We start from the raw sequence: 144,179 nt of genomic DNA on the forward strand, positions 1-144,179 counted from the left end.
GGCCGCTGCCCATTGGGAACACAGGTTGGAGATTTGTTTGGTCTTGGAGGAATTCATTCCTGCCATGAAGGAGGTGTTTCGTCACTGCGCTAGAGCAAGCCAAGTCTCAGACCTGGGGGGTTGCGGTCAGCGGCTGGCTACGCGATTGAATTGAATTTCCGACCTTGGCCCAGAAGAGTGGTTGGAACGGGGAGTCCTTGGCCATGCTATACCGCTACGGACTCCCAAGATAAATTGAAGGATTCCCTCGCCTTGGGAGAGCTAGCAGAGAACTTAGAGGTTCTCATTGACCAGTCCATCCATCTCGATTATCATCTGGCAGAGCGTAAGTGGGACTGTGTCATGAGGTCGAAGAGGGCTAGCCCAAGCCCAGACTCAATGCATCATTGTTCCACTCCCCATCCTCGGACCATGACCTGCCCATCGCCTGCTTAAGATCCAATTGAACCCCAGCAGGTCACTTGCACTCGACTCTCCACCGATGAGAGGTCCCGGGGCCGGAGTCAAAGTTGCTGTTTTTACTGCAGGGAAGCAGGTCACTTGCAGGCCAAGTGTCTGAAGTTGCAGCCTCCTGGGAACTGTTCAGGCCATCCAGTGTCGGGAGGACTATGACAGTAGCAGTCCCTATTCTCAACCCCATGAATTCTGGTTTCGTGCTGAAGGCCGAGTTCACCTGGGATAAGAACCTGAGGCAGGTGAAGGCTTTTGTGAGCTCTGGGGCAGCGAGTAATTTTCCAGATAGAGGAACCACCATTCAGTTGCGAGGGTGAGTTTATCCCTGCTCCAGCCAATAGGCCCGTACGAATCCAAACTAAGTCCAGTCAGGGGTGTGCTGGAACGAGATTTCTAAAGAGGAAACCAAGGAGGCATCCAAGCAGTCTGGAACTCTAGCAGATAAGCCAAAGGACTCCATTCGCCAGGTCCCATCTAAGAAGAAGGCGCCAAGGTGGAGATCCTTGTAATTTTGTCCCAGGAGCACAAGGACCGTTTGTCGCACCTTGCTGCTGATGTCTGAGGAGACGGACGAGGATTTGAACCGTGATTTGGTTTCTGTTTTCACTGAAGGCTCTGTTGGACGTGTGTGTGTGTGTGTGTGTGTGTGTGTGTGTGTGTGTGGGGGGGGGGTGCTCTGGAGTCGGCTGAAGCACCCCCGCTACAGACGGAGTCTCAGGAGTCATCCTCAGAGGAAGATCCCGGGATAATTGCAGCACCCAAGCCAGTACAATCCCTTCCGTTTACAAGGATTTGGAAGAGGTCTTCAGTAAGGGAGAGGTCTCCAATCTTACAGCGCACCGACTCTACGACTATGCAATAGATCTACTGCCTGGTACTTGTCCTCTGCGAGGTCGATTATACGCGCTCTCAGGCCCGGAGAGAGGCACTATGGAGGAGTATATTAAGGAGGCTCTTGCCCTGGGATTCAATTGGCCCTCCATCTCTCCAGCAGGCACTGGCTCCTTCTTCACACGGAAGAAGGATGGATGTCTGTGGCTTTGCATTGATTATCGGCACTGAATCGCACAATGGTCAAGAATCCTTGCCCCCTATCACTCATGAACATGGCTTTCAAGATTCTCCAAGGGAGCTAAGAGCTCTTTTATCGTATGGACGGACCACAAGAACCTGGTTTATATTCAGGAGGCTGAGAGACAGAATTCCGGGCCGGCTAGATGATCTCTTTAATTTCATCCTGGCCTACCGAACGGGATCTAAGAAGGGTTAGGGTTAAGATCCCCATCTCCCCAATGCATACCCCATTCGCTCGAATGCGCACCTCGCTCACCCGAATATACAGCCGCCTCTCACCCAATACACACCCATCTCTGGACTGTGCGGGCGGTCGGAAAATCATCCCTCTTGTGCATATTGATCTCGTCACTTGAGATGAGAGATTTCAGGCTGAAACATCGACTGTTTATTCCCCTCTATAGATGCTGCCTGACGTTGAGTTCCTCCAGCATCTTATGGCGATTGGAGGAAGGTATGGCGGAGTAGTATCTTTGCACAGAGTAGAGGGTGCCAAGGGCTTGTGGTAAAGGCCATCAGTATCATCATTACCTACCATGCAACACGATATGGTTTTCCATGATCATGTTTCTTCTTGGCATTTTCTCTACTGAAGTGGTTTGCCATTTCCTCCTTCTGGACAGTGTCTTTACAAGACGGGTGACACCAGCCATTATCAATACTCTTCAGACATTGTCTGCCTGGAGTCAGTGGTTGCATCACCAAGACTTGTGATTTGCACCAGCTACTCGTACGACCGTCCACCACCTGCTCCCGTGGCTCGGGGTGGGTGTGTGCGTGTGTTTGGGGTGGGGGAGCTAAGCAGGTGCTACACCTTGCACAAGGGTGACCTGCAGACTAGCGGGGCGAAGGGGTGCCTTACACCTTGCCTGGTAGAGACACCCCACCACCCAGAAGCCATCAGCGGCATTTAACAGACTCTTAGATAGGCACATGGATGACGGGAAAATCGAGGGAAGGGTTCAAATGAATTGAGAGTAGGTTAAAAGGTCGGCCAAAGGGCCTGTACTGTGCTGTAATGTTCCATGTTCTATGTAACACCTTCTCTGGGACTCAACACCCAGAGTCCGGGCCCGGGGTAGTCTCCACACCGCTTCCCACGGCTGGAGCTCTACTGTCCCCGGAAGGCGGATCCGGAGACTCTCGGACCGTGCAGAGAAAGCGGGAAAATGGCTTCGGCCTGCTGCACCTTTTCCCTGCCTCCATCTGCACTGAGCAACCGATTTCATAGCAAACACCAACGCATGGATTCCCATCATCAGGAATGTTGACTGGGACAGACGGACGTACAGCGCCACCTGGTGGAGGCACTGGGATGGGACTTGGTGGCCAGGACGAGGGAATCATAAACAGAATCATCCCCATCTGCTTTAAGCAACACACACAAAATGCTGGTGGAATGCAGCGGGCCAGACAGCATCTATAGGAAAAAGCATAAGGGTCTCGGGCCGAAACGTCGACTGTCCTTCTTCCTATAGATGCTGCCTGGCCCGCTGCGTTCCACCAGCATTTTGTGTGTGTTGCTTGAATTTCCAGCATCTGCAGATTTCCTCGTGTTCCCGTCTGCTTTAATGCAGCTTTCACAATATGTCTGTGTGCTTTAATTCAGTGTTGAGAGTGAACCTGTGCGCTCTAATTCAGAATCAGAATCAGGTTTAATATCACTGGCATATGTCGCGAAATCTGTTCTCTTTGCGGCAATACATAATAACAGAAAACAAAACTGTGAATGACAGTAGGTATGAAGATATAAAATAGTTCCTGGGTTCAATGTCCATTCAAAAATCGGATGGCAAAGGGGAAGAAGCTGTTCCTGAATCGATGAGTGTGCATTTTTATGCTTCTGTACCTCCTTCCCGTGGTAGCAATGAGAAGCGGTCAGGTACCAGGCGATGGAGGTCCTTCATAACGTATGCCACCTTTTTGAGACATCGCTCCTTGAAGATGTCCTGGATACTACAGAGGCTAGTGCCCGTGGTGGAGCGGACGGAGTTGACAACTTTCTGCAGTTTATTTCGATCCTGCGCGGTGCAGCCCCCATATCAGACGGTGATGCAGCCAGTTAGAATGCTCTCCACGCTACATCTGTAGATCTTCGCGAGGGAAAGTCACTTAGACCACATTTCTTCCCCATTCTGATGTTTGGACTGAACAATAATCCAATCTCTTGATCTTGTCCGCATGTGTTTACGCATTGAGATGCTGCCACGTGGTTGACTGATTAGATATTTGCATTAACGAGTGGGGGTACAGGTGTACCTAATAAAGTGGTCACCGAGACTTTGGAGGCAGAGCAAATCCCAAAGTCTGTATTCGTTATACCTGCGTGGTCTACTTCAGTGTTCACTGTCAATCTGTGAGCTCTGAGTGCAGTTCACAATGAATCTGTGCTCCAATTCAAAATCTCCCTGCTCTAATTCAGCCATCGCAGTGAATCCGCAGGTACTTACGGGCACAGAGAATCTGCGTGCTGAATTCAGAGTTCACTGTGAATTTGTGTGCTCTAATTCGGTCTTCATTGTGAATCTGTGTGCTCTAACTCGGTCTTCACTGTGAATCTGTGTGCTCTAATTCGGTCTTCACTATGAATCTACAAGCACAAATTCAGTATTCACGATGATTTGTGCTCTAATTGTAACGAAACCCAATTTCTCTCGGGATCAATAAAGTATGACTATGACTATGAATTCAGAGTTCAGAGTGAATTGTGTGCTCTAATTCGGCGTTCACTGCCAATCTGTGTGCTCTAATACAGTGTCCACATTGAATCTGCTTACTCTAATTCTGTGTCACTCTGAATCTGCATGCTCTAATTCAGTGTTCAGAGTGAATTGTATGCTCTAATTTGGTGTTCACTGTCAATCTGCGTGCTCTAATACAGTGTCCACAGTGAAACTGTCCCCTAATTCAATGTCACCCTGATTCTGCGTGCTCTAATTCAGTGTCACTCTGAACCTGCATGCTCTAATTCAGTGACCACAATGAATATGTGCTCTAATTTAGTTTTCTCTATGAAACTGTGTGCTCTAATTCTGTCTTCACATTGAATCTGCATGCTGTAAAGCAGTGTTCACTGTGAACACGCATTCTCTAATTCAGTGATCACAGTGAATCTGCATGCTCTATTTCTGTCCCAAACAAGAGAAAATCTGCAGATGGTGGAAATCCGAGCAACACACACAAAATACTGGAGGAACTCAGCAGGGCAGGCAGCGTCTATGGAAAAAAGTACAGTCGACGTTTTGGACTGAACCCTTTGGGAGGACTGTGTTCATTGTGAATCTTCATGCCCCAGTTCAGTGTTCACTGTGAATCTACATGGTCTAATCCAATGTTCACATTGAATCTGTGTCCTAATTCACTGTTCACCGTGAATCCATGTGCTCTAATTCAGTGTTTACTTGTAGACCTGCATACTCTAATTCAGTGTTCACAGTGAATCTGCATACTCTAATTCAGTGTTCATTGTGAATCTGTGCGCTCTAATTCAGTGTCACTGAATCTGCGTGCTGTAATTCAGTGTTCACTGTGAATCTGTGTGCTCTAATTCATGTTCACTGTGAATCTGTGTGCTCTAATTCAGTGTTTACTTGTGGACCTGCATACTCTAATTCAGTGTTCACAGTGAATCTGCATGCTCTAATTCAGTGTCACTGAATCTGCGTGCTGTAATTCAGTGTTCAATGTGAATCTGTGTGTTCTAATTCATGTTCACTGTGAATCTGTGTGCTCTAATTCATGTTCACTGTGAATCTGTGTGCTCTAATTCAATGTTCACTGTGAATCTTCGTGCCATAATTGTGTTTGCCATGGATCTGCGTGCACTAATTCAGTGTTCACTGTGAATCTGTGTGCTCTAATTCAGTGACCACAGTGAAACTGCATGCTCTAATTCAGTGTTTACTGTGAATTTGCGTGCTGTAATTCAGTGTTACTGAATCTGCATAATCTCAGTGTTCACTATGAATCTGCGTGCTCTCATTCAGTGTTTACTGTGAATATGGGCACTATAATTCAGTGTTCACAGTGGATCTGTGCTCTAATGCAGTGTACATTGTGAATCTTCATGCCATAATTCAGTGTTTGCCATGGATCTGCGTGCTCTAATTCAGAGTTTACTCTGAATCTGCGTGCTCTAATTCAGTGTTCACTCTGAATCTGAGTTCTTTAATTCAGATTTCTCATTAACAGGCTCCACTTGTAGCCAGTTTGATAATTATTTATTTTTATATAATTAAAATTTATGGTTAAATAAAAAAAGCAGTGAAATATCCACTTGTTATATATCAGCACAAAAGCTGCAATGATAACATAGTTTTCATTAGGTCTAAGGAAATTCCTGACATACAGGAGGTATCTAATAAAGTGGTCACTGAGTGTACGTTTGCGGTCTTCTGCTGCTGTAGCCCAACCACTTCAAGGTTCAACATGTTGTGCATTCGGAGATGCTCTTCTCACACCATGGTTGTTGTTTTGTTGTAATTTATTTTTTATTGAATTTCATCATCAAACAAACATTTCCATAAGATGTATTTCAGATACTGTACATATATATCATATAATCATATTGGTCACAAATCTCCACATAATATTTATCTGGGGTATACACTTACAGAAAGGAGAGGAAAGAAAGAACAATCAAAAGAAGAAAACTACGTACAAAGTAGGGTGTGATTTTTTTTACAACATATTCATCGACTTGTGAGAATAAAATCAGGCCTATGAGGTGTTATGTAGTTAAACCATTTTTTCCAGTATGAATAAAATTGTTCCAACTTATGATTAACAGATGTGGTTATCTTCTCCATTTTGTAAATGTCCATTGTAATTTCCATCCATACATTTAAAGTTGGGGTCTCCCATGATAACCATTTCCTGGTAAGGGTCTTTTTACCAGCCACCAGCAGTACATTCATTAAGTATTTATCTCTTTTCAACCATTCTTGAAGTATATACCCAAAATATATGCTCTTACTCTCTAAGGGCATTTCACATTTAAAGATGTCTTGTAGGGCATTATGTATCCCACTCCAATAGTCTTTGATAATGGGGCATTCCCAGAAAATATGATAATGGCTTGCATTTTGATTTCCACAATTTCTCCAGCAAACAGAGGGGTTACTATCATAATGGGATTTCTGAGAGGGTGTAATAAAATATCTTATCAAGTTTTCCCATCCGAACTCCCTCCATTTCTGTGAACTGGTACACCTCCATTGTTACCTCCATATTAATGTCCATTCTTCCTCAGATATTATTATCCTTCCTTCCTTCTCCCATTTTGTTTTAACGTATGAAGTTGAATGTGTTTTAAGATTTGACAAACCCTTATACACGTTTGAAATTATTCTACTACCATTGTCTGAATTATATGCTTTTCTAACTAGCTCTATCAGACATGTTCTTGCCTTGGTTACATTTTTAACCTTCCTATTAACATACTGTTGCATCTGTAAATACCAGTGAAAGTCTTGTTTTTCTAATAAGTATTTCTCTTTGAGCATTTCAAAACTGAACAGTGTTCTTTCTTTCATTATATTACAAACAGCTGTTATTCCTTTAGCTGTCCAGTCCTTAAATCTAGCATCCAGCTTATTTGGCGTAAAATCAGAGTCATATGCACACCATTTAAGAATTGCAATGTCTCTCTCTAGTTTATATTCTTTTATAATAGTTTTCCATATTTTAAGAGTCAATTTCACCCACAGGTTGTCAATATTATTTATATAACTTTGTAGGTTGTTATCAGCCAAAGTTGCCCGTATGGGGTTGGAAAGTATCCTCTCCTCAATGTTTTTCCATTGAACGTCATATAATGGATTGCACCAGCGTATCACGGCTCTCAACTGTGCTGAAAAATAATAATCTCTAAGAGAAGGTAGGCCCGATCCCCCCTATTCCTTGACTAATTGCAAAGTTTTGAGACGAACCTTAGGCCTTTTACCTTGCCATATATATCTTGATAGCATCTTGTTCCATTCATTGAATTGATTTTGGTTAATCTCTATTGGTAGGGTCTGAAAGAGATATAGTAGTCTGGGCAGTATATTCATTTTAATAGATTTAATCCTTGAACTGAGACCAAGAAAAGGAATTAGGTTCAATCTAATTATATCTTCCTTAATTTTTTTTATATATAGGCTGATAATTTGTCCAAATATTTGACGGACTCTGTTTGCCATGCCCAAGGATATCTACTTTCAATTTCTCTTGGTGGGCTATAGTTATATGAAAGTAGTTGGGTTTTATCTATGTTGATCTTGTATCCTGATAATTGGCCATACTGTTCAAAGGATTGCATCAATTTAGGTAAAGAGGATGTTGGTTGCCCTAGGTAGATCAAAATGTCATCCGCGTAACAGGCCAATTTATGCTCTGTCCCTTTAATAGTAATTCCCCTGATATCTTCATTTTGTCTGATGTATTGAGCTAATGGTTCCAGATATAATGCGAAGAGTAGCGGTGACCATGCACCGTCTCGTGCCCCTTTCTAGGGTAAAACTATTTGATAAATATCCATTGATTTTAATCCTGGCAGTAGGATTGTCATATAGTGCCTGTATAGTTTTAATAATTGTGTCATGTAGACCAAATCTATGTCAAACTGTGTAAAGAAAATTTCAATTAACCGAATCAAATGCCTTTTCAGCGTCCACGCTTGTCACTATTGTTTCTGCGTAGCCAAACTATTAATTTCATTCCTAATTTTTAATATTTCCTCTAGTGTATCCTGCGCCAATCTCAATTTGTGTTTTTTTTCTAGTTCCTTCAGCTTATTTTGTAATTCCTCTAATGTTTTATTCCTTATTTTTTTTCTTATCGCTATAATTTTCCCTCTTAAGACAGCATTCAGAGTATCCCATAGAATATGAGGTGAAACCTCTCCATTATCATTGAATTCTAAGTAAAGACCAATTTCTTTTTTAATTTGTTCCTTCAAATAGGGATCATTCAGTAGACTTGAATTTAGTTTCCAAATAGTATTCTTTGGTTGTTGGTCAAAATCAACAGATAAATATATAGGTGCATGGTCACTTACATCTATTGTCCCAATTCCACAGGTGATTATTTTGTCTCTATCTTTTCCAAATGTTATGAAATAGTCTATTCTTGTATATACGGAATGGGGAGCAGAATAATGAATGTAATCCCTTCTGTCGGGGAAAAGGTCCCTCCATATATCAATTAGACCAACATCCACAAAAAGAGTATTAACTTTCTTATGTAAGGACTTTGTTTCATAAGTTTTTCTATTGTAAGAGTCTAGTTTTGGTTGTCATTGTAAATTTAAGTCTGCCCCACATATCAAGAGACCTTTTGTTTCCGTTACCATAATATTAGTAATTTTCTGGAAGAAACTAATATCACTTCCTGGGGTGCATATATATTCAATAAAGTAACTGGATTTCCATCTATATTCCCCCTTACCAGAATATATCTGCCCTCCTTATCTCCCATTTTGAATACTTTTTCAAAATTTAGCTTGCTTGAAATGAGAATAGCAACTCCTCTTCTATGTCCTGATTTATATGAGGAGAAAAACAAATTAGTGAAGCCCATTCTCTTTAATTTTCCATGCTCATTATCACTTAAGTGAGTTTCATGTAAATATACTACATGGGCTTGTTCTTTTTTCCTTTTTGATAGAATTTTACTGCGCTTGACTGGATTCAACAGCCCATTGACATTAAAAGAAATGAATTTTACTTTGTCCTTAACCATGTGTATTTATCTGTTAGTATGTCATCAAAATTTGCAGAATATAACTTAATTGAACTACTCCCTGAACAAATAGGAGCCAAGAAACGCAAATAATAAAAAAAAAAGGTAACGAAGGCGTGATTCCAAGGCTGGGGTCTCTAGATGACCCTGGGTTGAGCTAGAAGAGAAGACTAGCCGTGGGGGATAGCCCCTCCTACCTGTGAGTTGAGGGCCACCGCTGCAGTACCTATAAAAGTAAGTAAAAAATCTATGTCCATTACACAGAAATGATCTCCCTGTGTATTCCTCCCATGTATATATTCTCATTTAGGTGGGGAAAAAGGAATGAATGAATGAATTTTAAAAAATTGAGTAATATAAAATCCACATTATAATATGTATTTCTCGAGATAGGTATATCACCATCTATCTTTGCTTCCATTTAGTTTATCAGCACTTCTAAAATTAGCCAAACCTTATGGCTCTTCTGGAGGAGGTGAGGGCTGTCCTTGGAGAACTGACAGTCTCTTCCTAATATCCTTCTCTTGTCCTGCTCCCGTCCCCTGCTTTCTCGGATCTCTTACTATTTCCCAAGCGGATCGGTAAAACTGCTCAGCCTGACTTTCCCCTGGTTTGACCACGCTAATGGACAGTCCTCTGTTGTTCATGTCTGTAGTTGCCTCTTCCACCGTCTGGTATAGTCGTATCCCTTCTTGGTAAAATACCCTCAGTTTAGCAGGGTACGGGGTTTGGAATTTAATCTTTTCTTGCTTTAATATTCATTTTGCTTTGGAATATTCCTTCCGTTTCTGTAGGACCGCCAGGGGGTAATCATGATCGAAGTATATTAACTTCCCGTTCCAAAAAACCCTCTTCTTACCCCAGGCCCTTCGTAGAATCTCTGCCTTGCTCTTGAATCGAGGGAATTTAAGTACAATTGAGCGCGGTTTACTTTCTCTGTCACACCACTGTTGTCTTGTGTGGTTATTTAAGTTACTGTCACCTTCCTGCCAGCTTGAACCAATATGACAGTTCTCCAATGAACATGGTTGTTTCACTCACGGAACTGCCACTGACTGAATAGTTTTTGTTTTGTTTTTCATGCCATCCTCTGTAAACTCTAGAGACTGAATCCCAGATCAGCAGTTTCTGAGATACTCAAACCACTCCATCTGGCACCAACAATCATTCCACAAAGTCACTTACATCACATTTCTTCCCCATTCTGATGTTTAGACTGAACAACAACTGAACCTCTTGACCATGTCTGCATTGAATTGCTGCCACATGATTGGCAGATTAGACATTTGCACTAATGAGGTGTAGAGATGTACCTAATAAAGTGGCCACTGTAATTATCTGAGTGTGTATGTGTATACACATGTGTGTGTGATGTGTGTGTCTGTGTATGTATGGATTTATGTACTGTATGTATGCACATTGTATTCCATATCCATATTTTAACCTGTAAACTTATTTTTTTCATTGTTGAATGTTGTCGATTTTTGCTGAATGTTGCGCTCTGAACAACACACCACTGTAAATTCCTAATAGGTGTAGATATATATGGCGAATAAAGTTGATCCCCCACACAGTTTTCACTGTGTCCCACATACACTGAATACACTCCCCCTACTGGAAGTTCCCAGCACAGGCATCCCCACAACGATATTTCAATTTTAAAATTGAAAGATACAGGCCCATCCTGCCCAATGAGCCCGCGCTGCCACATTTCACACTTGACCAGTTATAACCTACTAACCTGTTCATCTTTGAGATGTGAAAGGACAGCAGAGCACCTGGCAGAAACTCGCACGGTCACAGGGAGAATGTACAAACTCCTTACAGACAGCGGTGGGACTACAGCGAGGTTGCTGGCGCGGTTTCGCTGACTGCGAAGTGTGTGTGCCATACGTACTGTACACTAGCAGGTGCTTCACCTAACACTCCCTCCCACAGGACTGCCCGCAGCTCTCAAACGGTGAGCTGGGCTGAGCCACCGGAGCACATCCCTCCTCTGACCCCTGAACGCAGTGGTCACGTGTAGCGGTTAGCGAGCGCTACTGAGCATTTTTCCATCCCATCTGTAAGGAGTCTCTATGTCTTCCCCTTGGAACAAATGGCATTTAGCAGCTTGCTCTGGGTTCCCCTCACAGTCCAAAGACGTGCCAGTTAGTAGGCTAACAGGTCATTGTAAATTGTCCCGTGATTAAGCGAGGGTTAAGCAGGTAGGGTGATGGATGACAATTTCAAAGGGCCTGTTCCACGTTGTATCTCAATAAAACAGGAACCTAACATAGACACAGGGAGAAGGGAAACAACTCTTACTTGAATAAAAATACCGTTGTTTAAGTAAATAACAAGTTTCTTTATTTGATCATGTTAAACAGCAAGACCACAGAAATAATGGATTATGTGGAACATAAACTCGCTATGCAAATGTATTGGTCATTATAAATTATCCTGCGATTAGCCTGGGGCTGAGGAAGTGATTGCTGGTGAAGGAACTTGAAGGACCAAGGGCCTATCCTGCACTGTATAGCTAAATAAATAATCAATAAATTAATATATACAGCATGTAAAGCAGCGATACGTTCATTGTATCAGGAAAACTATTTATCTTAATTTAATAACTCTCTTCAATATGCAATCTTATTCTACATGTCGGACTGTTAATGTAAAAAAAGCTTGATTTTTGGATAAATTTAGAGATTAGAAGGATTGGTGAAGTCCGTATAGTTTTATGAACTTAGGAGCATAAGACACAGGTGCAGAATTGCCCATTCGGCCCATTGACTCTGCTCCACCATTCCATGGCGGCTGATTTATTTTCCCTCTCAACCATATCCTCCTGACTTCTCCCTGTAACCATTGGCCCCCTGATTAATCAAGAACCTGTCAACCTTTGCTTTAAATATACCCAGCGATGGCCTCCACAGCTGTCTGTGGCAATGAATTCCACAGATTTGTCACCCTGTGGCTAAAGAACTTCCTCCCCACCTCTGTTCGAAGGGGATGTGCCTCTATTCTGAGGCTGTGCCCTCTGGTCCCAAACTCCCCCACTACAGGTAACATGCCACACTCCAGGAAGAAGAACAGCTAAATCTTGGACAAGGGTATATAGTGCTTTATGAGGGACTATCACTACACTGGAGAAAAAACATAGGAGACTATTTGGCCCATTGAATGTATGCTGGCTTTCAGAACAATTCCATCTGGCCCATTGGCCTAGACCAGAGGCTCCCAACCTGTGTCCATAGACCCCTTGGTTATTGTGCAGGGGAATACCCCATGGCATAAAAAAGGTTGGGAACCTTTGCCCTAGACACTTCTCTATAATCTGTTCTCTCTCTCTCTCTCACACATGCCTATCCATTCATCCTTGATTCTTTTCTGCTCCCTCACTCACACAGGGAATGATCTACAGCAGCTGATTAACCTGACAACGGGCACACCTTGTGGGATGGGAGGGGAAATGGAGGAATTCAGAGGAAAACCACACAGCGACCGGGAGAACGGTCTCCCGTGCGGGCTCCACACGGACAGCACTGGAAGTCAGGACTGAACGCAGACTGCCAGAGCTGCAAGGGACCAGTTCTATCCCAGTCCTGATAGGGGTTATCTCATTGGTTGAGTCTGAACTCCATTTCACTGATTTTTGGAAGTTTATTTTATAAATTTAGAGGTACCGCACTGGAACAGGTCCTTCCAGCTCAGCGAGACTGTGCCACCCAATTACACCCATGTGACCAATTAACCTGCTAACCTTTGCATCTTTGGGATGTGGGCGGGGGAACCAGAGCACCCAGAGGAAACCCCCGTGGTCACAGGGACAACGTACTCACTCTTTACAGGCAGTGGCAGTAACTGAAACTGGGTTGCAGCTGCTGCACTACTGTTAGGCTAGTCACGACGCTAAGTTCTTTGTGTGTTAAGTAGAAAAAAGTTATATATAACCCTACCCCTACCTATTGTACTAAGTGCCCAGAAACTGAATTTCAGCTGGTCAACATGTTATGTACAGTAGGGCTCATACCCTAGAGCCATTAATACTGCTTCGCCCAAAACAGTTGCCGTCTGGTCTACTGAGTGTTTTCAGCATGCTCTGTGTCCAGCATCAGCAGTAATTTCGATTTTCCATAAAACATAGGAGTAGAATTAGGCCATCCAGCCCATCAAGTCTGCTCTGCCATTCCATCATGGACGATTTATTATCTCTCTCAACCCCATTCCCCTACCTTGCTCTGTAACATTTGATGCCCTGACTGATTAAGAACCTATCAACCTCTGCTGTTATACTGTATACCCAATGACTTGCCTTCCACAGCTGTCTGTGGCAATGAATTCCATAGATTCACCACCCTCTGGCTAAAGAAATTCTCTCCTTCTCTGTTCTAAAGGGACATCCCTCTTTTCTGAGGTTGTGCCCAGTGGTCCTAGACTTCCCCATTAAAAGAAACATCCTCTCCATATCCACGTCCCTGGGCCTTTCAATATTTGATAGGTTTCAACAAGATTCCCCCACCCTTCATTCTTCTAAACTCCAGTGGGTACAGTCTAAGAACCATGTAGCGCTTCTTGGGATCATCTTTTATGAGCCACCTCTGGATCCTCTCTAATACCAGCACATTTTCAATTCATCTTCAACCACTGAACACCTGCTGTGTCTGCAGAACTCTACACAGAACCACCTTGGGAGCTGCAGTTTAATCTGAAATTTGGTCTGGGGTTGTGATAGAAATTACAAAATAGGAAATTAGATAGAGATAGAGAGTGGAGGGGGGAGATTGGGGGTTTGGGGAGATGAGGATGGGGAATTGGAGGAGAGAAGGGGAAGGGAGAGAGAGTAGAGGGAGTGCCAGCAAGGAAATGCCTGACTGAATTTTTTGAGGATGTGACTAAACACATTGATGAAGGAAGAGCAGTAGATGTAGTGTATATGGATTTCTGCAAGGCATTTGATAAGGTACCCATGCAAGGCTTATTGAGAAAGTAAGGAGGCATGTGATCCAAGGGGACCTTGCTTTGTGGATCCAGAACTGGCTTGCCCACAGAAGGCAAAGAGTAGTTGTAGACGGGTCATATTTTGCATGGAGGTTGGTGACCAGTGGTGTGCCTCAGGGATCTGTTCTGGGACCCCTTCTTTTATACCCCCAACCTTTTATAAATGACCTGGATGAGCAAGTGGAGGGATGGGTTAGTAAATTTGCTGATGGCACAAAGGTTGGGGGTGTTGTGGATAGTGTGGAGCATTGTCAGAGGCTACAGCGGGACATCGATAGGATGCAAAACTGGGCTGAGAAGTGGCAGATGGAGTTCAACCCAGATAAGGGTGAGGTGGTTCATTTTGGTAGGTCAAATACGATGGCAGAATATAGTATTAATGGTAAGACTCTTGGCAGTGTGGAGTGTCAGAGGGATCTTGGGGTCCGAGTCCATAGGACACTCAAAGCTGCTGCACAAGTTGACTCTATGGTTAAGAAGGCATATGGTGCATTGGCCTTCATCAACTGTGGGACTGAGTTTAAGAGCCGAGAGGTAATGTTACAGCTATATAGGACGCTGGTCAGACCCCACTTGGAGTATTGTGTTCAGTTCTGGTCACCTCACTACAGGAAGGATGTGGAAACCTATAGAAAGGGTGCAGAGGAGATTTACAAGGATGTTGACTGGATTGGAGAGCATATCTTATGAGAATAGGTTGAGCGAACTTGGCCTTTCCTTCTTGGAGCGGCGGAGGATGAGAGGTGACCTAACAGAGGTGTATAAGATGATGAGGGGTATTGATCGTGTGGATAGTCAGAGGCTTTTTCCCAGGGCTGAAATGGCTAACATGAGGGGGCACAGTTTTAAGATGCTTGGAAGCAGATACAGAGGAGATGTCAGGGGTAAGTTTTTTTACGCAGAGAGTGGTGAGTGCGTGGAATGGGCTACCGGTGACGGTGGTGGAGTCTGATTCGATAGGGTCTTTTAAGGGACAGGTACATGGAGCTTAGAAAAATAGAGAGCTATGGGTAACCTCAGGTAATTTCAAAGTAAGGACATGTTTGGCATAGCATTGTGGGCCAAAGGGCCTGTATTGTGCTATAGATTTTCTGTGTTTCTATGAAATACTGATATATTTTTTACATAAGTTATATTTATTTTCAAAATCTGGGATTTTGCTGGTAAGACCAGTGTCTATCATCCTTCCTTTATTTCCTCAGAGAAAGTAGCAATGAAATACTTCCTTAAACTGTTGCATTCCTTCTAGACTGAACTCTTACCTTCTGAAGGACAAAGGCTCCACAAAGAACCCCCCCCCACCCCCACCCTGGTCATTCTCTCTTCTCCCCTCTCCCAACAGACAGAAACTAAAAATGTCTGATAGCATGTACCACCAGCTTCAAGCACAGCTTCTTTCCCACTGTTATCAGACTCTTGTACGATAAGAGACTCTTGGCCTCACCGTCTACCTCATGATGATCTTGCTCTTTACTGTTCACCTGCCCTGCACTGTTTTGGCAGCGTTTACACTTCATTTTGCTCAATACACTGTGTGATCATCTGATCTGTATGAACAGTATGCAAGGCAAGTTTTTCACTCTATCTTGGCACATGTGACAATAATAAACCAGTAACAATACATTTGTAACATTACTCATTCAGGGCTGGAGAGGTTTTTCACCTTCAGTTATCACTCAGTTAAACTTTCATTTATCCTTGAAAGAGGTCCCGCTAACTTCTGTTCCAAAAGTGGGCCAACACCCCCAACCTCACCGCACTAAGTATGGTTGTGGTGTGAGATATCACTGACAGTGATATCCAGTTTACTGTGATTAACCCTGTCTGATTCACCACTCTTAGACTTACTATTTCCACTATAAAAACCAGGCCATTGTACATTTCATACTTGGGGAGATAGGCAGGTTGCAGAATTCATATTCTGAACCTGTTTCCAACTTGTTAACAACACAAACAACAACAGCTGCATTGATGTAGAACCCTTAACAACCACTAACTGGTTTGCCATCAAGGCGCTGTCAACAGCTTGGTCAATGAAGTAAGTTTATAAAGGTAGGATTGAAGAGGTGGGCAGAGGGAACTGCAGAGCTTAGAACCTTGACAGGTGAAGTTTGAGGCAGAGACAGAGAGAAATAGAGAGAGAAAGGAATTATATTTAAATGTCCAGGTGCCAGAATCTCCAACAACAAAAAAAAAACAGCTGCTGGACAAATTCAGCCGGTTGGGCAGAATCTGTGGAGGGAAGTGGACAGTCAATGTTTCAGAAGAGAGTCCTGACAAAGGGTCTTGACTTCAAACATTAACTGCTTTTTCTCTCCACAGATGCTGCCTGACACGTTGACCAAAAAGACAGGAGATTCTACAGACGTTGGAAATCCAGAGTAATACATACACACAAAATGTTGGAGGATTCAGCAGGCCAGGGAATTCCTCCAGCTGTCGTTTTCTTTTCCGTCACACTGTTCACAATTGCATAACATGCTTTATTTGTTTGAGACAGGGATTAGGCAGGTCAAGAGATGGAGTGGCCATAGGGGAGAGGAGATGCTGAGCTGCAGGAGCTGAAATCGAGGGGAAGGAGATGAAAGAGAATGGAGGAGAGGAGGTTCGAGGGAGAACTGGTATAAACAACAGGATGGGAAAGGGAGGGCATGGGACAGAAATGAGCCTTTGAATGGGGAAAGGAAGTGGGGTAAATGGAAGAGAGAGGAACACAAGTAGGATATGGAGGACCATGGGCAAAGTGAGGAAATGTGATTGGACTTGCTGGGTTCTACAAGTATGAACAATTGCCAACAATATATTTGATGCAGTCAACCATCATTACAGACCATAATGCTACCAACTACATGAGAGCAGTTTGAGCAGTGAGTTCCATAACCCAGCTTCTACCCACACCCTCAGCCCAAGGGTACTGAGGCCAATTGCTAAATCCTATCGAATCACTCCACTCAGTCAGGCCAGTGCTGGGGTCGCGCCTGGAGCCATACGCAGACATGAACATCTTCTGAGGTCTGAACCCTCTGGAAGTGGGTGTAGCAGAGGAAGGGATGTAGCTGTGGAGCAGAGATGGAAGAGCTGTAATGAGAACTCTCCAAACCAAAGATACATAAAATCAGCTGATGTTGTGTGAGTCCACAGAAAGGCCACTTCTTGTTTCTGCCTTAAAACTTGCACCTTGTTTGTTGGTGAGTGTGAAGTCCAGGTTGGTTACTTTAACCTTCCTTCAGCCCATCTTGAATGTTGATCAGCCTCAAAGACGATGTTCACCAAAGACCGTTGTTCTAAAGCTCCACCATGGATGGTCCCAAGCCTGGCTGTGACAAGAGGAGGGTCGGGGACGGGGCTAGCAATCCTATCCCATAAAAACCCAGAGCTACAGAAACACCAACAGAGGCTACAAAGACCTCATCCCTGGAAGAGGAAGGATCTTTGCCTAGGAGACGTATAGATGGACTACGCCTGAACGTGGCAGACTGGCTCATGACAAAGGACTCTGGCAAGCTGTTGTTGGTGGCCTGTGCCCCAGAAGGGATGATGGGCTTAAGAAGAAGAAGAATGCTGTTCTAACTGGTACCAGGTGAGGGAACAATGTTCATTTAGTCTGTTTGTTAGTTTCGGACGTGTAGTCATGGACAAAGTCTCCAGCTAAGGACTAACCAACATTGTGGTTTGGGATTTTAACACAGCCCCCTTGGAGGGACAGTACGGTGGAGTCCAGGTAGCTGCTAATGTGAGCAGGTCAGAAAAGAATGCAGTGCAAAGGTTGGAGCACCATCGAGACAGTATTCCTAACAAGGAGATGTAGTTCTTCCAGAGACACAGTACAGGGTGGAGGAACAGGAAATGCTCTGACATTTCAAAAAATTCCAGCTGACTCCTCGTGAAATCTTCTTTGACATTAGCCTTATCCATGCTTACGAATAAAATATCCCAATCTCAATCACTGAGGAACATGACAAACCAAATCTGCAAGGAGATGTCCAAAGGTTTGGTCCAAGATGTAGGTTGTGAAAGAAGAGGCACGGGCATGGGTGTGGAGGGAGGAGGGAAGCTGAAGGACGGCGAGTAAGGGGAAGAGGATGTTGGAGATAGAAGAGGCACGGACATGGGTGTGGAGGGAGGAGGGAAGGTGAAGGAGGGGGAGTAAGGGGAAGAGGATGTTGGAGATAGAAGCTGGGAACTAGTTGATTGGGGGATGGTGAAGTCCAAGGAGAGGCAAGGAAGGAGCTGGAAAAGAAGGGGAGTTGTGGTGGGATGTGAACAGAGGCAAGGAGGAGAGAGGTGAAAGTGGGAAGAGGAAGTTAAAAGGAGGAGGAAGAGGCAAGTGATAGGTAGGGGTGGGAGAAGTTTAAGTTGGGAGGTAGTATTCAGAAAGGGGTGGAGTTGGGTTATTGGTAACAGGTTGAGATAGGAGTTGGGTATTGGGAGAGGTGTAGAGGTGAGAGAGGGTGTTGGAGGGGGTTATTTGTAAGGGGTTGAGATCGGAGATGGGTTTTGGGAGAGCAGTAGAGCTGTGAGGGGGATAGCAGCAAGGAAGTGTTGGATTTGGGAAACAGATATTAGGAGAGGGAGAGATAGAGGTGGGGATTTATACATGGAAGAGGGGTGGAGTTGGAAGGGGATATTGGGAGAGAAGTAGAGATGGAAGATCAGTGGAGAAGTGGGAGGGGGTATTGGGAGAGCAGGAGAGGTAGGCAAGGGATATATGAGTGGGATTGAAGGATGGTTGATGGGTTAGAGAGGAAATTGAAGTCTGACAGCTGATGACACATCCATCATTGGGTGATGTGTTGGAACTCATGGCTGTTCACGGAACTCAGTCTGGCTGTCACTAACGATTGCTCTACTGTCCAGTCTCAGTGTTAGTAATTCTGCCCAAGCTACTGTAATGATAGGTTCCTGGAAGGTGAAAGGCATTCCAGGTCTGGGGAAATCTACATAAAATACAGTGTCCACTTCAGATAGGAGGATGTGCTCTCCTCTCGGTCTTTGGTGTGCCTTCATTATACTGCTGAGTCCTCAGGGCTCCACCTTAAGTCTAGGTCATTTGCCCTCACTCCCTCCTTGAGTGAGCCCTGGACGTTAGGAGGAGGAGTTGCCCTCCTCTGATCTCCTGCCACTCGTCAGACCTTTATTCCTCCACCTGCCCCCTCTGTTTCTATGCATCTTTTTGTCTGCAAGGCAAAAAAGAGATAATTATGTGATTACTTTCCTTCTTTACTGATAATCACAAGTCAAACATAGAGTCGTGGAGTGCTACAGCACAGAAGCAGGCCCTTTGGCCCATCTGACCCGTGCCAAACCTTTACTCTACCTAGACCCGTTAACTAGCACCTGGACCTTAAATGTTGAAATTGAACCCCTCATCCATCACTTCCACTGGCAGCTCGTTCCATACTCTCACCATCCTCTGAGAGAAAGAAGTTGCCCCTTAAGTTCTCCTTCAATTGTTTACCTTTCACCTTTAATCTATGACCCAACCTCAGTGGAAGTCAGAACTCAGAATTCAGAATCAGATTTAATATCACTGGCATATGTCATGAAATTTGTTGAATTTGCAGCAGCAATACAATGCAATACATAATAATAGAAAAAAAATGAATTACAGTAAGTATATATGTATATATACTTTTGTTAAATTAAATAAGTAGTGTAAAAACAGAAATAAAAAAAGTGGTGAGGTCGTGTTGATGGGTTCAATGTGCATTCAGCAATCGAATGGCACTCATTTTGCCCCCACAGAACCGTTGGCTCTTTTATACATGTTGTATGGGAATGTCCAGGGGTTTTTGGTTTGTGGGGGAAGGTTATCAGTACTCTTACCGAACTAATGGGGGTACAATTACCAATGGACCCCGCTGTACATTTTCTAAAGGGTGACTCCCACCTTTCCCTTATGGAAAAAGCACACAAAGTCTGGCTGGCAGGCCTGACTGTGTCATAGTGCGGTGGCTGGGAACGGACCCAAGTGCAAGACACAGACACTGAAGGACTAGGGACAGGACTAGGATACAGGGTGAGAGCAAGGACATGGACAGGAAAACCAGGAACCCGGAACAGGACTGGTCAAGAGAGCTAGGAGCCGGGGCTTGGACTCTGAGCCTGAGACTGGACAAGGACCCAGTACCTGGGTCTTGCCTCTGGCTTGGACCCCAGAACCAGGATAGGATGAGGCTAGGCTGGCAGGCAGGACGAGGCTGGAGTCTTCAGGCTAGAGGCTAGAGACTTGAGGCGAGGCTTGGCAGGAGGCAGGACGCTGAAGTCTTCAGCCTTGAGGCTAGAGACTTGAGGTGAGGCTTGGCAGGAGGCAGGAGGCTAGAATCTTCAGGCTTGAGGCTAGAGGCTAGAGGCTAGAGACTTGAGGCGAGGCTTGGCAGGAGGCAGGACGCTGAAGTCTTCAGGCTTGAGGCTAGAGACTTGAGGTGAGGCTTGGCAGGAGGCAAGAGACTGGAGTCTTCAGGCTAGAGGCGAGGCTTGGCAGGAGGCTGGAGGCTGAAGGCTGGAGACTTGACTGGAGGCCGAAGGCCAGAGGCTCCTCCTGGGCAGGGTGTGGATCACCACCCGACAGAAGCAAGGAACAGGAAGGGACAGAACCAACCACAGGTAACGGCAAGACGGTCTGGCTTACCCAACGGAGGCAAGGGTCGGGAAGGGACAGAACTAACCGTAGGTAACAGCAATACGGCCTGGCTTACCCGATGGAGGCAAGGGACGGGAAGGGACAGAGCCAACTGCAAGTAACGGCAGACGGCCTGGCTCACCTGGGTGGAGGCAAGGGACAGGAAGGGAGCTAGGTACAGGGTGGCTCCAGGACAAGACTGCAGGCGAGATGAGGCGAGAGTTACCAGCAAGACAAGACAAGGCTTCTGGCAAAGCAAGGCGAGACAAGAACTTCAGGCGAGGCGAGAGTTACCAGCGAGACAAGGTAGGGCTTCAGGCAAGGAAACAGAAGGCAGAGGAAGGGATACAAGGAGTAAGGAGTAAGGACAATACAGCAGCCACACCCTGCTCTCTGAAGGTATTTATGCAGCCAGCCCCAACGATCATCAACTGGCTCAATTAGCACTCATCAAGAACAGAAAGAGGGTAGACAGGAAAACCTGGAGCAAGGGTCGATGGACTGGACTGTGAACCGGAATACGGACTTCACGGACCGGACCATGACAGACTGCAGCTAAGAAGATCGTAGTCCAGCGATGGAAACCTCCCCATGATTTTTCAAATACTCACTGGCTTCAGAGCTTTTTGGACATTTCTTACCTGGAACTATCATCAGCAAGAGTAAATGATACATGAGCAAACACAATCTTAATGTGGACAAATCTGATATCTAACTTAAAAGATCTTCTGTTAAAATAGGAATGCTCTGTCTGTGTATGCACTACTATTCAATTGGTTGGTGGAGGGGAGAGGGATGGGGGGAGAGAGGGGTGGAGAGTGGGGGGAGGGATGGAGAGGGGGTTGGGGATGCGGAAGAGGATAAGGGGAGGGGGATGGTGATAAGAGTTGGGGGTGGCTGGGTTAAACTGTCAAAATGTAATCGGCAACTGGTTGTATTGAATGTCGTTTGTTGGTGTTGCAATATAAAAAATTAGTGTTAAAAAAAAGAAATCGAATGGCAGAGGGGAAGAAGCTGTTCTTGAATCATTGAGTGTGTGCCTTCAGGCTTCTGTACCTCCTTCCTGATGGGATGGATTGATAGGATGGATGCGGAGGAGATGTCTCCTCTAGATGGTGAGGAAAGGGTGCTAGAACTTGAGGGACATGTTGTCTGCTGTTTCAGACAGAGATATGAAAGATTTTCTTCAGAAGGAGGAATGTGGATCTTTGAAGTTCCCTACCTCTAGTCCATAACAGAACCATTCATTTTATTAATTCACCAAGTACATTGAAGGTGTTTAGATGAATGAGGGGGGATCTATCTCATTGAAACCTATTGAATAGACCTAGATACAGTGGATATGGAGAGGAAGTTTTCCCTAGTGATGGAATCTAGGACCAGAGGGCACAGCCACAGAACAGGACATTGACTTAGTATAGATATGAGAAGGAATTTCTTCAGCCAGAGGGTGGTGAATCTATGGTAGTCATTGCCACAGACGTTTGTGGAGACCAAGTCATTGGGTATATTTAAAGTGGAGGTTGATAGGTTCTAGATTAGTAAGGGCGTCAATGTTTATGGGAGAAGGCAGAAGAATGGGGTTGAGAGGGATAATAGATCAGCCATGATGGGATGGTAGAGCAGACTCGATGGGCCAAATGGTCTAATTCTGCTCCTATGTCTATGGTGATTGATAAACATGAAGCCTGAAGGTATGAGGAGAGAAGGGTCGCTTTGCATTGGAGCAAAATGTGGAATAGCCATTAGCAGCCATGGTGGAGCAGATTAGAGGGACTGAAAGGCCTTTACCTAATGCTGTTTCCTAAGTTCTTGGGCCTTGGTTGGCATGGGATGAGATGGGCCAAAGGGCATGTTTCCATGTTGTATAATTCTATACTTCCATGATTCTTCATTGTGTAGAATCCAGTGAAACAGGAGTTGGAAATACAGCTTGGCAGCCACAATAAGTAAAAGTAGATTTCCAGGCAATCGTCAGGTCAGGTAACATCTATGGAGGGGAATAAACAGTTGAAGTTTCAGGCCAAAGCCCTTCATCAGGACTGGAAAGGAAGGGGAAAGAAGGCAGAATAAAAAATTGGTGGTGGGGGGTTGTCGGGGAAGGAGTACAAGTTAGCAGGTGGTACATGAGACCAGGTGAGGGGGAAGATGTGTGGGTGGGCGGGGAAGGAGGAGATGAAATAAGAAACTGAGATGCGATAGGTAGAAGAGGTAAAAGGGCTGAAGAAGAAGGAATCTGATAGGAGAGGAGAGTGGACCACGGGAGAAAAGGAAGGAGGAGGAGAACTAGAGAGCCAGAGGGAGGTGATGGCCAGATGATGAGCTGAGTAGGGTTGGAGCACTTGTAAAACCTCTGGTATTCCAGGCAAACTCAGTTTCAGATCAGAGTTTTTTTTATATCCATTCCCTAAGAAAAGTCATCTACTGAATTTGGTAAACAAACAAGAAAGTAATTTTAAAAATGACCCCAGTCTGACTGCAGTTTAGTAGTAACCTGCAATAATTCTGAAATGTTCGTTCCAAAACTTTGAGTTTATTACAATTAAAACATTCAAGATATTTTTGTCACAAAACCAACTGGCTATTAAAAGTAGCCAAGATCTCCCCGTCCTTGGCAGTAAATTATATACTACTTCAATCTTACTATTAAATGAATATGTTTTTAAAATCTGGTGCAGAAGAAACTATTTTGAAATTCAGTCTTTGCTGAGGATTTTGGGAGCAAGCCCTTAAGTTGATCTGACATTCAAACATCTCTGTCCAGTTTTGTCTGTCTTTGTTTGTAGGTTTCCATTGACTCCATTGTATCTCTTTGTATCTACTGTGAATGCCTGCAAGAACGTGAATTTCAGGGTTGTGTATGGTGACATAAACGCACTTTGATAATAAATTTACTTTGAATGTTCAACTAAATCAAGGCTGGTAATACCATGAAGGATCCCACCCACTCTGCTCATGGACTGTTTGTCCCACTCCCATCAGGGAGGAGGCTACATACAGTAGTGTTCACGCCAGGACTACCAGGCTCGAAAACAGTTCCTTTCCCCAAGCAGTAAGACGGATCAACACCTCCACCCACTAACCCACCTCTCCACACCCCCAACCACCACTACTTTATCATTTCCTGTCAGAGTCACCTTATGTACAGACATTCCTGTGCCCAACATCACTTTATGGACATACAATCAATCTATGTACATAAACTATCTTATGTATTTATAGTTATTGTGGATTTTTTATTATTGTCTTCTTTATCTTATTGTGTTTTTATATGCTTATCAAATCCAGAGTAACAATTATTTCATTCTTCTTTACACTTACGTACTGGAAAAGACATTAAACAACCTTGAACTTTGAATCTTAAATCATTTTGAAATCACCAGTGAAGATGTGTTGCTGGGAAGTAGACAGCCAGTTTGCATTCAAACCCCACAAACTGCACACTGATAAGACCAGATCATCCATCTGCAGCTGTTGGCCCAGGGAGAGCCCTCCCATGGGGTGGCATTCTGGCGCAGTGGTTGGCATAACTCTTTATAATGCCATTATTGACCAATTGGGGTGCACTATCCTGCACTGTCCGTAAGGAGTTTATGGGTTTTTCCCGTGACTGCATGGGTTTCCTCCTGGTACTCTGGATTCCTCCCTCATTCTAAAGACATGGGTTAGGGTTAGTGAGTTGTCGGCATGCTATGTTGGTGCCAAAAGCATGGTGATACCAGAGGTGCCCCCAGCACATCTTTGGACTCTGTTGGTCACTGATACAAACAATACATTTTACTGTGTGCTTCAATGCTTTGATGTAATGTGGCAGATAAAGCAAAACCTTTACCTCAAGTAGTATCCAAGATGTGGAGAGAACTCCATCCGCTCTTTTCTGAAATAATCCCACACAGTAGATCTGTACACAGGGACACAAGGTTCTGTGTATCTGTGTGTCGTGATCTTGGGGAGGACAGGAGAGTCATATTGTGTGCCTGCAACTCTATAGTCTGCCACAGGATTGAGTCATAGAGTCATAGAAAACTACAGCACAGAAACAGACCCTTTGGCCCATCTAGTCCATGCTGAATCATTTAAACTGCCTTGTCCCATTGATCTGAAAGGCTAACTTTGAGGAGATGCAAAAGGATTTAGAAGGATTGGATTGGGACAATTTGTTTTATGGGAAGGATGTAATAGAGAAATGGAGGTCATTTAAAGGTGAAATTTTGAGGGTACAGGATCTTTATGTTCCTGTTAGGTTGAAAGGAAAGGTTAAAAGTTTGAGAGAGCCATGGTTTTCAAGGGATATTGGAAACTTGGTTCGGAAAAAGAGAGGGATCTACAATAAATATAGGCAGCTTCGAGTAAATGAGGTGCTCGAGGAATGTAAAGAATGTAAAAAGAATCTTAAGAAAGAAATTAGAAAAGCTGCAAGAAGATATGAGGCTGCTTTGGCAAGTAAGGTGAAAATAAATCCAAAGGGTTTCTACCGTTATATTAATAGCAAAAGGATAGTGAGGGATAAAATTAATCCCTTAGAAAATCAGAGTGGATGGCTACGTGCGGAGCCAAAAGAGATGGGGGAGATTTTGAACAGTTTCTTTTCTTTGGTATTCACTAAGGAGAAGGATATTGAATTGTGTAAGGTAAAGGAAACAAGAAGGGTAGTTATGGAAAGTATGATGATTAAGGAAGAGGAAGTACTGGCGCTTTTAAGGAATATAAAAGTGGATAAGTCTCCGGGTCCAGACAGGATATTCCTTAGGACCTTGAAGGAAGTTAGCGTGGAAATAGCAGGGGCTCTGACAGAAATATTTCAAATGTCATTAGAAACGGGGATGGTGCCGAAGGATTGGCGTATTGTTCATGTTGTTCCATTGCTTAAAAAGAGTTCTAAGAGTAAACCTAGCAATTATTGGCCCATGAGTTTGACGTCAGTGGTGGGTAAATCAATGGAAAGTATTCTTAGAGATGGTATATATAATTATCTGGATAGACAGATTAGGAACAGTCAACATGGATTTGTGAATGGAAGGTCATGTTTGACACATCTTATTGAATTTTTTGATGAAGTTACTAGGAAAGCGGATGGGGGTAAAGTGGTGGATGTTGTCTATATGGACTTCAGTAAGGGCTTTGACAAGGTTCCACACGGAAGGTTAGTTAGGAAGGTTCAATCGTTAGGCATTAATATCGAAGTAGTAAAATGGATTCAGCAGTGGCTGGATGGGAGACGCCAGAGAGTGGTGGTGGATAACTGTGTGTCAGATTGGAGGCCAGCGACTAGTGGTGTGCCTCAGGGATCTGTACTGGGTCCAATGTTGCTTGTCATATATATTAATGATTTGGATGATGGGGTTGTAAAGTGGATTAGTAAGTATGCAGATGATACTAAGATAGGTGGAGTTGTGGATGATGAAATATGTTTTCAAAGCTTGCAGAGAGATTTAGACCACTTAGAAGAGTGGGCTGAAAGATGGCAGATGGAGTTTAATGCTGATAAATGTGAGGTGCTACATTTTGGTAGGACTAATCAAAATAGGACATACAAGGTAAATGGTAGGGCATTGAAGAATGCAGTAGAACAGAGGGATCTAGGAATAATGGTGCATAGTTCCCTGAAGGTGGAATCTCATGTGGATAGGGTGGTGAAGAAAGCTTTTGGTATGCTGACCTTTATAAATCAGAGCATTGAGTATAGGAGTTGGGATGTAATGTTGAAATTGTATAAGGCATTGTTAAGGCCAAATTTGGAGTATTGTGTACAGTTCTGGTCACCGAATTATAAGAAAGTTGTCAATAAAATTGAGAGAGTACAGAGGAGATTTACTAAAATGTTACCTGGGTTTCATCTCCTAAGTTACAGAGAAAGGTTGAACAAATTAGGTCTTTATTCTTTGGAGCGTAGAAGGTTGAGGGGGGACTTGATAGAGGTATTTAAAATTATGAGGAGGATAGATAGAGTTGACGTAGATAGGCTTTTTCCATTGAGAGTGGGGGAGATTCAAACAAGAGGACATGAGTTGAGAATTAAAGGGCAAATGTTTAGGGGTAACATGAGGGGGAACTTCTTTACTCAGAGAGTGATAGCTGTGTGGAACGAGCTTCCAGAAGAAGTGGTTGAGGCAGGTTCGATGTTGTCATTTAAAGTTAAATTGGAAAGATATATGGACAGGAAAGGAATGGAGGGTTATGGGCTGAGTGCAGGTCGGTGGGACTAGGTGAGAGTAAGAGTTCGGCACGGACTAGAAAGGCTGAGATGGCCTGTTTCCGTGCTGCAATTGTTATAAGAGGACACAGGTTTAATGTGCTGGGGAGTAGGTACAGAAGAGATGTCAGGGGTAAGTTGTTTACTCAGAGAGTGGTGAGTGCGTGGAATGGGCTGCCGGTAACGGTGGTGGAGGCAGATACGGTAGGGTCTTTTAAGATACTTTTGGATAGGTACATGGAGCTTAGAAAAATAGAGGGCTATAGGTAAGCCTAGTAATTTCTAAGGTAGGGACATGTTCAGCACAACTTTATGGGCCGAAGGGCCTGTATTGTGCTGTAGGTCTGCTATGTTTCTATGTTTCTATCTGCACTGAGACCATAGCCCTGCATACCCCTACCATCCATGTATCTATCCAAACTTCTCTTAAACATTGAAATCAAGCTCACATGCACCGGAGGTACTCAATGTGCGTGTAGATTGAGTCTTCTCTCTAGTAAACGTCAAAGTCCCTCCCACTACTGATTCTTAAAGTGAGTGGAGGAAAGTATCAGGGGCCCGAAATGTCAACTGTTCTTTTTTGCCTGGCCTGCTGAATTCCTCCAGCATTCTGTGTTTGGTGGTAGAGGCAGATATCATAAGACCATAAGATATATGAGCAGAATTAGGCCATTCAACCCATCGAGTCTGCTCTGCCATTTTATCATGGCTGATTCATTTTCCCTCTCAGTCCCAATCTCCTGCCTTCCCCCTGTACCCCTTCACGCCCTGACTAATCAAGAATTTATCAACCTCTGCCTTAAATATACCCAATGACTTGGCTTCCACAGCTGCCTGTGGCAACGAATTCCACAGATTCACCATTCTCTAGCTAAAGAAATTTCTCCTCAGCTCTAAAAGGACGCCCCTATATTCAGAGGCTGTGTCCTCTGGACTTAGACTCTCCCACCATAGGAAACATCCTCTCCACATCCAATCAAGGCCTTTCAACTTTTGACAAGTTTCAATGAGGTTATCCCTCATTCTTCTGAAGTCTAGTGAATACAGGCCCAGGGTCATCAAATGCTCTTCATATGACAAGCCATTTAATCCCGGAATCATTTTCGTGAACCTCTCTAGTTTCAGCACATCTTTTCTAAGTTAAGGGCCCAAAACTGCTCACAATTCACCAAGAGAGGCCTCACCAGGGCTTTATAAAGTTTTAACATTACATCCTTGCTTTTATATCTAGTCCTCTCGAAATGAATACTAAGATCGCATTTGCCTTCCTCACCACCGATTCAGCCTGCAAATTAACCTTTAGGGAATCCTGCACAAGGACTCCCAAGTCCCTTTGCACCTCAGTTTTTATATTTTCCCTGCATTTAGAAAATAGTCAACCTTTTCATTTCTTCTACAAAAGTGCATGACCATAGACTTAAAGACACTTGTATTCCATCTGCCATTTCTTTGCCTATTCTCCTAATCTGTCTAAGCCCTCCTGTACCCGCTCTACTTCCTCAACACTACCTGCCCCTCCACCTATCTTCATGTCATCTGCAAACTAATTAGGGACATATATTAATGAAACACATTAGAGACATTTAAGAGACTCTTAGATAGGCACACGGATGAAATAAAAATGGAGGGCTATGTCAGAGGGAAGGGTTAGATTGATCTTAGAGTAGTAGGTTAAAGAGTTGGCACAACATCATGGGCCGAAGGGCCTGTACTGTTCTCTGTTCTATGTAAGGCCACCATCCTACTTGCCTTCTTCACCTTGTTATTTATTCATGTTGTCACGTTCAAGGATACTTGTCCTCATTGGTAAGGGCGGGCGTGGATTCGGGCAGTGCCGTCTGTGTAGCTGGTGTGAGTAATTGTTAGGGGTGGTGGTCAAGGCAGATACATTAGGGACATTTAAGAAACTCTTAGATAGGCACATGGTTGAATGAAAAATGGGGGTAGGGGCTTTGTGTGGGAAGGAAGGGTTAGATTGATCTTAGAGCAGGTTAAAGTGTTGTCACAATATCGTGGGCTGAAGAGCCCTTAACGTTCTGTATTCTATCGTAACAAAGGTGGATGGTCGTAATCAATGTGCCGTGCTCCTAGATGTAAACAGAGACTCATAGACCCTTACAGCTTGGAAAGGAAGCCTCTGCCCACCGTATTCACACATCGGGCTCCCGAATGCACAAATCCCATAATCCCACCTTTCTGCCTCATACCTGCAGATGTGGAGAGGATGTTTCCTATAGTGGGTGAGTCCAGGACCAGAGGGCACAGCCTCAGAATAGAGGGATGTCCATTTAGAACAGAGATGGGGAGGAATTTCTTTAGCCTGAGGGTGGTGAATCTGTGGAATTCATTGCCACAGACAGCTGTGGAGGCCAAGTCATTGAGTATTTTTAAATCAGAGGTTGATAGGTTCCTGATTAGTAAGGGTGGCAAAGGTTACAAAGAGAAGGCAGGATAATGCAGTTGAGAAGAAAAATAAATCAGCCAGTCTCGATGGGCCAGGTGTCCTAAATCTGCTCCAATATCTTATAGTCCATGTTCTATGTTCTATCACAGTGAAAGTGGAGGGTGGTGGACAGTAGGAGTGTACCCTGGTCCTGGAGGTAATGACTGAGATACATAGACCCATACAGCACAGAAAAGGAAGCTTCCCTTAGTTCTTCTACCAACTACCTACTCAGTTGGGGCAAGCTACAATTACGCAATAGGGATGTCTATGGAATGTGGGAGGGAATGAAACCACGTGCAGGAAACCTGCACAGTCAGAGCGGTGTGTGAAAACTCCACACAGAGAATATCCATGATCAGGATTGAGCCAGCTTCTGGAGCTGTTGGACACTAGCCCTAACCGGAATACCACCTGTAATACCACCTAATCACTCTGAGCACCAGTGCCCCACAAGGCTGTGTACTCAGCCCCCTGCTGTACTCACTGTACATCCATGATTGTGTAGCCAAGTTTCCATCAAACTCAATATGTAAGTTTGCTGATGACACAACAATTGTAGGCCGTATCTCAGGTAATGATGAGTTTGAGTACAGAGAGGAAATTAAGAACCTGGTGGCATGGTGTGAAGACAATAACCTATCCCTCAACGTCAGCAAGACGAAGGAATTGGTTGTTGACTTCAGAAGGAGTAGCGGACTGCACGACCCAATTTACATCGGTGGTGCGCAAGTGGAACAGATCAAAAGCTTTAAGTTCCGGGGGGTCAATATCACAAATGACCTGACTTGATCCAACCAAGCAGAGTCCACTGCCAAGAAGGCCCACCAGTGCCTCTACTTCCTGAGAAAACTAAAGAAATTTGACCTGTCCCCTAAAACCCTCACTAATTTTTATCGATGCACCGTAGAAAGCATTCTTCTAGGATGCATCACAACCTGGGTTGGAAGTCGTCCTGTCCAAGACCGAAAGAAGCTGCAGAAGATCGTGAACACAGCACAGCACATCACACAAACCAATCTTCCGTCCTTGGACTCACTTTACACTGCACGCTGTCGGATGCGATAATCAAGGACACGACCCACCCAGCCAACACACTTTTCGTCCCTCTTCCCTCTGGGAGAAGGCTCAGGAGCTTGAAGACTCGTACAGCCAGATTTGGGAACAACTTCTTTCCAACTGTGATAAGATTGCTGAACGTTCTAGTATCAATTGTTTGGCGACAATAAAGTATAAAGTATAAAGTATGGATCCTCGATTCTTAGTAACTGTTCATTTGTTATGTGCTATTTCATACGACATGGGTGAGCATGGTCTTTCCATGACCACAACTGTTCTTGGTCAAATTTTTCTACAGAAGTGGTTTGCCATTCTCTTCTTCTGGCAGTATCTTTACAAGATGGGTGAATCCAGCCTTTATGAATACTCTCAGAGATTGTCAACCTGGCATCAGTGGTCACATAACCAGGACTTGTGATATGCACCCCGTGCTCCCAAGGCTTCACGTGACACTGATCGAGAGGGTTGGGAGAGGGTCTAAGCAGGTGCTACACCTTGCCCAAGTGAAGAAGACGTATTTCCACCCCACCATCCAATCTTAACTTTACTGTTATTTATTAGACCATAGTGCACAATAGTCCAAACTTCACAAGAAGGAATCACAACTCTATTTAAGCATCTTACCTCCAGGGCAGTGTCTATTCTTTATCCTGCATTTCCTTGTCATCTTCAGGGCAACACAGGGCTCAGAGAGATTCTCTGAGGCAGAGAGCTCTTGCCGAGTTCTGGTCTCCCATCCCCACTTGTAGCCACAAGTCCGCTGGTTCCTTATGCAAGGACTCCACGCGCTCCAGGATCCAAGCATGCATCCATCTGTGGTAAAACCAGAGAAACACCAAAATAATCACGGGTTATATTGCACGATCACAAGAGGCTGCAGTGCTGTAAACTCAGCCGGTTGCATCACCGGCGTAGAAAGATTGGATGTGGAGAGGATGTTTCCTATAGTGGGGGAGTCTAGGACCAGAGGGCAAAGATAGAATGGATGTAGAGAGGTGTGTTTCCTATAGTGGGGGAGTCTAGGACCAGAGGACACAGATAGAGTGGATGTGGAGAGGATGTTTCCTATAGTGGGGGAGTCTAGGACCAGAGGACACAGATAGAGTGGATGTGGAGAGGATGTTTCCTATAGTGGGGGAGTCTAGGTCCGGAGGACGCAGATAGAGTGGATGTGGAGAGGATGTTTCCTATAGTGGGGGAGTCTAGGACCAGAGGACACAGATAGAGTGGATGTGGAGAGGATGTTTCCTATAGTGGGGGAGTCTAGGTCCGGAGGACGCAGATAGAGTGGATGTGGAGAGGATGTTTCCTATAGTGGGGGAGTCCAGGACCAGAGGACACAGACAGAGTGAATGTGGAGAGTATGTTTCCTTTAGTGGGGGAGTCTAGGACCAGAGTGGATGTGGAGAGGATGTTTCCTATAGCGGGAGAGTCTAGGAGCAGAGGACACATATAGAGTGTCCAAATTAATATGTTCTGATTTTTCTTAGTTCTTTTTAATATTGTATACTATATTTTCTCATGATGTTTTTTTAATAAGTTTAATTTTGCTCTGTTTTTTGTTGTGTCTTGTAGGAATGCAGTTAGCCTTGGAAATTTTTTGGATCTCAGGCAGTAGATTGTTTTGGGAAGGTAATGTTGGTAGGTTTAGCTGTCAACTGCCCTTTGGTCGACTTTTTTTCTTTGGGTGGGGGGTGGGGGTTGAGGGTTGTTTTTTTTTTCTTTTCTATCAGCTGTTTGGTTCTCTTAGCTTCACTTGTTGCTTGGTTACTTTATCTTAAAACTCATTGTTTATATTTAATATACATTCCAGCGGTTTTTAGTCTAACCTCTCTTTAAGCAATATTTAAAATGGACCATACTATTAATTTACTTAGTTTTAATGTAAAAGGATTAAACCATCCTGTGAAACATAATAAGATATATAATTATATTAAGAAACTGAATGTCTCAATTTTTTTTTACAAGAAACACGTTCATAAATGTGATAATTTACATCTTTTCAGCAGTTGGAAGGAATTATTGTTTCATTCCTCCTTTCAGGCTAAGGCTAGAGAAGTTTCAATTCTTATAGACAGTTCAGTTTCTTTTGTTCAACATAATGTAGTGTCTGATACCAATGGGCGTTTTGTTATAGTGTCAGGTAAATTAGATAATAAATTAATGGTTTTTTCTAATTTGTATGCCCCGGATGATCCAGGTTTTTTTGAACACTTTTTTTTGTTTTTATCAGATTTAAGTCTGTATTCTCTGGTTTTAGGAGGAGACTTCAACTGTGGCTTAGAACCTGTTTTAGATCGCTCATCTTTTAGTAGATCTTCCTCCTTTATCCAATCTTTTTTAATGAAATGTGATATTGTTAATGTTTGGTGTGATTTGTATTCAGCAGATAGAGAGTACTCATTTTTTTCTCATGTTCATCATACGTATTCCAGGATTGATTTTTTTTTGTTGATAGTCATTTGATTCCATTGATTTGATCCTGTGAATATAAAGAAATTGCTGTTTCAGATCATGCTCCAGTGTTTTTATCCTTAAATCTTCCAGATGTCTCCCAAATAAACAGATTCTGGCATTTCAATCCAACTCTGTTATCTGATAAGGATTTAAAAAAATTTTTGGAGAGAGAAATTACTCTTTTTTTGAAGAGAATACGCTAGAAGAGACTTCTAGTATTATTTTATGGGATGATTTTAAGGCTTATATTAGAGGACAAATTATTTCTTTTACCACAAGTGTTAAGAAAAAAGCTAATAGGAAGAGAATTGAATTAGCCAATCACTTGAAACAATTAGACCAAAAATATGCTTTGGCTCCAGATCCTGATTTATATAAAAGGCGTGTTGAAATTAGAACTAAATACAATCTGCTTTTAACTTATCCAATTGAAACTCAACTTTTAAAAGATAAAAGTCAGTTTTATGTTCATGGAGATAAAACGGGTAAACTATTGGCTAACCAATTAAAGACCTTTATAGTTAAACGCCAAATTAAAGAAATTTGTAAAGCTAATGGTGATAAAACATCTGATCATTTAGAAATAAATGATACTTTTAGAGAATTCTATTCTAAACTTTATAGCTCTGATCCTCCTAAAGACAATACTGTAATAAATAATTTCTTAGGTTGATTAAACATTCCTACACTTTCTGATGATAATTGAAAATTGCTGGATCAACCCATTTCTTACGAGGAAATTGCCGAGGTTGTTCACTCTTTGCACTTGGGGAAGGCTCCGGGTCCTGATGGATTTTCTGGAGAGTTTTATAACGCTTTTTTCTCTTTGCTTATACCTCACTTATATTCAGTCCTTTCAGACTCTTTTAAATTAGGTAGGTTGCCACAATCTTTTTATGAAGCCTCTATTTCACTTATTCTGAAAAAGAATAAGGATCCAACTTTATGTTCTTCTTATAAACCAATTTTCTTACTCAATGTTGATACTAAAATTTTATGTAAACTTTTGGCTCATTGAATTGAAAATATTTTGAAATCTATTATTTCTGATTATCAGACTGGATTTTCGTTGTTTATTGAATGTTATTTATTCTCCTTCTAAAGAGATATCGGAATGTGTGATATCCTTCGATGCTGAGAAAGCCTTTGATCAGGTTGAATGGAATTATTTATTTAAAACTTCAGAAAAATTTAACTTTGGGCCCGATTTTATTCAATGGATTAAATTATTTTATTTATCTCCCTCCACTTACGTTCTTACTAACTCTCAGAATTCTAAACCATTTAGACTTCAACGTGGAACCAGACAAGTTTGTCCTTTGCGTCCTTTGCTTTTTGATTTGGTCTTAGAACCTTTAGCTATTGCTTTCCGGGAATCTAATGATATCACTGGTATTTTAAGGAGGGGTATTATTCGCAAAGTGTCGCTTTATGCTGATGACCTTTTGCTCTACATTTCTAAAGTGGAGTCTTCTTTACCTTCCATACTTTCTTTACTCTCCTGCTTTAGTCAGTTTTCAGGATATAAACTTAACTTTCATAAGAGTGAACTTTTTCCTTTGAAAAATTTGGTATTAGTTAATACTAACCTTCCTTTTAAAACTGTAAGAAATCAATTTACTTATTTGGGTGTAACAATTACTAGGAATTATAAATTCTTTTTTAAAGAAATTTTTTTACACTTCTGAATTATGTTAAAAGGCACTATCAAATTGGTCACCTCTCTCTTTATCATTGATTGGCTGAATTAATTCTATTAAAATGAATATTTTGCCTAAATTTTTATATTTATTTCAGGCCGTACCTGTTTTTATTCCTAATTCCTTTCTCTGGATTCTCTTATATCTTCTTTGATACGGAAAAATAAAATTTCTCGATTAAATAAAGTTCATCTTCAAAAAGCTAAAAAGAATGGAAGTTTAGCCTTACCCAATTTTAGGTTTTATTACTGGGCAGTCAATATACGGAATCTTATGTTTTGGTTATATTATATTAATCAAGAGGACTGTCTGGTCTGGGTTTCTTTAGAAGCTAATTCTGTTAATAAATTTTCTATCATTTTTCTTCCTAGACAAGATTTTTTTAACAGTGTGGGGACCTTTTTTGAATTATTTTCAAAATCTTTGATTTGCTATTAAGCACAGATGTTGACTAACAATATGTTTTATTACGCAAACAACAGGAATTCTGCAGATGCTGGAAATTCAAGCAACACACATCAAAGTTGCTGGTGAACGCAGCAGGCCAGGCAGCATCTATAGGAAGAGGTGCAGTCGACGTTTCTTTTTTTTTAACCAAACAGCTGTTTTTTTTCTGGTAGTGGGTTTAGATTTTTTTTGTATAATAAAATTATCTCTTGTCAATATTATGTTTAAATTTAATGTATACGGATATGGGGTAATGAGACTATATTTGTGATTCCAATATATTGTAATCAATATATATTATATATCCTACTGTACTCTGTATACTTTTATTTAAGAAATCAATAAAAATATTGAAAAAGAAAGAAAAGAAAGAATGGATGTGGAGAGGATGTTTCCTATAGTGGGAGAGTCTAGGACCAGAGGACACAGATAGAGTGGATATGGAGAGGATGTTTCCTATAGCGGGGGAGTCTAGGACCAGAGGACACAGACAGAGTGGATGTGGAGTGGATGTTTCCAATGGTGCCGGAGTCTAGGACCAGAGGACACAGATAGAGTGGATATGGAGAGGATGTTTCCTATAGTGGGAGAGTCTAGGACCAGAGGACACAGATAGAGTGGATATGGAGAGGATGTTTCCTATAGCGGGGGAGTCTAGGACCAGAGAACACAGATAGAGTGGATGTGGAGAGGATGTTTCCTATAGTGGGGGAGTCTAGGACCTGAGGACAGATAGAGCAGATGTGGAGAGGATGTTTCTTATGGTGGGGGAGTCTAGGACCAGAGATAGAGTGGATGTGGAGAGGATGTTTCCTATAGTGGGGGGGTCTTGGACCAGAGGGCAGAGCCTCAAAGTACATGGACATCCCTTTAGAACAGAGATGAGGAGGGATTTTTTAGGCAAGAGGGTGGTGCATCTCTGGAATTCATTGTCACAAATGGCTGTGGAGGCCAGGTCATTGGGTATATTTAAAATGGAGGTTGATAGGTTCTAGATTAATAAGGGCATCAAAGGTTACAGGGAGAAGGCAGGAGCCAAGATAGAGAGGGGTAATAGGTCAGCCATGATGGAATGGTGGAGCAGACTCAATGGACTGAATGGCCTAATAGTGTTCCTATGCCTTATGGTCTAATCATATCCACCATCGAGATTATCTTCAAGAGATGGTTCATCAGGTAGGTGGCGTCAATCACTAAGGACACTTGCCATCCAGGACATGCCCTCTTCTCATTACTATCACCAGGGAAGAGGTATAGGAGCCTGAAGACACTCACCAAATGTTTTAGGAGCAATTTATTACCCTCTGCCATCAGATTTCTGAATGGACCATAAGCCATTAACAAAGACTACTTTGTGATTTCTCTCTTGCCCTATTTATTTTTTAACTTATAGTAATTTTAATGTTTTGCACCGTGCCACTGCAACAAAATGAAAACTTTGCCAAAATCAGGCTTACTATCACCAACAATTTGTCCTGAAATTTGTTATTTTTTGGCAGCAGTACATTACAATACATACAAAAAATACTAAAAGTATAAATATGCAAAAAAATAAATAATTAATGAATAGTAATTAAATAGTTAATAGAAAATAATTAATAGTTACTATTAGTAATTAATAAATTGTAATTAATAGTAGTCAATAAGCAGTAATTAATAAATAAGTTGTTGTGATTTTTAAGCAATAAGTCTGATATTAAACCTGATTTGGATTCCTCAGGGTGGGTGATGCCAATGTGACCGGGTAAGTACTGAAGGTTGGCTTCCACAAGCAATGGAAGTAGAGCAAAGGAATTGATGGGGACCCCTCTGAGAGCTAGCATAGTTATGATGAGTCACAAGGCCCATAAGAAAACATGAAATAATATGAAATACCTTCACTCAGAGGACTGAAGACCTTCAGCATTCTCCACACAATGCTGAGAACATTCCTGATTGAGATCTATAGATTCTAGGGCTAAAAAGCTGTAGGGCACCAGAAGTGTACGTTCTCCCCGAGACTACATGGGTTTTCTCCAGGTGCTCCGGACTCTTGCCACGGTCCAAGGATGTAAAGATTAGGGTTAGGAAGTTACGGGCATGCTATATTGTTGCTGGAAACGTGGCGACACTTGCAGGCTGCCCCCTGCAAAGTCTTGGACTGTGTTGGTCATGGATGCAAATGACACATTTCACTATATGTTCCAATGTACAAGTGAGAAATAAAGTTCATATGGCTTTGCATTATAGAATACCAACTGTTTTCTGGGATTGCACCCCTTCCCCCCCCCCCCATAAAACAGGGGGTTCAGCTGCATTTCCTTTTCTTGCATTTTGCAATCAGAGTCAGAACCAAGTTTCGTATCACAGACATAGGCCATAAAATTTGTTGTTTCGCCGCAGCTGTTCAGTTTTCCTGTCATTGGCAGACACAATGGACAACCACTGTCCATCACCATGCAATACATAAAAATCTATAAATTACAATAAGATAGAGAGGAATGGAGAAAGAGGGAAAGAGAGAGAGAACGAGAGATAGAGGCAGAAAATGAGAAATAAAGAGAATGGGAGCTAGAGAGATAGAGAATAAGAGAGAAATTGAGGTAGAGAGATAGAGACAGAGATATAAATAGAGAGAGATAGAGAGAGAAATGGAGAGAGATAGAGAGAAGGAAATAGAGATAGAGAGAGTAATAGAAATAGAGATAGAGATAGACAGAGAGATTAAATTACATAGATAATGAGAAAAAGAGAGCAAAAATAGTGAGTTAGTGTTCATGGGTTGGTTCATTGTGCATTCAAAAAATTTGATGGCAGAGGGGAAGAAGCTGTTCCTGAAATATTAAATTTATATCCTCAGGCTTCTGATAATGGTAGCAATTAGAAGATGGGGGTCCTTAATGATGGATGTCCTATAGATGTCATTGTCCTCAATGAGAGTACATCTGTGGATTGGAGCTTTCAGACTGTGAATCTTTATTCTGTAATGGAAGAGTCAGACCAGACCAGCATTAAGATGACGGGAGGTGAATGACATACCCACACAATCCATCGGTTGGTCCTGTGGAGCTGAACCTTCGGGACAGGCCATGTAACATTTGCCCTTCAACAGGTAGTGGTCGGGACTACACTTGATGCAGAATTCACGGCTGAAGCACATTTCACAGTTCCTGGCCTTGCATCCTAGTGGAATGAGAAAATATAGGAGAATCCTTTCACTGTGGAATTGGAATTGGTTGATTACTGTTGAGTGTACTAAGAGACCATGAAAAGTTCTGCATGCCATTCAGACACGATTCCACACACAACTACATCTAGGTAGTAAAAACACCATTAGGCCATCAGACATAGGAGCAGAATTAGGTCTTTTGGCCCATCAAGTCTGCTCCATCATTTCATCATGGCTGATTTATTATTCCCCTCAACCCTATCCTCTTACCTTCTCCCTTGACACCCTGACTAATCAAGAACCTATCAACCTCCACTTTAAATATACCCAATGACTTGGCCTCCACAGCTCTCCATGACAATGAATTCCATAGATTCACTACGCCCTGGCTAAGGAATTTCCTCCTCACCTCTGTTCTAAAGGGATGTCTTCTATTCTGAGGTTAAGCCCTCTGGTTCTAGACTCCCCCACGATTGGAAACATCCTCTCCACATCCATTCTATCTAGCCCTTTCAACATTTGGTAGCTTTCAAAGAGATCCTCCCTACCCACCCATTCTTCTAAACTACAGTGAGTATAGATCCAGAGCCATCAAATACTCCTCACATGATAACCCTTTCTTTGCCAGGATCGGTTTGTGAACCTTTTCTGGACCCTAAATGGGAACGTGAATGCAGAGTAGAGTGCTGCAGTTACAGGGAAAGTTCAGTGCAAGCACAGAATGAGGAGGAAGGTCATAAAGTGGTACGTTGGGAGATCAAGAGTTCATCTTTCAGCGTACAAAATATCTGTTCAAGAGAGTCTGATAAGAGTGGAATAGAAGCTGTCCTTGAGCCTGGTGGTTCTGTCCTCCACTCTGTAGCTTACAAAAAGTGCAGAGCTACTTGGGAACAGGTGTGAAAAGAATTGGCAATGTGTGAAAATAAGAGCTGACAAACATCAGCAAGGGTGAGCAAGTTTGCAGCTCTTTAGAAAGGGAAAGAAGAGGGGTGATATGGAAAGGTGATTCAGTTTGAGGAGGACTTCCAAGCCAAGGTCCATTGTGTGTCAAGGGCTGCCAATGTCTTCTCTGACATTTGGTCTCAGTGATGTGAGTGGAGACAAATATTAGAAGGAGCTACAACAGAACTAATTCTCACCCACTTGGTTCATTAGCTAACTCTGTGAACAGCCACGTGACCCAGCGGTGGGAAGGCCACCTTTCATGAACAATATACCTTGGGTTGGCGTGATTTGGGGTTCAACCAAACAGGAAAGTTGGGATATTTCAATTAAGGAACATGACTTGTAGTGAATGCTGTGTAAATACTGCTCACACACAATTACCGGTAGTCCAGAAATGGCAGATCATACACCAGTATAAAATTATAGAGAAAGTATATTTACCAGATTTTCAACTTTAACAACAGTTACAGAAAAAGAAAACTAAAAGGGCCCATTACAGTTAAATGAGTCCAATATGCACATAAACATTGGAGTTCATTCTGGAGTAGTTGGGGGTGTAACTCTTTATTCATGCATTGAACTCATGGTTTGTGAGAAAGTACACAGCGTATTCAAAACTTCACTTGAAGACCATCTCTTGGAGCCATTCATCTGCACAAAGCACTTCTTTCAATGGGTAATCTCCTTCCAATGGCATTCTACAGCATCTCCCTTGAGCCATGCTCTACAGTTCCCACGAAAAAGACTCCAAACCAGACTACTGTCCTTCAGAAAACTCTCCTCTGCAGCTCTCTCTCACATCACACAATCCAGATTGGCTGACGCACACTCCAAAGTTGTACAACATGGTTCCTCATCTTTAGCTGAAACCAAAACACTCTTTCCAGCAGGTCACACTGTTTTTACAGAAAACTGCTAAAATAGAATACCTCACAGCATAGCAATAGAAATCTTAACAAGGGCTTTTCACATGTTTAGACCAATATTGTTTATATATTGTTTATTGTCATTCTTCACAGTGCATTGGGGTACATAGCACAAGGAAACCCAGCAACTGAATGCAGAATAAAGTGTCAGATCTACAGAGAAACTGTAGTGCAGATAGACAACAAGGTGCAAGGTGATAACGAAGCAGATTGTGAGGTCAGAAGTCTATCTAATTGTACTACAGATAAAGGTAAGTTTTAGTTGTCACATGTACATCAAAACATACAGTGAAATGCATTGTTGCAGAGCAGTGGGGACAAACCATAGGCATCCCATAGTTTCACCGTGCTTCTGGCGCCAACATAGCAATGCATACAACATGCTAACCCTAACCCAAACTTCTCTGGAAAGTGAGAAGAAACCGCAGTAACCAGAGAGAACCCGCGTAGTCACGGGGAGAGCAAGCAGCAACTGGAGCTCACTTAATGAAATACACTTCATCAAAGTGTCCATCACTGGGGCAGCACGGTAGTGTAGCGGTCAGTGTAACACTATCAAAGCAGCAGCAAACAGGGTTCAATGCCCACCAGTGCACATAAGGAATTTGTACTTCCTCCTTTGACTGTGTGGGTTTCCTCCAGGTGCTCTGGTTTCCTCCCACATTCCAAAGACATAGGTTAATTGGTCACATAGGTGTCATTGGAAAGCTCAGCCTTGTTGGGCTGAAAGGCCTCTTCCACCTCAGGTGACTAAAGAAGTTCGGCATGGGCCCCCAAATCCTCAAGCCCTTCTACAGGGGCACCACTGAGAGCATACTGACTGACTGTATCACCCCTCGGTACGGGGAACTGCACCAACCTTGATCGCTGGGCACTTCAGAGAGTGGTACGGACAGCCGAGCACATCGGTGGATGTGAACTTCCCTTCACTGAGGGCATTTACAGCAGCAGGTGCAGAAAGAAGGCCTGGAAGATCATTGGGGACACCAGTCACCCCAACCCTAAACTGTTTTAGCTGCTTCTGTCTGGCAAACAATACTGCAGCATTAAAGTCAGGATCAACAGGCTATGGGGCATCTTCTTTCTACAAACCATTAGACTTTTAAGTTTACATGTCTGTATATTGCAACAAGGTCATAACACAAATATTTTTACTCACTCATGTTGTGGAATGGATATAAGATTTTAAATAAATTCAAAATTCTAAAGAAAGATTTTGTGAAGTCCATTGCCAATCTGAGTGGTTGGATCAGTGTAACCAGCCATTACTGGACAAACATTATTGTTGATCCAGCCAACCTTCCCAAGGTCCTCACCATCCCCAGCCTCATCTACCTTCCCTCCTCTAGTCAGCAGCTGAGATTTTGGGCTTGACCCTGAGTCACTGTCCTCCTGATCATTCCTTTGGCTTTTCACTCTTACTCTCCTTGCACTGGGAAAAGGAAAGAGTTCAGTTCTGCTGAAGGGTCTCAGCCCAAAACGTCTACAATTTATTCATTTCCATAGCTGCTGCCTGGCCTGCTGAGTTTCTCCAGCATTGAATGTGTGTTGCCAAAGAGTTTAAATAATTTCTTAAGTATAAACTTGGACTTAATTGGTTGCAGTTTGGATGGAAACCAACTTTTAAACAATGAAACCTCTTAGCAAATCCATGTCCTTATAATCTCTCTGACCACAAACCAAAGCCAGTCATTCTAAATCACGATGGTCATCACACATTTTAATCCCAATGGACTCGGGTTGACTCCTGCATAGTTACAGAGCAGTAGGGAAAAACCATAGGAAGGATAAAATCTATCTTATTCAGAAAACCACGATCTGAAGCAATTTCTGTTCTTCCCTTTTGCAAGTTGGGCCACCAGGTGGGCACCAGCTGGAATCACTGACTTCTCTTCTGATTCCACATTGGGTCAGGCGCAGACACTGGAGGCCAGGTCAGGTCAAAGTCACAAACTCTGGTCTCAAAGGAAATGAGCTGGGTAAGTTAGGCAAGCGAATAAAAACTCATTGTTTTGAGAACGCAAATACGAGGAAATCTGCAGATGCTGGAAATTCAAGCAACACACTTAAAAAGTGCTGGTGAACGCAGCAGGCCAGGCAGCATCTCTAGGAAGAGATATAGTCGATGTTTTGGGCTGAGACCCTTCGTCAGGACTAACTGAAAGGAGAGATATTAAGAGATTTGAAAGTGGGAGGGGGAGGGATAGAAAATTTTGAAAAAATTTCTTGCCCAGTGTACTGATGACATCTCATTTGCAATGAAGAGATGTGCACAGGAGGTCAAAGAACCACATTTTCTTATTCAGAAGCAGCTTCTTCTCTTCCTCCATCAGATTTCTGAACCCATGAACACTACCTCACTATCTTTTGTACAACTTATTTAATTCATTTCCTTTTCTTTGCAGCATTTTTAAAATTTGTAATTTATAGTATTTTATATCTTTGCACTGTATCGCTGCTGCAAAACAACATTCATATATCAGTCAATATGATTCTGATTCAGATTCTGGATGGAGAAAGAGGGTGGGAGTTTGGGGAGGGAATTTCAGTCAAACGGATTAGAGATTAGCTTTATTTATAAATTACAATGAAATATGTTGTTTTGTGTCACATCAAATAAGTGATGATTGTGCTGGGGCAGCCCACAAGTGTTACCACACTTCCAGCACCAACGTACCATGCCCACAACTCACTGACCCTAACCAACGTACCATATCCACAACTCACTGACCCTAACCAATGTACCATGCCCACAACTCATTGACCCTAACCAATGTACCATGCCCACAACCCACTGACCCTAACCAATGTACCATGCCCACATCCCACTGACCCTAACCAACGTACCATGTCCACAACCCACTGACCCTAACCAACATACCATGCCCACAACTCACTGACCCTAACCAACGTACCATGCCCACAACCCACTGACCCTAATCAACGTACCATGCCCACAACCCACTGACCCTAACCAACGTACCATGCCCACAACTCCCTGACCCTAACCAACGTACCATGCCCACTGAGCTTAGCCCGTACTGTGTGCGCTTGCTGTGTGGGAGGAAACCCACGTGGCCACCGGGAGGATGTACAAACTCCTTACTGACAGCGGCAAGAAGTGAACCTGAATCTCACAGCTGGTGCTGTAAAGCATTGGCTAACCACTAGACTACAGTGCCACTTTCAGAGCTGAAGACCTGGCAGTCTGTGGTGAAGATCACAGGAGGTTGTGACTGGAGAAGGACTGAGATCAGTGAGGAACTTTCAAAGATGGAAAGGCATTCTGGATGGGTGGCTGGGCAGCCTTCAACCTGACGACATGAACACCAATTTCTCTAACTTCCGATATTTTCTCCTCCCTCCCCTTCTCTCTTTTTCCATGCACCATTCTGGGGTCCCTCTTACCCCTTCTGTTGCCCTCACCTGCCCATAACCTCACAATGGCGCCCCTCCTCCATTCCATTCTCGGATGGTCCACTCTCCTCTCCTATCAGTTTCCTTCTTGTTTGGCCCTTTACCTTGTCTACCTATCACCTCCCAGCTTCTCACTTCATCCCCACTCTCCGACACCCACCCACCTTACTCCACACCTGGTCTCACCTACCACCTGCCAGTTGGTAATCCTTCTCCTATTCTGCCTTCTGCTTCCTTCCTTTCTGGCTCTGACGAAGGGTCCCAGCCCAAAATACTGACTGTTTATTCCTTTCCGTAGATGCTGACTGACCTGCTGAGTTCCTCCAACAGTTTGTGTGTGTGTGTGTGTGTGTGTGTGTGTGTGTGTGTGTGTATGTATGTGTGTGTGTGTGTATGTGTGTGTGTGTGTGTGTGTGTATGTATGTGTGTGTGTGTGTGTGTGTGTGTGTGTGTGTGTGTGTGTGTGTGTGTGTGTGTGTATTACACTGTGAATTTTAAACTCAAAGAGCAGCCAGATGGAAATCCAAGGGATTTTGGTTGCCCACAGGTTGCCAGCAGAGGAGCTGTTCAAGGTGCAGCCACTTACTGAGGCAGTGGTTCACTTCTTTACCCCGCAGGCTGTAGTGTCCCACAGGGCAGACGTGCACACACTCCCCTCGCTGCCTGATCCCCTCCCTTTGGATCAGGAGGAAGAGGCGGTGTTGGCAGCTCAGGCAACCGTTCTCCATGGAACATTCGCGGCACCTCTTGCACTTCTGGAGAGACCCTGCGGAGAGAGGAGGCGGAGAAAGAGTTAGGTTGGGTGGGTTCTCAGATATGTCAGATAGATTGTGAGAGCATGCAGCGACTGATCGTTCGGTGAATTGATTGGGCCTCCTACGCAAGGACGGCTCTCTCTTTTGGCGCGGCCTTTCGAGTGCGTATATTTTCATCTTGGCTTAAAAAACCCCAGAAATCAAAATAGAGAAAAAAGTGAAGCACAGAGTAGACTATGAATGCTTGTAAGAATAGAATTATCATTTGTTATTTGATAAATTTTCCCTCCCCCCATCTGTTTATTCCTGCTTTTGTCCCGATGAAGGGTCTCAGCCGAAAAGGTCAACTGTTTATTCTTTTCCATAGATGCTGCCTGACCTGCTGAGTTCTTCCAGCATTTTATGTGTGTTCCTCTTGATTTCCAGCATCTCTTATATTCTGGGAATACAGATCCATAATTCCTTGAAAGTAACATCTTAGGTACATAGGGTTGTAAAAAAGCTTTTGGCACATTGGCCTTCATAAATCAAAGTACTGAATACAGGAGATGGGATGTTATGTTGAAGTTGTTTCATCAGAATCATTTTAATATCACTGGCATATGTCATGAAATTCCTTGTTTTGCAGCAGCAGTACAGTGCAATATATAAAAACAAAACTGTAAATTAATAAGCATATATTGAAAAAAGAGAAGAAACAAAAAAGTGAGGAAGTGTTCATGGGTTCATTGTCCCTTCAGAGATCTGATGGTGGAGGGGAAGAAGCTGTTCCTGAAACATTAATAGTGTGTCTTCAGGCTCCTGTACCTCCTTCCTGATGGTAGCAATGAGAAGAGAGCATCTCCTGTGTGATGGGGGTTCTTAATGATGGATGCTGCCTTTTTGAGGCATCACTCTTTGAAGGTGTCCTGCATGGTGGGGAGGCTGGGAGCTAGCAGAGTTTACAACTTTTTTATAAGACATTGGCGAGGCCTAACTTGGAGGAATCTGTGCAATCCTGTTCACCTACATACAGAAAAGAAATCGCTAAGATTGAAAGAGTACAGAAAAAAATACAAGGGTGTTGCCAGGACTTGAGGATTTGAATTATAGGGCAAGTTTGAGTAGGCTAGGACTTTATTCCTTGGATCATAGGAGAACAAGGGGACATTTGACAGAGCATACAAAATTATGAGGGGTAAATGCAAGCAGGCTTTTTTCCCCACTAGGTTGGGTGAAACTAGGGGAGGAGCTGAGCAGATAAGGAACAGGAATGGGAAATGGTGAAGGGGGTGGGGGGCAATTACTGGAAGTTAGAGAAGTCAATGTTCATGCCATCAGGTTGGAGGCTACCCAAATGGAATATAAGATGCTATTCCTCCAAACTGAGTTTGGCATCATTGCAGCAGTGGAGGAGGCCATGGACTGACATGTCAGAATGAGAATGGGAAGTCGAATTAAAATGAGTGGCCACTGGGAGATCGTGCTTTCCCGGCGGATGGAGCTTAGGTGCTCGACAAGGTGGTCTCCCTGTCTAAGTCAGGTTTCACCGACATACAAGAGGCCACGCCGGAGCACCAGATACAGTGACCCCCAACAGACTCATAGGTGACTTGTCGCCTCACCTGGAAGGACTGTTTGGGACCCTGATTGGTAGTGTGGGAGTAGGTATAGGGGCAGGTGTATCCGCTTGTAAAGATATGTACCAGGAGGGAGATCAATGGGGAGGGACGAATGGACAAGGGAGTCACATAGGGAGTGATCCCTGCGGAAAGCAGAAAGTTGGGGGGGCGGGGGGGAAGCGAAAGATGCATTTGGTGGTGGGATCCCGTTGGAGATGGCAGAAGTTACAGAAAATTACGTGCTGGACGCAGAGCCTAGTGGAACGGCAGGTGAAGGAACTCTATCCCTGATGAGGTTGCAGGAGGATGGGGTGAGGGCAGACATCTACGAAATGGAAGAGGTGCGGGCGAGGGCGGCATTGATGCTGGAGGAAGAAAAGCCTCTTTCTTTGAAGGAGGAGGACATCTCATTAGCTCTGGAATGAAAAGCCTCACCCTGAGAGCAGATGCAACGGAAACAGAGGAACTTAGAGAAGGAGATGACATTTTTACAAGTAACAGGGTGGGAAGAGGTATAGTTCAAGCAGCTGTGGGAATCAGTATGTTTATAAAATATATCAGTTGATAAACAGTCTCCAGAGATAGGAGCTCGAGAAAGGGGAGGATGGTGTTGGAAATGGAACAGGTAAATTTTTTTTTAGATTATGAGAACACTCAGTCCTCTTTTATTGTCATTTAGAAATGCATACATGCATTAAGAAATGATACAATGTTTCTCCAGAGTGATATCACAGAAAACAGGACAAACCAAAGACTAACACTGACAGAACCACATAATTATAACATATAGTTACAGCAGTGCAAAGCAATACCATAATTTGATGAAGAACAAACCATGGGCACGGTAAAAAAAGTCTCAAAATCCCCGACTTGATCGACTCCTGAGTCCCCAATAGCAGGCGGCAAAAGAGAGAAACTCCCTGCTGTAAACCTCCAGGCACCGTCAACTTGCCAATGCCTTGGAAGCAGCCGACCACAGCCGACACTGAGTCCATCCGTCCGAAGACTTCGAGCCTCCAACCAGCCCCTCCAATACAGTCTCCCCAGCACCATCCTCTGCCGAGCGCCTTCAACCTTGCCCCGGCCGCTGAAACAAGCATAGCCGAGGATTTCGGGGCCTTCTGCTCTGGAGATTCCAGTTACCACACAGTAGCAACGGCAGCGGGCATTTCAGAAGTTTTCCAGACGTTCCTCCGTACCCTCATGTCCGTCTCCATCAAATCAGAATTGTGCACGGTCCCCTACTTGACAGATAACAGATATTCATCACTGGAGAGGCCGTGCACGCTGCCGTCGTGCCACCATCTTCTCCTCCCTTCTTCCTTTTCTCCCTGAGGGCAGGGTGGAAGTTGGAGGCAAAGTTGATGAAGTCAACAACCTCAGCCTGGGTGCAGGAAGCAGCACAAATGCAGTCAGTGATGTAGTGTAGAAAAAGTTGGGGAGTGATCCTAGTGTAGGCTTGGAACAAAAAGGAAGGTATAGTTGAGGCCCATACAAGTGCCCATGGCTACACCTTTGATTTGAAAGACGAGGGAGGAACTGAAGGAGAAATTATTGAAAGTGAGGACCAAGCAACACACACAAAATGCTGGAGGAAGTCTGGAGGCCAGTCCTGCAGCAGGGTTTTGACCCAAAACATCGACAGTTTACTCTTTTTCCTAGGTGCTGCCTGGCCTGCTGAGTTCCTCCAGCATTTTGTGTGTGTTGCTCAGATTTCCAGAATCTGCAGAATCTGTCTTGTTTGTGAAAGTGAGGACCAATTCTGCCAGACAGAGGAGAGTGGTGGTGGAGAGGTCTGTTGTCTAGAATTAAGCGGAGTACTTTAAGGCCCTCCTGATGGGGGATGGAGCTGTATAGGGACTGGATGTCGATAGCGAAAATGAGACGATCATGGCCAAGGAACTTGAAGTCGTTGAAAAGATCCAGAGCATGTGATGTGCCACGGATGTAGGTAGGAAGGGACTGAACCAGGGGAGATAAAACGGAGTCAAGGTATGCAGATATAATTTTGATGGAGCTGGAGAGTCCTTGCCCCTTGGTATTAACCATTTCCGCCCTGGGAAAATGTCTCTGGCTGTCCACTCTATCTATGCCCCATCATCTTATACACCTCTATTGAGTCACCTCTTAAGGTCTCCTGGCCATGGTTTGTTCCTGCATGAACTCCACCACAACATCGTTCTGTTCTCTCACTTTCACATTGTTGTTGAGACGTTATGGCATTAACAACAGTTCAATAGCTGCAGCTGAGTGAGAAGTGCTGAGGGCCTCTACGGCAAGCCATAGAGCATCAGGCCGCTAGGTTTCTCAAACAATCATTGTTACCTCAATCCCTTGTGCTTTCTGTTTAATCTTGTCAAGTTAATTGTGTTTCCCGCATTCTATGATTATTTTAAGGGGATTCTGGTTTAGAACTGCTGACAGTCTTCTTGCGTGTTTGTGGAGAATGATTGGTCTCACGGTGTTGCTCTGTCAGGCCTCCAATACTCTGTTAGTATTCCTACGTCTAACCTCTTGTTTCCTTCTCTGCATGGGAGTCTGTCGTTCCTCTGCTCCTGGGTTCAGTTGTTGCCAGTGTTTACTGTGACGGAGACTGCCATTCCTCCACAGCTGGATCCAGTCCTGCCAGTGACTGCTGTGACAGCTGGAGACATTCTTCTATGCTTTAACCACCTTGTTCCTGCAACTCCATGGGCTAAAAGCTCCAGAACGCTGCGTACTCATTAAACATTTAGTACCACTTCATGGATAATCGAATATCTTAAAGCACAGTTTTGTCTGCTCACTCCTTCTTTAATGACTTTGGCATCCACGCCAGTGAGCACCACACTCTCAAGTTAAGCTGTTTTGTGTAATTGTGTTTCTGACATAATTTGGGCCAGTGAATTGGTTCAACAAGCCAAAGTTTGGATAGAAAGCAACATCTGGATAAGAACAGTAATCCATATGTTGATTAGAAGGATTAAAGAATTGTTGGTGGTTTTAGTTAAGTATTTCATGCCGGAGATGAAAGATTAGCTTTATTAGTCACAAAACCATCGAAAGGTATGAAACAGACATTGAAACAGGCAGTGAAATATGTCATTCTGTATCAGTCTAAGGTTGTGCTGGGGGCAGCCCGTAAGTGTTGCTGAGCTGTTGCCAACATTGCATGCCCACAAATGACTAACCCTAGCCCTTGCATCTTTGAAATGTGAGCGGAAACTAGAGCACCCAGAGGAAACCCAGGGGATCATGGGGAGAAGGTACAAACTCCTTACAGAGAGCGGTGGGAGTTGGACCCTGATCTTACAGCAGGAGTTGCGAAGAGTCACACTAACCGCTACCCTACTGTATGGATTTGATGTTAATTTATTAATGCATCAAATGTGCAAGTTACAGCAGGTCTGTTATGATAAAGTCACAGCTTCTTGTGTAACGTGGCATGATACATGTCCTCCAATGTACAAAGGCTAAAGAGTTAAATGTGTCTATTCTGTAAAGGACAAAGCAGGAGGACAATGTGCAGACGTTACCTTACCCTCACCTTCTTTAGTTATTCAATAAGATACAGTGCAGAAAAGGCCCTTCCAGCCTTTTGAGCTGGACTGCCCAGCAATCCCCTGCTTTAATCCTAGCCTAATCAGGGGGACAATTTACAAATACCAATTTACCTTCCAACCAGTAGGTCTTTGGACTGTGGGAGGAACCCACACAGTTACCGGCAGCACATGCAAACTCCTTACAGAGAGCGGTGGGAATTGAACCCAGGTCACTGGTACTATAAAGTGTTGTGCTAACCACTGTGCTACTATGCCGCCCCTATCAAACCCAATTCCCTGGAGTTTACCACTATGACTACCGTACTCTAAAATAGACACTTTCTCTTTGTTTTAACTGTGTTCTTTGTTGTAAAAATCGTGCACGGTCTTTGTTTATGTTTCTTGTAAATGCTGCTTATCGATGCTATGTGCTGGTAACGCTGCTGCAAGTTTTCATTGCAATGGTCACACTTGTACACCTCATACACAGGATTGGAAAAAGCTGCAGAGAGTTGTAAACTCAGCCAGCTCCATCACGGGCCACCAGCCTCCCCAGCATCCAGGACATCTTCGAATGGTGACACCTCAAAAAGGCAGCGTCCATCATGAAGGACACCCATCACCCCGAACATGCCCTCTTCTCACTGCTACTGTCAAGGTGGTGGTGAAGACACACACTCAACATTTCAGGAACAGCTTCTTCCCCAGCGCCATCAGGTTTCTGAATGGACCATGAACCATGAAGACTATTTTGTGCTCTTTCTGCTCTATTTATTTATTTTTAATATATTTCAAAATTCAATGTTCTAAATACATTTATTATCAAAGTACATACACAGTATGTTAACATATACAATCCTGGGATTCATTTTCTTGTGGGCATACTCAATAAAAATCTATAGTATAATAACCATAACAGAATCAATGAAAGACTGTCCATCTTGGATGTTCAACCAAGTACAGAAGACAAAAAACTGCAAATAAAAAAAAATAAAGATAATGATGATGATGATAATAATAATAAATAGCCAATAAATATAGAGATCTTGTGGTGAAGAGATCTTGAAAGTGAGTCCATTAATTGTGGGAACATTTCAAATACTTGGCCAAGTGAAGTTGAGGCAAGTTATCACCTCTGGTTCAAGAGGCTGATGGCTGAGGTAATAACTGGTCCTAAACCTAGTGCTGTGGGTCCTGAGGCTCCTGCCTTCTTCCTGATGGCAGCAGCAAGAAGAGCACATGTCCTGGGTGGTGTGAGTCAGTGATGAAGGACGCTGCTTCCCTGTGACAGTGTTTCATACACCTGTGCTCAATGGTGGCGAGGGCCTTACCCATGATGGACTGGGTCATATCCACTACTTTTTGTAGCATTTATTAGTGTAACTAATTGCGATGTTAATGTATTGCACTCTACTGCTGCCACAATACAACACATTTCTTGATACATGTCGGTGATAATAAACCTGATCTGATTCTTGTGCATCTGACAATAAACTTGACTTTGACTTTGTAGGCGGTTGGGTCATTTGGAGGTGTCTAGCCTGACGATGAGATAATAATACAAAGCGAGAATCTTGGCTTCTAGTCACTGTGAGTTGTGACATCTTGATCCTATTCATAAACATTTCTTGTGAGATTGGAAGCACATACGGAATTGATAGTTTTACCAACATTAGGACCATAAGACATAGGAGCAGAATTAATCCATTTGGCCCATTGAGTCTGCTCTGCCATTCAATCATGGCTGATCCTTTTTTTCCCCTCCTCAGCCCCATCCCCTGATCATCACCCCATAACCTTTGATGCTGTGTCCAATAAAGAATCTATCAATATCTGTCTTAACAACACCTGGCCTCCACAGCTGCTTGTGGTAACAAATTCCACATATTTACCACCCTCTGGCTAAAATTTCTCCACATCTCTGTTTTAAATGGACACCCCTCTATACTGAGGCTGTGCCCTCTTGTCCTAGGCTTCCCCACTGTGGGAAACATCGTTTCCACATCTACTCTGTCTTGGCCTTTCAACATTCAAAAGATTTAAATGAGATCCCCCCTCATCCTTCTAAATTCCAGTGAGTACAGACCAAAATTATCAAACGTTCCTCATATGATAACCCTTTCATTCCCAGAATCATCCTTGCGAAACTCCTCTGGACCCTCTCCAATGCCGGCATATCTTTTCTTAGATGAGGAGCCCAAAACTGTTCACAATACTCAAGGTGAGGCCTCACCAGTGCCTCATAAGGCCTCAGCGTCACATCCCTGTTCTTGTATTCTAGATCTCTTGAAATGAATGGCATTTGCCTTCTTCACTACCGACTCTACCTGCAAGTTAGACTTCAGGATGTTCTGCACAGGGACTCCCAAGTCTCTTTGTATCTCACATTTTTGGATTTTCTTCCCATTTAAAAAAATCATCTACACATTTAATTCTACTACCAAAGTGCATGACCATGAATTTTCCAACATTGTATTTCACTTGCCACTCTCTTGCCCATTCTCCTAATCTGTCTAAGTCCTTCTGCATCCTAACTCTTTCCTCAACACTACTTGCCCTTCCACCAATCTTTGTATCTTTGGAATAGATTACACCAGCACTCAATGCTCTGTAACTGTTCAATGTTAAATACAGCTAAAGCACTTTTGACATCCCAAGGATCTGCCAAGAGTTGTCCAGCCAACGAGGTATTGCTAAAGAGGCTGTGCTGTCATTGGCTGTACATTTTGTTGATTCACCCTGAGGATGTGAACAGTGCTTTGAAAACGTGAGCCCATTTTGCCTTGCTTCATTCTCTCGCTCTCTTTATCTCCAGATTTGATTATTTCATTATTCTGGGATATATCTTAACTACTCTGACTCCAGCACCAAATGTTGCCTTGCCAGTGTCAACATCTTGAACCTGTTGGAAACCACTGTTATTTTAAATAATATTTTATAAGATTTGTACTTTTTAACAAACTTTTTCACTCATTTTTCTCTCACTGGTAGAAAGCGGTTTATCAGCTTTCTCAGTTTTCATTGGCTAAGTATTAGCACATTACCCATGTGATGTAATTGTTTTAATTATGTAGCCTATTAATCAATTCATTCTTAACTAAAGGATTTCCTATCTATAAAAGTGATAGTTTTTTTCAGAGGCACCATTCCTTATTTTTTTAATTCCTTTTCTCTTTGAATGTTCAGTCATTTCTCAGCTCTTTACTTAGTTTGCTTAATATTCGTATGTTTGATTGTACCCTAATTAAGATGGCTCATCATTTCTGACTCACAGGAGTGTCCTAAGGATCTAAATTAAACAGAGATCCAACAAACCATGGAGACTCGCAGTGCACACTGAAGCCGTGGATTGTCACCTTGCCGTGGTGGAGAAACTTGTGTGGTCCTGTGATCCGGAGAGCTATGCCATCTGGAGCTATGCTCCTGGTAGGGTCACCCATGGCGGTAAGGTTGAGGGTGAGGTCCCTGACAAAGAACAATCCAACCAAGACCTCAATGGTAGAACAGGCGGACGAAGTTACTTCGAACTTAATGGCTGTGAAGGCGGATGAAGGCTGCAACAAATCCATCAGCTCCAATCATTGTGGTTTCCATGCCATTGGAATCAGTTAGTTGATTTGTGAAGTATCCTGTGCTTCTTGGAGTGCAACATCAAGTACACATTAAACAAATACACGCACAGGTGTCTTCACTCTGTGGGCCACTTCTTCAGAACAAAGACCATCATCCTCAACCTCAAGGGATAGCCACGACAACGACTGAGGCCATCCAGCCAACTATGCCCATGCCAAACAAAAATAGTCTACACTAATCTAACTTTTCAACTCATAACCTTGCGTGTGGTGTGGCGCGTGGCCAAGTGGTTGGGGGTTGGGTTCATGATCTGAAGGTCGTGGGTTCAAGTCTTGGCCAAGGCAGTGTGTTGTGTCTTTGAGCAAGGCACTTAACCACACACTGCTCCAGTCCACCCAGCTGAAAATGGGTACCGGCAAATGCTGGGGGTTAACTTCATGATAGACTGGTGTCCTATCCGGGGAGGAATAATCTCAGTCACTTCAGGCCTCAGAAACCAGTATAAGCACTGGCCTGATGGGCCACAAGGCTCGGGACAGATTTTTAACTTTAACCTCGCATGTGAGATGTTTCAATTGTTCATCCAGGTACATTTACTTACAATGTTTCTGCCTTCCCCACTTCCAGACCCTCATCATTCATTGGGTGAAATATTTTTCTCAATTTCCTTAAAATGATTTTTGTAGTTAATTCAAATGCGTACCCCTTAGTTACTGATCTCTCTGGTAGCCTATCAAGGCCTTTCGTACTCTTGTACCAATATTACAGTGTCTGAATGTATCAGTATTACAGTGGAGTAAAGAGAATTACAGAGGCATGAGAGGGGAGTTGGCCAGAATTGATTGGAAAAGAACACTGGCAAGAATGGCAGCAGAGCAGCAATGGCTGGAACATCTGGAAGCAATCTGGAAGGCACTGGATATATACATCCCAAAAAGGAAGAAGTATTCTGAAGGAAAGATGACACAACCGTGGCTAACATGAGAAGTCAAAGCCAACATAAAAGCCAAAGAGAGGGCATATAATAGAGCAAAAAATAATGAGAAGTTAGAGGATTGGGAAGTATTATGATATTATAGGAGAGATTCTAGCATGGATAAAGCAGTGGCTGATTGACAAGAGTCAAAGAGTGGGAATAAAGGGAGCCTTTTCTGACTGGCTGCCGCTGACTTGTGGTGTTCCACAGGAATCTGTATGAAGTTAAATGTCAATGATTTGGATAATGGAATTGATGGCTTTGTTGCAAAGTTTGCGGATGATATGAAGAAAGGTGGAGGGGTAGGTAGTTTTGAGGAAGTAGAGAGACTGCAGAATGACTTAGACAGATTTGGAGAATGGGTGAAGAAATTGCTGTGTCGGGAAGCATATGGTCATGCACTTTGGTAGGGAAAATTAAAGGGTTGACTATTTTCTAAATGGAGAGAAAATTAAAAAATTCAAGGTGCAAAGGTACAAAAAATCCTGCACAATCCTTGTGCAGGATTCCCTAAAGGTTAACTTGCAGGGTGAGTCTATGGTGAGGAAGCCATCTCTTTCAGAACCCTGGGGTGTCCACCATCTGGCCCAGGTAACTTACCTACCTTCAGACCTTTCAGTTTCCCAAGAACATTCTCCCTAGTCATGGTAACTTCACACACTTCATGACCCCTGACACCTGGAACTTCCACCATAGTGCCAGTGTCTTCCACAGTGAAGACTGAAACAAAATACTTATTCAATTTATTATCCTTGCTACTGCTTAGAGTTCTGTATATAACACCCATCAGGGTCTTTTCACCCTTGTAATTCCTTAGCTCTATCCACAATGATTCAACACCTTCCAACTTTATGTCACCTCCTTCAAATAATTTAATTTACTGTATATTTTGCCAACAGAGCATCGCCACACCCTCTGCCTTCCTGCCTATCCTTTTGATACAATGTGTTTCCCATATATCTGCACTATAGTTACACATAGGCATGCAATTTACCCAACATCAGCATGTAAATTGTCCCCTATGGCTACCTCTCCAGCGTAGTTTTCCAGTGCTCCTATATCCACTCTTACCTCTCTTTTACACTTTATGTATCTGAAGAAACTTTTGGTATCCTCTTTAATATTACTGGCTAGCTTACTTTTGTATTCCATCTTTATCTTCTTAATGACTTTTTTAGTTGCCTTCTGTTGGTTTTTAAAACTTCCCAATCCTCTAACATCCCACTAATTTTTGTTCTATTATATGCCCTCTCTTGGCTTCTATGTTGGCTTTGACTTCTCTTTTTAGCCACTGTTGAGACAGCTTACCTTTAGAATACTTCTTCCTCTTTGGGATGTATATATCCTGTGCCTTCTGAGTTGCTTCCAGATATTCTAGCCATTGCTGCTCTGCCGTCATCCCTGCCAGTGTTCTTTGCTAATCATTTCTGGCCAAATCCTCTCTCATGCCTCTGTAATTCCCTTTACACCACTGTAATACTGATACATCTAACTTTAATTTCTCCTTCTCAAATGTCAGTGTGAATTTGACCATATAATAATCACTTTCCCCTCAGGGTTCTTTTACCTTAAGCTCTCCAATCAATTTCTGTTCATTGCACAACACCCATTCCAGAATACCTAATCTCCTAGTGGGCTCAGCCTCAAGCTGCTCTAAATTACCATCCTATAGGCATTCTAGATATTCCTCCTCTTGGAATCCAGCACCAAACTGGTTTTTCCAATTTACCAGCAGATTGAAATTTCCCTTGACTATTGTAACATTGCCCTTTTGGCATGGATTTTCTATCTCCCATTTGTAACTTGTAGACCAAATCCTTACTACTGTTTGGGGTTCTGTATATAAAACCCTTCAGGGTCTTTTTACCCTTGCAATTCCTTAGCTCCATCCACAATGATTCAACACCTTCCAACCTATGTCATCTCCTTCTAATGATTTGATTTACTGTATATTTTGTCAACAGAGCATCGCCACACCCTCTGCCTTCCTGCCTATCCTTTTGATACAATGTGTTTCCCATATATCTGCGCTATAGTTACAATTGGGCATGCAATTTACCCAACTTCAGCTTGTAAATTGAAGACTGGTTAAACCATTCTATATTTAACACCGCTCTGTGGATACTCAAGGGCTGCCACCCAGACAGAGGTCACTCGGTGCCCATTCCTTCACACAATCCTTTTGTGCTTTGCAATTTATCTGAGTCTCACTCCACTGTCAGTTTGGAGTTGACTGCATCCTTTCTGAGGCACAGTGTCCAAAATGGAATACAGTAGTCAGATGGGATCTGTGCACAATAATCCAGAAAAAGCTTGACATCTCTAAGAAAATCAACACCAGCCTCTTTACTTTGTATTCTGTTCATAAGGTGCCTGTACTGCTGAAGTCTAGATTGGTTATTGAGTCGGTAAATAGTAACAACCCTGGTGAAATATCTCACCACATCATTCCTCTCTGAGAAGATTCCTTTCATCCTGACTCCGAACCATTCTGCATCCATGTGGCCTCAATTCCATTGTCAACTAGCCCTGTCTTAAATTTCTGTTGAATATATTGAACACAGATCAGTGGATTTACAGACACTAAGTATGTTGTGGGAAATAGGGCACAGGTGAGAAAGTGGAATTGAAAATGATGAGCACCCATGGGTTTCTTTGCTGAAATAGCGGGCTTCAGGGGCCACATAACTTACTGGATCCATTTTTAATGTTCTTATTACATGTTGATGTATCTGGAGCTGTACTGAATCTCATGAACTTCCAACTCAAAGACTGTGCCATGTCAGAAACCCAACCTACACTCAGCGGTCACTTTGTTAGTGACCTCGAGTATCTAATAAAGTGGCCTCAGGATGTATATTTGTGATCTTCTGTTACTGTAGCCCATCCATTTCAAGGCTTGATGTCTTTTGTGTTTAGAACTTTTCCTCTGCACACCACTGTTGGAACGCATGGTTATTCGAGTTTCTGTCAACTTCCTGTTAGCTCAGGGGTCCCAACCTTTTTATGCCATGAACCAATACCATTAAGCAAGGAGTCCCGTTAATCCCAGGTTGGAAGCCCCTATAGTTAGCTTGAACCACTCTGGCCATTCTCCTCTCACCTCTCTCATTAACAAGGCATTTTTGCCCTCAGAAACGCCACTTACTGGTTGCATCATTCTCTGTAAACAATGGAGACTACTTTGCTTGAAAGTCCCAGGAGATCAACAGTTTCTGAGATACTCAAACCACCCCGTCTGTCACCAACAATTATTCTATGGAAAATGTCACATAGATCACATTTCTTCCCCATTCTGATGTTTGATCTGAACCTCTTGACCATGTCTGCATGCTTTTATCCATTGAGTTGTTGCCACATGATTGGCTGATTGGATATTTGCATTAACGAGGTGTACAGGTGTACCTAATGAGGTGGCCCCTGAATATATCTCTGGAAACTCGTGTGTCAACAACAGTATTTGTTTGAAGCATCCGTCTTTCTTGTTTGGTTGCTAAAAGTGATGAGGGATGTTGGTAAAGTAAGGATGGGAGGATGATTCAATAAAGTGGTGCAGATTTAAGATCATTGGGGAAAGAATCGGTGGGGAGGGGTAAGTATTTTTGTGCGCAGAGAGTTGCTGTCTGGAAAAGCAGTAGAAACAGGTTGTATGCCAACAATCAGAAAGGATTGAAAGGAAAGAGAAGATTGGTAGCTCGGGTGGGTTGGCTGCTTTTTTGTAGGATTGTTCACCAGGCCTGGAGGTGAAGTCACAAACGTTCCATCACCAGTTGAGGTGACATGATCTGTGCTATTTCTGCTGAGTTCCACTAGCAGCCAGCGCGACAACCAACCAATCTGAATAATGAGTCAGACCAATATAAATGCGAGTACTTGGCAGAAACAACATTCATTTGCCAACATCAGCGGTCCCCAACCACCGGGCCGTGAGGAAACGATGTGATTTGGCGAGATGAGTCAGCTGCACCTTTCCTCATTCCCTGTCACGGCCACTGTTGAGCTTGAACGCACGCGAGGTCATTACCCGCACGTCATCCACGTCAGCGCGGGAAGAAGATCAACTCGAGCTTGCAAATGACGGCGGGCTGAAAAGTATGTTTGACATAACATCTCTGCCGGCATTCTGGATCAAAGTCAAGGCTAAATATCGTGAGGTAGCGACGAAAGCACTGAAAACGTTGCTTCCATTTCCAACATTTTGCTGCGAAGCGGAGTTTTCTGCAATGAATGCAACGAAAACTAAATTGCGGAATAGACTGGACATCAGGAACCCCCTTCGAGTATCGCTGTCTCTATCACCCCTCGATAGGACCATCTCGTTGCAGGGAAACAAGCCCAGGGCTCCCACTGATTCAACGATATTGGTGTGTTGCAATGATTTTATATGTTCATACGGGGAAAATATGTGCTGTGTGTTTAATATCCAAACGTTACTTAAAATGTTATGATGCTATTGATTAGATGTGACTTATATAACCATATAGCAATTACAGTATGGAAACGGGCCATCTCTGCCCTTCTAGTCCGTGCCGAACGCTACTCTCACCTAGTCCCGCCGACCTGCACTCAGCCCATAACCCTCCATTCCTTTCCTGTCCATATACCCATTCAATTTTTCTTTAAATGATAATATCGAGCCTGCCTCTACCACTTCTGCCGGAAATTCGTTCAACAATTACTTCAAACCCCTGTCCTCCCCTGATAATTGACTTATCACTATATTCATGCAAGGAAAATATGCGCTGTGTGTTTAATATTAAATTCGTTGGAAAAACCCTTTTAGAAACGAAATTGATTGTATTAGATACTTATCACCTATATTCCGTTCGTGATTAACAGCCCCCCCGAACAGAATCGCCAAAAACGATTTTTAGAAAAAAAAGTCAGATACACGCATGCGTAGACTGGTGCCCGCTTGGAGCTCTGTCACTAGAAAGCAGCATCCATCATCAAAGACCTTCACCATACAGGCAAGCTCTCTTCTCACTGCTACCATCGGACAGGAAGTACAGGAGCCTTAGGTTCCACATCCCCACCACCTTCAGGAACTGTTATTACCCTTCAACCATCAGACTCCTGAACCAGTGTGGATAACCACTACGAGGTAGATTGTGAGGTCAGGAGTCCATTGAGCTTGGGAGCTGGTCAAGTCTTATAGCAATAGGATAAAAGCTGTCCTTGAGCCTGAAGGTTCGTGCTTTCAGGCTTCTGTATCTTCTGTCAGATGGGAGGGGGAAGAAGGGGAATGTCTTGGGTGGGTGGAGTCTTCGTATATATTGGCTGCTGCCCAGCTGTGAATTTCTGGGGCAATAGAGGGAGTAGCGCTGGGAATTCTCAATATTGATTCCGGTCCTGTGACTTAAAGTCAAAACAGATACTTTCTCCTGACTGCTACCCCATGTTACAGTTACAGAGAAAGTGCATTACAGACAGACAACATAGATCATGAGGTCAAGAGTCCATCTTATCATACTAGATGACCATTCGATAGTCTTATAGCAATAAATTAGAAGTTATCTTTGAGCCTGGTAGTACGTGCTTTCAGGCTTTTGTATCTTCTACCCGATGGGAGAGGGGAGAACATTTAGGGTGGTAGGGCCTCAGTCCCTGGCAGTAGGCTCTTCCTAATAGGTTCTCTCCCTGTGCTCCCCTGGACTAGCCCCCACTAAACTCTCATGTACCACTACCCAACAACAGTCACTGCAAATACAAAATCTTTCCCTTTTGTCTGCTAACAGTGCCTCATTGGCTTGGATCCCCCACTCTTCCCTTCTTAACCTACCCAAGCACCCTTTAAGTGTTGTATGGCACCTGCTCCAACCATCTCCTCTGAAAGTTCATTCCATATATGGACCACTCTCTGGGTGAAAAAGTTGTTTCTGAAGTCTCTTTAAATATTTCCTCTCTCACCTTAAGCTTTTGTGCTCCAGCGTTAGACACCCAACCCCAGGGAAAACAGAATGTGACCATCCACCCTATCCATACCCCTCATAATTTTATGAACTTCTTTAAGATTACCCCTCAGCCTCCTATGTTCCAGGAAAGCAGACCCAGCCTGCCTGGGCTCTCCAGAGAACTCACACTCTCTGGTGCTGGGAACATCTTGGTGAATCTTTTCTGCACTCTCTCCAGTTTATTCACATCCTTCAGCCTTGCACGGCATATTTACTTACAGTACCTGCGGCTGACACGGTTTCCCACCTACCCTACCCCCAACTCATTTCCACTGTTCTGCTCAACCCAGGTAACCGAGGCTGTGTTAACATTCCCATCCTTCTGAAATCCATTAACGGATTCCTCAGCCAGTCTTGGAGAGCTCCTCCAGCCTTACAACCTTCCCAGATCACCGAGTTCCCTGGAATTGGCATTGTTTTGTTATTGTCACATGTACCAAGATACAGTGAAAAGCTTGCCTTGCATACTGTTCATACAGCTCAGTTCATCATTTATATTTTATTTCTCTAGCGATACGGCTCTACAACAGGCCCTTCCAGCCCAATTAACCTACTAACCCTCACATCCATGAACTGTGTGAGGAAACCAGGAGAAATGGTCACGGTGAGAACGTAGAAAGAGCGTGGGGTATTGAACCTGGGTCACTGGCATTGTAATAGTGTTGCACCAACTACTATGTGGCCCAAACAGTGCATTACAATCGTGTATTCAGGTAGTGGAAGATAAAGCAATAACAGAATGCACAATGAAGTGTTACAGCTACAGGGAAAGTGCAGTGCAGGTAGGCAATAAAGTTTCTAGATCATGGTGGGTAAATTGGGAGCTCAAGAATTCAGCTTATCGTACTAGGTAGATATTCTATAGTCTCTAGTTCTAGCTTACATCTCCAACCACCAAGAGCCCCTGTGACCTCTGGGATTCCTTCCCTTGCAAAGTGAGCAGTTTCAGGTTCCCGAGTTCAAGAATTCAATTCAACCGTTCCAGTTAATATCAGAGAATGTCAGCATCTCCGAAGATCTATCCTGGGTCCGACATACTGATGCAATTGCAAAGAAGGCACGACTCTGGCTATATTTGAGGAAACTTTGTATGTCACCAAAAGCTCTCGCAAAGTTCTAAAGATATACTGTGGAGAGCATTGGAACTGGCTGCATCACCATCTGGTATGGTGATCCCTTGCACCATCTGCAAGGGATCAGGAAAATACTCCTGAAAGTTGTAAACTCAGCCGGTTCCATCATGGGCATTAGTTTCCCCATCATCCAGGACTCCTTCAAAAGTGATGCCTCAGAATTGCTGCATCCATAATTAAGGGCACCACCACCCAGGACAGGCTCTCTACCATCAAGGAAGAGGCACAGGAGCCTGAAGACACACACTCAACATTTCAAGAACAGCTTCTTTCCCACCGCCGTCAGAATTCTGAATGGTCAGTGAACCCATGATACTAAACTTCTTTCTGATTCTGATTCTGAATAACTATGAGTTCCCGCTCACCTGCGCCAACACCCCCCGCCTTGCCATGCACTCCGGAACCAGTATACGGTACCGGGATCTACAACCCACCCCACCCCCGTGTCTCGATGCCAGGTTTATATTCAACCTAGAGTTTAAAGCCCAGTTCCACCCCATCCCGACGTAGTCCCGATCTCCATGCTAGACCGGCGCTTGGCGTGTTTCTCTGCTCTCGCCGCCGCTCTCTCCCGATCAGCGGCTCTGTCTGTCCCAGCCAAATGCAGAACGTGCAGCCTGTTCCAGGACGGGTTGTTTCCACGGTGCCCAGGAAACGGCTCCGGGTTTCTGAACAAAGTTAGGACGCATGCCGCACACGCTCCGCCATCACCGGGTGGAGGGGCCAGACTGCACACGGAACCACATCGCCTCTCCAAATCCGGGAGCAGTCACACTCCCGTGAGGCAGCGACTCTTTCGCAAGAGGGGTGTTGTGCGGGGTGGATGGAAGGGTAGGGAGAAAGGAGGGTGGGATTGTACAGAGATAAGCGAAGGAGGGATGGACAGAAGATAGACAGAGGATTGCAGGGATAGGCGGATAGAGAGGATATGTGAGAAGAATAGACGGATTCTGTTGGATGGAGGGAGAAGTGTTGGAGTGAAAAGCAAATGAAGGATGGAGGGACGGTGCATGGTCTGAAGGTATATGGTGTGGAAAGAAGGACAGAGAGATGGGAGATGATATAGGAGAGAGGGACTGTGTTAGAGGGAGGGAAGGAGGGATAGTTTTAGAGAGAGGAATAGAGGGATGGAGGGAGAGACAGAGAGATGGTGTTTGGGGAGGGAAGGAGGGATGGTGCTGGAGGGAGAGACGGACGGAGAAAGGAGGAAGGGTGTTGGACCGAGGAATGGTGTGGAACCCCAAAATTGGACGGGGGTGGCGGTTTGCTGGCGAGCTTCGTTCGGGCGGACCCTGTCGCGGTGTCAGCTCGGGTTCCACCCCCAGGCACCAGTTCCCTTCCATCGCCCGTGACCGCTCTCAGATGAAACCGAATTTCGGGCGTAATACCTACCCTGGACTCAGCAAGAAGGGTCCTACAGCGAGGCGGGAGGAAACACTCACAGGACAAGGGTCCCAAGAGAAAAGACATAAGGGCGTCTGCTCTCTCCTTTCGCTCCCCACCCAGTCCGGACACTTAGAGCGCGTTTGCCGCTCTCTTTCTCTGGGTCCGGTCATCTGTGGATCCGGACATCTGTGGACTCTGCCCAGACAACACAGGCACCTTCGCCCAGCAGTCCCCGGGGTGTCCCGCCTTTCCCCTACTCCCGGGGATGTACCTGTGTCCTCTCCGAACGCTGGCTGCCAGCATCCCAGCAGGAAGATCCCCACTGTCAGAATCCTCAGGTCCATCTGCGCGGCCGCTCGCTGCCTGTGCCGAGCCGAAGCCACTGTCCCGGGATCAGGATGGAGAGAGGGAGGGCGGTTACGTCTTGGACTGGTCGCAGAGTTCGGCTCTCGCAGTCGGAGTCTTGACCCATCTGCACCAGGACCCTCCTCATCTCCAAACTCTTCTTCAGACCGCAGCCCAGCGTCACGGGGTTGGGTTAACCCACTGGATGCCGGGTAAACTTGCTCCCCTACTCCGTCTCCGCTTGCGGGCGTGTACACACACACACACACACAAAATCTCTCTCTCCCTCCCTCTCTCTCTCTCTCTCTCTCTCTCTCACACACACACACACACAGACTCTCTTTTTCTCTCTCTCTCACACACACAGACACAGAGACTCTCTCTTTCTCTCTCTCTCTCCCTCACACACACACAGACTCTCTCTCTCCCACACACACAGACAGACAGACACACACACAGCCTCTCTCTCTCCCTCACACACACACAGACTCTCTCTCTCCCACACACACAGACAGACACACACAGCCTCTCTCTCTCACACACTCTCTCTCTCTCTCTCTCACACACACAGACACACACACAGAGCCTCTCTCTCTCACACACACACACAGACTCTCTCTCTCACACACACAGACAAACACACACCCACACAGACTCTCTTTCTCTCTCTCTCTCTCTCACACACACAGACTCTCTCTCTCTCACACACATACACACACACACACACTTTCTCTCCTCCCCAGGTATTGCCTCATCGTCACCACCCCCCACACACGTCTTTAATCTGGGACATTTTCGCGCTTTTTGGCCTTTTTCCCGATGACACCACTGTGGAAGGTGGTGACGAATCAGCGTATAGGAGGGAAATTAAAAACTTGGCTGAGTGGTGCCTTGACAATCACCTCTCACTTAAGCAACACACATCAAAGTTGCTGGTGAATACAGCAGGCCAAGCAGCATCTCTAGGAAGAGGTGCAGTCGACGTTTCAGGCCGAGACCCTCGTCAGGACTGACTGAAGGAAGAGTGAGTAAGGGATTTGAAAGCTGGAGGGGGAGGGGGAGATCCAGAAGGGATACGAGAGGATCATGGGACAGGAGGTCCGGGAAGAAAGACAAAGGGGGGGGGGGCAGAGGATGTGTATAAAAATAAGTAACAGATGGGGTACGAGGGGGAGGTGGGGTATTAGCGGAAGTTAGAGAAGTCGATGTTCGTGCCATCAGGTTGGAGGCTACCCAGACGGAGCTGATTATAGACTTCGGGAGGAGGAAAGCGGAGGACCGTGAGTCCGGGGGATCAGAGGTAGAGGGGTCAGCAGCTTTCAATTCTGAGGGTCTGTCCTAGGTCCCACACGTAAGTGCCGTTACGGAGGAAACAAGACGGCGCCTCTACGTTCTTACAGGTGTGCAGATGGTATCTAAAACTCTGACAGGTAGATGTGTAGTGGAGAGTACATTGACTGGTTGCACCACAGCCAGGAATGGAAACACCAATGCCCTTGAACAGAAAATCCGACTAAAAAGTAGGGGAAATGGCCCAGTCCGTCACGGGTAAAGCCCTCCCCACCGATGAGCATATCTGCATGAAACGCTCTCGCAAGAAAGCAGCATCCACCATCAGCGACCCCCACCGCCCAGGACGTGCTCCCTTCTCACTGCTGCCATCAGGACTCACACCGCCAGGTTCAAGAACAGTTAACCACCAGGCTCCTGAACCAGAGGGGAATACTTAACTCATCTTCACTTACCCCATCATTGAAATGTTCCCACAACCATTAGACTAACTTTGAAGGGCTCTTCATCTCACGTTCTCGCTATTTATTGTTTTTAAAAAAATTCATTTACTTTATTTCTATCAGTCTGTTTATTATTTCCCTCTTTTTGTATTCGCACAATTTGTTGTACTTTTTTGTCGGTCCTGTTAGGCGCGGTCTTTCATTGAATCCTGAAGAAGGGCCTCGGGCCGAAACGTCGACTGTTTATTCATTTCCATGGGTGCTGCCTGACCCGTTGAGTCTCTCCAGCATTTTGTGTGTGTTGCTCTGGATTTACAGCATCTGCAGAATCTCTCGTGTTTATTATTTCATTGATTCTGTTGCGGTTTTCGTATTTACTGTGATTGCTCGCAAGAAAATTTAATTTCAGGGTTGTATATGGTGAGAAATATGTACTTAGATAATAAATTTACTTTGAACTTAGAGTGGTCTGCAGGGTTTACCTGCAAGCCCCAGGGAGCCCCGCTCCTGCTCTCCCCGTGGGTACACTAGCCACGGGCGGCCGTCGCGACAGAGAGCGCGGCGCTCTTCGCCCGAGCAGCCCGATTCACGACAGCACTGGAAATCTAGAATAAAAACAGAAAATACCGCAACTACTTAGGCGGACTGACAGCATCGGCGAAGAAATGCTAAACAGGTCGGGAAGCATTCTGATGGAAGAAAGAAGGGAGAGAGCCAGTAGAAATAGGCGGCGGAAGGGGTGGAGCAAGAGCTGGCAGGTGATGGGTGGATCCAGGTGAAGAGAGACGATAGGCTAGTGGGGGTGTGGGGAGAATGGCAATGATCTCTGAGGATCTAACCTGGTCCCAACATAATGATGTAGTCATAAAGAAGGCAAGACAGCAGCCATATTTTATTAGGAGTTTGAAGCAATTTGGCATGTCGACAAATACATTCAAAAACTTCTATAGTTCCACCGTGGAGGGCATTCTGACAGGCTGCATCACTGTGTGGTATGGAGAGGCTACTGCACAGGACCGAAAGAAGTTGCAGAAAGTTGTAAATCTAGTCAGCTCCATCTTGTGCACTAGCCTACAGAGTACCCAGGAGATCTTTAGGAAGCGGTGTCTCAGAAAGGCAGCGTCCATTATTAAGGACCTCCAGCACCCAGGGCATGCCCTTTTCTCACTGTTACCGTCAGGTAGGAGGTACAGAAGCCTGAAGGCACACACTCAGCGATTCAGGAACAGATTCTTCCCCTCTGCCATCCGATTCCTAAATGGACTTTGAAGCTTTGGACACTACTGCGCTTTTTTAATATACAGTATTTCTGTTTTTGCACATTTTTAAATAATCTATTCAATATACGTAATTGATTTACTTGTTTATTTATTTATGTTTTATTTTATTTATTATTTTTTTCTCTCTCTGCTGGATTATGTATTGCATTGAACTGCAGCTGCTAAATTAACAAATTTCACATCACATACCGGTGATCATAAACCTGATTGATTCTGATATGCTGTAAGTAGCTGGGAGGTGATAGGTCAGTGTGACAAAGGGCTGAAGAGAGTGGAATCTGATGGGACAGTGGACTAAGGAATAGAGGAAAGGAGGTGAGGAAGGGAACAGGAGGTAGGAATATGTGTGTGATAGACAGATGGTGAGAGCAAGGGGAGGGAAAGAGATGGGATGAATGGATAGGTGGGATTGAGCTGCCAGTCCTACCCCTCCTACAACTGTCTCATTAATGGCTACAATGTTGTAATTCCTGGTGTTGATCCATGCCCTGAGCTCATGCACCTTTCCCACAAAAGTCTTTGCTCAGGACGCGAGTTGCACCGTACTGAACCTTTGTTTCCTAACTTTGTCTAAGGTCTTACTAACATCTGTCTTCACAACTTCTCCACTAACTATTCTGACACTCTAGTTCCCATCCCCCTGCAACACTAGTTTAGACCCCTTTGTGCAGCATTAGCATATCTTCCCACTAAGCTATTAGTCCCTTCCCAGTTCAGCTGCAAACTGTTCCTTCTGTACAGGTCCCTCTTTCCCTGGAAAAGAGCCTTATAATCCAAAAATCTTATGCCCTCCCTCCCACACCAACTCCTTAGCCATATGTTAAAGTATATAATTTTCATAATTCTGGCCTCACTAGCATGTGGCACAGGTAGCAATCCTGAGTGTCATGGTCCAGTCCGTGAAGTCTGCATTCCGGTTCACAGTCTGGTATGTGGACTCAGGACTCCAGGTCTTCCAGCTGTCCCTTGTTTGAGTTAATCATTGGAACCTGAAGTAGCATTGGGATTGAGTGTGGGCTACTGGTTTGTCTTGTCAGTCCCCCTTGGAGCAACCTGCTGATGAAACTATTTGTGATCTCTAGGCCTGGTTGGAGGACCTCTGCTTCATGGAGCCTTGTTGCCACTTGTAGGAGTAGTCTTTGCAGTATGGATTTGGCTGTTTCCTGGGTCAGCTGAGTGGCTGCCAGCCACTCTGAGCTAGGTAGGGATCTGGCCGTTTCCATAGCCAGCTGAGGTTGCTGGCTGAACTGAGACTTGGAGCTACCCTGGAGCAGAGATGGAACTGTCTGTTGTTCTTTGGTGTTTGTCTCTTCTTGTCCTCGCCTCCGTGGGGTAAGTCAGGCTCTCTTGCTGTTGCCCTGCGGGGGTTCATGTCTTGTCATGTCCTCGCCTCCGTGGGTAAGTCTGGCTGTCTTGCCGTTGCCCTGCGGCGGGGGGGGGTGGTGGTGGTCATGTCTTGTCTTGTCCTTGCCTCCGTGGGGTAAGTCAGGCCGTTTTGCCATTGCCCTGCGGGGGGTCACATCCTGCCTTGTCCATGCCTCTGTTGGGTAAGTCTGGCCATTCTGCCATTACCTGACGGAGAGATCTGTCCCACCTTGGTGTGGAGATGAAGTTGAGTCCCGGCTTGTCGAAGGATAAGTCCCAGCTCTATGTTGATGTTCAATTCCCAGTCTGTCTCTCAGCTCCAGCCTCCGAGTTATCAGCCTCCGCGTTTCAAGAACCCTAGCCTCGACGATCCCGCAGGCAAGCTTCAAGAACCCTAGCCTCGACGATCCCGCAGGCAAGCTCCAAGAACCCTAGTCTCGACGATCCCGCAGGCAAGCTTCAAGGACCCTAGTCTCGACGATCCCGCAGGCAAGCTAAGCCTCAAGCCATGTCATGTCCTTGCCTGGTTCTGGGGTCTGAGCCCGAGGCAAGACCCAGGTTCTGTGTCTTTGTCCAATCTCGGGCTCAGAGTCCAAGCCTTGTCTCCTCGTCCATGGTTCCTAGTCCTGGTCCCGCTTTCCCTAGCCCAAGTCTGCATTCTTGTACCTGCTCCTGGTCTGAATTCTGTCATGTCCCTACTCTAGTCAAGTCCTGTTCCTTGTACTTCATTGTCTGTGTCTTGCATTTGGGTCTGTTCCCAGCACCCCATTGTGACACTCAGATCACAACCCTGGAGGTCCTGTCCCTTAACTTAGCACCTAATTCCCTGAACTCCCTATGGAGAACCTTGTCACTCGTGCTACCCATGTCATTGGGAACTACATGGACCATGACCTCTGGCTGTTCACCCTCTCACTTGAGAATTGAGTTCCTCCAACATTTTGTCAGTGTTACTATGGATTTCCAGCACCTACAGAATCTCCTGTGTTTCCAATTATGTTGACTTTTCATGAATAGTCAAGAGTTGTCAGTGCTCAACTGCTTGATCTTTAATGATAGGTTGTATTAATTTGCCAACAAAAGTTTTGGGATAATTGGTTAAATTGCCAACGCATTCAAAACCAATTCCCTGGTTCTCACACTTCTCCGAACATAGGAAAGGCAAGTCTAATGTTCTAATTTACACCAGGTGGTTACTATTACCTGCACTAGAACGTAGAACATTACAGCACCACAGTAGTGTAGTGGTTAGCATGACATTATTACAGCTCAGGGCATCAGAGATTGGAGTTCCGTTCTAGTGTTCTCTGTAAGAAAGTTTGTACATTCTCCCCGTGACTGTGCGGGTTTCCTCCAGGTGCTCTGGTTTCCTCCCACAGTCCAAAGACATACTGGTTAGTAGGTTAATTGGTCATCGTAAATTAGGCTAAGGTTAAATCAGGGGTTGCTGGACAGTGTGGCTCAAAGCACTGGAAGGACCTATTCCACACTGTACCCCTAAATAAAAAAAGTACAGGCCCTTTGGCCCACAATATTGTGCTGACCTTTTAATCTACTCTAAGATCCAACCAACCCTTCCCTTCCACCGACTCCCCCATTATCTATCAGCTATGTGCCTATCAATGGGTTTCTTAAATGTCCCTAATATAGCTGCATCTATCAACACCCCCAGCAGCACATTCCATGCATCCACCACTCTGTGTAAACACACACCTCTGACACCATCTCTATACTTTCCACCAATCACCTTAAAATTATCTCCTCTCGTATTAGCCATTTCTGCTCTGGGGAAAAAGTATCTGGCTGTCTATTCTATCTAAACCTGTTATCATCTTGTACACCTGTATCAAGTCACCTTGCATCCTCAGCCTGCAAGGTAAAAGCCCTAGCTTGCCCATTTTATCCTCATAAGACATGCTCTCTGATCCAGGCAGCATCCTGGTAAATTTCCTCCGCACTCTCTCAAAAATTCCACATCCTTCCTCCAGTGAGGTGACCAGAACCGAACACAATACTCCAAATGTGATCTAACTAGGGTTTTGTAGAGTTGCAACATTACCTCACGACTCTTGAACTTAATCCTCTGACTGCTGAATGCTAACACACCGTACACCTTCATAATCATCCTATCAACTTGTGTAGTAACTTTGAGAGATCTATGGACTGCTTCCTGCAGTTCTGAATGCATTTTCCTTTAGTTTTATCTTCTCATTAGTATTCTTTTATAGAGTCAGAGTCATAGTAAAGTACAGCACAGAAAAAGGACCTTCAGCCCACCTAGTCCATGCCAAACCATTTATAAGGTGGAGTAATTAGCCTACAGTGGTATAAACTGACTCTTTGAACATCAGCCACTGATCTATTGACAGAATTGTGTGGCATACTGTAGATTCACTCTTTCCCATCTCATTGAAGTCAGACTTGCCTAACAACTAGTGTGTTATCAGCTGCTCACTAGTTATCAGCTAACCAAATTGGGGTAATTATTTATCATGAAATCTAATCCAATTTGCCCTTTCATGAGCTTTCGGATACATTGTTCCAGAAACCTAACCCAAGACAGTCCAAAAATTTATTGACTCTATGACAAGAGCTTGTCTACTTATCCCAATATTTGTAAAAATAAACAGCAAGCATTTGCTTTTGCTGCACGCTTGTCTAGTCTCTGCACTTATGCATTCTACCATTTCACAGTTGCTACTGCAAGATCAATACACAACTCCAAATGATTTTTTTTTTGTTTTGTAAACGCAAAACTTTCTGCAGATGCTGGAAATCTAGAGCAAAACACATGAAATGCTGGGGGCTCCCGGCCGGTGAGGCAGCTTCCATGGAGGGGAACAGCCAGTCGATGTTTTGGGCTGAGCCCCTTCATCAGGACTGGAAAGGAAGGGGGCAAAAGCCAGGATAAGTAGGTGGGGGAAAGGGAAGGAATACAAACTGGCAGGCGATAGGTGAAACCAGGTGAGGAGGAAGGTGGGTGAGGGAGAGGGGGTGAAGTGAGAAGCTGGGAGGTGATTGGTGGAAAAGGTAAAGGGCTGGAGAAGATGGAATCTAGTAGGAGAGGAGAGTGGACCATGGAAGTAAGGAAAGGAGGAGGGAAACCAGAAGGAGGTGATGGATAGGTGAGGAGAAGAGAAGGAGTGAGAGTGAGAACTAGGATATCCAGGTGGTCAGCCAGTTTAATTTATCTTCCTATCTCTGTCCACAGCCTCCTCTCTTGAGGCTAGAAACAGATTTGAGGAAAAGCACCTCATATTCTGTACCTGTCTCTGCCATTCTTTTGGATTAATCAGCTATGTGGAGGGGTGGGGTGTCTGTTGCATGGGCAACAGCTTGCTCTCCATATCGTACTGCCCTGGTTTGCAGATCATGTAGATAGCTAGGACACAACATCCATGGTCAACCCTGACCAATGAACGGGCTGAAGTCTCCTACCTGATGACATCAACATCGATTTCTCTATCTTCCAGTAACCACCCCCCTCTGTCCTGTTTTCCCACTTATCCATCGGTCCTCATCAACTTGTCTCTTTTCCCTCGCCTGCCCTCTCAATCTGCCCATCGCACACACATTCCTCCATCCAGTTTTCCTCCTCAATGATCATATTCCATCTTCTTCAATCCTTTGTCACTTCCACCTATCATTTCTCAGCTTTTTACATCATTCCCAACCCCCACATGTCACCAGGATCCACCCATCACCTGCCAATTCTTTGCTCCACCCCTTCACCCCACATTTTTACACAGACTATCTCCCTCCTTCTTTCCAGTCCTAACTCAATAGGTCAACTGTCCATTTCGCTCCATAAATGCTGCCTGACCCGCTGAGTTCCTCCAACATTTGGTGTGTGTTGTTGTTGAGTACACACTTGGTGGCCACTTGACTCAGTGGTCACTTAACGAGCAGCTGTAATCTATACACCCGCTCATTAATGCAAATATCTAATCAGCCAATCATAAGGCATCAACTCAATGCATCATAAACACATGCAGGCGTGGTCAAGAGGTTCAGTTGTTGCTCAGACCAAACGTCAGAACGGGGAAGAAATGTGATCTAAGTGACTTTGACGGTGAAATACTTGTTGGTGCCAGACGGGGTGGTTTGAGTATCTCAGAAACTGCTGATTTCCTGGGATTTTCACTTACAACAGTCTCTAGAGTTTACAGAGAATCCCACGAAAAACAAAATTTATATCCAGTGAGCGGCAGTTCTGTGGGTGAAAATTCCTTGTTAATGAGAGAGGTTAGAGGAGAGTGGGCAGACTGACAGGATGATGACAGCAACTCATATAGCCATTCATTACAACAGTGCTGTGTAGAAGAGCACCTCTGAACACATAATACATCAAACCTTGAAGTGGATGAGTTACAACAGCAGAGGACCACAAACATACAGTCAGTGGCCACTTTATTAGGTACAGGGGCTACGAAATAAAATGGCCACTGAGTGTATACTGGTTCACTAGCCTAGAGCTACAAATATGGTAAAATGATAGATACAGTGAACTTAGGATGCAGAGTCAATGACCCAAGAGTAATAACATCCAATCATATTTTTTCTGTATTTGTATGTTGAGTTTCCAACGTGGTTATATCCCTACAGTTGCAAGCTGAGATCAGTCTGTCTCATACCACTGAGTTGATTCACAGATAGGGCAGCATGGAGTGTGAGGTATGTGAATGGTTGTCTATAGATGTACAGTACATGTGACTATGTGAAGTTAATTTCCATGCACATTGTCTACACTTCTCCCATCTCAGTAAAACAGCCAGCATAATCAAAGTTCCAGCCTCCCAGCCTCCCAGCCTCACTCACTTCCTTCCTCCCCCTTCGTTCCCCTCCTCTGTAGGTACAGCGTTCAAAAGGTCCCTCTAGCACAATGAACTATACAGCACAGCAACCCACCGATTTAGCATTAACCCCTCTCCTCTGCTGTTGGGCAGAAGATACAAGTTGGCACCTGAAAGCACGTCCCACCAGGCTCAAGGACAGCCTCTACCCCACTGTTATAAGACTATTGAACAGTCCCCTAGTATGATAGGATGGACTCTTGACTTCACAATGTTCCTCATTCTGGCCTGCAACCTTATTGTCTGCCTGCACTGCAACAGTAACACTTCATTTTGCATTCCGTTATTGTTTTCCCTTGTATTACCTCAATGCCCTCATGTGATGAAGTGATCTGTATGGATGGTTTGCAAAATAAAGCTTCTCACTGACCCAACAGGAGTCCTTGCATCTGTATTTGTTAATTGCCGTCTTATCTAGAGTCATTAAGCTCTCGTGCTTTCAGCTTAGTCGTGTCAAGTTAGTTGTTACTGGCAGCGGTTTTCTACATTCTGTGATTACTTAAATTATTTAGAGTTTATCATGTGGTCCTCGTGTGTGTTTTGAGAATGATTCTGCTGACAGTGTCACTTGGTTAAGCCACCGAAGTTCAGCTGGAGTTCCAATGAATAAACTCTTGTTTCTGTCTTGGGGTGGGAGTTTATCGTTCCCCTGAACCTGGGTTCATGTGAAAGTATGCGCACCTCAGTACATGTGAAAGTAGTAAACCAATTTACCAACTTAACGTGTAAGGGATTGTGTGAGAGTGTCTACATGAAATGGGATGGTATGTTATTGCTTATATAAATGTGTATATGAAGATGAATGTCAGGAGCACCTGGATCTATGACACTGTGGCCATGACAGAGACTTGGATGGTGCAGTGGCAGGAATGGCTACTTCAAGTGCCAGGCATTAGATGTTTCAGAAAGGACAGGGTGGGAGGCAAAAGAGGTCAGGGTGTGGCACTGTTGATCAGAGATAGTGTCGCTGTCACAATGGGGTGCTGGAAACGGACCCAAATGCAAGACACAGACACTTAAGTACAAAGAACAGGACATGACTAGAGTAGGGACGTGACAGGATACAGACAAGGAGCAGGGACAAGAACGCAGACTAGGGCTTGGACCCCGAGCCAGAGACTGGACAAGGACCCAGAACCTGGCTCTTGCCTTGGGCTCGGGCCCCAGAACCAGGCATGAACATGGCATGACTGCAGGACTGGAGGCTGGGGTCTTGAGGCTTGAGGCTTGGAGACAGGCTTGGGGGCTTGAGGCTTGGAGACAGGCTTGAGGTCTTGGTCTTGAGGCTTAAGCTTAGAAACATAGGAAATAGGTACAGGAGTAGGCCATTCGGCCCTTCGAGCCTGCACCGCCATTCAGTATGATCGTGGCTGATCATCCAACTCAGAACCCTGTACCTGCCTTCTCTCCATACCCCCGATCCCTTTAGCCACAAGGGCCATATCTAACTCCCTCTTAAATATAGCCAATGAACTGGCCTCAACTGTTTCCTGTGGCAGAGAATTCCACAGATTCACCACTCTCTGTGTGAAGAAGTTTTTCCTAATCTCGGTCCTAAAAGGCTTCCCCTTTATCCTCAAACTGTGACCCCTCGTTCTGGTTTTCCCCAACATCGGGAACAATCTTCCTGCATCTAGCCTGTCCAATCCCTTCAGAATTTTATACGTTTCAATCAGATCTCCCCTCAAGCTTGGAGACAGGCTGGGGTCTTGGTCTTGGGCTTGAGTCTAGGGTACTTCAAGGCTTGGGTATGGACTCTGAGCCAGAGACTGGGCAAGGACCCAGAACCTGGGCCTTGACTCGAGCTCAGACTCCAGAACTAGGCAAGGTCAAGAGAGGCTACAGGACTGGACATGACTTGGGCGTGGAACTCCTGAGTAGGGCGAGACACAAGGACAGGTAAAGGCACATGGACAGGACTCGGATAGGACTGGACGAGGGCCCTCAGGAGCACGGAGCCTTGGACTAGAAGAGACATGAGCATGGAACAGAGAGCCGGGACCCCTCCTTGGGAACAGGACGTAGGGCTGGGACTCATATACAGAACGCTGAACATGAAGAGACGGATCCCAACACAAGGTGGCGGCAAACAGCCGGACCCACCTGGTGAAGGCGAGGACACAGAGACAGTTCCCAACACTAGGTGGCGGCAAATGGCCAGACCCACCTAGCGAAGGCGTGGACTCAGAGAGACAATTCCACACAACGAAAGACAGTTCCTTATCTTGAGCTAACAAGGCTCCGGTCTTGTTCCAGCGGTAAGACTTCAGCGATACAGGCGGGGTATCCAGGCTAGGTGATCCTGCAGAGAGTCAGGCGAGGTATCCAGGCAGGGAGTCAGGCGAGGGGGGGAAAGACAGGGAGGGGAACAGGACAGTCCAGCCGGGAATCCTTGGTTTGCAGAGGTATTTATGTCTCAGCCCCAAAATGAGAAATATGTGCCCACAACAGAAACTGGGGAAAACCAGAAACCCCGGAACAAGGAACCATAGGCTGGACCGTGAACCGGAACACGGACTTCACGGACCAGTCTATGACAGTCACGGCTGCAGTAAAGGAGGAAGTCATGGCGAGGTTGTCTACAGAGTCTCTGTGGGTGGAAGTTAGGAATAGGAAGGGGTCAATAACTCGGCTGTGTGTTTTTTATTGACCACCCAATAGTAACAGGGTTATTGAGGAGCAGATAGGGAGCAGATTCTGGAAAGGAGTAATAATAACAGAGTTGTTGTGGTGGGAGATTTTAATTTTCCAAATATTGATTGGCATTTCCCCAGAGTGAGGGGTTTAGATGGGTTGGAGTTTGCTAGGTGTGTTCAGGAAGGTTTCTGGACACGATATGTAGATAAGCCTACAAGAGGAGAGGCTGTACTTGATCTGGTATTGGGAAAGGAACCTTGTCAGGTGTCAGATCTCTCAGTGGGAGAACATTTTGGAGATAGTGATCACAATATTATCTCCTTTACCATAGTATTGGAGAGGGATAGGAACAGACAAGTTAGGAAACATTTAATTGGAGTAAGGGGAAATACGAGGCTATCAGGCAGGAACTTGGAAGTATAAATTGGAAACAGATGTTCTCAGGGAAGAAATGTTCAGGGGATATTTGCGTGGGGTTCTTCGTAGATACGTTCCAATGAGACAGGGAAAGGATGGTAGGGTACAGGGACCGTGGTGTACAAAGGCTGTTGTAAATCTAGTCAAGAAGAAAGAAAAGCTTACAAAAGGTTCAGAGAGCTAGGTAATGTTAGAGATCTAGAAGATTATAAGGCTAATAGGAAGGAGCGTAAGAATGAAATTAGGAGAGCCAGAAGGGACCATGAGAAGGCCTTGGCGAGCAGGATTAAGGAAAACCCCAAGGCATTCTACAAGTATGTGAAGAACAAGAGGATAAGACATGAGCGAATAGGACCAAGTGTGACAGTGGAAAAGTGTATATGGAACTGTAGGAGATGGCAGAGGTACTTAATGAATACTTTGCTTCAGTATTCACTACGGAAAAGGATCTTGGTGATTGTAGGGATGACTTGCAGCGGACTGAAAAGCTTGAGCATGTAGATATTAAGAATGAAGATGTGCTGGAGCTTTTGGAAAGCATCAAGTTGGATAAGTTACTGGGATTGGACGGGATGTACCCCAGGCTACTGTGGGGAGAAGATTTCTGAGCCCCTGGCGATGATCTTTGCATCATCAATAAGGACAGGAGAAGTTCCAGAGGATTGGAGGATTGCGGATGTTGTTCCCTTATTCAAGAAAGGGAGTGGGGATAGCCCAGGAAATTATAGACCAGTGAGTCTTACTTCAGATGGTTGGTAAGTTGATGGAGGAGATCCTGAGAGGCAGGATTTATGAACATTTGGAGAGGCATAATATGATTAGGAATAGTCAGCATGGCTTTGTCAAGGGCAGGTTGTGCCTTACGAACCTGATTGAATTTTTTGAGGATGTGACTAAACACATTGATGAAAGTACAGCTGTAGATGTAGTGTATATGGATTTTAGCAAGGCATTTGATAAGGTACCCCATGCAGGGCTTATTGAGAAAATAAGGAGGCATGGGATCCAAGGGGACATTGCTTTGTGGATCCAGAACTGGCTTGCCCACAGAAGGCAAAGAGTGGTTGTAGATGGGTCATATTCTGCATGGAGGCCAGTAACCAGAGGTGTGCCTCAGGGATCTGTTCTGGGACCCCTACTCTTTGTGATTTTTATAAATGACCTGGATGAGGAAGTGGAGGTATGGGTTAGTAAATTTGCTGATGACACAAAGGTTGGGAGTATTCTGGATAGTGTGGAGGACTTTCAGAGGTTACAGCGGACATTGATAGGATGCAAAACTGGGCTGAGAAGTGGCAGATGGAGTTCAATCCAGATAAGCGTGAGGTGGTTCATTTCGGTAGATCAAATATGATGGCAGAATATAGTATCAATGGTAAGACTCTTGGCAGTGTGGAGGATCAGAGGGATCTTGGGGTCTGAGTCCATAGGACACTCAAAGTTGCTGCGCATGTTGACTCTGCGGTTGAGAAGGCATGCGGTGCATTGGCCTTCATCAATCGTGGGATTGAGTTTAAGAGCCGAGAGGTAATGTTGCAGCTATATAGGACCCTGGTCAGACCCCACTTGGAGTACTGTGCTCAGTTCTGGTCGCCATACTACAGGAAAGATGTGGAAACCATAGAAAGGGTGCAGAGGAGATTTACAAGGATGTTGCCTGGATTGGGTAACATGCCTATGAGCATAGGTTGAGTGAACTTGGCCTTTTTTCCTTGGAGCGACGGAGGATGAGAGGTGACCTGATGGAGATGTACAAGGTAATGAGAGGCATTGATCGTGTGGATAGTCAGAGGCTTTTCCCAGGGCTGAGATGGCTAACACGAGAGGGAATAGTTTTAAGGTGCTTGGAAGTAGGTACAGAGGAGATGTCAGGGGTAAGTTTTTTATGCAGAGTGGTGAGTGCATGGAATGGGCTGCCAGCGGTGGCAGTGGAGGCGGAAACAGTAGGTTCTTTTAAGAGACTCCTGGATGGATACATGGAGCTTAGAAAAATAGAGGGTTATGGGTAAAGCCTGGGTAGTTCTAAGATAAGGACATGTTTGGCACAGCTTGGTGGGCCGAAGGGCCTGTATTGTGCCGTAGGTTTCCTATGTTTCTATGTTGATATCTGTACGCATGAAAGGTTATTCGGATACAGTGTACACGTGTGTTCAGAATTATGTAAATGTACAGGCAATAGTGAATTTTTAAATTGTGTCTGCCTGCAAAATTGTATCAGTATTTATTCATGTATAACTCTGCACATGTGTGCTCCTGATCACAGCAGTGTTGGTGCACTTGTTCCGGGCAGACAGGGCTCATCAGCCGTGGTTGGCAGTTCATCTCGGAGAAGAAAATCTCTGATCTCAAACCTCTGCCAGCTTCTCATGGGGAAGGCTTCAGGGGAAAACCTTGAGGAAAAATCCAGAGCTGGAATCCCTAAGACAGTGTGCAGTTGATTTCAATGCTGACTGGCAACCCCTGCAATGCCACTGGTGCCAATCTGTACCGGTCTCTGCTGTTCCTTTGGATTCATCAGCTGTGTGGAGAGGGGGAGCCTGATGCATTGGCACACCTTTCTCTCCATATCGTACTCCCCTGGTGTGCGTACTTGCTTGCCTGTGCAGACAGCTGGGGTTCAACATCCATGGTCGATCCTGATCAAAGGAGGTCCTCTGCTATAAGAATATTATAATTTAATTGTCAATGTGTGCAAAGAATTGCTTGTGTAACTCTTGGTTCGGTTAGCAGCTTAATATAGGGGATGATAGCCTCCGGCCTGGCCAAACTTAAGAAATCTCGTTTGGGTGGATGCTGCGTGATGTGTCCCCTGTTACAAATCAGTACCATGAAATAACAAACTGTACAAAATATGTGATTAAACGATTGAACTTTATAATTCTTGATTTGACTATATGATTATTAAAGAAACAAAGAAAAGGGCCCATTCTCATGAAAGAGTCTATTGTGCAATGTTGGAGCTCACTGATAAGGCCGCTCGTCCACCATCGACCTCCTCCAATCGTCGCTGACCTTCGGACCCTCACTCCAAGTCCGCTCTGTCTGGTGATTTACCAACTCTCTCCACTTATGTCTTCTCTCCTCATCTCTCCTCAGCAAAAACCACGAAATCCCTCTCCCAACCACACAAGAAAGAACAATATCCCACTCATTGGCTAACATGCCCCATTATCTCTAGTCATAACCCAAACATTACTACCTCAGAGAAATCATTACCTTAGCAGTGGAACATTACAGAGAGGCCATTACATTAGCAGTGCAATGCTCTGTTACACTCTCCCCCACCAAACTTAGTCATGTCCTCATGACGTTGAGATAATTCACCAACCCTTCCTGCAAAACACAAAGTCCAATCCAGGTGTAAAAGGCAGTGACATAGTTCCCCAAAATGGAAGGGGTCACACTCTATTCCCCTGGTGCTACATAGGCCAGCCTATCCAGCCTAATTCTCTGAGACCTCTGCACCCCCTCACCTAACTCTTCAGGTTCAGACACTACTGGAGATATTTCTGGTCTACCTGGCGAGTCCTCCCCCAATCTATCTCTTGTGTCCACCTGCAACTTGCAGCCCTCTGTCCCATGACCAACGCCCGCTTCCTCCCTTACAGAGTCCCACGGCAACCCAGGCTGCCCCCAGATAACACCCCCCCCAACTTCACCTGACTCAGCGGGAGAAGGGCCAGGAGTCTCTTCCTCAATCAATGGGGAGTTAGCGAAAGGCGGCAAATACCACACATCCTGGTCCTCATCCTCCAAATCAGTATCCCTTTCAGGGGTGGGGGCCGGCCTAACCTCTCCTGCTGTGGGCCCTGCAGTAGACTCCAAGCCGGGCTCTGGGTCTACCTACACCCCTTGACCCAGGGCAACAGGTGGTTCTGTTGAAGAATCTTGACAGGCCAATTCCCCTCCTCTGGTTTCACCCGGAAAGCTGGTAGGTTTGGCATCTGACTCCACTTGCTCTTCTTGCTGAACTCCATGGTCCCGAGCATGTCTAGCAAGGTCTGATCAAATCTCTCAGGCTGGGGATTACCCTGTGGGTGATAGGACGTGGTCCTCGATTTCTTGACTCCACGCATGCCCAGTAACTCATGGATGAGTCTGCTCTCGAAATCCCATCCCCGATCACTATGTATCCACTTGGGAAGGCCATAATAGATGAAATACTTCTCCCATATCACTTTTGTCATCGTAGATACCCTCTGGTCCCTGGTAGGAAAAGCCTGAGCATATCCGGTGTAGTGGTCTGTGATGACAAAGTCATTCGCCGTGTTGCTGGCATCGGGTTCTATTGACAGGAAATCCATATGCACCAGGTCCAGAGGTCCCACACTCTGCAAGTGGGACAAGGGAGATGCCCGTGTAGTCAGTGTCTTCCGCCATATGCATCGAATGCACGACTTGCAGTATTCTTCAACCTCTGATTTCATCCGGGGCCAGTAAAACCGGTCTCTGAGCAATTCATAGGTCTTTTCCACACCCAAATGAATCATCATGAAATGACTTCAAAGCAATCCTCCGATACTTCTTGGGCAGAACCAGCTGGCACGTGACCGATATATAATCAGGTTCTTCAACTCCAACCGAGGGCCATTCTTGCAGTAATGGAGGCACCGACGCATGTTTTGAAACCCCACCATGAGCTCCATATGGCTTCTTGTTGGGCCCAAAGCATTGTCCAGTGCTTGCACGTAATTGACAGCTGTCGCTACAGGATACCTTAACCTGACGGCTCTTACAATGTCAGCAGCCGCCCATTCAAAATTTCAACCAGTCTCTATTGCTTTACGTCATCAGAGCACTGCCACTCATCTAACAACTGAGGTACGCTCTGCCCAAATCTCATAGTTCTCCTCCCCTTTAGGCGTGGGCATAATTCCAGAGAATAGGCGGAGCCTACCATAGCTGGGACTTTGAACCTGATTTTTCCATTTATTCGCCAGAGAGGTAAGGGTGAACACTACCTCAGAATTCTCACTCTTCACTGGGGGACGGGGACTAACTAGACATTCCAAAACTGACCACTCCTTCCCCTCACTCCTCAGAAATGAGAGAACCCTGTCTTTGAAATCTCTGCCCCCAGCTACCGCTATGTCAACGCTGGCCTGCATTAAAATGAGAGCAGCACCCACCATTTTATCAAACCTTGCCCCGCAATCACAACTTTAACAGTTATTAACAGGCAAATTAACAATTCATGGGGAGTACGAATATCTCCCCCACTGGTTCAATGCTCAGGGTCCAATGGAATCAATCCCAGACGAGCCCCCACAATTATAATTCTCCGTTCAGCTAGTGGCTTAGTATAGGGGATGATAGCCCCCAGCCTGGCCAAACTTTTAAGAAATCTCGTTTGGGTGGATGCTGTGCGATGTATCCTCTATTACAAATCAGTACCGCGAAACAACAAACAGTTCACAATAGGCAATTAAATAATTGAGCTTTATAATTCTTAATTTGATTCTTAACTTAATATGGTCAGTAAAGAGACAAAAAAAGGGCCCATTCTCATGGAACAGTCTTATGCGCAAACGTTGGAGCTCAGTGATAAGGACGTTTGTCCACCATCGACCTCCTCCGATCGGCGCTCCGAGTACTCTCTGTCTGGTGGTCTACCAACTCTCTTCATTCGTGTCTTCTCTCCTCATCTCTCTGTGAAAGACTGCAAAATCCCTGCTCCCAGACCCACAGGAAAGAACAATATCTCGCTCTTTGGCTAACATGCTGCATTATCTCTAGTCATAGCCCAAATATTGCTGCTACAGAGAAACCATTACCTTAGCAGTGAAACATTACAGAGCGGCCATTACATTCGCAGTGAAACCTTACAGTGTGGTACAATTGTAAGTATATATCATCTTATTCACTCTTTTTAGGATATCCCAATACACTTTATAGTCAGTGAGGTTTTTGGAAAGTGTAATCACTGCTAGGTTGCAGGAAACAGGGCAGCCAGTTCACATCAGCGAGCTCCCACCAGTTGATCATAAAAAATTAAATTGCTTATGGTGTTGATTGCAGAAGGGATAAATATCTGCCCAAAACAATGAGATAACTGAACAGCCAGCTTTTATCTGCAACTGGTCCTTAAATTCATGAGTATGTCTCACCTGAAAGACAGTTCACAGCTCTGCAGCTCTCCTTCAGTACCACACAAGAGATCAACTAGGACTTTGGAACCCAGGTCTCACAACAGAGCCTTAAAGCTGCAGCCCGGTGAGTGCTCTGTAAACTGGCCCAAAGTCGACACTGTGTGCACAGAAATTGGCTTATGACCTTGTATGCTCCTGTGTCAGTCTTAAGTCAAGAGTGTGAGAAAGTACTTGAAGATTTATGCATGGGAGGGATACATTTGGATATTGATATTGGTGCTGGTATTGATTTATTGGGGATGGTGGGGTGGAGATACATCTCTCCCAAAGGAGGTGTACAGTGCTCCTTCCCTCCACTAACCTGCAGGTTTCAAGCTTTTGTATCTTCTGCCCGATGGGAGAGGGGAGAAGAGAGAACGTCCAGGTTGGGTAGCGTCTTTGATGATATTATGGTCTTCCCAACAGCCTGCTGGGAAGAGGAATTTAATGGAAGAGCTACAGTATTGCTGTGATGGGATGGAGCTGAGAACCCCAGATGAATCACAGAGCAAATGCGTGCTGTGACCTGGGGCAACTCGTGGGAGGAAGTGGAGGGGAAGGAACTCTGAACTCTGTGAGCATAAGATCTGATTCATACACTTTTCAGAAAGATAAGAACTGGTACAGCTGTAAGCTCTTGTACAGTTTCCCACTGTCCTCCTCCAACAGGTATCTCTTTCAGCTGTTTCAAGGACTGATAGTATCTTTTTATTTCATCTTAAAAAACAGCACTTTGCAGGAACAATGCAGTGACTTGGAGTATTTTAAACACAAAATAATCTGCAGAAGCTGGGGTCAAAGCAACACTCACAACATGCCAGAAGGGTTCCAGCCCGAAACGTCGACCGATCTTTTCCACGGATGCTGCCCGACCTGCTGAGTTCCTCCAGCATGTTGTGAGTGTTGACTTGGAGTATTTACCACTTGCTGGAATAACAGGTGTTCCAAAAATACTCAAGAAGTTCAGAACTACTCAAAATTCAAAGTTTAAAGTAAATTTATTGTCAAAGTACGTATATGTCACCATTTACTACTCTGCCATTCATTTTCTTGCAGGTATTTGCAGGAAAATAAAGAAATACAATGGAATTTGTGAAAAACTACACACAAAGACTGACAAACAACCAATGTGCTAAAGAAGACAAACTGCAAATAAAAAAAAATAAAATAACATAGAGAACGTGAGTTGTTGAGTCCTTGAAAGTGAGTCTGTGGGTCATGGAATCAGTTCAGAGTTGAGGTGAGCAAAGTTATCCACATCAGTTCTAGAGCCTGATGGTTGTAGAGTCATGGGACACCAGTGCAGAAACATACCATTGGGCCATCTTGTCCATGCTGAACCATTATTCTGCCTAGTCTGTGCCAAACTATTATTCTGTCTAGTCCCATTGACCTGGACCACACCATAACCCTCCATACCCTTCTCTTCCATGTACTTATCCAAACTTCTCTTAAATGTTGATGTTGACCCTGCATCCACCACTTGCGCTAGCTCGTTCCACAGTCTCATCACCCTCTGAGTGAAGATCCTCCTCATGTTCCCCTTAAACTTTTCACCTTTTACCCTTAATCCATGACCTCTAGTTGTAGTCTCACCCATCCTCAGTGGAAACAGCCTGCTTGAATTTAGCACATCTATATCCCTTATAATTTTGTATACCCTATCAAATCTCCTCTGAATTTTCTATGTTCCAGGGAATAAAGTCCTAATATATTCAGCCTTTCCCTATAACTCAGGCCCTCAAGTCCCAACGACACCCTTGTAAAGTTTCTCTGTACTCTATCAATCTTATTTACATCCTTCCTGTGAGAGGATGGCCAATACTGTACACAATACACTAAATTAGGCTTAACCAATGTCTTACACAACTTCAAAATAACATCACAACTCCTGTACTCAATACATTGATTTTTGAAAGCCAATGTGTCAAAAGCTCTCTTTATGACCCTATCCATCTGTGACATCACATTCAAGGAATTATGAATCTGTACTCCCCGATCCCTCTGTTCTATCACACTCCTCATTGTCTGACCGCTCACTGTGTAAGATCTACCCTAGCTGGTCTTCCCAAAGTGCAATAGCTGCATTAAATTCCATCTGCCATTTTCAGCCCATTTTTTTCAGCTGATCCAGATCCTGGTGCAAGCTTTGATAGTTTTCCTTGTTGTCCATCACAGACTCTATCTTGGTGTCATTTGAAAACTTGATGATGCAGTTAACCACACTGAGAACCAGATTATTGATACAGATGACAAACAGTAGCAGACCCAACACCAATCCCTGTGGTACACCACTAATCACAGGCCTCCAGTCAGAGAGGCAACCATCTATGACCACTCTCCTGCATAGCCAATGTCTAATCCAATTTACTACCTCATCTTGTATGCCAAAGGACTGAACCTTCTTGACCAACCTACCATGTGAGAGCTTGTTAAAGGCCTTGTTAAAATCTATGTAGTCAAATACACTGCCTTGCCTTCATCAACTTTCCTGGTATCTTCCTTGAAAAACTCTATAAGATTGGTTGGACATGACTACCATACAAAGCCATGTTGTATATCCCCTAATATTGGAAAGTGTATGGTCATGCACTTTGGTGGAAGAAATAAATGGGCAGACTATTATTTAGATGGAGAGAGAATTCAAAATGCAGAGACCCAAAGGGACTTAGGAGTCCTTGTGCAAGATACCCTACAAGTTAACCTCCAGGCTGAGTCGGTGGTGAAGAAGGCAAATGCAATGTTGGCATTCATTTCTAGAGGTATAGAATATAAGAGCAGGGATGTGATGTTGAGGCCTTATAATGCAGTCATGAGACCACACTTGGAGTATTGTGTGCAGGTTTGGGCTCCTTATTTTAGAAAGTATATACTGACATTGGAGAGGGTTCAGAAGATTCACAAGGATGATTCCTGGAATGAAAGGGTTACTGTATAAAGAACATCTGGCAGCTCTTGGCCTGTATTCCCTGGAGTTCAGGAGAATCGGGGGGATCTCATAGAAACATTTTGAATGTTAAAAGGCCTAAACAGATTAGATATGACAAAGTTATTTCCCATGGTAGGGGAGTCTAGGAGAAGAGAGCACGACTTCAGGATTGAAGGACGTCCATTTAGAACTGAGGTGCAGAGAAATTACTTTAGTCAGAGGGTGGTAAATCCATGGAATTTGTTGCCACGAGTAGCTGTGGAGGCCAAGTCATTGGGTGTATTCAAGGCAAAGATAGACAGGTTCTTGATTAGCCAAGGCATCAAAGGGTATGGGGAGAAGGCAGGGGAGTGGGGTTGACTGGAAGAATTGGATCAGCCCATGATTGAATGGTGGAGCAGACCCGATGGGACAAATGGCCTACGTCTGCTCCTTATATCTTATAGTCTTATGGTCTAATCAGTTCCTGTCTATTCAAATATATATCCAGTCCTTTAGATTACCTTCTAATAACTTTCCCAGTACTGATGTCAGGCTCACCAGTTTACAATTTCCTGGCTTATTCTTAAAGACTTTCTTAAACAATGGAATAACTTTGGCTATCCTCCAATCCTCTTGCACCTCACCCGTAGCTAAGGATATTTTAAATATGTCTGCTAGGGCCCCTGCAATTTCTGCAGTAACCTTCTACAGAGTCCAAGGGAACACTTTGTCAGGCCCTGGGGATTTATCCACCCTAATTTGCTTCAAGACAGCAAACACCTCCTACTTTATAATGTGTTTGGGACCATGTCCACACGCTACTTTGTCTCACTTCTATAGACTCTGTGTCCATCTCTTGAGTAATTACAAATGCAAAAAATCCATTTAAGATCTCCCCCCATCTTTTTTGGTTCCACACATAGATTACCATTCTAATCTTTCAGAGAACCAATTTTGTCCCTTGCTATTATTTTGCTCTTAACATATCTGTAGAATCCCTCAGGAGTCTCCTTCACCTTGGCTGCTGGAGCAAACTTAGGCTTTCTTTTAGCCCTTCTGACTTCCTTCTTAAGTGCTGCTGGTGAACCACAGTGACGTTCTGTGGGCCACATACAAAACTTCTAAATATACCTTTTCTGAATTACTCCCACTGTAATCTGTAGTTTGGAATTTCCCTTTAAGTAATGTACTTTTAAATTGAATTAAAGAACTACAGATTTTCTCTACACTTTATATTCTTGATATTTATTGCTTATTTATTTATTTTTATTATTTATTTCTTTTCTTTCTTTTTGTTTTTGCAGTTTGTTGGTTTTTTTTGCATATTGGTTGTTTGTCTGCCCTGTTTGTGTAATTTTTCATTGATTCCATTATGGTTATTTGATTTATTGAGTATGCCTACAAGAAAACAAATGACTCAGTTGTATACTGTGACATGTATGTACTTCAATAATAAATTTACTCTGAACTATGAGCTGTAAATGTTCTCTTGCATTTCTTATACTCCTCAAGTAGCTCATTTATGCCTACCTGCCTATACCTGCCATGCACCTCCTTTTTCCCAGCCTAGGCCTGCCTCAATACCTCTTGAAAATCAAGGTTCCCTAAACCTCTTATCCTTTCCTTTTATTTTGATAAGACCAAATTCTGTACTCTCAAGATTTCACTTTTGAAGGCCTCCCACTTACCAAGCAAATACACTTTTTCAGAAAACAACCTGTCCCAAATCACGTTTGCCAGATCCTTTCTGATAAGATAAGATAAAACTTTATTTATCCTGAAGGAAATTATTGTTGCAAGGTTGCTTAGTCAGAAATGTATACTTTAAAATTTAAAATGTAAGCATTGAGTATGAAAAATAATACAAAATGTGTATGAAAATGTAATAGTGCAAAATGCAGATGTGCAGTGAGAAACCATCAAAATTGGTCTCTCTCCAATTTAGAATTTCAACCAAAAGACCTTTTCAATAATTACCTTGAAACTAATGGCATTATGATCAGTATGCAAAGTGTTCTCCTACGCAGACTTCTGTCATTTGCCCTGTCGCATTCCCTAATAGGAGATCTGATGTTGCACTCTCTCTAGTTGAGATCCTATGTACTGATTAAGGAAACTTTCCTGAACACATTTGACAAGCTCTTTTCCATCCGACCCTTTTACAGTATGGGAGTCCCAGTCAATATGTGGAAAGTTAAAACCACCTGCTATCACAACCTTATGTTTCTTGCAACACTCTGTGATCTCTCCGCAAATTTGTTCCTCTAAATCCCTCAGACTATTGGGTGAGCTGTAATATAACCCTAACATGGTCATACCTTTCTTATTTCTCAGTTCCATCCATAAAGTCTCTCCAGTCTGTTCTGATGGAGCACTGCTGTGACATTTTCCCTAACTAGTAATGTCACTCCTCCCACTTTAAGCCCTCCTGCTCTTTCACATCTAAAACAATGGAACCCTGAAAGAATGAGCTGCTCGTCCTGCCGCTCCTGCAACCAAGTCCCACTAATGGTAACAACATCCTAATTCCACCTGATAATCCATGGCCGAAGCTCATCCACCTTTCCTACAGTACTCCTTGTATTGAAATATACTAAGTTCAGAACATTAGTCCCACCACGCTTGACGTTTTGATTCCTGACGTTGTATGTAGGCTTACGACATCTTTCTCCACAACCACTCCACTATCTGTATCTGGTGCACTGGTGGTCACTCCAGTTGAGACCCTCAGTGCAGCACGAGAAAACCTTCCCACAAGGATATTAGTCCCTCTCCAGTTCAAGTGCAAGCTATCCTTTCTCTACAGGTCCCACCTTCCCTGGAAGAGAGCCCAATGATCCAAAAATCTTATGCCCTCCCTCCTACGCCAACCCCTTAGCTGCGTGTTAAACTGTATAATCATCCTAGTTTTGGCCTCACTAGCACATGGCATGGGTAGCAATCCTGAATCCACAGCCCTGGAGGTCTTCTCCTTTAACTTAGCACATAACTCCCTGAACTCACTTTGCAGGACCCTGTCACCCCTCCTACCCATGTCATTGGTACCAATGTGGGCCACGGCCTCTAGCAACTCACCTTCCCATTTAAGAATGCTGTGGACTTGATCCGAAATGTCCCTGATGGGAGACATCATACCATCCAGGAATCTCATTCTCGTCCACAGAACCTCCTGTCCGTTCCCCTAACTCATGAATCCCCATCAATACAGCTTGTTTCACCTCCCCCTTTCTCTTCTGAGTCACAGACCCAGACACAGTGCCAGAGACTTCACCACTGTGGCTTCCCTGTGCTAGGTCAGGCTGAACAGTAACCAAGGTGATAAACCTGTTGTTGAAGGGAATGGCCGCAGGGGTACTCTGCTCTGGCTGCCTATCCTCTTTCTCTCGCCTGATAGTCACTCAGTTATCTGTATCCTGCACCTTGGGTGTACCTACCTCCTTGTATGTCCTGTTTATTAACCCCTCAGTCTCCAAAATGATCTGGAGTTCATCCAGTTCCATCTCCAACTCCTTAATACACTCAGTTAGAAGCTGCAGCTGGATGCACTTCTTGCAGGTGTAGTCGTCTGGGACACCGGAGGTCTCTGTGTCTTCCCACATCTCGCAAGAGAAGCATTCCACTATCCTACCTGGCATACCCACTGCTCTATACATGCAACAAGAAAGAAATAATAATTTTTAAAAATCTACCTGCAGCCTACACTTCTTGCCAAATCCTTGATGAGCCAAAGCCTCAACATCCCACTCTAACACTGGCCCAGTCACACAATGGCTGCTCCACTTAAACCTAATTTCTTTTCATTGGACATTGCCAAAGTGCTTATTTATACACAATCCAATGTCTCCTCAGGAACTATGGCACACAAAATGTGCTGACTGCCCCCCCTCATTTCCTTAAAAGTCTCTCTCCCTCTATGCAATCCAATGTCTCCTCGGGAACTGAGGTATGCAATACGTAGGGTAATTTCTGTTTCTGAACCTAGTGGTGTGAGACATAGTGGGGACATTGCCTCAAGATTCGGGGAAGAAGATTTAGGACGGAGATGAGGAGAAACTGTTTTTCCCAGAGAGTGGTGAATCTGTGGAATTATCTGCCCAGAGAAGTAGTTGAGGCTTCTTCACTAGATATATTTAAGAAACAGTTAGATAGATTTTTACATAGTAGGAGAATTAAAGGTTATGGGAAAAAGGCAGGTGGATGGAGCTGAGTTTACGGACAGATCAGCCATGATCTTATTCAATGGCGGGGCAGGCTCAATGGGCCGGATGGCCTACTCTTGCTCCTATTTCTTATGTTCTAAGGCTCCTGTACCTCCTGCCCAATAGTAGCAGTGAGAAGAGATGGGAAACCTCAATGATGAATGTTCCTTTATTGTGGTAGCGTGTCTTATAAATGTTCCTTATATGTCCCTAATATACTTGTTTCTACCACTACTCCTGGTAGGAATTTCCACACACCCACCACTTTCTGTGTAAAAAAAAACTTACTTTTGACATCCCTCCAATTCTTCAATCACTTTAAAATTATGCCCCCTCTCATTAATCATTTCCACCTCAGAAAAAGGTAGATCCCGTTGCAAGTGGATTTATATAGGACATAAATCTGGAGCGGGTATACACAGCAAATCTATAGATCGTAACTATAAACAGGATTAATGAAGGAAGAGGTAGAGCATAGAAGACAATGAACTGTAAATGCGAATATTAATAAATAGCAATAAATAATGATAAGATAAAGAGTCCTTAAACTGAGATCATTGGTTATGGGAAGATTTCAATGGATAAGTGCAGCTATCCCCTTTTGTTCAGGAGCCTGATGGTTGAGGGGTAGTAACTGATCTTGAACCCAGTGGTGCGAGTCCTGTGGCTTTTGTCACTTCTTCCTTATGGCAGCAGCAAGAAAAGAGCATGGACTGAGTGGTGGGGATCTTTGATGATGAATCCTCTATAATTTTAACATCCATCACCTTAGTATGTTATAAAAAATATCACAGAACTATATTTTGTGGACTCCTGCAGGGAGATTAGACATGTGTGAGTCTGTTTGTGGTACATGTGTTAGAGTATTTAGCAGGAAATTGGCAACGGGATAAACCATATTAATTCCATCTGGAGAGCCTTCGTTGTAGAGTGATTGTATAAATATGAAATGGAGCAACAATATGCCATGTATTATAAACATCACCACACTGGCACAAAGAGTTTGTTTTTTTAACATCAGTACATTTAACCCCAGGACATCTCAAAGCACCTCGAAGCTAATTAATCACTTTGAAGTGAAGTCACAGTTGGTTTGTTGATGATCAGTACGCAACGATTCTGTGCAGACAGCGTGGAGATCTTTCTCCTGTTCATTTGCCCCACTGGAGTCAGTTGAAGCCCATGGCAGGAGGAGAACGGAAAAGCCTAGAAAAGTAGTGGATACAGCTCTGTCCGTCACAGGAAAAACATAGAAACATAGAAAATAGGTGCAGGAGTAGGCCATTCGGCCCTTCAAGCCTGCACGCCATTTATTATGATCATGGCTGATCATCCAACTCAGAACCCTGCCCCAGCATTCCCTCCATACCCCCTGATCCCCATAGCCACAAGGGCCATATCTAACTCCCTCTTAAATATAGCCAATGAACTGGCCTCAACTGTTTCCTGTGGCAGAGAATTCCACAGATTCACCACTCTCTGTGTGAAGAAGTTTTTCCTAATCTCGGTCCTAAAAGGCTTCCGCTTTATCCTCAAACTGTGACCCCTTGTTCTGGACTTCCCCAACATCGGGAACAATCTTCCTGTATCTAGCCTGTCCAATCCCTTTAGGATTTTATACGTTTCAATCAGATCCCCCCTCAATCTTCTAAATTCCAACGAGTACAAGCCCAGTTCATCCAGTCTTTCTTCATATGAAAGTCCTGCCATCCCAGGAATCAATCTGGTGAACCTTCTTTGTACTCCCTCTATGGCAAGGATGTCTTTCCTCAGATTAGGGGACCAAAACTGCACACAATACTCCAGGTGTGGTCTCACCAAGGCCTTGTACAATTGCAGTAGTACCTCCCTGCTCCTGTACTCGAATCCTCTCGCTATAAATGCCAGCATACCATTCGCCTTTTTCACCGCCTGCTGTACCTGCATGCCCACTTTCAATGACTGGTGTATAATGACACCCAGGTCTCATTGCACCTCCCCTTTTCCTAATCGGCCACCATTCAGATAATAATCTGTTTTCCTATTTTTGCCACCAAAGTGGATAACTTCACATTTGTCCACATTAAATTGCATCTGCCATGAATTTGCCCACTCACCCAACCTATCCAAGTCACTCTGCATCCTCTTAGCATCGTCCTCACAGCTAACACTGCCACCCAGCTTCGTGTCATCCGCAAACTTGGAGATGCTGCATTTAATTCCCTCATCCAAGTCATTAATATATATTGTAAACAACTGGGGTCCCAGCACTGAGCCTTGCGGTACCCCACTAGTCACCGCCTGCCATTCTGAAAAGGTCCCGTTTATTCCCACTCTTTGCTTCCTGTTTGCTAACCAATTCTCTATCCACATCAATACTTTACCCCCAATACCGTGTGCTTTAAGTTTGCACACTAATCTCCTGTGTGGGATCTTGTCAAAAGCCTTTTGAAAATCCAAATATACCACATCCACTGGTTCTCCCCTATCCACTCTACTAGTTACATCCTCAAAAAATTCTATGAGATTTGTCAGACATGATTTTCCTTTCACAAATCCATGCTGACTTTGTCCGATGATTTCACCGCTTTCCAAATGTGCTGTTATCACATCTTTGATAACTGACTCCAGCAGTTTCCCCACCACCGACGTTCGGCTAACTGGTCTATAATTTCCCGGTTTCTCTCTCCCTCCTTTTTTAAAAAGTGGGGTTACATTAGCCGCCCTCCAATCCTCAGGAACTAGTCCAGAATCTAATGAGTTTTGAAAAATTATCACTAATGCGTCCACTATTTCTTGGGCTACTTCCTTAAGCACTCTGGGATGCAGACCATCTGGCCTTGGGGATTTATCTGCCCATCATTGAGCACATCCACGGGAAGTGCTGCCACAAGAAAGCAGCATCCATCTTCAAGGACCCCTACCAGCCAGGTCATGATCTCTCCTTGCTACTATCATCGAGGTGGTACAGAAGCTTTAGGCTCCACACATCTAGGTTCAGGAACAGTTAATACCCTACACCAGGGGTTCCCAACTTGGAGTCCACAGACCCTCCGTAAATGGCAGAGGTGCATGGCATAAGAAAGGTTGGGAACCCCTGCCCTACAACCATCAGGCTCCTGAACCAGTGTGGATAACTTCACTCACCTCAACTCAGCTGACTCCACAACCAACAGACTCACTTTCAAGGACTACACAACTCATGTTCTCAGTATTATTTATTTACTTTTTTTTTGATTCTTCACAGTTTGTCTTCTTTCGTACATTGGTTGTTTGTCAGTCTTTGTGTGTAGTTTTCCATTGATTCTATTGAATTTCTTTGTTCTTATGTGAATGCCTGCAAGAAAATGAATCTCAGGGTAGTATAAGGTGGCATATGCACACTTGAATAATTAACTCACTTTTTAAACTTTGAGATTCTGCCTTATGTGATCTTGCAAGGGCCCTGGAAAAAATGGAGAGGAGATCCAGCAGGGTGTTGCCTGGATTTGAGGACTTCATTTAAAAGAGAGGAGATTGGATAGGATGGGCTTGTTTCCCCTGGAGTGAAGGAGACTGAGATGTGACCTGTAGGATATTTAAAACTATGAGAGTTGCAGATAGGGTGGATAGTCATTTTTTATTCAGGGGAAATGTGCACTCAGTGGCCACCCTATTAGATGGCTGTTTGTGGTCTTCTGCCTATCCACTTCAAGATTTGACATGTTGTACAGTCAGAGATGCTCTTCTGCACACCACTATTGTAATGTGTGGTTATTTGAGTTACTGTTACCTTCCTGTCAGCTTGAACCAGTCTGGCCATTCTCCTCTGACCGCTCTCATTAACAAGGTGTTTTCACCCACAGACCTGCTGCTCACTGGATGCTTTTTGTTTTTCTCACCATTCTCTGTATAACTCGAGAGCGAGTGTTCCCAAATTATTGTGATATGCGCATAAAAAGACCATAAGACCATAAGACAAAGGAGCAGAAGTCGGCCATTCGGCCCATCGAATCTGCTCCGCCATTTTATCATGAGCTGAAAAGATAACAGAAGTAGATGCAAGCAGAACTTCAACAGGTAGCTGGATAAATTTTTAAGGATCAAAGATCAGCTCTATTCACCATATACTCTCAGTGATCACTTCATTCTATAGTCCTGCTCGTTAATGCAAATATCTAATCAGCCAATCACGTGGAAGCCACTCAAAGCATAAAAACATGCAGACATGGTCAAGAAGCTCAGTTGTTTTTTTCAGACCAAACATCAGAGTGGGGATGAAATGTCACCTAAGTGATTTTGACTGTAGAATAATCTTTGGTGCCAGACAGGGTGGTTTGAGTATCTCTAAAATAGCTGATTTCCTGGGATTTTCATGCACAACTGTTTTAGAGTTTACAGAGAATAGAGTGGTAGTTTTGTGGGTGAAAATGCTTTGTTTTTGGGAGAGGTCGGGGAGAAAGGCCAGACTGGTTCAAGATGACAGTAACTCAAATAACCACGCATTACAAGAGAGGTGTGCAGAAGAGCATCTCTGAATGCACAACACATCGAACCTTGAGATGGATGGGCTACAACAGCAAAATACCACACCGGATTCCATTCCTCTACCTAATTAAGTGGCCACGGACTGTACATCTACATGTATTAGGAATTTGCCATGGTGTGTTGGCACAGCATGCAATGAAAATCAGAATTCAATCAGAATCAGGTTTATTCTCACCGGCATGCATCATGAAATTTGATAACTTAGCAGCAGCAGTTCAATGCAATACCTAATATAGAAGAGAAATAGATAAATAAATAAATTACAGTGTATGTATATTAGATTAAAAATCCTGCAAAAACAGAAATAATATATATTGAAAAAGTGAGGTAGTGTTCACGGGTTCAATGTCCAATTAGAAATCTGATGGCAGAGGGGAAGAAGCTGTTCCTGAATTGCTGAGTGTGTGCCTTCAGGCTCCTGTACCTCCTTCCTGATGGTAACAATGAGAAAATCAACATTTAACAATTATAAAGAATATTGGTGTGCACTCTAATGATGTTCCATTTCTTCTTTTGCCTTTCAAATGTTTGAGTTTAGCAGAATCTAATCTGAAACAAGACCAAAGTTCCTGCTAACAGATCAGATGTAGGGGCTGAAACTGAGATGGTGATGAACACTTCTGCTCCACAGACGGTTGTCAGATTGACTTCTTCCAGCAGTTTATTTTTAATCCTGCTAACTGAGATCAACCAGCCTCCTAAATAGCAAATGAATATACAAGGTACATATTGGGAGTGGGAGTATGACACTTGGTCTCTCAAGCACAGGAGACACATTGACACCCTCAGCTCCACAAGTCCACCTTTCACTGGTAGCTAGCTCTGTCCATATCCACGCTCTCACCTATATTTATATAATTCTTTATTCTTTATCATTGTTGAACATTTCTGATTTTGTGCCCTGACCAACACACCACAGCAAATTGCCAATACATCAAAGTTCAAAACACATTAATTATCAAAGTAAGTACGATCCTGTGGAAACGTCTTAGGCAAATATAAAAAAATAAGTAAATCGAAGATGCTTTCAAAAGTAATGAAATGAAATGTTTCTAAATATCAAAATAATTATTATAGAGAGCAGTAAGCAGTAAAGAAAAACTAAATGAAATAAATACTTGGTGTGACCAACCTTTACCTTTAAAACTGCATCGATTCTCTTGTGTATACTATCATGCAGTTTTATAAGAAAATCAGTTGGTAGGTTGTTCCAAGCATCTTGAAGAACTTGCTACAGTTCTTCTACAGACCTTGGCTGTCTCACTTGCTTCTGTCTCTCCAGGTAATCGCAGACAGCCTCGATGATCAGGGCTCAGTGAAGGCCGCACCAACTGAAAGCATATAAAAAGATCAGTGGTGCTTAAGACTTTTACACAGGGCTGTATACCATATACAACCTTGAGATTCATCTTCTTGCTGGCAGCCACAGAACAAAGAAACACAATCAAATCCATGAAAGTCCCCACCACAAAGACCATCAAATATCTAATGTATGAAAAAAGAACAAGCATACAAACAATGAAAAAATAAACAAATAATGCACAGAAAATGAACCAGAATCCCCAAAAATGAGTCCATGTAAATGTATATGGCGAATAAAGTTGATCCTTAATTCCAAAGACTTAGCTTCACCTTCACATTTTGATTAAAGGGCTGAAAATCTGAGATTTCACTTCAAATTTGACTTAAATGGATGTTTTATTAAACAGAGTCCTAGTTTTAGATTCTGCCATAAGTTAAATCATCCAACCTCCCCTGTCAAGACCCCTGAAGATTTTGGCAAAATATAACTAGTTAGATTGAGAAAGGTTTTACTTTTCACTTTTACAAGATCTATAAAATTTGCCAGTCAGTGTTTCACCCAATAAACAAATATGTCAATTGAAGCAAAGGTTGCTCCAGATTCCAGCATCTGCTGTCTCCATGTTCCAAGTGAATTTCCCATCTGGAACTGGCAGTCTGCAAGCTCCCTAGTTATTGTGCAACACACGCAAAATGCTGGAGGAACTCAGCAAGCCAGGCAGCATCCATGGAAAAGAGTAAACAGTTGACATTTTGGGCCGAGACCTTCATCAGGACAGCATCTGCAGATTTTCTTATGTTTGTGTCCCTAGGTAGAGGCAGTTACATTGGAGACATTTAGGAGACTCTTAGATAGAAAGACTCATGGATGATAGAAAAGTGGAGGGCGATGTGGGAGGGAAGGGTTAGGTTGATCTTTAAGTAGGTTAAAAGATCAGCACAGCATTGTGGGCTGAATGGACTGTACTGTGCTGTAAAATTCTGTGTTCTTTCACTCCCCTCCTATCTTCCCCATGGCCCATCAAATCTTTTCCTTTCAGACACTTATCCAATACGGAAACACCAATAGCCATGAGCAGAAAAGTCTACAGAAAATGGTGGATACTGCCCAGTCCATCACAGGCAAAGCCCTCCCCACCATTGAGTACATCTACTTGGAGTGTTGTCACATAAGAGCAGAATCCATTGTCAAGGATCCTCACTATCCAGGCCAGGCTCCCTTCTTGCTACTACTTCTTGATAGAGGTATATAAAATTATGATGGGTATAGATAGAGTGAATGCAAGCAGGCTTTTTCCACTGAGGCAAGGGGAGAAAAAAACCAGAGGACATGGGTTAAGGGTTAAGTTTAAAGGGAACATTAGGGGGGGCTTCTTCACACAGAGAGTGGTGGGAGTATGGAATGAGCTGCCAGACGAGGTGGTAAATGCGGGTTCTTTTTTAACATTTAAGAATAAATTGGACAGATACATGGATGGGAGGTGTATGGAGGGATATGGTCCATGTGTAGGTCAGTGGGACTAGGCAGAAAATGGTTTGGCACAGCCAAGAAGGGCCAAAGGGCCTGTTTCTGTGCTGTAGTTTCTATGGTTCTATGGTTCTATGGTTCTATGGTACCGTTGGGCAAGAAGTACTAGAGCCTTAGGTTCCACACTTTCGGGTTCAAGAACAGTTATTAACCTACAGCCATCAGGCTCTTGAATCAGCATGGATAACTTCACTCACCTTAACCCATTTAAGACACTCTTAGATAGGCACATGAATGAAAGAAAAAAGGAAGGCTATGTAGGAGGGACGCCACCTTGTGGTGCAGTGGCATCTGCAGCGGACTTCGAGGCGAGCGTCCCAGGTTCAGATCCAGCCTGCTCTTTGCACACTTACCATCAGTGCTGGGTTGAGTGTCAAGCTAGCAACTCAGTCTCGGGAGAACAGACAGAAATACTAAAGAAACGACGAGGTTGCTGTCTGATGCACCATGAGGCGCAGAAAGGAACAACAACATGCAGGAGGGAAGGGTTAGATTGACCCTTGAATAGGTTAAAAGGTTGGATAGGGGTGGAGGTAGAGGCTGATACAAGAGGGACACCTGAAAAACTCTTAGAAGGTGCATAGAGATGGAGGCTTATAGACTGTGTAGGAGGGAAGGGTTAGGTCGGTGATGGAATAGGTTTAGATAGGTTATATTATTTTTAAAAACACATATACTGTATATATATTTCATATTGTAATTTATATTTTTTCATGTACTGTTACCTCAAAGCAACAAATTCACATCATTTGCCAGTGATATTAAATCTGATTCTGGCATGATATTGTGAACTGTAAGGTCCACACTGTGCTGTTCTTTTCGATGTTCGATGCTCAACCTCAAATCACTATACTCAAAGAAATAGTCTCATCTGAGTGATTCGTCTCCAGCTGAGGAAGGCATTGGTTCAGAAATACTCACCTATTGCTTTATTGCAATGCTTTTTTTGCCTCTGACTCTTTTAAACTGATGCAGCCTGCCAGAAGTAATAGATTTAAAAAACAGCCCTCTCCCCAAGGTACCCTGGAGAAAGAGGAAGGCAGGAGTGATAGGGCTGCACATGATTGCACTTAACTTGCGTAAACTGCCCAGTAATTGCATTCTTTGGATCTGCCAAGTTTAGGAAAAGGGGGACATTTCCAACTTATTTTACCAGATGAGTTGGCTCAGTGATGACCTGAAATATGCTGTTTATGTGATGAGTCAAAGTACAGTACATGTACTCTCAGTGGCCACTTTATTAGGTACACCTGTACACCTGCTCGTTAATGACAATATCTAATCAGTCAATCATGTCAGAATCAGAAGCAGGTTTAATAGCACCGGTGCATGTCGTGAAATCCGTTGTTTTGTGGCAGCAGTACATTGCAATAAATAATAATTTTAAAAAACTATGGTTACAATAAAAAATATATATAAATCAATTAAATAAGAAATGCAAAAAGAGAGTGAGGTAGTGTTCATGGGTTCATTGACCGTTCAGAAATCTGATGGCGGAGGGGAAGGAGATGTTCCCGAAATGCAGAGTGTGGGTTTTCAGTGTCCAGTAATTCACATTGATGGTAGCAACGAGAGAAGGGCATGTCCTGGATGATCAGATTCCTTCATGTTACCTTCTTGAGGCCAAATGTTCTGAATCTTTTTCTGATCCTGTGCGGTGCCCCCTCCGTATCAGACGTGATGCAAAAGTTGGAATGCTCTCCACGGTACATCTGCAGAAGTTTGTGAGACTCTTTAGCGAGTCTACACCAAACTCTTCAAACTCCTAATGAAACATAGCTGCTGTTAAGCCTTCCTTGTAATTGCATCAATATGTTGATTCTGACAGAACTGCTCTGCACCAGATGCCACAGCATCTGTCACGTACCTGGCCCTGAGACATCTAGAAAACAAGGACACTAATGTCATAAGACCATAAAACACAGCAGCAGAATTAGGCCATTCAGCCCATCGAGTCTGCTCCCCCATTCCATCATGGCTGATCCGGGATCCCACTCAACCCCATATAGAAACATAGAAACATAGAAAATAGGTGCAGGAGTAGGCCATTCGGCCCTTCGAGCCTGCACCGCCATTTATTATAATCATGGCTGATCATCCAACTCAGAACCCCGCCCCAGCCTTCCCTCCATACCCCCTGACCCCTGTAGCCACAAGGGCCATATCTAACTCCCTCTTAAACATAACCAATGAACTGGCATCAACAGTTTCCTGTGGCCGAGAATTCCACAGATTCACCACTCTCTGTGTGAAGAAGTTTTTCCTAATCTCGGTCCTAAAAGGCTTCCCCTCTATCCTCAAACTGTGACCCCTCGTTCTGGACTTCCCCAACATCGGGAACAATCTTCCTGCATCTAGCCTGTCCAATCCCTTTAGGATCTTATACGTTTCAATCAGATCCCCCCTCAATCTTCTAAATTCCAACGAGTACAAGCCCAGTTCATCCAGTCTTTCTTCATATGAAAGTCCTGCCATCCCAGGAATCAATCTGGTGAACCTTCTTTGTACTCCCTCTATGGCAAGGATGTCTTTCCTCAGATTAGGGGACCAAAACTGCACACAATACTCCAGGTGTGGTCTCACCAAGGCCTTGTACAACTGCAGTATTACCTCCCTGCTCCTGTACTCGAATCCTCTCGCTATAAATGCCAGCATACCATTCGCCTTTTTCACCGCCTGCTGTACCTGCATGCCCACTTTCAATAACTGGTGTATAATGACACCCAGGTCTCGTTGCACCTCCCCTTTTCCTAATCGGCCACCATTCAGATAATAATCTGTTTTCCTATTTTTGCCACCAAAGTGGATAACTTCACATTTATCCACATTAAATTGCATCTGCCATGAGTTTTCCCACTCACCCAACCTATCCAAGTCACCGTGCATCCTCTTAGCATCCTCCTCACTGCTAACACTGCCACCCAGCTTCGTGTCATCCGCAAACTTGGAGATGCTGCATTTAATTCCCTCATCCAAGTCATTAATATATATTGTAAACAACTGGGGTCCCAGCACTGAGCCTTGCGGTACCCCACTAGTCACCGCCTGCCATTCTGAAAAGGTCCTGTTTATTCCCACTCTTTGCTTCCTGTCTGCTAACCAATTCTCCACCCACACCAATACCTTACCCCCAATACCGTGTGCTTTAAGTTTGCACACTAATCTCCTGTGTGGGACCTTGTCAAAAGCCTTTTGAAAATCCAAATATACCACATTCACTGGTTCTCCCCTATCCACTCTACTAGTTACATCCTCAAAAAATTCTATGAGATTCGTCAGACATGATTTTCCTTTCACAAATCCATGCTGACTTTGTCCGATCATTTCACTGCTTTCCAAATGTGCTGTTATCACATCCTTGATAACTGACTCCAGCAGTTTCCCCACCACCGACGTTAGGCTAACCGGTCTATAATTCCCCGGTTTCTCTCTCCCCCCTTTTTTAAAAAGTGGGGTTACATTAGCCACCCTCCAATCTTCAGGAACTAGTCCAGAATCTAACGAGTTTTGAAAAATTATCACTAATGCATCCACTATTTCTTGGGCTACTTCCTTAAGCACTCTAGGATGCAGACCATCTGGCCCTGGGGATTTATCTGCCTTCAATCCCTTCAATTTACCTAACACCACTTCCCTACTAACATGTATTTCACTCAGTTCCTCCATCTCACTGGACCCTCTGTCCCTTACTATTTCTGGAAGATTATTTATGTCCTCCTTAGTGAAGACAGAACCAAAGTAATTATTCAATTGGTCTGCCATGTCCTTGCTCCCCATAATCAATTCACCTGTTTCTGTCTGCAGGGGACCTACATTTGTCTTTACCAGTCTTTTCCTTTTTACATATCTATAAAAGCTTTTACAGTCCGTTTTTATGTTCCCCGCCAGTTTTCTCTCATAATCTTTTTTCCCCTTCCTAATTAAGCCCTTTGTCCTCCTCTGCTGAACTCTGAATTTCTCCCAGTCCTCAGGTGAGCCACTTTCTCTGGCTAATTTGTATGCTACTTCTTTAGAATTGATACTATCCCTAATTTCTCTTGTCAGCCACGGGTGCACTACCTTCCTTGATTTATTCTTTTGCCAAACTGGGATGAACAATTGTTGTAGTTCATCCATGCAACCTTTAAATGCTTGCCATTGCATATCCACCGTCAATCCTTTAAGTGTCATTTGCCAGTCTATCTTAGCTAATTCACGTCTCATACCTTCAAAGTTACCCCTCTTTAAGTTCAGAACCTTTGTTTCTGAATTAACTATCTCACTCTCCATATTAATGAAGAATTCCACCATATTATGGTCACTCTTACCCAAGGGCCTCTCACGACAAGATCGCTAATTAACCCTTCCTCATTGCTCAAAACCCAGTCCAGAATAGCCTGCTCTCTAGTTGGTTCCTCGACATGTTGGTTCAAAAAACCATCCCGCATACATTCCAAGAAATCCTCTTCCTCAGCCCCTTTACCAATTTGGTTCACCCAGTCTACATGTAGATTGAAGTCACCCATTATAACTGCTGTTCCTTTATTGCACACATTTCTAACTTCCTGTTTAATACCATCTCCGACCTGACTACTACTGTTAGGTGGCCTGTACACAACTCCCACCAGCGTCTTCTGCCCCTTAGTGTTACGCAGCTCTACCCATATCGATTCCACATCTTCTCGGCTTATGTCCTTCCTTTCTATTGCGTTAATCTCTTCTTTAACCAGCAACTCCACCCCACCTCCCCTTCCTTCATGTCTATCCCTCCTGAATATTGAATATCCCTGAACGTTGAGCTCCCATCCCTGGTCACCCTGGAGCCATGTCTCTGTGATCCCAACTATATCATAATCATTAATAACAATCTGCACTTTCAATTCATCCACCTTATTACGAATGCTCCTTGCATTGACACATAAAGCCTTCAGGCGCTCTTTTACAACTCTCTTAGCCCTTATACAATTATGTTGAAAAGTGGCCCTTTTTAATGCTTGCCCTGGATTTGTCGGCCGGCCACTTTTACTTTTCTCCTTTGTACTTTTTGCTTCTACGCTCACTTTACACCCCTCTGTCTCTCTGCACTGGTTCCCATCCCTCTGTTGTGAACTAACCTCCTCACGCCTAGCCTCTTTAATTTGATTCCCATCCCCCAACCATTCTAGTTTAAAGTCGCCTCAGTAGCCCCCGCTAATCTCCCTGCCAGGATATTGGTCCCCCTAGGATTCAAGTGTAACCCGTCCTTTTTGTACAGGTCACGCCTGCGCCAAAAGAGGTCCCAATAATCCAAAAACTTGAATCCCTGCCCCCTGCTCCAATCCCTCAGCCACGCATTTATCCTCCACCTCATCGCATTCCTACTCTCACTGTCGCGTAGCACAGGCAGTAATCCCGAGATTACTACCTTTGCGGTCCTTTTTCTCAACTCCCTTCCTAGCTCCCTATATTCTCCTTTCAGGACCTCATCCCTTTTCCTACCTATGTCATTGGTACCTATATGTACCCCGACCTCTGGCTCCTCACCCTCCCACTTCAGGATATCTTGGACACGATCAGAAATATCCTGGACCCTGGCACCAGGGAGGCAAACTACCATCCGGGTCTCTGGACTGCGTCCACAGAATCGCCTATCTGACCCCCTTACTATCGAGTCCCCTATCACAACTGCCCTCCTCTTCCTTGCCCTACCCTTCTGAGCTACAGGGCCAGACTCTGTGCCGGAGGCACGGCCACTGTCGCTTCCCCCGAGTAAGCTGTCCCCCCCAACAGTACTCAAACAGGAATATACTTCCCTTCTCGCCATATCCTTTGATACCCTGACCGATTAGGAAAGAATCAACTTCCACCTTAAATATATGCACAGAATTGGCCTCCACTACAGTCTGTGGCAGAGCATTCCACAGATTCACCACACTGCCTAAAAAAATTCCTCCTTAACTCTGTTCTAAAAGGTTGCCCCTCAATTTTGAGGCTGTGCCCTCTAGTTCTAGATACCCCTACTATAGGAAACATCCTCTCCATATCCACCCTATCTAGTCCTTTCAACATTAGGTAGGTTTCAATGAGATCCCTCCACATTCTTCTAAATTCCAGTGAGTACAAGCCAAAAGCTGCCAAACACTCCTCATATCTCTGTAGTGGCCATTACAGAGACTTGGCTGGCACCAGGGCAGGAATGTATTCTCAATATTCCTGGATTTCAGTGCTTTAAAAGGGATAAAGAGGGTGGAAAAAGGGGAGGAGGGGTGGCATTACTGGTCAGGGATACTATTACAGCTACAGAAAGGGTGGGTAATGTAGCAGGATCCTCTTTTGAGTCAATATGGGTGGAAGTCAGGAACAGGAAGGGAGCAGTTACTCTATTGGGGGTATTCTATAGGCCCCCTGGTAGCAGCAGAGATACAGAGGAGCCGATTGGAAGGCAGATTTTGGAAAGGTGCAAAAATAACAGGGTTGTTATCATGGGTGACTTTAACTTCCCTAATATTGATTGGCACCTGATTATTTCCAAGGGTTGAGATGGGGCAGAGTTTGTTAAGTGTGTCCAGGACGGATTCCTGTCACAGTATGTGGACAGGCCGACTAGGGGGAATGCCATACTAGATCTAGTACTAGGTAATGAACCGGGTCAGGTCACAGATCTGTCAGTGGGTGAGCATTTGGGGGACAGTGACCACCGCTCCCTGGCTTTTAGCATGATCATGGAAAAGGATAGAATCAGAGAGGACAGGAAAATTTTTAATTGGGGAAGGGCAAATTACGAGGCTATAAGGCTAGAACTTGCGGGTGTGAATTGGGATGATGTTTTTGCAGGGAAAGGTACTATGGACATGTGGTCGATGCTTAGAGGTCTCTTGCTGGATGTTAGGGATAAATTTGTCCTGGTGAGGAAGATAAAGAATGGTCGGGTGAAGGAACCATGGGTGACAAGTGAGGTGGAAAATCTAGTCAGGTGGAAGAAGGCAGCATACATGAGGTTTAGGAAGCAAGGATCAGATGGGTCTATTGAGGAATATAGGGAAGCAAGAAAGGAGCTTAAGAAGGGACTGAGAAGAGCAAAAAGGGGCATGAGAAGGCCTTGGCGAGTAGGGTAAAGGAAAACCCCAAGGCATTCTTCAATTATGTGAAGAGAAAAAGGATGACAGGAGTGAAGGTAGGACCGATTAGAGATAAAGGTGGGAAGATGTGCTTGGTGGCTGTGGAAGTGAGTGAGGTCCTCAATGAATACTTCTCTTTGGTATTCATCAATGAGAGGGAACTTGATGATGGTGAGGACAATATGAGTGAGGTTGATGTTGTGGAGCATGTTGATATTAAGGGAGAGGAGGTGTTGGAGTTGTTAAAATATATTAGGATGGATAACTCCCTGGGGCCTGACAGTATATTCCCCAGGCTGCTCCACGAGGCGAGGGAAGAGATTGCTGAGCCTCTGGCTAGGATCTTTATGTCTTCGTTGTCCATGGGAATGGTACCAGAGGATTGGAGGGAGGCGAATGTTCTCCCCTTGTTCAAAAAAGGTAGTAGGGATAGTCTGGGTAATTATACATCAGTGAGCCTTATGTCTGTGGTGGGAAAGCTGTTGGAAAAGATTCTTAGAGATAGGATCAATGGGCATTTAGAGAATCATGGTCTGATCAGGGACAGTCAGCATGGCTTTGTGAAGGGCAGATCATGTCTAACCAGCCTGATAGAGTTCTTTGAGGAGGTGACCAGGCATATAGATGAAGGTAGTGCAGTGGATGTGATCTATATGGATTTTAGTAAGGCATTTGACAAGGTTCCACATGGTAGGCTTATTCAGAAAGTCAGAAGGCATAGGATCCAGGGAAGTTTGGCTAGGTGGATTCAGAATTGGCTTGCCTGCAGAAGGCAGAGGGTCATGGTGGAGGGAGTACATTCAGATTGGAGGATTGTGACTAGTGGTGTCCCACAAGGATCTGTTCTGGGACCTCTACTTTTCATGATTTTTATTAACGACCTGGATGTTGGGGTAGAAGGGTGGGTTGGCAAGTTTGCAGATGACACAAAAGTTGGTGGTGTTGTAGATAGTGTAGAGGATTGTCAAAGATTGCAGAGAGACATTGATAGGATGCAGAAGTGGGCTGAGAAGTGGCAGATGGAGTTCAACCCGGAGAAGTGTGAGGTGGTACACTTTGGAAGGACAAACTCCAAGGCAGAGTACAAAGTAAATGGCAGGATACTTGGTAGTGTGGAGGAGTAGAGAAATTTGGGGGTACATGTCCACAGATCCCTGAAAGTTGCCTCACAGGTAGATAGGGTAGTTAAGAAAGCTTATGGGGTGTTAGCTTTCATAAGTCGAGGGATAGAGTTTAAGAGTCGTGATGTAATGATGCAGCTCTATAAAACTTTGGTGAGGCCACACTTGGAGTACTGTGTCCAGTTCTGGTCGCCTCACTATAGGAAGGATGTGGAAGCATTGGAAAGGGTACAGAGGAGATTTACCAGGATGCTGCCTGGTTTAGAGAGTATGCATTATGATCAGAGATTAAGGGAGCTAGGGCTTTAATCTTTGGAGAGAAGGAGGATGAGAGGAGACATGATAGAGGTGTACAAGGTAATAAGAGGAATAGATAGAGTGGATAGCCAGCACCTCTTCCCCAGGGCACCACTGCTCAATACAAGAGGACATGGCTTTAAGATAAGGGGTGGGAAGTTCAAGGGGGATATTAGAGGAAGGTTTTTTACTCAGAGGGCGGTTGGTGCATAGAATGCACTGCCTGAGTCAGTGGTGGAGGCAGATACACTAGTGAAGTTTAAGAGACTACTAGACAGGTATATGGAGGAATTTAAGGTGGGGGCTTATATGGGAGGCAGGGTTTGAGGGTCGGCACAACATTGTGGGCCGAAGGGCCTGTACTGTGCTGTACTATTCTATGTTTTTTTTTAACCCCTTCATTCCTGTAATTATTCTTATGAATCTTCTCTGGACTCTCTTCAATGACAACACATCTTTTCTGAAAACTGCAGACAATATATTAGAAAGCTCTTTCTGGATTTCAGTTTGGCATTCAACACTATTGTCCCACAGACCTTGGTGAACAAACTCCTACTCCTCAGTCAAAATACACCACTGTACAACTGGGTGTTGGACTTCCTAACCAACAGACCTCAGACAGTCAGGATGCACTACCCCTCCTCCCTCACCATCATCCTCAGCACGGTTGTCCCCCCCACCCCCAGAGCTGTGTGCTGAGCCCGTTGCTGCACACTCTGTTCACACACAACTGCACGGACAAACACCTGTACAATCACATTGTCCATTTCACTGATGGCACGACAGTGATGAGGCTCACCACCAACAAAAATGATACGGCCTAACAGAGAGGAGGTGGAAGAGCTTGAGGCCGAGTGCCAGGCAAATAACCTCTTCCTCAATGACATCAGGACAAAGGAGATGGTGACAACTCTCTAGAAGAACTCGTACCTTTTTACTTTACATCGGTGGCACAGCCGTGGAAACTGCAAGCAGTTTCAAACTCCTGGGAGTGCACAACTCCCGCAACCTCTCACGCCAGGACCACCAGACTCAACTACTTTGCAGTAAAACAATAGCAGAATGCAGAATAAAGTGTTATAGTTGCAGAGAAAGTGTAGTGCAGGTAGACAGTAAGGCACTATGTCATAATGAGGTATTTTCTGTCTGATGGGGGAGGGGAGAAGAGAGGATGTCCAGGGTGGGTGTGTTCTTTGATTGTACTCAGGCAGCAAGAAGTGTAGACAAAGAACATGCATAAAATCATGCAGATATGGTCGAGGTTTAGTTGTTATTCAGACCAAACATTAGAACGGGGAGGAAATGTGATCTAAGTGACTCTGACTGTGGAATGATTGTTGGTGCCAGATGGGGTGGTTTGAGTATTTTGGAAACTACTGATCTCCTGGTATTTACACACACAACAGTCTCTAGAGTTTATAGAGAATGGTGTAAAAAAACCAGAAAAAATCCAGTGAGCAGCAGTTCTGTGGGCAAAAGTGCCTTTTTGAAAATCACTGTCATGATGGACATGTTCTTCTCCAACTTTACAGAGGCTGCTTTTGGTGATGTGCTGAAATCTGTCCACAACATTGCCTGGCAGGTTAGACCCATGAGCTTAGGATAAGAAATACTGAGCCAATGTGATATAAGAACAAAAAATGGAAAATGCTGGTAAAACTGAGCAGTTCAGGCAGCCTCTGTTGATTAATATTCTTCTGAGGTCTCCATTAGTCAGGGTTGACCATAGATATTGAATCCTAGCTGTCTAGATATGCAAGCCTGGACAGTACGATAGGGAGAACAAGCTGCTGCCCACGGACCAAGCTCCCCATTTCCACACATTTGATGAACCCAAAGGAATGTCAGAGACCGATACAGTTTGGCACCAGCAGCGTTGCAGGAGTTGCCAGTCAGCGTTGATTGAAGGACTGCCTTAGAGACTTCAACTCCTGATTTTTCCTGATTTACTCCTAAAGCCTTCCTCATGAGAGAGTATAGCCGCAAGGCAGTGGAGCTTCTCCAAAGTGAGCTGCCAACCACAGCCGATGAGCCCCATCTGCCTGAAGCAATTGGCTTTAACGTACCAATAACCCACTTTTGCCACTTCTCTTCTCAGTAGAAACGGTTTTGCCAGGCTTTAGTAGCTCAGCTGCATGTGAAGGCCAGGAACTGGTCTTGGTTGGCAGAAGCTACAGGACCATTGATGTTTGACAATTGGGAGCATTTAATAGGTAGTGGGAGCTTGTCCCCATTACCACCCCCAGCTAAAAGAACCTTAAAGAATCAGAAAAAAACAGTTAGTATTTCAGATAAGAAACCCTTCATCCTGCTTTTGACAGACTCAACTGACAATAAAACACATTGGGATGAATGGAAATTCTGAAAGATGCCACAGAAATGGAAGATTTCCTGTTTTGTTGATGTTGAAATTCGTGTTTGGTCTTTATAGAAGTGGCTGTGCTTTGATATGTTGTGAGTGAATTGCTCTTGGAAATGGTTGTAATGGGAATCAGTGCTGTTCATCAGACCAGATGCCTTAATATTAGACTAGCAAAGGTTTATTTCTTGGTAAGAATCATAGGACTTGTGTTCTATAAATCCCTTAAGGGTCAATATTTTCTCTTGTTTGAAGTGGTTGAAGACAGCTAAGGCTCTGACAGTGAAGAAGCGACTTCATTCCAAATCAATTTTCACCATTCCAACGTCCAGGAAGAGTCACTTTAACTTTATTGAGCAGAACCCGTTTTGAAGCTCAGTGTTTATGACAGTTGAGCAGAACCAGTTTTGAAACTCGTTATGTATGACTGTTGAGCCCATTTTGAAGCTCGGTGTGTATGACTGTTGAGCAGAACACATTTTGAAGCTCGGGGTGCATGAATGTTCAGCAGAACCAGTTCTGAAGTTCACTGTGTATGACTGTTGAACCCGTTTCAAAGCTCAGTGTGTATGACTGCTGAATCTGTTTTGAAACTCGGTGTCTATGTCTGTTGAACCAGTTTTGATGCTCGCTGTGTATGACTGTTGAGCCCGGTATGAATCTCGGTGTGTATGACTGTTGAACCCGTTTCGAAGCTCGGTGTGTATGACTGTTGAACCCGTTTAGATGCTCGGTGTGTCTGACTGTTCAGCAGCAACTGTTTTGAAGCTCGGTGTGTATGACTGTTGAACCCGTTTCAAAGCTTTGAGTGTATGACTGTTGAAGCGGTTTCGAAGCTCAGTGTGCATGTCTGTTGAACCCGTTTTGATGCTCGCTGTGTTTGACAGTTGAGCAGAACCTGTTTTGAAGCTCGGTGTGAATGACTGTGAAGTCGTTTTGAAGCTCGGTGTGTATTACTGTTGAACCTGTTTTAAAGCTCGGTGTGTATGACCTTAGAACCCGTTTTGAAGCCCGGTGTGTATGACTGTGAAATCGTTTTGAAGCTTGGTGTCTATAACTGTTGAACCTGTTTTAAAGCTCGGTGTGTATGACCTTTGAACTCATTTTGAAGCCCGGTGTGTATGACTGTTGAGCAGAGCCCATTTTGAAGCTCGCTGTGTCTGACTGTTGAACGCGTTTTGAAGCTCGGTGTGTATGACTGTTGAGCAGAGCCCATTTTGAAGCTTGGTGTGTATGACTGTTGAGCAGAACCCATTTTAAAGCTCGTTGTGTATGACTGTTGAGCAGAACACATTTTGAAGCTTGGGGTGCATGAATGTTCAGCAGAACCTGTTTTCAAGCTCGGTGTGTATGACTGTTGAACCCGTTTCGAAGCTTGGTGTGTATGACTGTTGAGCAGAACCCGTTTTGAAGCTGGTGTGAATGACTGTTGAGCCCCATTTGAAGCTCGCTGTGTATGACTGTGAAGTCATTTTGAAGCTCGGTGTGTATAACTGTTGAACCTGTTTTAAGGCTCAGTGTGTATGACTTTTGAACTCGTTTTGAAGCCCGGTGTGTATGATTGTCGAACAGAACCCGTTTTGAAGCTTGGTGTGTATGACTGCTGAGCAGAACCGGTTTTGAAGCTCGGTGTGTATGTCTGTTGAACCTGTTTTGATGTTCCGTGTGTATGACGGCTGAGCAGAACTCATTTTGAAGCTCGATGTGTATGACTGTTGAACCCGTTTTGAAGCTCGGTGTGTATCACTGCCGAGCAGAACACATTCTGAAGCTCGGTGTGTATGACTGTTGAACCCGTTTTGAAGCTCGGTGTGTATGATTGTCGAACAGAACCCGTTTTGAAGCTCGGTGTGTATGACTGTTGAGCAGAACCAGTTTTGAAGCTCGTTGTGTATGACTGTTGAACCCATTTTGAAGCTCGGTGTGTATGACTGTTGAGCAGAACCTGTTTTGAAGCTCGGTGTGTATGACTGTTGAACCCGTTTTGAAGCTTGGTGTGTATGACTGTTGAACAGAACCCGTTTTGAAGCTCGGTGTGTATGACTGTTGAGCAGAACCCATTTTGAAGCTCATTGTGTCTGACTGTTGAACGCGTTTTGAAGCTCGGTGTGTATGACTGTTGAGCAGAACCCATTTTGAAGCTCGGTGTGTATGACTGTTCAGCAGAACCTGTTTTGAAGCTCGGTGTGTATGACTGTTGAACCCATTTTGAAGCTCTGTGTGTATGACTGTTGAGCAGAACTTGTTTTGAAGCTCGGTGTGTATGACTGTTGAACCCGTTTTGAAGCTCGGTGTGTATGACTGTTGAGCAGAACCCATTTTGAAGCTCGGTGTGTATGACTGTTGAGCAGAACCCGTTTTGAAGCTCCGTGTGTATGACTGTTGAACCCGTTTTGAAGCTCGGTGTGTATGACTGTTGAACCTGTTTTGAAGCTCGGTGTGTATGACTTTTGAACTTGTTTTGCAGACCGGTGTGTATGATAGTCAAACTGAACCCGTTTTGAAGCTTGGTGTGTATGACTGTTGAGCAGAACCAGTTTTGAAGCTCGGTGTGTATGTCTGTTGAACCCGTTTTGATGTTCCGTGTGTATGACTGTTGAGCAGGACCCATTTTGAAGCTCGATGTGTATGACTGTTGAACCCGTTTTGAAGCTCGGTGTGTATGACTGTTGAACCTGTTTTGAAGCTCGGTGTGTATGACTGTTGAACTCGTTTTGAAGCTCGGTGTGTATGACTGTTGAGCAGAACCCGTTTTGAAGCTCGGTGTGTATGACTGTTGAGCAGAACACATTTTGAAGCTCAGGGTGCATGAATGTTCAGCAGAACCTGTTTTCAAGCTTGGTGTGTATGACTGTTGAACCCGTTTCGAAGCTCGGTGTGTATGACTGCTGAACCAGTTTTGAAGCTTGGTGTGGATGACTGTTGAGCAGAACCCGTTTTGAAGCTCGGTGTGTATGACTGTTGAGCAGAACACATTTTGAAGCTCGGGGTGCATGAATGTTCAGCAGAACCTGTTTTCAAGCTCGGTGTGTATGACTGTTGAACCCGTTTCGAAGCTCGGTGTGTATGACTGTTGAGCAGAACCCGTTTTGAAGCTCGGTGTGTATGACTGTTGAACCCGTTTTGAAGCTCAGTGTGTATGACTGTTGAACCTGTTTCGAAGCTCGGTGTGTATGACTGTTGAACCCGTTTTGAAGCTTGGTGTGTATGTTTGTCGAACAGAACCCGTTTTGAAGCTTGGTGTGTATGACTGTTGAGCAGAACCGGTTTTGAAGCTCGGTGTGTATGACTGTTGAACCTGTTTTGAAGCTCCGTGTGTATGACGGTTGAGCAGAACTCATTTTGAAGCTCGGTGTGTATGACTGTTGAACCTGTTTTGAAGCTCGGTGTGTATGACTGTTGAACAGAACCCATTTTGAAGCTCTGTGTGTATGACTGTTGAACCCGTTTTGAAGCTCGGTGTGTATGACTGTCGAACAGAACCCGTTTTGAAGCTCGGTGTGTATGACTGTTGAGCAGAACCAGTTTTGAAGCTCGTTGTGTATGACTGTTGAACCCGTTTTGAAGCTCGGTGTGTATGACTGTTGAGCAGAACCCGTTTTGAAGCTTGGTGTGTATGACTGTTGAGCAGAACCCGTTTTGAAGCTCGGTGTGTATGACTGTTGAACCCGTTTTGAAGCTCAGTGTTTTTGACTGTCGAGCAGAACCTGTTTTAGAGCTTGGTGTGTATGACTGTTGAACCTGTTTTAAGGCTCGGTGTGTATGACTTTTGAACTCGTTTTGGAGACCGGTGTGTATGATAGACAAACTGAACCCGTTTTGAAGCTTGGTGTGTATGACTGTTGAGCAGAACCAGTTTTGAAGTTCGGTGTATATGTCTGATGAACCCGTTTTAATGTTCCGTGTGTATGACTGTTGAGCAGGACCCATTTTGAAGCTCGATGTGTATGACTGTTGAACCTGTTTTGAAGCTCGGTGTGTATGACTGTTAAACTCGTTTTGAAGCTTGGTGTGTATGACTGTTAAACTCGTTTTGAAGCTTGGTGTGTATGACTGTGAATTCGTTTTGAAACTCGGTGTGTATTACTGTTGAACCTGTTTTAAGGCTCGGTGTGTATGACTTTTGAACTCGTTTTGAAGCCCGGTGTGTATAACTGTTGAGCAGAACCCGTTTTGAAGCTCGGTGTGTATGACTGTTGAGCAGAGCCCATTTTGAAGCTCAGGGTGCATGAATGTTCAGCAGAACCTGTTTTCAAGCTTGGTGTGTATGACTGTTGAACCCATTTCGAAGCTCGGTGTGTATGACTGCTGAACCAGTTTTGAAGCTTGGTGTGGATGACTGTTGAGCAGAACCCGTTTTGAAGCTCGGTGTGTATGACTGTTGAGCAGAACACATTTTGAAGCTCGGGGTGCATGATTGTTCAGCAGAACCTGTTTGCAAGCTCGGTGTGTATGACCGTTGAACCCGTTTCGAAGCTTGGTGTGTATGACTGTTGAACCCGTTTTGAAGCTGGGTGTGTATGACTGTTAAGCAGACCCCGATTTGACGCTCGATGTGTATGACTGTTGAGCAGAACCCGATTTGAAGCTCGGTGTGTATGACTGTTCAGCACAACCTGTTTTGAAGCTCGGTGTGTATGACTGCTGAACCTGTTTTGAAGCTTGGAATGTATGACTATTGAACCGGTTTTGAAACTCGGTGTCTATGTCTGTTGAACCGGTTTTGATGCTCGCTGTGTATGACTGTTGAGCCCGGTATGAAGCTCGGTGTGTATGACTGTTGAACCCGTTTCGAAGATTGGTTAGTATGACTGTTGAGCAGAACCCGTTTCGAAGCTCGGTGTTTATGACTGTTGAACGCGTTCTGAAGCTCAGTGTGTATGACTGTTGAGCAGAGCCTATTTTGAAGCTTTGTGTGTATGACAGTTCTGTAGAAATTGTTTTGAAGCTCGGTGTGTATGACTATTGAACCCGTTTCGAAGCTTTGTGTGTATGACTGTTGAACCGGTTTCGAAGCTCGGTGTGTATGTCTGTTGAACTCGTTTTGATGCTCGGTGTGTATGACTGTTGAACCTGTTTTGAAGCTCGGTGTGTATTACTGTTGAGCAGAACCAGTTTTGAAGCTCGATGTGTATGACTGTTGAACCCGTTTCGAAGCTCGGTGTGTATAACTGCTGAACCTGTTTTGAAGCTGGGTGTGTATGACTTGATTAGAACCCGTTTTGAAGCTCGGTGTGTATGACAGTTCAGCAGAAATTGTTTTTAAGCTCGGTGTGTATGACTGTTGAACCCATTTTGAAGCTTGGTGTGTATGACTGTTGAGCAGAACCCGTTTTGAAGCTCGGTGTGTAAGACTGTTGAACCTGTATCGAAGCTCGGTGTGTATGACTGTTGAACCCGTTTTGAAGCTCGGTGTGTATGACTGTTGAGCAGAACACATTTTGAAGCTCGGTGTGTATGAATGTTCAGTAGAACCTGTTTTCAAGCTCGGTGTGTATGACTGTTGAACCCGTTTCGAAGCTCGGTGTGTATGTCTGCTGAACCTGTTTTGAAGCTTGGTATGTTGGACTGTTGAGCAGAACCCGTTTTGTAGCTCGGTGTGTATGACAGTTCTGTAGAAATTGTTTTGAAGCTTGGTGTGTATGACTGTTGAACTCGTTTTGAAGCTCCATGTGTATGACTGTTCAACAGAACCCATTTTGAAACTCGGTGTGTGTGACAGTTGAGCAGAACCCGTTTTGAAGCTCGGTGCATATGACTGTTGAAGCAATTTTGAAGCTCAGTGTGTATGACCGTTGAGCCCGTTTTGAAGTTCGGTGTGTCTGACAGTTGAGCCCGTTTTGAAGCTCGGTGTGTATGACTGTGAAGTCATTTTGAAGCTCTGTGTGTATAACTGTTGAACCTGTTTTAAGGCTCGGTGTGCATGACTGTTGAACAGCAGACATTTTGAAGCTCGGGGTGCACGAATGTTCAGTAGAACCTGTTTTCAAGCTCGGTGTGTATGACTGTTGAGCCCGGTATGAAGCTCGGTATGTATGACTGTTGAACCCGTTTCGAAGATTGGTCAGTATGACTGTTGAGCAGAACCCACTTTGAAGCTCATTGTGTCTGACTGTAGAACGCGTTCTGAAGCTCGGTGTGTATGACTGTTGAACAGAGCCCATTTTGAAGCTCACTGTGCATGACTGTTGAACCCGTTTTAAAGCTCGGTGTGTATGACTGTCGAACCCATTTTGAACCTCTGTGTGTATGACAGTTGGAAGTCGTTTTGAAGCTCTGTGTGTATAACTGTTGAACCTGTTTTAAGGCTCGGTGTGCATGACTGTTGAACAGCAGACATTTTGAAGCTCGGGGTGCACGAATGTTCAGTAGAACCTGTTTTCAAGCTCGGTGTGTATGACTGTTGAACCCGTTTCGAAGCTCGGTGTGTATGTCTGCTGAACCTGTTTTGAAGCTTGGTATGTTGGACTGTTGAGCAGAACCCGTTTTGTAGCTCGGTGTGTATGACAGTTCTGTAGAAATTGTTTTGAAGCTTGGTGTGTATGACTATTGAACCCGTTTCGAAGCTTTGAGTGTATGACTGTTGAACCCATTTTGAAGCTCGGTGTGTATGACTGTTGAACCCGTTTTGAAGCTCGGTGTGTATGACTGTTGAGCAGAACCCGTTTTGAAGCTCGGTGTGTATTACTGTTGAGCAGAACCTGTTTTGAAGCTCGGTGTGAATGACTGTTGAGCCCCTTTTGAAGCTCGGTGTGTATGACTGTGAAGTCGTTTTGAAGCTCGGTGTGTATTACTGTTGAACCTGTTTTAAGGCTCGGTGTGTATGACTTTTGAACTCGTTTTGAGCTCGGTGTGTATGACTGTTGAGCAGAACCCATTTTGAAGCTCGGTGTGTATGACTGTTGAACGCGTTTTGAAGCTCGGTGTGTATGACTGTTGAACCCATTTTGAAGCTCGGTGTGTATGACTGTGAAGTCGTTTTGAAGCTCTGTGTGTATAACTGTTGAATCTGTTTTAAGGCTCGGTGTGTATGACTGTTGAACCCATATTGAAGCTCATTGTGTATGACTGTTGAACCCATATCGAAGCTCGTTGTGTATGACTGCTGAACCAGTTTTGAAGCTTGGTGTGAATGACTGTTGAGCAGAACACATTTTGAAGCTCGGGGTGCATGATTGTTCAGCAGAACCTGTTTTGAAGCTCGGTGTGTATGACTGTTGAGCAGAACCCGTTTTGAAGCTCGTTGTGTATGACTGTTGAGCAGAACCCGTTTTGAAGCTCGGTGTGTATGACTGTTGAACCCGTTTTGAAGCTCGGTGTGTATGACTGTTGAGCAGAACCTGTTTTGAAGCTCGGTGTGTATGACTGTTCAGCAGAACCTGTTTTGAAGCTCGGTGTGTATGACTGTTGAACCTGTTTTGAAGCTTGGTGTGTATGACTGTTGAGCAGAACCATTTTGAAGCTCGGTGTGTATGACTGTTGAGCAGAACCGTTTTGAAGCTCGGTGTATGACTGTTGAACCCATTTTGAAGCTCGGTGTGTATGACTGTTGAACCCGTTTTGAAGCTCGGTGTGTATGTTTGTTGAGCAGAACCCGTTTTGAAGCTCGGTGTGTATGACTGTTCAGGAGAACCTGTTTTCAAGCTCGGTGTGTATGACTGTTGAACCCATTTTGAAGCTCGGTGTGTATGACTGTTGAGCAGAACCCGTTTTGAAGCTCGGTGTGTATGACTGTTGAGCAGAACCCATTTTGAAGCTCGGTGTGTATGACTGTTCAGGAGAACCTGTTTTCAAGCTCGGTGTGTATGACTGTTGAGCAGAACCCGTTTTGAAGCTCGGTGTGTATGACTTTTTAGGAGAACCTGTTTTCAAGCTCGGTGTGTATGACTGTTGAGCAGAACTCGTTTTGAAGCTCTGGTTGTAGGACTGTTGTACCCGTTTTGAAGCTTGGTGTGTCTCACTGTTGAACCCCTTTTGAAACTCTGTGTGTATGACAGTTGAGCAGATCCGATTTTGAAGCTCGGTGTGTATAACTGTTGAACTCGTTTTGAAGCTCCATGTGTATGACTGTTCAACAGAACCCATTTTGAAACTCGGTGTGTATGACTGTTGAACCCGTTTTGAAGCTCGGTGTGTATGACTGTTGAACAGAGCCCATTTTGAAGCTCGGTGTGTATGACAGTTGAGCAGAACCCATTTTGAAGCTCGGTGTGTATGACTGTTGAACAGAACCCGTTTTGAAGCTCAGTGTGTATGACTGTTGAGCCCGTTTTGAAGCTCGGTGTGTATGACTGTTGAACCTATTTTGAAGCTCGGTGTGTATGACTGTTGAGCAGAACCTGTTTTGAAGCTCGGTGTGTATGACTGTTGAACCCGTTTTGAAGCTCGGTGTGTATGACTGTTGAGCAGAACCCGTTTTGAAGCTCGGTGTGTATGACTGTTGAACCTGTTTTGAAGCTCGGTGTGTATGACTTTTGAACTCGTTTTGAAGCTCGGTGTGTATGATTGTTGAACAAGATACCGTTTTGAAGCTCGGTGTGTATGACCGTTGAGCAGAACCCGTTTTGAAGCTTGTTCTGTATGACTGTTGAACGCGTTTTGAAGCTCGGTGTGTCTGACTGTTGAGCAACCCGTTTTGAAGCTCGGTGTGTATGACTGTTGAGCAGAACCAGTTTTGAAACTCGGTGTGTATGACTGTTGAGCAGAACCAGTTTTGAAACTCGGTGTGTATGACTGTTGAGCAGAACCAGTTTTGAGGCTCGTTGTGTATGACTGTTGAGCCCATTTTGAAGCTCGGTGTGTATGACTTTTGAGCAGAACCCGCTTTAAAGCTCGTTGTGTATGACTGTTGAGCAGAGCACATTTTGAAGCTCGGGTGCATGAATGTTCAGGAGAACCTGTTTTCAAGCTTGGTGTGTATGACTGTTGAACCTGCTTCGAAACTCGGTGTGTATGACAGCTGAACCTGTTTCGAAGCTCGGTGTGTATGACTGTTGAGCAGAAACTGTTTTGAAGCTCGGTGTGTATGACAGTTGAACCAGTTTCAAAGCTTGGAATGTATGAATATTGAACCGGTTTTGAAGCTCGGTGTCTATGTCTGTTGAACCGGTTTTGATGCTCGCTGTGTATGACTGCTGAACCTGTTTTGAAGCTCAGTGTGTATGACTGTTGAGCAGAACCCGTTTTGAAGCTCGGTGTGTATGACTGTTGAACCAGTTTCGAAGTTTGGAATGTATGACTATTGAACCGGTTTTGAAGCTCGATGTATATGTCTGTTGAACCGGTTTTGATGCTCGGTGTCTATGTCTGTTGAACCGGTTTTGATGCTCGCTGTGTATGACTGTTGAGCCCGGTATAAAGCTCGGTGTGTATGACTGTTGAACCCGTTTCGAAGCTTGGTGTGTCTGACTGTTGAGCAGAACCTGTTTTGAAGATGGTGTGAATGACTGTTGAGCCCCATTTGAAGCTCGCTGTGTATGACTGTGAAGTCATTTTGAAGCTCGGTGTGTATAACTGTTGAACCTGTTTTAAGGCTCGGTGTGTATGACTTTTGAACTCGTTTGGAAGCCCGGTGTGTATGATTGTTGAACAAGATACCGTTTTGAAGCTCGGTGTGTATGACCGTTGAGCAGAACCCGTTTTGAAGCTTGTTCTGTATGACTGTTGAACGCGTTTTGAAGCTCGGTGTGTCTGACTGTTGAACCCGTTTTGAAGCTCGGTGTGTATGACTGTTGAGCAGAACCAGTTTTGAAACTCGGTGTGTATGACTGTTGAGCAGAACCAGTTTTGAGGCTCGTTGTGTATGACTGTTGAGCCCATTTTGAAGCTCGGTGTGTATGACTTTTGAGCAGAACCCGCTTTAAAGCTCTTTGTGTATGACTGTTGAGCAGAACACATTTTGAAGCTCAGGGTGCATGAATGTTCAGCAGAACCTGTTTTCAAGCTTGGTGTGTATGACTGTTGAACCCGTTTCGAAGCTCGGTGTGTATGACTGTTCAGCAGAACACATTTTGAAGCTCGGTGTGCATGACTGTTTAGCAGAACCTGTTTTGAAGCTCGGTGTGTATGACTGTTGAGCAGAACCTGTTTTGAAGCTCGGTGTGTATGACTGTTGAGCAGAACCCGTTTTGAAGCTCGGTGTGTATGACTGTTAAGCAGAACCCATTTTGACGCTCGGTGTGTATGACTGTTGAGCCCGGTATGAAGCTCGGTGTGTATGACTGTTGAACCCGTTTTGAAGATTGGTGTGTATGACTGTTGAGCAGAACCCATTTTGAAGCTCGGTGTGTCTGACTGTAGAACGCGTTCTGAAGCTCGGTGTGTATGACTGTTGAACAGAGCCCATTTTGAAGCTCACTGTGTCTGACTGTTGAACGTGTTCTGAAGCTCGGTGTGTATGACTGTTGAACCCATTTTGAAGCTCGGTGTGTATGACTGTGGAACCAGTTTCGAAGCTCGGTGTGTATGTGTGTTGAACTCGTTTTGATGCTCGCTGTGTTTGACAGTTGAGCCCAGTTTGAAGCTCGGTGTGTATTACTGTTGAGCAGAACCTGTTTTGAAGCTCGGTGTGAATGACTGTTGAGCCCCTTTTGAAGCTCGGTGTGTATGACTGTGAAGTCGTTTTGAAGCTCTGTGTGTATAACTGTTGAACCTGTTTTAAGGCTCGGTGTGTATGACTGTTGAGCAGAGCCCATTTTGAAGCTCGTTGTGTATGACTGTTCAGCAGAACCTGTTTTCAAGCTTGGTGTGTATGACTGTTGGAACCCGTTTCGAAGCTCGGTGTGTATGTCTGCTGAACCTGTTTTGAAGCTTTGTATGTTGGACTGTTGAGCAGAACCCGTTTTGTAGCTCGGTGTGTATGACAGTTCTGTAGAAATTGTTTTGAAGCTTGGTGTGTATGACTATTGAACCCGTTTCGAAGCTCAGTGTGTATGACTGTTGAGCAGAACCCATTTTGAAGCTCGGTGTGTATGACTGTTGAACCCGTTTTGAAGCTCGGTGTGTATGACTGTTGAACCCGTTTTGAAGCTCGGTGTGTATGACTGTTGAGCAGAACCTGTTTTGAAGCTCGGTGTGTATGACTGTTGAACCCGTTTTGAAGCTCGGTGTGTATGACTGTTGAGCAGAACCCGTTTTGAAGCTCGGTGTGTATGACTGTTGAACCTGTTTTGAAGCTCGGTGTGTATGACTGTTGAACTCGTTTTGAAGCCCGGTGTGTATAACTGTTGAGCAGAACCCATTTTGAAGCTCACTGTGTCTGACTGTTGAACCCGTTCTGAAGCTCGGTGTGTATGACTGTTGAACCCATTTTGAAGCTCGGTGTGTATGACTGTGAGCAGTCGTTTTGAAGCTCTGTGTGTATAACTGTTGAATCTGTTTTAAGGCTCGGTGTGTATGACTTTTGAACCCGTTTGGAAGCTCGTTGTGTATGACTGTTGAACCCATTTTGAAGCTCGGTGTGTATGACTGCTGAACCAGTTTTGAAGCTTGGTGTGAATGACTGTTGAGCAGAACACATTTTGAAGCTCGGGGTGCATGATTGTTCAGCAGAACCTGTTTGCAAGCTCGGTGTGTATGACCGTTGAACCCGTTTCGAAGCTTGGTGTGTATGACTGTTGAACCCGTTTTGAAGCTCGGTGTGTATGACTGTTAAGCAGAACCCGATTTGACGCTCGGTGTGTATGACTGTTGAGCAGAACCCGATTTGAAGCTCGGTGTGTATGACTGTTCAGCACAACCTGTTTTGAAGCTCGGTGTGTATGACTGCTGAACCTGTTTTGAAGCTTGGAATGTATGACTATTGAACCGGTTTTGAAGCTCGGTGTCTATGTCTGTTGAACCGGTTTTGATGCTCGCTGTGTATGACTGTTGAGCCCAGTATGAAGCTCGGTGTGTATGACTGTTGAACCCGTTTCGAAGCTCGGTGTGTATGACTGTTGAGCAGAACCCGTTTTGAAGCTCGGTGTGTATGACTGTTGAACCCGTTTTGAAGCTCGGTGTGTATGACTGTTGAACCTGTTTTGAGGCTCGGTGTGTATGACTTTTGAACTCGTTTTGAAGCCCGGTGTGTATGATTGTTGAACAGAACCCGTTTTGAAGCTCGGTGTGTATGACCGTTGAGCAGAACCCGTTTTGAAGCTCGTTCTGTATGACTGTTGAACGCGTTTTGAAGCTCGGTGTGTATGACTGTTGAGCAGAACCCATTTTGAAGCTCGGTGTGTATGACTGTTGAACCCGTTTTGAAGCTCGGTGTGTATGACTGTTGTGCAGAACCCATTTTGAAGCTCTGTGTGTATGACTGTTGAACCCGTTTTGAAGCTCGGTGTGTATGACTGTCGAACAGAACCATTTTTGAATCCCGGTGTGTATGACTGTTCAGCAGAATCAGTTTTCAGGCTCGGTTTGTATGACTGTTGAGCAGAACCCGTTTTGAAGCTCGTTGTGTATGACCGTTGAGCAGAACCCGTTTTGAAGCTCGGTGTGTATGACTGTTGAGCAGAACCCGTTTTGAAGCTCGGAGTTTATGACAGTTGAGCAGAACCCATTTTGAAGCTCGGTATTTATCACTGTTGAACAGAAACCATTTTGAAACTCGTGTGTATGACTGTTGAGCAGAACCTGTTTTGAAGCTCGGTGTGTATGACTGTTGAACCCGTTTTGAAGCTCGGTGTGTATGACTGTTGAACCCGTTTTGAAGCTCGGTGTGTATGACTGTTGAGCAGAACCCGTTTTGAAGCTCGGTGTGTATGACTGTTGAACCCGTTTTGAAGCTCGGTGTGTATGACTGTTGAGCAGAACCCATTTTGAAGCTCGGTGTGTATGACTGTTGAACCTGTTTTGAAGCTCGGTGTGTATGACTGTTGAGCAGAACCCGTTTTGAAGCTCGGTGTGTATGACTGTTGAACCCGTTTTGAAGCTCGGTGTGTATGACTGTTGAACCCGTTTTGAAACTCGGTGTGTATGACTGTTGAGCAGAACCCGTTTTGAAGCTCGGTGTGTATGACTGTTGAACCCGTTTTGAAGCTCGGTGTGTATGACTGTTGAGCAGAACCCGTTTTGAAGCTCGTTGTGTATGACTGTTGAGCAGAACACATTTTGAAGCTCAGTGTGTATGAATGTTCAGCAGAACCTGTTTTGAAGCTCAGTGTGTATGACTGTTGAACCCGTTTTGAAGCTCGGTGTGTATGACTGTTGAGCAGAACCCATTTTGAAGCTGGTGTGTATGACTGTTGAGCAGAACCAGTTTTGAAGCTCGGTGTGTATGACTGTTGAGCAGAACCCATTTTGAAGCTCGGTGTGTATGACTGTTCAGCAGAACCTGTTTTCAAGCTCGGTGTGTATGACTGTTGAACCCGTTTTGAAGCTCGGTGTGTATGACTGTTGAGCAGAACCCGTTTTGAAGCTCGGTGTGTATGACTGTTGAGCAGAACCCGTTTTGAAGCTCGGTGTGTATGACTGTTGAGCAGAACCCGTTTTGAAGCTCGGTGTGTATGACTGTTCAGCAGAACCTGTTTTGAAGCTCGGTGTGTATGACTGTTGAACCTGTTTTGAAGCTCGGTGTGTATGACTGTTGAACCCGTTTTGAAGCTCGGTGTGTATGACTGTTGAACCCGTTTTGAAGCTCGGTGTGTATGACTGTTGAGCCCGTTTTGAAGCTCGGTGTGTATGACTGTTGAACCCGTTTTGAAGCTCGGTGTGTATGACTGTTGAGCAGAACCCGTTTTGAAGCTCGGTGTGTATGACTGTTGAACCCGTTTTGAAGCTCAGTGTGTATGACTGTTGAGCAGAACCTATTTTGAAGCTCGGTGTGTATGACTGTTGAGCAGAACCCGTTTTGAAGCTCGGTGTGTATGACTGTTGAACCCATTTTGAAGCTCGGTGTGTATGACTGTTGAGCAGAACCCGTTTTGAAGCTCGGTGTGTATGACTGTTGAACAGAACCCGTTTTGAAGCTCGGTGTGTATGACTGTTGAACCCATTTTGAAGCTCGGTGTGTATGACTGTTGAGCAGAACCAGTTTTGAAGCTAGGTGTGTATGACTGTTGAACCCGTTTTGAAGCTCGGTGTGTATGACTGTTGAACCCGTTTTGAAGCTCGGTGTGTATGACTGTTGAACCCGTTTTGAAGCTCGGTGTGTATGACTGTTGAGCAGAACCCGTTTTGAAGCTCGGTGTGTATGACTGTTGAACCCATTTCGAAGCTTGGTGTGTATGACTGTTGAACCCGTTTTGAAGCTCGGTGTGTATGTTTGTCGAACAGAACCCGTTTTGAAGCTCAGTGTTTTTGACTTTCGAGCAGAACCTGTTTTGAAGCTTGGTGTGTATGACTGTTGAGCAGAACCCGTTTTGAAGCTCGGTGTGTATGACTGTTCAGGAGAAACTGTTTTCAAGCTCGGTGTGTATGACTGTTGAACCCATTTTGAAGCTCGGTGTGTATGACTGTTGAACCCATTTTGAAGCTCGGTGTGTATGACTGTTGAGCAGAACCCGTTTTGAAGCTCGGTGTGTATGACTGTTCAGCAGAACCTGTTTTGAAGCTCGGTGTGTATGACTGTTGAACCCGTTTTGAAGCTCGGTGTGTATGACAGTTGAGCCCGTTTTGAAGCTCGGTGTGTATGACTGTTGAACCCGTTTTGAAGCTCGGTGTGTATGACTGTTGAGCAGAACCCATTTTGAAGCTCGGTGTGTATGACTGTTGAGCAGAACCTGTTTTCAAGCTCGGTGTGTATGACTGTTGAACCCATTTTGAAGCTCGGTGTGTATGACTGTTGAGCAGAACTCGTTTTGAAGCTCGGGGTGTATGACTGTTGAACAGAGCCCGTTTTGAAGCTCGGTGTGCATGACTGTTGAACCAGACATTTTGAAGCTCGGTGTGTATGACTGTTCAGGAAAACCTGTTTTCAAGCTCGGTGTGTATGACTGTTGAACCCATTTTGAAGCTCGGTGTATATGACTGTTGAACTCGTTTTGAAGCTCCATGTGTATGACTGTTGAGCAGAACCCGTTTTGAAGATCGGTGTGTATGACTGTTCAGGAGAACCTGTTTTCAAGCTCTGTGTGTATGACTGTTGAACCCATTTTGAAGCTCGGTGTGTATGACTGTTGAGCAGAACCCGTTTTGAAGCTCGGTGTGTATGACTGTTGAACCCGTTTTGAAGCTCGGTGTGTATGACTGTTGAACCCATTTTGAAGCTCGGTGTGTATGACTGTTGAGCAGAACCCGTTTTGAAGCTCGGTGTGTATGACTGTTGAACCCGTTTTGAAGCTCGGTGTGTATGACTGTTGAACAGCAGATATTTTGAAGCTCGGGGTGCACGAATGTTCAGTAGAACCTGTTTTCAAGCTCGGTGTGTATGACTGTTGAACCCGTTTCGAAGCTCGGTGTGTATGACTGTTGAGCAGAACCCATTTTGAAGCTCGGTGTGTATGACTGTTGACCCGTTTTGAAGCTCGGTGTGTATGACTGTTGAACCCATTTTGAAGCTCGGTGTGTATGACTGTTGAGCAGAACTCGTTTTGAAGCTCTGGTTGTATGACTGTTGTACCCGTTTTGAAGCTCGGTGTGTATGACTGTTGAACCCGTTTTGAAGCTCGGTGTGTATGACTGTTGAGCCCGTTTTGAAGCTCGGTGTGTATGACTGTTGAACCCGTTTTGAAGCTCGGTGTGTATGACTGTTGAGCAGAACCCATTTTGAAGCTCGGTGTGTATGACTGTTCAGCAGAACCTGTTTTCAAGCTCGGTGTGTATGACTGTTGAACCCGTTTTGAAGCTCGGTGTGTATGACTGTTGAACCCGTTTTGAAGCTCGGTGTGTATGACTGTTGAACCCGTTTTGAAGCTCGGTGTGTATGACTGTCGAGCAGAACCCGTTTTGAAGCTTGGTGTGTATGACTGTTCAGGAGAACCTGTTTTCAAGCTCGGTGTGTATGACTGTTGAACCCATTTTGAAGCTCGGTGTGTATGACTGTTGAGCAGAACCCGTTTTGAAGCTCTGTGTGTATGACTGTTGCTCCCATCTTGAAGCTCGCTGTGTATGACTGTTGAACCCGTTTTGAACCTCGGTGTGTATGACTGTTGAACCCGTTTTGAAGCTTGGTGTGTATGACTGTTGAGCAGAACCCGTTTTGAAGCTCGGTGTGTATGACTGTTCAGCAGAACCAGTTTTGAGGCTCGTTGTGTATGACTGTTGAGCCCATTTTAAAGCTCAGTGTGTATGACTGTTGAGCAGAACCCGTTTTGAAGCTTGGTGTGTATGACTGTTGAGCAGAACCCGTTTTGAAGCTCGGTGTGTATGACTGTTCAGGAGAACCTGTTTTCAAGCTCGGTGTGTATGACTGTTGAACCCGTTTTGAAGCTCGGTGTGTATGACTGTTGAACCCGTTTTGAAGCTCGGTGTGTATGACTGTTGAGCAGAACTCGTTTTGAAGCTCCGGTTGTAGGACTGTTGTACCTGTTTTGAAGCTCTGTGTGTCTGACTGTTGAACCCGTTTTGAAACTCTGTGTGTATGACAGTTGAGCAGATCCCATTATGAAGCTCGGTGTGTGTGACTGTTGAACCCGTTTTGAAGCTCCATGTGTATGACTGTTGAGCAGAACCCGTTTTGAAGCTCGGTGTGTATGACTGTTGAACCCGTTTTGAAGCTCGGTGTGTATGACTGTTGAACAGAACCCGTTTTGAAGCTCGGTGTGTATGACTGTTGAACCCGTTTTGAAGCTCGGTGTGTATGACTGTTGAACCCGTTTTGAAGCTCGGTGTGTATGACTGTTGAGCCCGTTTTGAAGCTCGGTGTGTATGACTGTTGAACCCGTTTTAAAGCTCAGTGTGTATGACTGTTGAGCAGAACCTGTTTTGAAGCTCGGTGTGTATGACTGTTCAGGAGAACCTGTTTTCAAGCTCTGTGTGTATGACTGTTGAACCCATTTTGAAGCTCGGTGTGTATGACTGTTGAGCAGAACCCGTTTTGAAGCTCCGTGTGTATGACTGTTGAACCCATTTTGAAGCCTGGTGTGTATGACTGTTGAACTCGTTTTGAAGCTCTGTGTGTATGACTGTTGAGCAGAACCCATTTTGAAACTCGTGTGTATGACTGTTGAGCAGAACCCGTTTTGAAGCCCGGTGTGTATGACTGTCGAACAGAACCATTTTTGAAGCCCAGTGTGTATGACTTTTCAGCAGAACCTGTTTTCAAGCTCGGTTTGTATGACTGTTGAGCAGAACCAGTTTTGAAGCTCGTTGTGTATGACCGTTGAACCCATATCGAAGCTCGTTGTGTATGACTGCAGAACCCGTTTTGAAGCTCGGTGTGTATGACTGTTGAGCAGAACACATTTTGAAGCTCAGGGTGCATGAATGTTCAGCAGAACCTGTTTGCAAGCTCGGTGTGTATGACTGTTGAACCCGTTTTGAAGCTCGGTGTGTCTGACTGTTGAGCAGTACCAATTTTGAAGCTCGGTGTGTATGACTTTTTAGGAGAACCTGTTTTCAAGCTCGGTGTGTATGACTGTTGAGCAGAACTCGTTTTGAAGCTCTGGTTGTAGGACTGTTGTACCCGTTTTGAAGCTCGGTGTGTATGACTGTTGAGCAGAACCCATTTTGAAGCTCGGTGTGTATGACTGTTGAGCAGAACCCGTTTTGAAGCTCGGTGTGTATGACTGTTGAACCCGTTTTGAAGCTCGGTGTGTATGACTGTTGAAGTCATTTTGAAGCTTGGTGTGTATGACTGTTGAGCAGAACCCGTTTTGAAGCTCGGTGTGTATGACTGTTGAACAGAACCCATTTTGAAGCTCGGTGTGTATGACTGTTGAACCCGTTTTGAAGCTCGGTGTGTATGACTGTTGAACCCGTTTTGAAGCTCGGTGTGTATGACTGTTGAGCAGAACCCGTTTTGAAGCTCGGTGTGTATAACTGTTGAACCTGTTTTAAGGCTCGGTGTGCATGACTGTTGAACAGCAGACATTTTGAAGCTCGGGGTGCACGAATGTTCAGCAGAACCTGTTTTGAAGCTCGGTGTGTATGACTGTTGAACCCGTTTTGAAGCTCGGTGTGTATGACTGTTGAACCCGTTTTGAAGCTCGGTGTGTATGACTGTTGAGCAGAACCCGTTTTGAAGCTCGGTGTGTATGACTGTTCAGCAGAACCTGTTTTCAAGCTCGGTTTGTATGACTGTTGAGCAGAACCCGTTTTGAAGCTCGTTGTGTATGACTGTTGAACCCATATTGAAGCTCGTTGTGTATGACTGTTGAACCCGTTTTGAAGCTCGGTGTGTATGACTGTTGAGCAGAACCCGTTTTGAAGCTCGGTGTGTATGACTGTTGAGCAGAACCTGTTTTGAAGCTCGGTGTGTATGACTGTTGAACCCGTTTTGAAGCTCGGTGTGTATGACTGTTGAGCAGAACCCGTTTTGAAGCTCGGTGTGTATGACTGTTGGCAGAACCGTTTTGAAGCTCGGTGTGTATGACTGTTGAGCAGAACCTGTTTTGAAGCTCGGTGTGTATGACTGTTGAACCTGTTTTGAAGCTCGGTGTGTATGACTGTTGAACCCGTTTTGAAGCTCGGTGTGTATGACTGTTGAGCCCGTTTTGAAGCTCGGTGTGTATGACTGTTGAGCAGAACCCGTTTTGAAGCTCGGTGTGTATGACTGTTCAGCAGAACCTGTTTTGAAGCTCGGTGTGTATGACTATTGAACCCGTTTCGAAGCTTTGAGTGTATGACTGTGGAACCAGTTTCGAAGCTCGGTGTGTATGTGTGTTGAACTCGTTTTGATGCTCGCTGTGTTTGACAGTTGAGCCCAGTTTGAAGCTCGGTGTGTATTACTGTTGAGCAGAACCTGTTTTGAAGCTCGGTGTGTATGACTGTTGAACCCATTTTGAAGCTCGGTGTGTATGACTGTTGAGCAGAACTCGTTTTGAAGCTCGGTGTGTATGACTGTTGAACCTGTTTTGAAGCTCGGTGTGTATGACTGTTGAACCCGTTTTGAAGCTCGGTGTGTATGACTGTTGAGCAGAACCCATTTTGAAGCTCGGTGTGTATGACTGTTGAACCCATTTTGAAGCTCGGTGTGTATGACTGTTGAACCCGTTTTGAAGCTCGGTGTGTATGACTGTTGAGCAGAACCCGTTTTGAAGCTCGGTGTGTATGACTGTTGAACCCATTTTGAAGCTCGGTGTGTATGACTGTTGAGCAGAACCCGTTTTGAAGCTCTGTGTGTATGACTGTTGCTCCCATCTTGAAGCTCGCTGTGTATGACTGTTGAACCCGTTTTGAAGCTCTGTGTGTATGACTGTTGAGCAGAACCCATTTTGAAGCTCGGTGTGTATGACTGTTCAGCAGAACCTGTTTTGAAGCTCGGTGTGTATGACTGTTGAACCCGTTTTGAAGCTCGGTGTGTATGACTGTTCAGCAGAACCTGTTTTGAAGCTCAGTGTGTATGACTTTTGAACTCGTTTTGAAGCTTGGTGTGTATGACTGTTGAGCAGAACCCGTTTTGAAGCTCGGTGTGTATGACTGTTCAGGAGAACCTGTTTTCAAGCTCGGTGTGTATGACTGTTGAACCCATTTTGAAGCTCGGTGTGTATGACTGTTGAGCAGAACCCGTTTTGAAGCTCGGTGTGTTTGAAGCTCAGTGTGTATGACGTTGAGTTGAACCCGTTTTGAAGCTCGGTGTGTATGACTGTTGAGCCCATTTTGAAGCTCGGTGTGTATGACTGTTGAACCCGTTTTGAAGCTCGGTGTGTATGACTGTTGAGCAGAACCCGTTTTGAAGCTCGGTGTGTATGACTGTTCAGGAGAACCTGTTTTCAAGCTCGGTGTGTATGACTGTTGAACCCATTTTGAAGCTCGGTGTGTATGACTGTTGAGCAGAACCCGTTTTGAAGCTCAGTGTTTTTGACTGTCGAGCAGAACGTGTTTTGAAGCTCGGTGTGTATGACTGTTCAGCAGAACCTGTTTTGAAGCTCGGTGTGTATGACTGTTGCGCCCGTTTTGAAACTCGGTGTGTATGACTGTTGAGCAGAACCCGTTTTGAAGCTCGGTGTGTATGACTGTTGAACCCGTTTTGAAGCTCGGTGTGTATGACTGTTGAACCCATTTTGAAGCTCGGTGTGTATGACTGTTCAGCAGAACCCGTTTTGAAGCTCGGTGTGTATGACTGTTGAGCAGAACCAGTTTTGAAGCTCGTTGTGTATGACTGTTGAACCCGTTTTGAAGCTCGGTGTGTATGACTGTTGAGCAGAACCCGTTTTGAAGCTCGGTGTGTATGACTGTTGAGCAGAACCCGTTTTGAAGCTCAGTGTGTATGACTGTTCAGCAGAACCTGTTTTCAAGCTCGGTGTGTATGACTGTTGAACCCATTTTGAAGCTCGGTGTGTATGACTGTTGAACCCGTTTTGAAGCTCGGTGTGTATGACTGTTGAGCAGAACCCATTTTGAAGCTCGGTGTGTATGACTGTTGAGCAGAACCCATTTTGAAGCTCGGTGTGTATGACTGTTCAGCAGAACCTGTTTTGAAGCTCGGTGTGTATGACTGTTGAGCAGAATCCCGTTTTGAAGCTCGGTGTGTATGACTGTTGAGCAGAACCCGTTTTGAAGCTCGGTGTGTATGACTGTTGAGCAGAACCCGTTTTGAAGCTCAGTGTGTATGACTGTCGAGCAGAACGTGTTTTGAAGCTCGGTGTGTATGACTGTTCAGCAGAACCTGTTTTGAAGCTCGGTGTGTATGACAGTTGAGCAGAACCCGTTTTGAAGCTCGGTGTGTATGACTGTTGAGCAGAACCCGTTTTGAAGCTCGGTGTGTATGACTGTTGAACCCGTTTTGAAGCTCGGTGTGTATGACTGTTGAGCCCGTTTTGAAGCTCGGTGTGTATGACTGTTGAACCTATTTTGAAGCTCGGTGTGTATGACTGTTGAGCAGAACCTGTTTTGAAGCTCGGTGTGTATGACTGTTGAACCCGTTTTGAAGCTCGGTGTGTATGACTGTTGAGCAGAACCCGTTTTGAAGCTCGGTGTGTATGACTGTTGAACCCGTTTTGAAGCTCGGTGTGTATGACTGTTCAACCCGTTTTGAAGCTCGGTGTGTATGACTGTTGAACAGAGCCCGTTTTGAAGCTCGGTGTGTATGACTGTTGAGCAGAACCCGTTTTGAAGCTCGGTGTGTATGACTGTTGAACCCGTTTTGAAGCTCGGTGTGTATGACTGTCGAACAGAACCATTTTTGAAGCCCGGTGTGTATGACTGTTCAGCAGAACCTGTTTTCAAGCTCGGTTTGTATGACTGTTGAGCAGAACCAGTTTTGAAGCTCGGTGTGTATGACTGTTGAACCCATTTTGAAGCTCGGTGTGTATGACTGTTGAGCAGAACCCGTTTTAAAGCTCGGTGTGTATGACTGTTGAGCAGAACACATTTTGAAGCTCAGGGTGCATGAATGTTCAGCAGAACCTGTTTTCAAGCTCGGTGTGTATGACTGTTGAACCCGTTTTGAAGCTCGGTGTGTATGACTGTTGAGCAGAACCCATTTTGAAGCTCGGTGTGTATGACTGTTGAGCAGAACCTGTTTTGAAGCTCGGTGTGTATGACTGTTGAGCAGAACCCGTTTTGAAGCTCGGTGTGTATGACTGTTGAGCAGAACCCGTTTTGAAGCTCGGTGTGTATGACTGTTGAGCAGAACCCATTTTGAAGCTCGGTGTGTATGACTGTTGAGCCCGTTTTGAAGCTCGGTGTGTATGACTGTGAAGTCATTTTGAAGCTCGGTATCTATGACTGTTGAGCAGAACCTGTTTTGAAGCTCGGTGTGTATGACTGTTGAACCCGTTTTGAAGCTCGGTGTGTATGACTGTGGAGCAAATGCCGTTTTGAAGCTCGGTGTGTATGACTGTTGAGCAGAACCAGTTTGAAGCTAGGTGTGCATGACAATTGAACCCGTTTTGAATTTCAGTATGTATGACTGTCGAACAGAACCCGTTTTGAAGCTCAGTGTGTATGACTGTTGAGCAGAACCCGTTTTGAAGCTCGGTGTGTATGACTGTTGAGCAGAACCCATTTTGAAGCTTGTTGTGTATGACTGTTGAGCAGAACCCGTTTTGAAGCTCGGTGTGTATGACTGTTGAGCAGAACCAGTTTTGAAGCTCGGTGTGTATGACTGTTGAGCAGAACCAGTTTTGAAGCTCGGTGTGTATGACTGTTGAACCCATTTTGAAGCTCGGTGTGTATGACTGTTGAGCAGAACCCGTTTTGAAGCTCGGTGTGTATGACTGTTGAGCAGAACCCGTTTTGAAGCTCAGTGTGTATGACTGTTCAGCAGAACCTGTTTTGAAGCTCGGTGTGTATGACTGTTGAACGCGTTTTGAAGCTCGGTGTGTATGACTGTTGAGCAGAACCCATTTTGAAGCTCGGTGTGTATGACTGTTGAGCAGAACCTGTTTTGAAGCTCGGTGTGTATGACTGTTGAGCAGAACCCATTTTGAAGCTCGGTGTGTATGACTGTTGAGCAGAACCCGTTTTGAAGCTCGGTGTGTATGACTGTTGAGCAGAACCCATTTTGAAGCTCGGTGTGTATGACTGTTGAGCCCGTTTTGAAGCTCGGTGTGTATGACTGTTGAGCAGAACCCGTTTTGAAGATTGGTCAGTATGACTGTTGAGCAGAACCCACTTTGAAGCTCATTGTGTCTGACTGTAGAACGCGTTCTGAAGCTCGGTGTGTATGACTGTTGAACAGAGCCCATTTTGAAGCTCACTGTGTCTGACTGTTGAACGCGTTCTGAAGCTCGGTGTGTATGACTTTTTAGGAGAACCTGTTTTCAAGCTCGGTGTGTATGACTGTTGAGCAGAACTCGTTTTGAAGCTCTGGTTGTAGGACTTTTGTACCCGTTTTGAAGCTCTGTGTGTATGACTGTCGAACAGAAGACTTTTTGAAGCCTGGTGTGTATGACTGTTGAGCAGAACCCGTTTTGAAGCTCGGTGTGTATGACTGTTGAACCCGTTTTGAAGCTCGGTGTGTATGACTGTTGAACCCGTTTTGAAGCTCGGTGTGTATGACTGTTGAGCAGAACCCGTTTTGAAGCTCGGTGTGTATGACTGTTCAGTAGAACCTGTTTTGAAGCTCGGTGTGTATGACTGTTGAACCCGTTTTGAAGCTCTGTGTGTATGACTGTTGAGCAGAACCTGTTTTGAAGCTCGGTGTGTATGACTGTTGAACCCGTTTTGAAGCTCGGTGTGTATGACTGTTGAGCAGAACCCATTTTGAAGCTCGGTGTGTATGACTGTTGAGCAGAACCTGTTTTGAAGCTCGGTGTGTATGACTGTTGAACCCGTTTTGAAGCTCGGTGTGTATGACTGTTGAGCAGAACCCGTTTTGAAGCTCGGTGTGTATGACTGTTGAGCAGAATCTGTTTTGAAGCTCGGTGTGTATGACTGTTGAGCAGAACACATTTTGAAGCTCGGGGTGCATGAATGTTCAGCAGAACCTGTTTGCTAGCTCGGTGTGTATGACTGTTGAACCCGTTTTGAAGCTCGGTGTGTATGACTGTTGAACCCGTTTTGAAGCTCGGTGTGTATGACTGTTGAGCAGAACCCGTTTTGAAGCTCGGTGTGTATGACTGTTCAGGTGAACCTGTTTTCAAGCTCGGTGTGTATGACTGTTGAACCCATTTTGAAGCTCGGTGTGTATGACTGTTGAGCAGAACCCGTTTTGAAGCTCGGTGTGTATGACTGTTGAACCTGTTTTGAAGCTCGGTGTGTATGACTGTTGAGCAGAACCCGTTTTGAAGCTCGGTGTGTATGACTGTTGAGGAGAACCTGTTTTCAAGCTCGGTGTGTATGACTGTTGAACCCATTTTGAAGCTCGGTGTGTATGACTGTTGAGCAGAACTCGTTTTGAAGCTCGGTTGTATGACTGTTGTACCCGTTTTGAAGCTCGGTGTGTATGACTGTTGAACCCGTTTTGAACCTCTGTGTGTATGACAGTTGAGCAGATCCCATTTTGAAGCTCGGTGTATATGACTGTTGAACTCGTTTTGAAGCTCCATGTGTATGACTGTTGAGCAGAACCCGTTTTGAAGATCGGTGTGTATGACTGTTCAGGAGAACCTGTTTTCAAGCTCTGTGTGTATGACTGTTGAACCCATTTTGAAGCTCGGTGTGTATGACTGTTGAGCAGAACCCGTTTTGAAGCTCTGTGTGTATGACTGTTCCTCCCATCTTGAAGCTCGCTGTATATGACTGTTCAACCCGTTTTGAGCCTCGGTGTGTATGACTGTTGAACCCATATTTGAAGCTCATTGTGTATGACTGTTGAACCCATATCGAAGCTCGTTGTGTATGACTTTTGAACCCGTTTTGAAGCTCGGTGTGTATGTTTGTCGAACAGAACCCGTTTTGAAGCTCAGTGTTTTTGACTTTCGAGCAGAACCTGTTTTGAAGCTTGGTGTGTATGACTGTTGAGCAGAACCCGTTTTGAAGCTCGGTGTGTATGACTGTTCAGGAGAACCTGTTTTCAAGCTCGGTGTGTATGACTGTTGAACCCATTTTGAAGCTCGGTGTGTATGACTGTTGAGCAGAACTTGTTTTGCAGCTCCGGTTTTAGGACTGTTGTACCTGTTTTGAAGCTCAGTGTGTATGACTGTTGAACCCGTTTTGAAGCTCGGTGTGTATGACTGTTGAACCCATTTTGAAGCTCGGTGTGTATGACTGTTGAACCCGTTTTGAAGCTCGGTGTGTATGACTGTTGAGCAGAACCCGTTTTGAAGCTCGGTGTGTATGACTGTTCAGGAGAACCTGTTTTCAAGCTCGGTGTGTATGACTGTTGAACCCATTTTGAAGCTCGGTGTGTATGACTGTTGAGCAGAACCCGTTTTGAAGCTCAGTGTGTATGACTGTTGAGCAGAACCCGTTTTGAAGCTCGGTGTGTATGACTGTTCAGGAGAAACTGTTTTCATGCTCGGTGTGTATGACTGTTGAACCCATTTTGAAGCTCGGTGTGTATGACTGTTGAACCCATATTGAAGCTCGGTGTGTGAGTTTTGAACTCGTTTTGAAGCCCGGTGTGTATGACTGTCGAACAGAACCATTTTTGAAGCCCAGTGTGTATGACTTTTCAGCAGAACCTGTTTTCAAGCTCGGTTTGTATGACTGTTGAGCAGAACCAGTTTTGAAGCTCGGTGTGTATGACTGTTGAACCCGTTTTGAAGCTCGGTGTGTATGACTGTTGAGCAGAACCCGTTTTGAAGCTCAGTGTGTATGACTGTTGAGCAGAACCCGTTTTGAAGCTCAGTGTGTATGACTGTTCAGCAGAACCTGTTTTCAAGCTCGGTGTGTATGACTGTTGAGCAGAACTCGTTTTGAAGCTCGTTGTGTATGACTGTTGAGCAGAACCCGTTTTGAAGCTCGGTGTGTATGACTGTTGAGCAGAACCCGTTTTGAAGCTCGGTGTGTATGACTGTTGAGCAGAACACATTTTGAAGCTCGGTGTGTATGACTGTTCAGCAGAACCTGTTTTGAAGCTCGGTGTGTATGACTGTTGAACCCGTTTTGAAGCTCGGTGTGTATGACTGTTGAGCAGAACCCGTTTTGAAGCTCGGTGTGTATGACTGTCAAGCAGAACCCGTTTTGAAGCTCGGTGTGTATGACTGTTGAGCAGAACCCGTTTTGAAGCTCGGTGTGTATGACTGTTCAGGAGAACCTGTTTTCAAGCTCGGTGTGTATGACTGTTGAACCCGTTTTGAAGCTCGGTGTGTATGACTGTTGAGCAGAACCCGTTTTGAAGCTCGGTGTGTATGACTGTTGAGCAGAACCTGTTTTGAAGCTCGGTGTGTATGACTGTTGAGCCCGTTTTGAAGCTCGGTGTGTATGACTGTTGAACCCGTTTTGAAGCTCGGTGTGTATGACTGTTGAACAGAACCCGTTTTGAAGCTCGGTGTGTATGACTGTTGAACCCGTTTTGAAGCTCGGTGTGTATGACTGTTGAGCAGAACCCGTTTTGAAGCTCGGTGTGTATGACTGTACTACCCGTTTTGAAGCTCGGTGTGTATGACTGTTGAACCCGTTTTGAAGCTCTGTGTGTATGACAGTTGAGCAGATCCCATTTTGAAGCTCGGTGTGTATGACTGTTGAACTCGTTTTGAAGCTCCATGTGTATGACTGTTGAGCAGAACCCATTTTGAAGCTCGGTGTGTATGACTGTTGAGCAGAACCAGTTTTGAAGCTCGGTGTGTATGACTGTTGAACCCGTATCGAAGCTCGGTGTGTATGACTGTTGAACCCGTTTTGAAGCTCGGTGTGTATGACTGTTGAACCCGTTTTGAAGCTCGGTGTGTATGACTGTTGAGCAGAACCTGTTTTCAAGCTCGGTGTGTATGACTGTTGAACCCATTTTGAAGCTCGGTGTGTATGACTGTTGAGCAGAACCCGTTTTGAAGCTCGGTGTGTATGTTTGTCGAGCAGAACCCGTTTTGAAGCTCAGTGTGTATGACTGTTGAACCCGTTTTGAAGCTCGGTGTGTATGACTGTTGAGCAGAACCCGTTTTGAAGCTCGGTGTGTATGACAGTTCAGCAGAACCTGTTTTGAAGCTCGGTGTGTATGACTGTTGAACCCGTTTTGAAGCTCGGTGTGTATGACTGTTGAACCCGTTTTGAAGCTCGGTGTGTATGACTGTTGAGCAGAACCCGTTTTGTAGCTCGGTGTGTATGACAGTTCTGTAGAAATTGTTTTGAAGCTTGGTGTGTATGACTATTGAACCCGTTTCGAAGCTTTGAGTGTATAACTGTAGAACCAGTTTCGAAGCTCGGTGTGTATGTCTGTTGAACTCGTTTTGATGCTCGCTGTGTATGACTGTTGAGCAGAACCGGTTTTGAAGCTCGGTGTGTATGACTGTTGAGCAGAACCTGTTTTGAAGCTTGGTGTGTATGACTGTTGAACCCGTTTTGAAGCTCGGTGTGTATGACTGTTGAGCAGAACCCGTTTTGAAGCTCGGTGTGTATGACTGTTGAACCTGTTTTGAAGCTCGGTGTGTATGACTGTTGAGCAGAGCCCATTTTGAAGCTTGGTGTGTATGACTGTTCAGCAGAACCCATTTTGAGCTCTGTGTGTATGACTGTTGAGCAGAACACATTTTGAAGTTCTGGTGTGTATGACTATTGAGCAGAACTCGTTTTGAAGCCCGGTGTGTATGACTGTCGAGCAGAACCATTTTGAAGCTCGGTGTGTATGACTGTTCAGCAGAACCTGTTTTCAAGCTCGGTGTGTATGACTGTTGAGCAGAACCCATTTTGAAGCTCGGTGTGTATGACTGTTGAACCCATTTTGAAGCTCGGTGTGTATGACTGTTGAACCCATATTGAAGCTCATTGTGTATGACTGTTGAACCCATATCGAAGCTCGTTGTGTATGACTTTTGAACCTGTTTTGAAGCTCGGTGTGTATGACTGTCGAACAGAACCCATTTTGAAGCTCGGTGTGTATGACTGTTCAGCAGAACCTGTTTTGAAGCTCGGTGTGTATGACTGTTGAACAGAACCCGTTTTGAAGCTCAGTGTGTATGACTGTCGAGCAGAACCTGTTTTGAAGCTTGGTGTGTATGACTGTTGAGCAGAACCCGTTTTGAAGCTCCGGTTGTAGGACTGTTCAGGTACCTGTTTTGAAGCTCGGTGTGTCTGACTGTTGAACCCGTTTTGAAACTCTGTGTGTATGACAGTTGAGCAGATTCCATTTTGAAGCTCGGTGTATATGACTGTTGAACTCGTTTTGAAGCTCCATGTGTATGACTGTTCAACAGAACCCATTTTGAAACTCGGTGTGTGTGACAGTTGAGCAGAACCCGTTTTGAAGTTCGGTGTGTCTGACAGTTGAGCCCGTTTTGAAGCTCGGTGTGTATGACTGTTGAACAGAGCCCGTTTTGAAGCTCGGTGTGCATGACTGTTGAACCCGTTTTAAAGCTCGGTGTGTATGACTGTTGAACCCGTTTTGAACCTCTGTGTGTATGACAGTTGAGCAGAACCCATTTTGAAGCTCGGTGTGTATGACTGTTGAACCCGTTTTGAAGCTCGGTGTGTATGACTGTTGAACCCGTTTTGAAGCTCGGTGTGTATGACTGTTGAGCAGAACCCGTTTTGAAGCTCGGTGTGTATGACTGTTCAGCAGAACCTGTTTTGAAGCTCGGTGTGTATGACTGTTGAACCCATTTTGAAGCTCGGTGTGTATGACTGTTGAGCAGAACTCGTTTTGAAGCTCCGTTTGTATGACTGTTGAACCCGTTTTGAAGCTCGGTGTGTATGACTGTTGAGCAGAACCCGTTTTGAAGCTCGGTGTGTATGACTGTTCAGGAGAACCTGTTTTCAAGCTCTGTGTGTATGACTGTTGAACCCATTTTGAAGCTCGGTGTGTATGACTGTTGAGCAGAACCCGTTTTGAAGCTCTGTGTGTATGACTGTTCCTCCCATCTTGAAGCTCGCTGTATATGACTGTTCAACCCGTTTTGAGCCTCGGTGTGTATGACTGTTGAACCCGTTTCGAAGCTCATTGCGTATGACTGTTGAGCAGAACCTGTTTTGAAGCTCGGTGTGTATGACTGTTCAGCAGAACCCGTTTTGAAGCTCGGTGTGTATGACTGTTGAACCCATTTTGAAGCTCGGTGTGTATGACTGTTGAGCAGAAGACGTTTTGAAGCCTGGTGTGTATGACTGTTGAGCAGAACCCGTTTTGAAGCTCGGTGTGTATGACTTTTTAGGAGAACCTGTTTTCAAGCTCGGTGTGTATGACTGTTGAGCAGAACTCGTTTTGAAGCTCTGGTTGTAGGACTGTTGTACCCGTTTTGAAGCTCGGTGTGTATGACTGTTGAGCAGAACCCGTTTTGAAGCTCGGTGTGTATGACTGTTGAACCCGTTTTGAAGCTCGGTGTGTATGACTGTTGAACCCATTTTGAAGCTCTGTGTGTATGACTGTTGAGCAGAACCCGTTTTGAAGCTCGGTGTGTATGACTGTTGAACCCGTTTTGAAGCTCGGTGTGTATGACTGTTGAGCAGAACCCGTTTTGAAGCTCGGTGTGTATGACTGTTGAGCAGAACCCGTTTTGAAGCTCCGTGTGTATGACTGTTGAACCCGTTTTGAAGCTCGGTGTGTATGACTGTTGAACCCATATTGAAGCTCGGTGTGTATGACTGTTGAACCCGTTTTGAAGCTCGGTGTGTATGACTGTTGAGCAGAACCCGTTTTGAAGCTCGGTGTGTATGACTGTTGAACCCGTTTTGAAGCTCGGTGTGTATGACTGTTGAGCAGAACCTGTTTTGAAGCTCGGTGTGTATGACTGTTGAGCAGAACCTGTTTTGAAGCTTGGTGTGTATGACTGTTGACTCGATTTCGAAGCTCTGTGTGTATGACTGTTGAGCAGAACCCGTTTTGAAGCTCGGTGTGTATGACTGTTGAACCCGTTTTGAAGCTCTGTGTGTATGACTGTTGAACCCGTTTTGAAGCTCGGTGTGTATGACTGTTGAGCAGAACCCGTTTTGAAGCTCGGTGTGTATGACTGTTCAGCAGAACCCGTTTTGAAGCTCGGTGTGTATGACTGTTGAACAGAACCATTTTTGAAGCCCGGTGTGTATGACTGTTCAGCAGAACCCGTTTTGAAGCTCGGTGTGTATGACTGTTGAGCAGAACCCGTTTTGAAGCTCGGTGTGTATGACTGTTGAGCAGAACCAGTTTTGAAGCTCGTTGTGTATGACTGTTGAACCCATATTGAAGCTCGGTGTGTATGACTGTTGAACCCGTTTTGAAGCTCGGTGTGTATGACTGTTGAGCAGAACCCGTTTTGAAGCTCAGTGTGTATGACTGTTCAGCAGAACCTGTTTTGAAGCTCGGTGTGTATGACTGTTGAACCCGTTTTGAAGCTCGGTGTGTATGACTGTTGAGCAGAACCCGTTTTGAAGCTCGGTGTGTATGACTGTTGAGCAGAACCTGTTTTGAAGCTCGGTGTGTATGACTGTTGAGCAGAACCCGTTTTGAAGCTTGGTGTGTATGACTGTTGAGCAGAACCCATTTTGAAGCTCGGTGTGTATGACTGTTGAGCAGAACCCATTTTGAAGCTCGGTGTGTATGACTGTTGAGCCCCGGTATGAAGCTCGGTATGTATGACTGTTGAACCCGTTTCGAAGATTGGTCAGTATGACTGTTGAGCAGAACCCGTTTTGAAGCTCGGAGTGTATGACTGTTGAGCAGAACCCGTTTTGAAGCTCGGTGTGTATGACTGTTGAACAGAACCCATTTTGAAGCTCGGTGTGTATGACTGTTGAACCTGTTTTGAAGCTCGGTGTGTATGACTGTTGAACCCATTTTGAAGCTCGGTGTGTATGACTGTTGAGCAGAACTCGTTTTGAAGCTCCGTTTGTATGACTGTTTACCCGTTTTGAAGCTCGGTGTGTATGACTGTTGAACCCATTTTGAAGCTCGGTGTGTATGACTGTTCAGCAGAACCCGTTTTGAAGCTCTGTGTGTATGACTGTTGAACCCGTTTTGAAGCTCGGTGTGTATGACTGTTGAACCCGTTTTGAAGCTCGGTGTGTATGACTGTTGAGCAGAACCCGTTTTGAAGCTCGGTGTGTATGACTGTTCAGCAGAACCTGTTTTGAAGCTCGGTGTGTATGACTGTTGAACCCGTTTTGAAGCTCGGTGTGTATGACTGTTGAGCAGAACCCATTTTGAAGCTCGGTGTGTATGACTGTTGAACCCGTTTTGAAGCTCTGTGTGTATGACTGTTGAACCCATTTTGAAGCTCGGTGTGTATGACTGTTGAGCAGAACCTGTTTTGAAGCTCGGTGTGTATGACTGTTGAACCCGTTTTGAAGCTCGGTGTGTATGACTGTTGAGCAGAACCCGTTTTGAAGCTCGGTGTGTATGACTGTTGAACCTGTTTTGAAGCTTGGTGTGTATGACTGTTGAGCAGAACCCGTTTTCAAGCTCGGTGTGTATGACTGTTCAGGAGAAACTGTTTTCATGCTCGGTGTGTATGACTGTTGAACCCATTTTGAAGCTCGGTGTGTATGACTGTTGAACCCGTTTTGAAGCTCGGTGTGTATGACTGTTGAACAGAACCCGTTTTGAAGCTCGGTGTGTATGACTGTTCAGCAGAACCTGTTTTGAAGCTCGGTGTGTATGACTGTTGAACCCGTTTTGAAGCTCGGTGTGTATGACTGTTGAGCAGAACCCATTTTGAAGCTCGGTGTGTATGACTGTTGAACCCGTTTTGAAGCTCGGTGTGTATGACTGTTGAACCCGTTTTGAAGCTCGGTGTGTATGACTGTTGAGCAGAACCTGTTTTCAAGCTTGGTGTGTATGACTGTTGAACCCGATTTTGAAGCTCGGTGTGTATGACTGTTGAGCAGAACTCGTTTTGAAGCTCCGGTGTGTAGGACTGTTGAACCTGTTTTGAAGCTCGGTGTGTATGACTGTTGAACCCGTTTTGAAGCTCGGTGTGTATGACAGTTGAGCAGAACCCATTTTGAAGCTCGGTGTGTATGACTGTTGAACCCGTTTTGAAGCTCGGTGTGTATGACTGTTCAACAGAACCCATTTTGAAGCTCGGTGTGTATGACTGTTGAGCAGAACCTGTTTTGAAGCTCTGTGTGTATGACTGTTGAACCCATTTTGAAGCTCGGTGTGTATGACTGTTGAGCAGAACCCGTTTTGAAGCTCGGTGTGTATGACTGTTGAACCCATTTTGAAGCTCGGTGTGTATGACTGTTGAACCCGTTTTGAAACTCTGTGTGTATGACTGTTGAGCAGAACCCATTTTGAAGCTCGGTGTGTATGACTGTTCAGCAGAACCTGTTTTCAAGCTCGGTGTGTATGACTGTTGAACCCGTTTTGAAGCTCGGTGTGTATGACTGTTGAGCAGAACCCGTTTTGAAGCTCAGTGTGTATGACTGTGGAGCAGAACCCGTTTTGAAGCTCGGTGTGTATGACTGTTGAGCAGAACCCGTTTTGAAGCTCGGTGTGTATGACTGTTCAGCAGAACCTGTTTTGAAGCTCGGTGTGTATGACTGTTGAACCCGTTTTGAAGCTCGGTGTGTATGACTGTTGAGCAGAACCCATTTTGAAGCTCGGTGTGTATGACTGTTCAGGAACCCGTTTTGAAGCTCGGTGTGTATGACTGTTGAGCAGAACCCATTTTGAAGCTCAGTGTGTATGACTGTTAAACCCGTTTTGAAGCTCGTCTGTATGACTGTTGAACTCGTTTTGAAGCTCGGTGTGTATGACTGTTCAGCAGAACCCGTTTTGAAGCTCGGTGTGTATGACTGTTGAGCAGAACCCGTTTTGAAGCTCAGTGTGTTTGACTTTTGAGCAGAACCTGTTTTGAAGCTTGGTGTGTATGACTGTTGAGCAGAACCCGTTTTGAAGCTCGGTGTGTATGACTGTTCAGGAGAACCTGTTTTCAAGCTCGGTGTGTATGACTGTTGAACCCATTTTGAAGCTCGGTGTGTATGACTGTTGAGCAGAACCCGTTTTGAAGCTCTGGTTGTATGACTGTTGTACCCGTTTTGAAGCTCGGTGTGTATGACTGTTGAGCAGAACCCGTTTTGAAGCTCGGTGCGTATGACTGTTGAACCCATATGGAAGCTCATTGTGTATGACTGTTGAACCCATATCGAAGCTCGTTGTGTATGACTTTTGAACCCGTTTTCAAGCTCGGTGTGTATGTTTGTCGAGCAGAACCTGTTTTGAAGCTTGGTGTGTATGACTGTTGAGCAGAACCCGTTTTGAAGCTCGGTGTGTATGACTGTTCAGCAGAACCTGTTTTGAAGCTTGGTGTGTATGACTGTTGAGCAGAACCCATTTTGAAGCTCGGTGTGTATGACTGTTGAGCAGAACCATTTTGAAGCTCGGTGTGTATGACTGTTGAGCAGAACCCGTTTTGAAGCTCGGTGTGTATGACTGTTGAGCAGAACCCGTTTTGAAGCTCGGTGTGTATGACTGTTGAACCCGTTTTGAAGCTCGGTGTGTATGACTGTTGAACCCGTTTTGAAGCTCGGTGTGTATGACTGTTGAGCAGAACCCATTTTGAAGCTCAGTGTGTATGACTGTGGAGCAGAACCCGTTTTGAAGCTCCATGTGTATGACTGTTGAGCAGAACCTGTTTTGAAGCTCCGTGTGTATGACTGTTCAGCAGAACCTGTTTTGAAGCTCGGTGTGTATGACTGTTGAACAGAACCCTTTTTGAAGCTCAGTGTGTATGACTGTTGAACCCGTTTTGAAGCTCGGTGTGTATGACTGTTGAGCAGAACCAGTTTGAAGCTAGGTGTATGACTGTTGAACCCGTTTTGAAGCTCGGTGTGTATGACTGTTGAACCCGTTTTGAAGCTCGGTGTGTATGACTGTTGAGCAGAACCCGTTTTGAAGCTCGGTGTGTATGACTGTTGAACCCGTTTTGAAGCTCGGTGTGTATGACTGTTGAGCAGAACCCGTTTTGAAGCTCGGTGTGTATGACTGTTGAGCAGAACCAGTTTTGAAGCTCGGTGTGTATGACTGTTGAACCCATTTTGAAGCTCGGTGTGTATGACTGTTGAGCAGAACCCGTTTTGAAGCTCGGTGTGTATGTTTGTCGAACAAAACCCGTTTTGAAGCTCGGTGTGTATGACTGTTGAACCCGTTTTGAAGCTCGGTGTGTATGACTGTTGAGCAGAACCCGTTTTGAAGCTCGGTGTGTATGACTGTTGAACCCGTTTTGAAGCTCGGTGTGTATGACTGCTGAACCTGTTTTGAAGCTGGGTGTGTATGACTTGAGCAGAACCCGTTTTGAAGCTCGGTGTGTATGACTGTTGAGCAGAACCTGTTTTGAAGCTTGGTGTGTATGACTGTTGAACCCGTTTTGAAGCTCGGTGTGTATGACTGTTGAACCCGTTTTGAAGCTCGGTGTGTATGACTGTTGAGCAGAACCCGTTTTGAAGCTCGGTGTGTATGACTGTTGAACCCGTTTTGAAGCTCGGTGTGTATGACTGTTGAGCAGAACCCGTTTTGAAGCTCGGTGTGTATGACTGTTCAGCAGAACCTGTTTTGAAGCTCGGTGTGTATGACTGTTGAGCAGAACCCGTTTTGAAGCTCGGTGTGTATGACTGTTGAGCAGAACTCGTTTTGAAGCTCGGTGCGTATGACTGTTGAGCAGAACCCGTTTTGTAGCTCGGTGTGTATGACAGTTCTGTAGAAATTGTTTTGAAGCTTGGTGTGTATGACTATTGAACCCGTTTTGAAGCTCAGTGTGTATGACCGTTGAACAGAACATATTTTGAAGCTCAGTGTGTATGACTGTTGAACCCGTTTTGAAGCTCGGTGTGTATGACTGTTGAGCAGAACCAGTTTGAAGCTCGGTGTGTATGACTGTTGAGCAGAACCTGTTTTGAAGCTCGGTGTGTATGACTGTTGAACCCGTTTTGAAGCTCGGTGTGTATGACTGTTGAGCAGAACCCGTTTTGAAGCTCAGTGTGTATGACTGTCGAACAGAACCCGTTTTGAAGCTCAGTGTTTATGACTGTTGAGACCATTTTAAAGCTCGGTGTGTATGACTGTCCAGCAGAACCCGTTTTGAAACTCGGTGTGTATGACAGTTGAGCAGATCCGATTTTGAAGATCGGTGAGTATAACTGTTGAACCCGTTTTGAAGCTCCATGTGTATGACTGTTGAGCAGAACCCATTTTGAAGCTCTCTTGTGTATGACTGTTGAACCCGTTTTGAAGCTCGGTGTGTATGACTGTTGAACAGAACCCATTTTGAAGCTCGGTGTGTATGACTGTTGAACCCGTTTTGAAGCTCGGTGTGTATGACTGTTGAGCAGTACCCGTTTTGAAGCTCGGTGTGTATGACTGTTGAGCAGAACACGTTTTGAAGCTCGGTGTGTATGACTGTTAAACCCTTTTTGAGGCTCGGTGGATATGACTGTTGAACCGATTTTGAAGCTCGGTGTGTATGACTGTTGAACCCGTTTTGAAGCTCGGTGTGTATGACTGTTGAACCCGTTTTGAAGCTCGGTGTGTATGACTGTTGAACCCGTTTTGAAGCTCGGTGTGTATGACTGTTGAGCAGAACCCGTTTTGAAGCTCGGTGTGTATGACTGTTCAGGAGAACCTGTTTTCAAGCTCGGTGTGTATGACTGTTGAACCCATTTTGAAGCTCTGTGTGTATGACTGTTGATGACGGCTGAGCAGAACCCGTTTTAAAGCTCGGCGTGTATGACTGTTGAACCCGTTTTGTTGCTCGGTGTATTTGACTGTTGTGCAGAACCTATTTTGAAGCTCGGTGTCTATGACTGTTGAGCAGAACCTGTTTTGAAGCTCGGTGTGTATGACTGTTGAACCCGTTTTGAAGCTCGGTGTGTATGACTGTTGAGCAGAACCAGTTTTGAAGCTCAGAGTGTATGACAGTTCAGCGGAACCTGTTTTGAAGCTCAGTGTGTATGACTGTTGAACCCGTTTTGAAGCTCGGTGTGTATGACTGTTGAACAGAACCCATTTTTAAGCTCTGTGTGCATGACAATTGAACCCGTTTTGAAGCTCGGTGTGTATGACTGTCGAACAGAACCCGTTTTGAAGCTCAGTGTGTATGACTGTCGAGCAGAACCCGTTTTGAAGCTCGGTGTGTATGACTGTTCAGCAGAACCTGTTTTGAAGCTCGGTGTGTATGACTGTTGAACCCGTTTTGAAGCTCGGTGTGTATGACTGATGAGCAGAACCCGTTTTGAAGCTCGGTGTGTATGACTGTTGAACCCGTTTTGAAGCTCGGTGTGTATGACTGTTGAGCAGAACCGTTTTGAAGCTCGGTGTGTATGACTGTTGAGCAGAACCTGTTTTGAAGCTCGGTGTGTATGACTGTTGAGCAGAACCGTTTTGAAGCTCGGTGTGTATGACTGTTGAACAGAACCCATTTTGAAGCTCGGTGTGTATGACTGTTGAGCCCGTTTTGAAGCTCGGTGTGTATGACTGTTGAACCCATTTTGAAGCTCGGTGTGTATGACTGTTGAACCTGTTTTGAAGCTCGGTGTGTATGACTGTTGAGCAGAACCCATTTTGAAGCTCGGTGTGTATGACTGTTGAGCAGAACCTGTTTTGAAGCTCGGTGTGTATGACTGTTGAGCAGAACCCATTTTGAAGCTCGGTGTGTATGACTGTTGAGCAGAACCCGTTTTGAAGCTCGGTGTGTATGACTGTTGAGCAGAACCCGTTTTGAAGCTCGGTGTGTATGACTGTTGAACCCGTTTTGAAGCTCAGTGTGTATGACTGTTGAGCAGAACCCGTTTTGAAGCTCGGTGTGTATGACTGTTGAACTCGTTTTGAAGCTCGGTGTGTATGACTGTTGAGCAGCACCCCTTTTGAAGCCTGGTGCGTATGAATGTTAAATCCGTTTTCAACCTTGGTGTTTATGACTGTTGAACCCGTTTCGAAGATCGATGTTTATGATTGTTGAGCAGAACCCGTTTTGATGCTCGGTGTGTATGACTGTTGAACATGTTTTGAAGCTCGGTGTGTATGACTGTTGAACCCGTTTTGAAGCTCGGTGTGTATGACTGTTGAGCTGAACCGGTTTTGAAGCTCGGTGTGTATGACTGTTCAGCAGAACCTGTTTTCAACCTTGATGTGTATGACTGTTGACCCAATTTTGGAGCTCGGTGTGTATGACTGTTGAGCAGAACCTGTTTTAAAGCTTGGTGTGTATGACTGTTGAACCCAATTTTGAAGCTCGGTGTGTATGACTGTTGAACCCATTTTGAAGCTCGGTGTGTATGACTGTTGAGCAGAACCCGTTTTGAAGCTCGGTGTGTATGACTGTTGAACCCGTTTTGAAGCTCGGTGTGTATGACTGTTGAACCCGTTTTGAAGCTTGGTGTGTATGACTGTTGAGCAGAACCTGTTTTCAAGCTTGGTGTGTATGACTGTTGAACCCGTTTTGAAGCTCGGTGTGTATGACTGTTGAACCCGTTTTGAAGCTCGGTGTGTATGACTGTTGAGCAGAACCCGTTTTGAAGCTCGGTGTGTATGACTGTTGAGCACAACCTGTTTTGAAGCTCGGTGTGCATGACTATTGAGGAGAACCCGCTTTAAAGCTCGGTGTGTATGACTGTTGAGCAGAACCCGTTTTGAAGCTCGGTGTGTATGACTGTGGAGCAGAACCCGTTTTGAAGCTCGGTGTGTATGACTGTTGAGCAGAACCCGTTTTGAAGCTCGGTGTGTATGACTGTTGAACCCGTTTTGAAGCTCGGTGTGTATGACTGTTGAGCAGAACCCGTTTTGAAGCTCGGTGTGTATGACTGTTGAGCAGAACCCGTTTTGAAGCTCAGTGTGTATGACTGTTCAGCAGAACCTGTTTTGAAGCTTGGTGTATATGACTGTTGAACCCGTTTTGAAGTTCGGTGTGTATGACTGTTCAGCAGAACACATTTTGAAGCTCGGTGTGTATGACTGTTGAGCAGAACCCGTTTTGAAGCTCGGTGTGTATGACTGTTGAACCCGTTTTGAAGCTCGGTGTGTATGACCATTGAGCAGAATACATTTTGAAGCTCAGTGTGTATGACTGTGGAGCAGAACCCGTTTTGAAGCTCCATGTGTATGACTGTTGAGCAGAACCTGTTTTGAAGCTCCGTGTGTATGACTATTCAGACCGTTTTGAAGTCCG

At 44.6% G+C, this 144,179-nt stretch overlaps 1 protein-coding gene across 1 annotated transcript; it reads right to left on the bottom strand.

Moving 5' to 3' along the window:
* Nucleotides 1-19,317: 19,317 nt before the first annotated feature.
* Nucleotides 19,318-63,019, bottom strand: LOC134357721 (R-spondin-2-like). The gene is made up of 6 exons (XM_063069345.1): nt 62,760-63,019; nt 44,176-44,355; nt 38,172-38,315; nt 31,174-31,362; nt 23,599-23,685; nt 19,318-19,409 (listed from the first exon to the last, which is right to left on the bottom strand). The coding sequence occupies exons 1-6, from the start codon at nt 62,830-62,832 to the stop codon at nt 19,318-19,320; spliced, it is 765 nt and encodes a 254-aa protein (XP_062925415.1). The 5' UTR covers nt 62,833-63,019.
* Nucleotides 63,020-144,179: the final 81,160 nt, after the last annotated feature.

This window comes from Mobula hypostoma, chromosome 2 (assembly GCF_963921235.1).
Source record: "Mobula hypostoma chromosome 2, sMobHyp1.1, whole genome shotgun sequence".
NCBI classification, from domain to species: domain Eukaryota; kingdom Metazoa; phylum Chordata; class Chondrichthyes; order Myliobatiformes; family Myliobatidae; genus Mobula; species Mobula hypostoma.

What these genes read in the sequence shown, in the direction of transcription:
- LOC134357721 (XM_063069345.1), bottom strand. Translation starts at nt 62,832, where the DNA reads ATGGACCTGAGGATTCTGACAGTGGGGATCTTCCTGCTGGGATGCTGG. An exon ending in AGCGTTCGGAGAGGACACAG is followed by an intron (nt 44,356 to 62,759) that starts GTACATCCCCGG and finishes CTCTCTCCGCAG; the next exon opens with GGTCTCTCCAGAAGTGCAAG. An exon ending in CTGGACAGAGATGTTTGAAT is followed by an intron (nt 19,410 to 23,598) that starts GTCAGATCAACT and finishes TTTGCCTTGCAG; the next exon opens with ACAAAAAGATGCATAGAAAC.